This window comes from Stegostoma tigrinum, chromosome 7 (assembly GCF_030684315.1).
Source record: "Stegostoma tigrinum isolate sSteTig4 chromosome 7, sSteTig4.hap1, whole genome shotgun sequence".
Classification (NCBI taxonomy): domain Eukaryota; kingdom Metazoa; phylum Chordata; class Chondrichthyes; order Orectolobiformes; family Stegostomatidae; genus Stegostoma; species Stegostoma tigrinum.
Window position 1 is genome coordinate 12,962,535 of NC_081360.1, and position 124,333 is coordinate 13,086,867.

The window sequence follows — 124,333 nt, forward strand, 5'->3', positions numbered from 1 at the left end:
CCCGGCAAAAGTTGCTATTATCTCCGCTGTCCACTTCCAGGCGGCGGCGTGCGCTGCCGCTGCTAACGCGGGGGTCCGACCTGGGCGACTCCTCCCAGCCCCCCGCGACTTTCGGCGGCGTCAACGACCCATCTTTCCCGCACGTCGCTTCTTTGTTCCCTCCTCTCCCGATCTTCTCACCGCCTTGCAGTGAGTTTGGAGGGGCGAGCGGTCGGGCAGATTTTTAACAAAAAAAACAGAACACGATCGAGACCGAACGTAAAACGAGCCCTCCCGCCCGCACTCTCAGACGACGGCTCGTAGGGGCGGGGAAGAAGGGCGAGGAGACGCGTGCGCAGTGGGAGACAGCTTCCCCTACCGCCGCCACCTCCCCACCCCTCCCCCCCCGCCCTCTGTCCCCGCCGCGCCCCTCCCCCCTTTCCCCCGCCTCTAGCAGCCCGGAGCCAGCCCGGCCAGCACAGCGAGCCAGCCAGCCAACGGTAAACGGCCGCTACAGCGCCTCCACTGCCCGGGCCTCGAACATCCACGGACTCACTTTGCGAGCGGCGCCCGGGACCAGGCGCCCCGAGCCGGGCGGCGGTTTGCAAATTTAGACCGGGGATCCGAGAGGTGGGTTCGGAATTTCAGTCTGTTGTGTTTTTTTTCCTCCCCCTCCAACCACCCCCACCACCTTTCCTTTACCCTCTTCCCCCCCCCCCCCACCCACCACCCCCATCCCCTTCCCCGTTCTGTCGGTCGTTGTTGTAGCTCGGCGTGTTTAATGGGTTCATTTTCCTTTCCTTTCTGCTCCTTCCCGACCAAAAGGGAGGGAGAGGAAAAAAGAATCAGTTGAATTTCTGGGCAGCAAGCAGGCGTTGCGACCGAGTGTAAGGGAGGGGTGGGTGTTCAGGGGGTAATAGGCCCGAGCGGATGGTGTAGGCCTCCGCGGTTCTTCTTGATGTGTGTGTTTTCTTTTTCCTCAAAAAGGCCGGTTGTCATTATTGCACTTAAATATTTTTATATAAAGGTGGGAGCTGTTTGTAGATTCTGGGCCTCGCTTGGCCCTCTATTTTCTTCAAAACCTCCTCCTTTCTCCACCCCCGTCCCCGCTTTGTGTGCCGAGCGGTCACCGACCCCCCGAGAGAGAGGCGGGCCCACGGGCCTGCCCGGCCTAGGCCCCGCGTCATGGGTGGCTTGAGAAGCCCTGAGGCAACTGGGCCTCGGGGCGGGCGGCCCACCCAACCTGGCCCGGGCCCTGGCTTTCTTTGTCTGCAGGCCGCATCGAGGCAGGGCTGCTGGGTTCGTCGGTGCCCGTGGGCAGGCCTACAGAGACGGGCCTGGGCTCTGTACAGAACCTGAGTCGGAGGCACAGATTTCCTCTCCCCTCACCAACCCCACCTCCCCACCTCAGCCCTGTGGAACAGAGGTTAAATTCTTCCTGTTTCTTTCTCGGACTGCAGGCCTTAGTTATATGGAAGAGAGAGAGTGTGATCCCTTCCAGTCACAGATTCAAGATATGGAGACATCTCCGCAAAACTAAGCGTGCACCTTGAGAGATCTCCTCTTATACACACAACACACCTTAGTTGTGCGACTTTCTTTATCCCTTATGCTTGTACACTACCATGTCTTTATTTCACTGATATTTTTCCATATTTATGTATGTGCAGATTTTGACTGTTGCCTCAATGCTTATCCTTTGAATGCCTTCAAGTTCATGATCTTCCTCACACTGTTCATGTGCAAAGATGCTTGCTACAGTTAAATGCACACTGCCTTACAAGCTTTCTCTACCCTTTATTAAGAACACGATTTAACCTGAACATCAAATCCACTGTCTCACCCTGTATATGTCCATAGCCTTCAGGCATGGAGAATTCCAAAACCATAGGCCCCTGTGAAAATATTTCTGTCATCTTGGTCCTTACTGGATGATGCCCTTTTCCTAAAACTCTGATTCCTGACTTGTATGCAATGAGGGAAACATCTTCCTATGTGTTGTGTATGTAGGTATAATATTAATGTCGAAAAAAGGATCCTTGAAGTGGTTCCCTTTATAATTAACTGTTTTGTTGAGGTATTCAGACAGAAATGGATCTTGCAGTTATATCTGTCTGTTGTCGATCTTCTGTTATAGGTGTACAAAAACCTGAGAGCGAATCCTGTCACCACTTTAGTTGTGAGCAGATTTTAGTTACAGTTGGACAAGTACCCTTTACAATTGGCAAGTTTAATCCCATTATTATTGTACAAGGGAGTCTTTCAAAGTTCAGCCACTTTGTACTTCAGTTTCTAATGAATGATGCAGAAGACTTCTTAGTGTGTCAGTTTGTTCTAGACATGTGCATGTGTTGAAATGTGTAAGCTGTTAAATGGCAAAATGAATATTGAGTACTCTATTATGCTGGACCTCTTTATTGGCAAATGAATGTTTCATTCATGCCCTGTGCCCATCTGCTCAATATGTTCTGAATAGTAAAAAAAATTTCTTTCAACATGACTTTATTTAATATGCTCTGGTAAGTCAACAGAAACAATAAATGGGATGGTAGCGTTAAGTGAGCCACTCGGTCCACTTAGTGCGTGGATTATGCATGAGCCTTATTTTAGAGCTTGTGTTGCACGGAAAACTTCAGGCATTGTTGTGAGAATAGTACAAAGTATCAAAAAAAATTGATGTTTGTAACTGAAGTTTGTAGGAGACAAATCTGGCATGTGGCTTGAATGAAAAATGGTGCAGGAGCCAGGTGTGATATTTTTGGAATGATATCTGTTCTAAATGTAGCAACTGCAGTATGACAACATTTAACATAGAAGTTGTCATTGGCAGACTCTGAAGAAAGATCACTTATCAACGATGTCCTTTTCCTAGTTTAATATTGTACATAATTCCAATGAATGCTAAGACTTTATGGTGATGTCTTGCTTGCCAGTGCCCTCTTCATCCATTGCATCTGCACCTTCTGACCAATGTATCTTCCTGATCCATCAATGTTTTGATTTTTAAAATTTTCATCCTTATGGCTTTGCCCTTCTCTATCCCTGTAATCTCCTGCAATCCTGTAAAACTCTGCTTTCCTGCCAGTCTGCCTGCCTGCGTATCACAGCTGTCATCACTCTTAGTGGCACATCTTCTGCTATCTTGCCCATAAATTCTGGAGTTCCCTCCCTAAACTTGTCACTGTCTCTCTTTTTATCCGTCCTTTAAGTAACTCTTCGAAACTGCCACTTTGATTTAACTTGTGATCACCTTTCAAATCTCTGTGTCTCGTTCAGTGTCGAATACTGCATGTTAACTCTCCCAGTTGTTCAACTTGGGAACATTTTATAAAGTTAAATATTTGCATGTTGCCCAAAGTTTATTTCAGAAAAATAATTTCTAAAAATGAGTTTGAAGTGCAACAGCTGAATTAGCAATAATATATTTCCTGACCTGCACCAGCACTGTGGTGATCCGATGTCGGGTCACCCTGTTTGTTTAAATTAGTGATGCCAGCACTTCACCCTTTAGTTCTACATGGCTATTTTTGCTGCAAATCCCGTGCCAAGAGAGGGCATCATGAAACTTCAAAGCAAACTTTAATTGCCATATAGTTTTACATGTCATAGTTATGCACCAATCTCAACAGCATGCTGACTTGATGCTATTCTTTACACAGGTTTGACGTTTAAATAATGCATTGAATGATCGGTTTGCATACAGTGGTTTATCACCACATTGCTGTAAGGAGTGTGGGGTTGGGCACAGAAATACCCTCCAGGATTTCGCAGATCATGAGTTCCTGTTGTCAGCCAGACTCTGGGAGGGAAGCATGGGGGAAGGAGGTCTCTGGTTTTGTGTGAAGTATGTGGAGATGTTCTTGCCAGCTGTGAACAGGGTGGATAGAAAATTGACAAGCAAGTCACCTGTAATCTGTTGCAGTTTAAAAGCGTTGTGCCCAAGCTTGACCGTGTTTGCATTAAAAACTGTGGATGTGATAAACCCATTCCATGAGGTAATTTGACGAGGAAGTTACCCATTTATAATGGGCTTGGAATTTTGTGTTTTTCCCAGTTTAGTGGCTTGCATTGATTGTTCACAGCTATCACACGTCTAATAGGCCATGAGGTTCTTTCTCTGCTGTATGGTCCTGTGTTTGACCAAATGAGTTCCATTGCATCATAAATCAATTTTACAATTTGTCAGTAACATTGCCATACCCATGCTGTAACCTCAACTGATCAAGCTGATCTCTCAAAATGGGATTTGGTCATGGCACCTTGAGGTGCGTACAGTTTGGTTGTGGAGTTACGTCACTCGTGCAACTATTCAAAGGTGTGTTGTATTTCAAATATTTATTCGGATTTTGCTGTTTTGGCATGCAGCAAATGTTCATGATTGGGAACAAGTTGGTACTTCATCAAAACAGCATGTTTACGTGTCAGCATTTGAGTTTAGAAGTGTGTTATTGGGAAGTCCGGCTCGTTGTTGTCTGAGATTATCCCTTGAACCCAGCCTGACAACACAATCTGTGCTTGAGCTGGAGCTATTCTTGGATTGCTGTCTGGCAGTTGCTGATTGGAACATACTATGTGTCTGGATGTTGAGCATGGGCCTGCCGGACCGTCGCCTCACGCTGTGGTCAGAAAAGCATGCAACTTGCTGTGCAAACTGGCACCTGAGGATTAGCAGCTGGGGCCAATTTATGGTCATCTGCTCTTGGCTCTAACTATTCCCGAGCGTCAGCTCAGAGGAACCGGAGTTGACTATTCAGCCCCTTGAGCCGAGCCCACCATTTGATTAGATCATAGGTGACTGTATTTGAACTCTTGTTTACCTGCCTTAGTCCTGTAACTAGTTGCACCCATTCCTAATAATCTTATTACTCTCGGTTTTGCAATTTTCATTCGATCCTTACCATGAAGAGCTTTCAATGAATTGTTCTTGATTTATGCTTCCTTTTTCTGTGAAGAAGTGTGTCCTGATATCACCCCTGAATGGCCCAGTTTTAATTTGAAGATTGCGCTCCTTTATGCGTATACACGTCCCCTGGAAAAAGTCCCTTTCAAGAATAGAAGAGAGTGGCGGGAGAAACCAAGCAAACACACGTCTTTTGTTGACTGTATTCTGTTGTGGGCACACCAGTGTTCTGCCTTGACTTGTGTAATATGGAAAGTGTTTTTTAAAATGTTACTAATATTGGACAGTCAGTTGTACTTGCAGATTTAGATAGAAGTGCCAAGGGTGAGGAAGGTCAGGTGAAAGTTTTGAATCTCTGCCAGTGGTTTCTGACTGTGATTCTAATTTGTGTGAGATGGTATCAATAGTTAGCAAATGATCGCAGAGTTTGCATAAGATAAAAGTATTTCAGTTTTTGTCTTTACGTCTTCCATTTTACCTCTGTACTTAATTCTGCTAATTGTCTCCTCAACAGCTTCTCATCTCCCACTCGATATAAACTTCAGCTCCTCAAAAACTCTCTTCCCCATATTGTAACACTGTACTATTTGCACATCACTTCTGTTTGCTGAACTACATGTGATCACAGTTTACAACATTTCTTATACTTCTTGCTGTCTTCAAAGCCCTCTATGACATTGCTTGTCTGTCCTTATAATATTCATCAACTCTTCCAATTCTGGCTGCCAGCACATCCCTGATTTTCTACTCTTTGGTTGTACCTTAGGCTACCAAAACTCCTTTCTTAAACATCTCATCATCTTCCTCTATAGTGAACAGTAAAATCTACCTCTATGACCAAACTTTGGCCACCTGTGCTGATATGTCCTCCTGTCAGTGACGCCCACGTGAATTGCTTTGTAATGGTTTGTTATGATCAAGACACAAAATAAATGTGAGGTGCAATTGTTGTAACTAATTTTCAGTGACCTTGATTTTCCACTGTCTGAGAATGATATTGTTTTATTGGAAGAAATATTTCCATTGACATGAGTGCATCTCTGAAATTTTCAAACTTAGCATCAAGTGAGTACTACTCTGGCTTGGTTTGTTACAGAGCTACTTATAACGTTGCCTGTTTCTTTCAATTCTTAATAGAACCAATGTCCCATGAGTTAATTTTTAAAAAAGCCACATAAATAGAAGTCTTTCTTTCACAATTTTGGGACGCCCAGAGTAATTTGAAGTTCTCTTCAAAGTGCTACAACTTTGACATTGGAAATGTAAGGGCCAAGTAATGCACTTGCAAGCTCCCACAAATGGCCACGAGAGTGTGATCATGTTAACTATTTAATCATGCTTTTGAAGGATAATTATTGTCCAGGACATGGCGGAGAACTGTCCTACTCTGCAAAGTGGTGACATACAATGTTTTACTTCCACCTGGGGACAGGTGTCACCTTGGTTGAACCTAGTCTCTGAAAGACATCACCTCCACTTCAGGACTCACTCAGCTCAGCACTTAGAGTATTGGCCTTGACTTGAGGGTTTTGTCTCAGTAGTTTCAAGTCTCACTCCAACATTTTGACTTGGGGGTAAGAGTGCTTTTGGCTGAACTATTACTGATGGCTCTGGCTGTAATTAGTGTGTGTCATATTTGTTATCATTCTCGCCCTGGGACTTTTGAATGGTTGTTTGGTCTAAGAATGTTGATAGGGCATGACAGGCTGTTCACCTGTGAGCAGCATCACAGTTAAACCTGATCATGATCACACCTAATGCCTTCAAGTGCACACAGGGGTCATTGTGGTAAGGGAGGAGTGAGGATTCCAAATTAGTTTGTCTCCTTCCACCTCAAATTGAAGACTTTGAGCTGATTGTTTCCCTGCTGCAACTTCATCCGTTTTATTTGTATCCAGAAACAAAAGTAAATTTTGCTGCTTGAACTTGCCAGATTTTTCCCTCGCTGAGTAACTTTTTTGCTTTGTACCTTTACTGTCTTCAGTCTGACTTTGTTTGGGACCCACCTGACATGGTCTATCCCCCCGCTGCACATTGGCACACTGACTTTGGAAGGGTAGGCACAGGAACTCCTTGTTAATATCGGAGTAAGCTGCAGTGTGATTTGTTGTGTTTGAGCCCAAGTATAACAGTAGACTGTAAAAGGAAGTGGAAGGCAGTGTGGCTCTGTATTTTCAGAAGGAGGGTGTTGACTTGTGGGGGCAAGGGAGTGAGGCAAAAAAAAAAGTGGTGAAGGAATAGAGACTGGCTTATAAAGACAAGTATACAGTTGCTTGTTTTCAACCGCAGCTCAGATGTCACACTCTTACACACTTAATGAGAAGGCTTGAGACTCATTCCAGAGATTTGAGCACATTCTAGGATGACATTTCAAATTCTGTTGACGGACAGCTGCACCGTTGGATGTTCTGTCTTTCAGACACCTGGTCGACATCCTGTGGCCAGCTCGAATAAAGAGAGATATCTGGACTTTGTTTTATTGCCTTTATTGGGACCTTGCTGTGTGCAGATTGACTGACTGCCATATTATCTGCAGCATGCCAATGACTACATTGCATTAGCTGTAAAACATTTTGAAATATTTGGGAAGTTGTGAAAGGTGCTATGCAAGTGCAACTGCTGCCTGTTGTTCACAGCTGTAACATGATCAAACCAGTTAAAAGTAGGCATCCTGTTGGCCTCTTGAATGAAATAGGTCATCAGACCTTTAATGTTGATTTACAGGAATTTCAGGAGCAAATTTGAGGGGGGCAAATATTCAATAAATTAGCCTGGTCTATCATCAATAGTGCTGCTTTCATCATGACTCTGACTGGCCCAGCTATTTGAGTGAGTATATGAAAGAAAATTGACTGATCACCAGACAGGTTATTTTGAAGACAAATTTTCCTGGCTGTTGGTTTAGTTACTCCATAAGGAAGTAAAATGAGCAGGGAATTACTATTCAGTGAGATGCATTGTTTACAAATGGTGATCAGATGCATTAACCAAGGATTTTGGTTTCATTCTGGTTTTATAAACTGAGAATTTTGCCTCCTCAAGCAGTGTTTAATCTACACCCAATGCTTTCATTGAGTCAGGTGTCAGCGACTGTCTCTTTACTGGAGCTACAACTTGTCCAGTAAATGTCACAATGTTTCATGCTGGACAGTTTGACCTGAAGCTTGAGGTGCACCTTGGAGGGCGGTTAACTACCTCTTGGGTCCCACTTTGGGATAAAGTATTCTGGAAAACTAGAAATGAATGTCTAATCCAAGATACCCACTGCAGTGTTGCATGGCCTAGAAGGCTCAAAGCATTAATGTGAACTGTGTCACTGTTCGCATACCGCACAGTAGGTCTGGGAGGAACACTCCTCACCTGTGCAGTCCCTGACCACAAATCTGCAGGTGGACCTGCAGTTTCTCAGCTGGTCTAATTCACTGCTTGGATTGTCCTCCTGCAGATTAAGGATTGGAACAGCACAGATGAGTCTCAGCTTTATTAGTTTTCTTGGGAATTGACTTAGGATGATTTGCCTTCTCTTCCATTAAACCCCATTGCATAGTTCATTTTGTGAGGAGATGGCAAGTGTTTCCTTCTCAGGCACCCCCCTGCTCCTGGACTGTTGTTGGTGCTCAGCAGAGGTGGCAATGCGAGTGCTGTTTTAGTGCGCCTGTGCACCTCCTCTGTGAGGAAGAGTTTGGGCTCAGCCCTGATTCTTCCGAAGAGAAGGTACTTCATCTCACCATGTCAACCCACAATTATCGTTTTGGCAGTAATTGGAATGGCTAAAGATGATGGCAGGACAGATTGTTTATCGACTTCAAGAAGGAAGTGCCAAACCAAGTGTTGAGAAGAGGACAGTTTCACATCAAGTAACCTGGCAACACACGATCCAGAGAAATCTCCTTTTTTAAAAAAAATGACTACTTAATGTACGGATTGTGGACCAGAGATAAAATCAGCAATGTTGATGCATCGCTAGAATTTTTGATGGTGATTTCAATATTTGTGATCTTTGTAGATCTTTAAGACAAGCATTATATGCCGTTGTGGAGTCAATGACTCAATGTTTAATTGAGAGATTCCTCTAGTTGTTCATGCATTGTTTTGTCGCAAGGTGTTTCTCAGATGCTCTTTAATCCATGCTAACACGGTCTTTTAGTCTTGGCTGAGCAGCTCATTGAGGTGAGTGACTGGTTATATGTTCTCTCCAGGTATCAGTAACAGGAGAGGAATGTCTGTGTGGCAACCAAGTTAGAGGTGAAGGAGTCAGAGTGATTCTTGGTGCCCTATGAGAACACAAATGAAATTAGCAGTATGTCAGATAGTGAATTGGAAGGGAGTGAAGATAGTTCGTGAGTAAGTAAGAGGTGCTGATGTGGTGAAAAGTGTTATCTGTGCGTTGCTAAATAGTCTACGACCAGCTCAGTGAGCAAACTTACATCCAGAGTCAACTACCATATGACAAGGCTCACACGTGAAGAATTGAAACTTCTCATAAAAATTGTGGACCGATTATTGGTGACTGGGATGAGTTGTATTTCAGCATGCCTACGTTTTACTTACATGAGCCTAGACTGTCGCGGTTCTATGCCGTGTAATACTCCAAAACATCTACATCTTTCTACCTTCCTTCTTTGTTTGAGATATTGCTTGCAGCAGCCTCTGACCTAGCTAGTCCTTAAATCTACTTGTGTGGTTCAGTCTCCAATTCTGTGGTAAAGTTTCTGAGAGATGTCTTGCATGTTTAATCCTTCATGGCTACAACCTCGTGAGATTCCTGCATCATCCAATTCTGGCTACTTGATTTTGTTTCATTGATTTTAATAACTGGGTCATGGTTGCTAGAGGCACAGCCACCCCCTAGGCCCTCAGTTCTAGAATTTCCCCCCCCCCCCCCCGCAAAAGCCCTGGGCAGCTTCTCTATCGCTCTGCTTTAAGACACTCCTTACCTCTTCTGCAATACTTTTGGTTTTTAAATCTTCCTGCCAAGCATTTTGTGCATTTTTATTATGTTGGAGTGCTGCATAAAATTCACTCGTTGAAAAGAGGTACCGTGAAGTTCTTGTATAGGCCATACTTCAACCACATTTTATCAAAATGTGTTTTGTGATATAGATTACATTCTGGTGACTCTAGGGCAAAGATAGTGGTGCACTTCTGAAAAACAGCCACTATTTGATATGCATTTACCGTAGTCAATTCCCATCCATTAGTGCAGTTTTTAACTCCTGTTCCTGAAACTTTTTAAACAGACAGAGAAAGGGGGAGATAGCTCGTCTCTGTTCTCTTCCAGAACTCTTCCGTTTGCAATCTGCATACTAAACTGTAGCCTGTTCAGCTTACTCTGTCTGGCCTACATGTGACTAATTCCAAGCCGGTGTTGTTTGACTCAACAGCTGTGTAAAGTGGCTTAAAAGGCCTCACACAGTGCATTGAAAATAGGGATGGGAAGTATGGTAGTGTTTTTCGTCTCAAAATTTAACACAAGCCTACTTGACAGCAGGTTGGTCGTTGTGGGCCAATTCCCATAGGCTCCTGCTTCACCACAAAGTTTTACCCTCCCTCGTTCAGGGTATCATATTCAACCTAAAGAGCAAAAGCTCGTGATTCTCTTGTTGATCACTACAACATACACGATGTAATTCAAAGTTGACCTATTGCCCTAAAGTGACTACTGAGTGAGAATTATAATGTTAAACACAGATTGCAATTGGAGTCCCGTCATCCAGAATTCTGAACAGTACGATTTAAGTACTGGAAAACTGCACATAAACAGGAAGATGGCTTTATCCATTCCCCAAAGCCTCTGTGATGTGATTCTGGAATTTAATGAATAGGATGGTTCAGATTTACCAGCTGTAATCATAGAATTATGAACTGGAAATGCAAAGGAGCAGAAAATACTCAATGTTACATGGCTGGTTTTGTTCTCTGAATGGCAATTCGTAACTGTGGCATCTGCAAGGTGGTACTGTGACTTAAGGGATTGTCCAGTTTACCAATAGTAAAAGTCAGTGACATTCATATTTTTCAAATGGAACAATTTTCCAAATATCTTTGTTAAAACCATATAGGCGTAGAAGTTAAAAACATACATGAGCTTTAACATCAACAAAAACAGGAATTGCTGGAAAATTTCAGCATGTCTGGCAGTATCTATAGAGAGAAGGCTGAATTAAAGAAGGATCACTGGATCTGAAACCTTAACTCTTGCCAGACCTACTGAGTTTATTCAGCAATTTGATTTTGTTTCTGATGTACAGCATTTTTAAAAAAGGAATTTTAATGTATTTATCCAGAATGTTGGAATCTATCTGCCACATTTTCAATTGAAATAGTCCAACCTTGTTTGGGAATAGGGCTTGTGATCTCATAACCTTAATTGAAAAAAAAAGTGATGTGCTTGCCTGAGAAAAGATGGTGTGGAATCAGCAAATGGGGATCAGCTTCAGTGACAGATGTATGCATCGATACCAGATGAATACCAAATGTTGAAGGTAGTGTCGGTCAAGGTGATTTGATAATGTTTCTTGACTCATAGTCCGGAGGCCAGCTGGATTTTAGTGAATTTAACTCGAATGTAAAGCTAGTATCGTTAACCTTGACTATGATGCCATCGTCAGTTGTTCTAAAAACCCATCTGGCTTGGTATTTTAGTCAAAGAAATCTGACCGACCTTGATCTCCGCGATATGTGATTGTAGACCCAGAGTAATGTGGTTGACTTCTGAATATTTTCAGTGAATCACTCAGTTCAAGAGGGATGGTCACCAAATGCTTGCTTGGACGATGGCATCTTCATGTCACAAATAAAAGTGAAAAACTTACCTTGCAAAACTCCAGGGTGACAGAGCACTGACTTAAGTAAAAGCAGATTTAAAGTAATTTTTTTAAAACAAAAGCCTACATACCACATACCTTCACGACTCCTGGAAGTGCTATGATGGGAATTGAAGATGCAATTAGATACGAGCTGAATGATTGAAAGGACCAGAAAATGAGAAGTATGTCTTTGCATTGCAGAATGAGTTCATTCAGCTCATTAGCTTCCAGCATCTGCAGTCTTTACTGCCTCAATATGAGATAGAGTCAATAAATGTGGAGCTGGAAAAGCATAGCAAGTCACTGTATCCGAGGAGCAGGGAAGTCAACATTTTAGGCCGAAATGTTGACTTCCCTGCTCCTCAGATGCTGTCTGACCTGTGCTTTTCCAGCATCACACCCATTGTTTCATATAGACTAGATAGCTCTTTTATAGCCAACTATCCATCTAAGCTGTTTGCCCATGGCCTCCAAGATTGCAACACAGCAAATAACTTTTCAAAGTCATGAGGACAGTGAGTTCCAGACCCCCAGCTGCCTCTCAGTGAAAGAGTCAAGTTAAGGAGAGATTCTGTTTCTTAGGTATTGACGTTTTGAGTGAAAGTGGGTCTTTCCTATCCAATCTGTCTCAACACTCGGTTAACTGCACCTCACTTATATTTTGTCAGCCTTCTCCATTCAAAAGGAACAAAACCCAGCTGATTCAATCTTTGTTTAAGCTACAATTATTTGGGGGGGCAGGGGTGTGGGAATTCAGTTATTCTGATTTTAGTCCCCCTCTTCCCTCCATTTTTGGTTTTCATTATTGTTACTCGGCTGCTGATCGGCAGCACTTCGTTAATGGTTACTGTTCAGTTTTTTTAAAATTAGTTAATACGGTAAGTTTTTTGAGAGAAAATAATTATCGAGGCCTCAGACATCTTTTTAATCTTTCTGTACTCTTTTCTGGTGTGGCCACATCCAACCTGTGACATGGTGATCAGACTGTAATCCATATTATACCAGTGGTTTAACTAGTATTTTATACATTCCTGGTATAATGTCTGTATTCTAGTGTTCTAAGCTTTGGGCACCAAAGGAAAGTGACTTTAACCACCCTATTTACTTAACCTGCTAACTTCAGACATCTGTAGGTCCCTGTATTCTTCCCGCATTTTTAAAATCTTATTGATTATTGTTTTTCCTTGTCTTGTTTGTCCTTCCCAAATGTATTATTTAACATTGTATAGGTTGAAGTACATTTGCCACTTCTGTGCCCTGTGAACCAGCCCGTTCATATCTTCTTACAGGTCACAACTTCCTTCCTCTGTCATCCGTGCAGTAAATTTTAGTGTCATCTGCCAACTTGATATTCTTGCCCCCTATCTTTAGCTCTAACTCATTTGTATGTACTCAAAATGGAACAGATGTAGCACTGAGCTCTGTGGAACTCCACTGTAAGCAGCCTTCCCCATTCATAAAAACACACCTTTACTTCCTTGCATTGAGCCAAATTAGTTGCAACTTGCCACCCTCTCTTGGATCCATGAGGTTTTCATGTTCAGTTCAGTTTATCATGTGGGACTTTGTCATGAGTCTTCGTAAAATCTATGTAGACAAACTACTTCATATGTGTCTTCCTCATCAACCTTCTTTGTTACATGATTAAAATACAGCCATATTAGTCAGATACAGCATTCACTTAGCTTGGTGTTGTCTGAATAAACTATGAGAGACACCGTTTATTTCTCCCAAAGACCGCATATATTGTCTCTCGGAACTTGTGACAGAAAAATTACCGATTTGCTTCTGTTCTCGTCCTTGAATTTTTCTTCTCTTGTTATTATCCCATCTGTGCTACTGAATCAACATCAGAATTTACTTCTTAATTTGGTTCTTTCTTACGCAGTTTTATCATTTTTTTTCCTCCCTTTAATCTGCTGAGTGAAATATAGGTATGATTGAAAATTTTGTTGAGAGTGACTGTTTATTTCACAGAGCCATTCCCACAGCAGCAGCTTATCCTTATTTAACATGCTGCTTATGATTGGAGAGACTGAGGCACGCACTTCGGGATTTTGAACTAAGTTTGGTGGTCTTTATTATTCTGTCATTGACTAATGCTGTGTGTGCACATAGAAGGCCAGTTTCCCCAGTACATGGTGATTACCTGATCGTAGTCTGTGGTGAGGTTGCTGATCAGATTAGCAGCCTTAACTTGAATGAGCCCGCTACAATGAACCTCACTGTCCCCAGGGAAAATTGGTCAGTATTCACTTTCACCATTGATATCCAATGAACTCATTTGGGAAGTGTGGTGAGGGTGTACCTCCTGAGCTTGGCTCTCCAAATGATTGAAGTCATGGTTAATGCGGTTGACTGGTTTGCGATACGGCGTGTTGCCAACAATTTCCTCACTGGTTCAATTCGATCACTGGTTAATATTACCTTGAAGTACTCTTCACAATCACTTCGCTAGCCTGAAGCCTGGTGATAGAACATAGAACATTACAGCACAGTACAGGCCCGTCGGTCCTCAATGTTGTGCCAACCTGTCATACCGATCTCAAGCCCATCTAACCTACACTATTCCATGTACATCCATACGCTTATCCAATGATGACTTAAATGTACCTAAAGTTGGCGAATCTACTACCGTTGCAGGCAAAGCGTTCCATTCCCTTACTACTCTCTGAGTAAAGAAACTACCTCTGATATCTGTCCTATATCTTTCACCCCTCAATTTAAAGCTATGCCTCCTCATGCTCGCCATCACCATCCTAGGAAAAAGGCTCTCCCTATCCACCCTATCTAACCCTCTGATTATTTTATGCTTCAATTAAGTCACCTCTCAACCTTCTTCTCTCTAATGAAAACAGCCTCAAGTCCCTCAGCCTTTCCTCGTAAGACCTTCCCTCCATACCAGGCAACATCCTGGTAAATCTCCTCTGCACCCTTTCCAAAGCTTCCACATCCTTCTTATAATGCAGTGACCAGAACTGTACACAATACTCCAAGTGCGGCCGCACCAGAGTTTTGTACATCTTCACCATAACCTCTTGGTTCTGGAACTCGATCCCTCTATTAATAAAAGCTAAAACACTGTATGCCTTCTTAATAGCCCTGTCAACCTGGGTGGCAACTTTCAAGGATTTGTGTACATGGACACCAAGATCTCTCTGCTCATCTACACTACTAAGAATCTTACCATTAGCCCTGTACTTTGCCTTCTGGTTACTCCTACCAAAGTGCATCACCTCACACATCTGCATTAAACTCCATTTGCCACCTCTCAGCCCAGCTGTGCAGCTTATCTATGTCTCTCTGCAACCTGCAGCATCCTTTGTCACTATCTACAACTCCAACGACCTTAGTGTCGTCTGCAAATTTACTAACCCATCCTCTACGCCCTCATCCAGGTCATTTATAAAAATGACAAACAGCAGTGGACCCAAGACCGACCCTTGCGGTGCACCACTAGTAACTGGTCTCCAGGATGAACATTTCCCATCAACTACCACCCTCTGTCTTCTTTCATCAAGCCAATTTCCGATCCAAACTGCTATATCTCCCACAATTCCATTCCTCCGCATTTTGTACAATAGCCTATTGTGGGGAACCTTATCGAATGCCTTGCTGAAATCCATATACACCACATCAACCGGTTTACTCTCATCTACCTGTTTGGTCACCTTCTCCAAGAACTCTATAAGGTTTGTGAGGCACGACCTTCCCTTCACAAAACCGTGCTGACTATCCCTAATCAATTTATTCCTTTCTAGATGATTATAAATCCTATCCCTTATAACCTTTTCCAACACTTTACCAACAACTGAGGTAAGGCTCACTGGTCTATAATTACCAGGGTTGTCTCTACTCCCCTTCTTGAACATGGGAACCACATTTGCTATCCTCCAGTCTTCTGGCACTATTTCTGTAGACAATGACGAGTTAAAGATCAACGCCAAAGGCTCGGCAGTCTCCTCCCTGGCTTCCCAGAGGATCCAAGGATAAATCCCATCCAGCCCAGGGGACTTATCTATCTTCACCCTCTGAAGGATTTCTAATACCTCTTCCTCGTGAACCTCAATCCCACCTAGTCTATTAGCCTGTATCTCAGTATTCTCCTTGACAACATTGTCGTTTTCTAGAGTGAATACTGTTGAAAAATATTCATTTAGCGCATCCCCTATCTCATCTGACTCCACACGCAACTTCCCACTACTATCCTTGATTGCGCCTAATCTTACTTTCGTCATTCTTTTATTCCTTAAATACCTATAGAAAGAAAGCCTGAGGGTTTACCCTGATCCTATCCGCCAACACCTTCTTATGTCTCCTCCTGGCTCTTCTGTGCTCTCTCTTTAGGTCTTTCCTGGCTACCTCGTAGCCCTCAAGTGCCCAAACTGAGCCTTCACATCTCATCCTAACATAAGCCGCCTTCTTCCTCTTGACCATAGATTCCACCTCCTTCGTAAACCACGGCTCCCACACTCTACAGCTTCCTCCCTGCCTGACAGGTACATACTTATCTAGGACACACAGGAGCTTTTCCTTGAATAAGCTCCACATTTCTAATGTGCCCATCCCCTGCAGTTTCCTTCCCCATCCTATGCTCCCTAAATCTTGCCTAATCTCATCGTAATTGCCTTTCCCCCAGCTATAACTCTTGCCCAGTGGTATACACCTATCCCTTTCCATCACTAAAGTAAACATAACAGAATTGTGATCGCTATCACCAAAGTGTTCACCTATTTCCAAATCTAACACCTGGCCAGGCTTATTACCCAGTACCAAATCTAATGTGGCTTCGCCCCTTGTTGGCCTATCTACATACTGTGTCAGGAAGCCCTCCTGCACACACTGGACAAAAACTGACCCGTCTATAGTACTCGAACTATAGTGTTCCCAGTCAATATTTGGAAAGTTGAAGTCCCCCATGACAACTACCCTGTCTCTCTCGCTCCTATTCAGAATCATCTTTGCTATCCTTTCCTCTACATCTCTGGAACTATTCAGAGGCCGATAGAAAACTCCCAACAGAGTGACCTCTCCTTTCCTGTTTCTAACCTCGGCCCATGCTACCTCAGTTGACGAGTCCCCAAATATCCTTTCTGCAACTGTAATACTGTCTTTGACCAACAATGCCACACCTCCACCCCTTTTGCCATCTTCTCTGTTCTTACTGAAACATCTAAATCCCGGAACCTGCAACACCCATCCCTGCCCCTGCTGTATCCATGTCTCCGAAATGGCCACAATATCGAAGCCCCAGGTACAACCCATGCTGCAAGTTCACCCACCTTTATTCCGGACGCTCCTGGCATTGAAGTAGACACACTTCAAACCAACTTCTTGCTTGCTGGTGCCATCTTGCTTCCCTGAAACTTTATTTCGGACCACCCTACTCTCAACCTTTTCTATAGTCGAACTACGATTTTGGTGCCCACCCCCCTGCTGAATTAGTTTAAACCCTCCCGAATAGCCTTAGCAAATTTCTCCCCCAGGATATTGGTACCCCTCTGGTTCAGGTGAAGACCATCCTGCTTGTAGAGGCCCCACCTACCCCAGAAAGAACCCCAATTATCCAAGAATCCAAAACCCTCCCTCGTGCACCATCCCTGTAGCCACGTGTTCAATTCCTCACTCTCCCCCTATTCCTCACCTCACTAGCACGTGGCACGGGCAACAAACCAGAGACAACAACTCTGATTGTCCTATCTCTCAGCTTCCATCCTAGCTCCCTGAATTTCTGCCATAAAACCCCATCTCTCCTCTTAACTATGTCGTTGGTGCCAATGTGGACCACGACTTGGGACTGCTCCCCCTCCTCCTTAAGGATCCCAAAAACATGATCAGAGACATCACGCACCCTGGCACCTGGGAGGCAACACACCAACCGTGAGTCTGTCTCATCCCCGCAGAACCTCCTATCTGTCCCCCTAACTATGGAGTCCCCAATGACTAATACTTTGCTCCTCTTCCCCCTTCCCTTTTGAGCAGCCGGGACAGACTCTGTGCCAGAGACCTGTGCCCCACTGCTTCCCCTGGTAAGTCGACCCCCCAACAGTATCCAAAACAGTATACTTATTGTTGACGGGAAGGGCCACAGGGAATCCCAGCACTGCCTGCCGGTTCCCTTTCCGTCCCCTGTTCGTAACCCATCTGCCTTTTTCCTGTACTTGAGGAGTGACTACCTCCCTGTAACTCCTCTCAATAACCCCCTCTTCCTCCCGAATGATCCGAAATTCATCCAGCTCCAGCTCCAGTTCCCTCACGCAGTTTCCAAGGAGCTGGAGTTGGGTGCACTTTCCGCAGATGTAGTCAGCAGGGACACTAGTGGTGACCCTTACCTCCCACATTCTACAGGAGGAACATTCAACTGCCCTGACCTCTGTTCCCATTATTCTAAATTCCCAAGACTTAAAAAATAAAGAATAAAAAATAAACTTGTTACCTTACCAATCAGGCACACAGAACCTTTTTTCTTGGTTAGAGGAGGAGGATGGGTGGGAGACACGACCCGGGTAGTGTTTCGGGTAAAGCAACCACACAAATATATTACCTCGCTCACTCACCAGTTCCGTGTCGGCTCCTGCTCAGCGTACCTCCGCCTATTCACAAGGCAAGCCTGTTAAAGATTCAAAAACAGTGACTCACCGGCTTCCCGACAGGCTCCTGCTGCTGCAACCAGAAATTCTCAGGTTAAACTACCACCAGTCATCTCTTGAGTGAACAGAGTTCTTCTAGGACAGTGGTGACTTTATCTTTACCTTTTGAGGTCATGGCTTGCAAGTTGTTAAAGAAGACATGGCTTGTCAGGAGTTTTCATTATTTCAACTGAAACACACTTTTTGGAAGCTGTGTTGTGGGTAAAATAATGCAGGTTGCATGGGTCTATGCTGTTAATGCCAACTTATTAGCAACTGTCTCCTGCACTGAGATCCTCAGAATTGTTTTGAGGTCTGCTCTGTCTCTAAGCTGCTTCATTTTTTAACCTGTCCTGTTAGTATCATTTTACCTTGAGTGCACCAAATTGGAAATTTAATGTCAACAGCACATCTTCAAAGCACCTGTTAACAAATTATGAACCTGTGCAGTTAATGTATTTTGTAAAACTGTGGTCAAGATCTTGTACAGTTTTACAAATGTTTTCTTTTATAGGCCCTGAGCACATGCTATCATTATTGTTCATCACAAGTTTTGCTGAGAGAGGTTGAGACATTTAATGGTGAGAGGGTAGTTCAGAGTTAGTCACGTCAACATAGAGCTGGCGATATACAGAGGCCCAACAGGTTAAGGATGTCACGACAAGTCTCTTTCAGTAAACAGTTACTTATGTGCTGCCACAGTCCCAACAGTTGTGTTGTCATGTTTCTTGAGATCATCATTTTATTTTCAGATGTTTTGAGCCAAATTACAACACTTAAACCACTGAAGTAGAAATTAACCTGAAGTTTTTTTGGATTATCAGTCCCATAGTAAGACTGAGTCTGCCAGTGTTGGTCATTTCACTTCACTTTACTGCTGATGGTGTTCCTGTCAGCAACACTTAACCCTTCTGAATACATTTTTATGTTTATTAAATTCCAGGGATTTCCTGGGGGATTATCAAAACTTACGGTTCACGCAGAAGCCGCCGATCCTTCTCATAACCTAAAAAACAACCAGTCTTTCTCATTGTTCTCTTTGATTTCCAGGGATTTTTAGAACATGTGGTGGGAAAACTGGAGCTCATGTTTAACTCTGCTGGTACTGATTGTATAACATCAGTCATAGTTTGGTGAGTGAAGTATTTCCTCCAGAAGTTTGGGGCTCGAGTCTCACTCAAAACGTTGAGCACAAAATCTCGACAGATGCTCCAGTGCAGTCTTGAGGGAGTGAAGTGTTGTTGGATTTGAGTGATGTTCAACCAAGACCCTGTCTGCCCCCTTGGATTGAAGAAAATATTTCACTGTGACTTTAGAAAAACAGTAAAGGAGTCTTCCCTGGCTAAAATTTATCCTGTTACCAACATGACTAAAACAGATCAACTGGCCATTATTACATGGTTGTTTATAGGGCCTTGCCATGTACAACCTGGCTGCTGCCCTTCCAAGATAAAAACACTCCCCACGCTTCAAAGGTACTTTGTTGTCTGTAAGTAAGTCTGGATCATAGAGATTGTGCCAAAACCACAGAATTAGCAAATCTTCCTTGGCACGGACCAGAATTTTATTTTTTATAAGGCTGCTGGGTGAGGCAAGAGTGAAGAATGTTTGATCTGGCTTTTCCAAGTTTGCTTCATTTCTTCAGTTTTTATATCCTTCTAGGTCACAGGCAGCTCTCTCTTCCAGCTGTCATGCTTAATAATGTGTGAGCAGAACAGGCAGTTAGAATAGAATTTGAGTGCTTCATGTGTTTTGGTTTAATGGTGAACGGTTGTGTTGTCCTCTCAGGAACCATTGCCATTCTTTAATCCATGCTATTCAGGTAACAATCTTTTTGTTTTCCTTCCAGCAGTAGTTGAGGCTGACTGTATGTTATCCCACTACATTGTATTTCTGCTTCCACCTGATGCATCATTTGGATGCAGTGCTGTGGTGGATCTTCATTCAACAAAAAGAAATTGTTTATACTGCAACATTAACTTGGTAAAACATGCCAACTAACTCTGTAGGGGTGTTATCAGACTAACTTGATAGCAGAAAAACAAAAGCTTGATCAGCTAGGAACTCCTGAGTCACTCAGCTGTTTCTCACATTCTGTAATTGCCTCTTCCACATTTCACTGGCTCTGATGAAGAGTCATCTAGACTCAAAACAGTAGCTAGCTGTGTCTCCATGATGTTGCTTGATCTGCAGTAATTTCCACATTTTTCGTTTTTGGTAACTTTGGAGGAATGTCGGGAGGCAGGAAGAGATACATCCATTGAGTGAATTTTAGAGCTCTAGTTTTGATTTTTTTTTCCCCCATTTGCCGGTAAGGAAGTTGGATTGCCACTATCTCAAAAGGAACTGGTGGTTTTGTCACAATTACTGGGACCATGCGCTGCTTGCTGCACTAATACTTTTGTCCTGTGTGGTTTTGTATAACCTTTGCTAGTGTTACCTGTCATTTTCAACAAAGCCCAAGGACTTCATGCAGTCAAGATTTGTTTCATTAAAATTTCAGCAAAATGCAGTGGTCAGACATACAACTAAACGATTAATTCAAAACCGCACTCAGATTCCAGCAAACCACTTGATTAAGGGCATTTGAGAGGCAATAAATGCTAACCTTGCCATTGGCACTCAGTGACATCTCCTGAATGGTAACAAGCTGAGGTTTTGTACTAAAATTACTGAAATTAGAACTCACTGCCACTTGATTCAGAAGTGAGGATGCTACCACTGAACCATGGCTGACACACAGTTTGCAGCAGAATGATTTAGTGCTGTCATCAGGGACATTCTTCTTAGTACTGTTAAAAGTTTATCTGCATCAATGTCAAAAGTTTATCAATCTGATTTTGTTCTTGAATAAACAGCAGTGACAATACTAAGGGACTACCTTGTTGAAGCTGCCAAGTTCAGTATGGTGGGGGCCACTTGAATTGAGGTCAGACAGGAAGTTGGGCACTGCAGCAATCCTAGTAGCTCATTTGTGTCCCCTCTCCCCCCTCCCTCTCTGGTCACACTGCACTTTGTAGCAGACATAAGTCAATTTGATTAATATTTATGCCCTAAGGCATATTTTTAACTGTTTGTACTTCTTCTGGCAGTTAAGCTAAAACAATCAACCACAAGCATCTGTACTTTTAATTGTTGCTAAATAGTGACTTACTTTTGAAATAAAAGCCTGTGGATTCATAGAGGAGAAACATTTCATTTATTTTTGGAAAGGCTACCTCAATCACAAATGAATTAGACAAGTTCCTTCCTTAAAGATGCAGTGCACAAGTTTTTAAAAAAATTAAAGGAAGGCTGGGGAGAGATTGTAGAGTACATAGGAGCTGACAACAATAGAGATGGCATAACTTGTCTAAAGTGTGAGGGTGTATGATTCAGGAGTAATGAGTGAGCAGGACAGCATACCACAAACGGAGTTTGGAGTGAACTCAAGTTTACACATGCAGGCTGAGAGACCAGCTAGGAGGATTGGAGATGCCACTGTTGTGAAATGATATTGTGAGCATCAGCTGGTCTCAGTAGATTTTATGGAAGTGGAAGTTGGCAATTGATGTGCTGCGTGGAGTTAAATGAGGGCAATTGACTATAAAGCTAAGGCATTGGAGGGGGATGATGTGATCCATCCTGTCAGAGGCTTCAGAGAGTCACTGTCTGGGTTGCCGAGAATATAATTTACAAGTTTGATGGAGGCCACTTTATTACTGAGTAGGGTAGGACACTTTATTACATCGTGGAATGTCGACTTCCTTGGCAAGGTCAACATTTATTGCCCTTCCCGAAGTGTCCTTGCAAAGAGGACAGAGCCTCTTGAGCTGTATATTTGGGAATTCATAAACTAGTCACACCTGTCCTGGATAATAAAATGTGAGGCTGGATGAACACAGCAGGCCCAGCAGCATCTCAGGAGCACAAAAGCTGACGTTTCAGGCCTAGACCCTTCATCAGAGAGGGGGATGGGGTGAAGGTTCTGGAATAAATACGGAGAGAGGGGGAGGCGGACCGAAGATGGAGAGAAAAGAAGATAGGTGGAGAGGAGAGTACAGGTGGGGAGGTAGGGAGGGGATAGTTCAGTCCAGGGAAGACGGACAGGTCAAGGAGGTGGGATGAGGTTAGTAGGTAGGAGATGGAGGTGCGGCTTGGGGTGGGAGGAAGGGATGGGTGAGAGGAAGAACAGGTTAGAGAGGCAGAGACAGGTTGGACTGGTTTTGGGATGCAGTGGGTGGAGGGGAAGAGCTGGGCTGGTTGTGTGATGCAGTGGGGGGAGGGGACGAACTGGGCTGGTTTTGGGATGCGGTGGGGGAAGGGGAGATTTTGAAGCTGGTGAAGTCCACATTGATACCATTGGGCTGCAGTGAAATGTGTTGTAACATAATTAAAAATAATTGTGACTGCGTAGAGTCCAACTTCATTTGTTAGTTGAGCAGATGTTTGTTTGTAACTTGTAACTAAACAAATTGTTATAAATGTGTGTAAACATTGGCTTCAGTTATATCTTTCACTTCCTCACCTTGTGGGATAAAACAGACAATATTTCATTTAAATAGGCAGGTAAATTGCGTGATTGACTGTTTGTTTATATTGGTACATATCTTCTATGGGCTCCCATTATTAACTGATTCTCGAGACCAAGATCAAGGTTTCTGCTCCTGGTCGCTATTTGTTGATCCTTGCTGGAAAGTTTGTGTGTGGCAAGTACAAGATTGGGTTGGCATCTAGTAATGGAAGTTACAAAAAAGAAATAGAAAACAGGAAGGGGATCTTTTCTGAGTCATATACAACACAAAAAAATGGGAATTTCCTCCACCCCAATAGATGCTTGTTGTCATAAGCTAGTTCATCTGTTTTATCAAAATGTTTTCCCTTTTGATTTCCAGTTTTTGCTAAGTAGGTGCTGCAGTCAGTAGTGCTGCCTTTCAGATGAAAAGGCAAACTGAGGCTTTGTCTGACTCTTCAGGTGTAGATAAAAGATCACATGGCACTTTATACTTCATGGAGTACGGTACCTAACCTTCTCTGTTATAGCTAATAGTATTTTCAGCCAGTGTCACTAAAGTATGTGATCTGGTCTTTATATTTCTCTTTGTAGGAGCTTGCACTGTGTTACCTGTAAATAGGCTGCTGTATTGTCTTCTCTGCAACAAGGATGACACTTAAGGTGCTTCCATTGCCTGAAAAGTACTGAGAGATGGACTGAGGTTGAGAGCTGATATGTAAATGTCAGCTTTTTCATTCTTGTCCTGTGACTGTCATTGTTTTGCTTTGGATCACCACAGGATAAGGAAGCTAGTGGTATTGCACTTTTATTGGGCAAATTCACAGAATTCCGATATCTTGTGTGTTAAATTATTGAATACCGAGCCCAGAGTGGCTTCTGAAGAAGATTGGTCGTGGATTGCAGCATTCACTGTTTTTCTCTCCACAGATGCTGCCAAATCTGTTGTGTTCTTCCAGCATTTTGTTTGCTTGAGATTTCCAACATCTGCAGTACTTTGCTTTTACCAGAGTGTACAACCACTGCAACTTGACCTCAAATGATACCACATCTTTGAATAGATTTCTCCATCTGAGATTAAATCAGCATCTTGTCACCATGAAGTACTATTAAGTGGCAGTTTGTAAAACAAATCTTAGATTAAGTTTTGGTATCTTATTTGATTATGTATTGAACTTTCTCCTGCAACTGTTAAATGTGTGTACAAATTGAATGGCTGTTTTTATGGAGTGACTCCAGTATAATGGCTGTTATATTCCTTGCAATAGCAAAATTATCATCTTTGAGGCTCCTAAGTGGAATTATTAAGCTTTTGAGCAAAATTACCATAAGGAACTGGTATCATGTTCCCAAAGCAACCTTTTTAAAGTTCAAATCTTTCTCTGGAGCGGCTTAACTAGTGTCCTGGGAACAGAGGAACTACAGTTTGTGGAATGGTACTACTGAGAGTTTTTGGTCCCCTCATGCACCAGGTGACTTAGCTGTCCATAAGGATTTCAGTAAGGTCCAGTGCACACTTGAACACCTTGTGCTACGTTGGCTTGAACTTGGAAAAATGGCTTGCAAAACTTCAGTGCAAGAGTCAAGTCTTGACAGTTAAGGAATTCACTGATGGCCGTTAATGTGCAAACAGCTGTAATGATGTCCTAAGAGGATAACACGCAGTTTTTGGACAGAATGGAAGTATTTGGAAAGAATAACGAGTATTTATGCAGCCCATAACACAATTTCAGGACATCTCCAAAGCTTAATAGTCAATGAACAACTTTCGGAATGCTATCGCTGTTGTAACTCAGCATCCAATTTGCACGTAGCAAGCTCCCACAAATCGAAATGATGACAAAGGTAATCTTTTATTGATACTGACTTAAGGATAAGTATTGACTAGAAGTCAGTCAGAAGAGGCTTCTTGCTTCTGGTTTTGCCATCGGACCTTTCACATTAAAAATTGTCATTTATACATTCACCATTGTCTCTTGTTGCAGTGACATTGCCTGTAATTTAACAGAGGACTGATCAGGCAGGAGGTAAACATGCAAAACCAGGGAGAGTGCTCACTGCCCAGTAACATTGCAGAGACCGATGTCAAAGGCATAATAGATGTGAAAAAAATAGTGACTCCAGAGACTCAATCACCAAATGGCTGCTTTGTGTTGTGTTTCCAGTGATCACTAAATTACACACATGTTACATGTGTATGTTCATTTGCCCAGAATCTGCAGGCTTCTTTGCACAAGTACATGATGTATAAATTATATATTTTTAAGAAGGTGTGATGGGTGTATTTGTTTGCAATGGAATTTAATAAACCTACTTTGTGAATAGCATTTGTTATGAGTGGTACACTAAATGTGGAATTTTGTATCCCATTATGGCGAATATGTATTTTGCCAGGGATTGTGACACAGTTTGAGCAGTATAAGAATTTGAGCCCTTCTAGCCTTGGACACATTGTCAGTAGACCTATCAAAGAGGTTTCAATTCAGAAGTTAACTTATCATGTTTTCAAGTTACAGAACAGAAATGTAGGAAGGAGACATTTCCCTCTTTTGCCAACATCCTGACTGGATAGTGCATTTGGGATTTGTAGTTGGAGGGGACAAAAGGGATGGTAGAGGGAGTACCTTTTCAAAGGGACTTTAAAGATAGTTGAACTCTGGCACATTCCAGAGATGATGCTTCCAATCTAAAACTAAATTAAGTATGCTATTATCTAGTCAAAGGTGTTTTCTAAAATTAGCACATGTCCTAAAGTAACCTTGGTGACAATTTATTTGTGTGTTGGGTGGCACTGTTTGTAGTTCACAAACAAACAACACGTTGAAGGTGATAACTTTGTCAGAACTATTCATATTGGAAAGTTGAAATGCTGTATCACTATAATTTATGTATTCCACTATCCTCTTGTGCTCAAATAAAATGTCCATTTATATTGCGCCTTACTCACCAAAATATCTCCAAATGCTGACTGCAGTGAACTGCTTTTTGAAACATGACCGTATATAAAGATTGACTGATATGAATGAAGAAAGACAGTGCTAGAGGTGCTTAACTGAGTCATGTTGATGAAAATAGCTGAGGTAGGCAACTTCAAATGTGTACACAAGCTGAGTGCAGCATGCTTTTGAAAGGTTGGGACTGATGTCCGTTTCACTTCAGTAAAGTCAAACACAGGCTTTTAAACTATATCAAACTGTTAAACGTGACCTGGGATTAAGGTAAGATGTCAAATGTATAGTGCTTCAGAACTGTTGAGACATCCTAAAACTGCAAACATTAAAATAAGGATTTATTTTAATTCTCAGTCCTACCTTCCCTATTCAATACGTTGATCAACCTTTTTTTTTAATATGTTGGATTCTTGAACATAGAGTTTCACAGTGAAACTAATGTTGACCCTGCATTGAACTGAGAACACCTGACCAATCGTGTGGATAACTGTTTCTCCCCACGTTAGTCAGAATATTCTGACCTCTAATCTCAGCCAGGATAGCTGGCGAGAGTCCAGACTGACTCTACTTTTAGCTTGTTAAGAAGGAGGGTGCTTAATGTTCTCAAACCTTTGGTATCACCATGACAGCACAAAGCACTTTACAGCCAATGAAGTATTTTTGAAGTGTAGTTTGTAATGTAAGGAACATGTTTTGTGTGCGGCCAAGTCCCACAAGTGATAAATGACCAAATGATTGTAATAGTTGGGAGACAAGTATAGGCTGAAATCGTGCCATGATATGATTTTGATCTATTTCAGAGGGCAAGTGGGACCTTGGTGTAATAGCTGAAATAACATGTTACCTCTGGCAATGTGGCATTCACGTGTTAATGAAACTGCCTGGATTTTGTGCTCGAGTCCCAAACATGCTTACTCAGATGACCGTGTTACAAGCTGAGGATGGCTGTAGTTGGGTAATAGAGGGAATTGGAATGCCTGGGGTTTCCTGCTTTTGGTCACTGTCCTGTGAGATGTACTCATAGCTGCACCTGTTCAGATGTCAGGTGAGGACAGGGTGAAGCATACTGTAGTTCCTGTGTTAGTGGATGAGCCTATAAAAAGTTAGTCTTCCGAGTATATCAAAGGTGAGCAACTTGGATCGGCTGATAAAGGGCTGTAGATGTCCGTGGATACGCTTCTTAGGGCGAACACATTGGGTGTGCATCATTTTCCCCCTCTGATTGATGCAGTGTTATTGCCCCAACTGCACTTCTCTTAATCGCAGCATGCATCTGACACTCTGCCCTTTTGTCTATAGCTGATGTTCACAAGGAGAAGAATCACGTGATGTATGAAGGCAAACACATACACTTCTCAGAGGTCGATAACAAGCCATTGTGCTCCTACAGCCCCAAGCTCTGCAAACAGCGCCGACTCAACGGCTACGCATTCTGCATTCGCCACGTTCTGGAGGACAAAACTGCCCCTTTCAAGCAATGTGAATTTGTAGCCAAGTACAACAGCCAGCGGTGCACGAATCCTATCCCAAAATCTGAAGACCGAAGGCAAGTCAACCTTTTGAATTGGGTAAACAGTGGGAGGCCATAATTTTAAACATATCGGTTGTCTGGAAACTGATGAGATTAAGTATAACATTGCTTTCAGACAGGACTGTAACCATTTAAGGTGATGATTTACCACCAGCATCACGTACATGGCAGTTGCGTTTAGGCAATAAATGCTGGATCTCTCTGGTGAAGCCCATGTACTGTGAGCAAATAAAACAAAATCACCCACACAGTTTTACACCTTGTTCGTGCCGGTAGAAGGTAACATTGGACAAGGTGTAAAGATGATGTTCATCATCTTAATGTGGGATCCCCATCTGGTGAGTTGAGTTAAAATTAGTGTCTTCAGTTTCTCAGACTACGTAGCATCAATGCCATTTTTAAAAAAAAAAGTTCGTGAAGTGGATAGAATCTGACTTTACCTGCCAATGTTTGTAATCATTTCATTGGTAGTGAGGTTCTGCGGCTATGCGATCTGTTTGTAATCAAATTAGCACACGTCCCTTTTTACTTCTGTCACTTTTTATATGGAACTGTGCCTAACCACAAAGCAGTGGCATCATTGGTACAGTGTTTCACTTCTGAGTTGTGGGTGATGAGTTGAGAAGAGATGGAAATGTTTTTATTTTCCTCTTGAGCAAGGCAAGAAGATATGCTGTTGAAGCTTTTCGTCTTGCATCCAAAAGGGCAGAATTGCAAGATTACAAAGCACCAAGGAGATAGCAGTTTGTACTGTCGAACAAATGGAAGTGTCAAGGCATTACCTTGGAGAACGTAACAGGAAGTTACTGCCCTCTGAGCCTTTTTTCAAAGTTGAAAAAGGCACAGTGCTGTGCTGTGTGAGAGAACTCACGTTCACATGCACGATCTTGTGTTTTAACCACCAGAAAGGACATGTCCATGCATTGAACCTTTTAAAAGAGAGAATGGTGACAACCATTTGGTGAGCATTCCCCCAACATTGCCTTCACTAACTAGAGTCCATTTGCCAACAATCAGCGTCGCCTTATGCTGTACAAGCTGTTTAAAACAGAAACACACGGAAACACAACAGGTCTAAGGAGAGTTACTGTTTCAAGTCTGAAATGATTCGTCTTCGGGGCTACAGATTTCCAACATCCTCAGTATATTGCTGCTTTTTGAGTATAAGTTTTCGTCCTGTTTTTGGAGCTTGATATTCTTGTGATTGTGTCCTGATAATTGCAAGACATAAAACTTCAACGTAGCGATTTATTTTTTTCACAATTTGAGTATTCCTGAACTACGAGGTGGCCATATTTTCCCCCTCTTCTCAAGATCACTGTTAGTGCTGAGATAGTGTTCCACAAATATTTTGGGACGTCGCGAACTGAACTTTAGGAGATGCTATAGTGTGCTTCCCGTGTGCCTCCTGGCACAGTTGGTAAACCAGCAAATGGTCCATGGTGATCTATGTGTCTGTAGCCACCTCCGTCTAACATCATAAACTCTGACCATGAAACTGATCTTGGTTAACAGTAAGGGATGGCTCACTTGAGAAATGAGGCAAACGTTTATCATTGATGGTTGAGAGTCTTTGGTATTCCTTGCCTCAAAAAGCAGTGGATGCACAATCTTGCAGACTAAGATCAGAGGGCATAATCTCAGAAGAAAGGGCCTCACACTTCAGATATAGGTGAGGGAAATTCTTCTCTTAGGAGTTCAGAATCTCTGGAATAGTTTACCACAGAGAGCAGTTGAAGCTGGGTCATTTAAGTATATTCAAGGCTGAGAGAGATTTTTAATCTCTCAGGGAACCAAGGTTATGGGGAAAAGGCAGGAAGTACTAGTGATGACTGTCACAATCAGCTATGATTTTATTGTTTTGTTCAAAGGGCTCAGGAACCTACCGTTTGTATGTTTTGTAGGAAGATATGTGGGCGGAAACTTATAAAGTTAAGCCAATGACTGGTGCTGTCAGTATGGGCGGTTCTTGCTGTTTATGGGAATTGGGTGGCAATTACTTCTCCAGTGCTTCCTTGGAAGGCTGCAAGGAAGTAGTTTCCCCCAGGTATTTTGCAGTAAAGATTTGATCCAGTCAAATCTCTCAGCACAGAGCCAGTTTGTCCCTATGGGGCTCCTTGACACAACTCAGCAAGTTGAACATTGATACTGATCCAGGGATCCCTGTGGCAAATTTAATCATTCTTCATATAAATAATAAGTTGAACGCATTGGGTCTCTGCTCATTGAAATTCAGAAAAGTTGGGGCTGATCTAATGGAAGAGTATCATGTTCTGAGGTGGGGGTGCTTGGCATGATAGTTGCTGACGGTACATTCGTGGGGGAGTCTGGAACTGGGGGCACAGTTTCAAAATAGGCAGTCTCCTATTTAATACAGACGGTGCTTAACCTTAGAATTTCCCTTTCCTGAAATGGCAGAGTTTGAATTATTAAATATACCCATGGTTCGAATTAAACACATCCTGGCTCTAAAAGAGAGCCAAGGGTTATGGGGAGCCAACAAGACACAGGGAATATCCATGATTGATTTGACTGCTTGAGAGGCAATTCAAGTAAATGTGTTCTTGCATTTAAACAAAAGCACCATGGCCAAATCTTGTTTCCTATAGGTGGAGACATATTCTGTGTTGATGTGTCAGTTCATTCTTTCACTGGTCAAATGAGACAGGCTGACAGTCTACACAGTGGCTGGTGGATTGGTCCAGTCTATTGTTGATAAATTTATTCTCACCGCCTATTTGAACTCCACCTTGGACTGTACTTCAGCCTGCAGAATGAGAACTGAAAACTTGGAGTGGCAGCAATGATGGGGAATTGTCTATTAGGGAAAGAAGAGATGGCAAGGGGAATTCATAAATAGTTATTGAGGAAACCGTACGCGCACCCCCTCCCCCCAAAAAAAACATTGGTTTTATAACAGATGCAAACAATGTTGCCCTCTGTGTTTGGAACTCCATTTCAAGTTATGAGATAATGGCCTCCTGCAAGGCTAAAGTGAATTTAAATCGTAGAAGCATTCCTGTAATTATTTTTTTATTGGTTTGATAACATGTAAGCTATAGCTAGTAGCAGCAGTAAAAGTTGAAAGTGAAATCCTAATATTACTGAGAAATTAAAAAAACAGTTTCTGAGGAAAATAACTGTTTGCCTGGAGTAACAGTGAAGTTGACAATTGGCTATTCTGAAGGGGAGATCATGCACTGATCTCCTATTGAGCAGCATGTCCATGCTTTGTGATTAACTTACTCCTGAGAGATCGCAAAACTTGGAGCAATTTATTAATCACTATCTGTCATTTCAGTCCTCAGCAATTGGAGGAGCTGAGAGTTTTGATTGGACCACCACATGTTTAATCTGTATCTGTTCTTCAGCACCTCTAGTCCACAGATAGCTAATAGGACTGGCTCTCTGCCTCTTGTTTTATCAACACAGGAACACCATTTTAAAATTGTCAGCTTGTGACACAATTCTGCCCATTTTATTTTGTTCCTTTCACCTATCCTGTTCACGCAAATCAAGTGGATACCCCAATAGTGCTTTGTTGAAAATGTTTCTTGCATTGATATCCACACCTACACTGTACCACTCTGTCGTGCAGATCGAGTGTCAGTGCTATTTGCATATTCATCCACCAGTATGCAATTGCACCTTTCTCCCTTCTTAACTCCTCTCAAAGTTGCAAAGCATATGGAGAAGTCTTTCTTTCCCTCCTGTTCTGGAGTATTCATTGTCCATGTTACTTCTATATTACATAACGCATTTTAAAAGGATTAATTTTTTTACACCAGCTTTTCTGCCACCCAGGCTTGCCCCGTATTCAGCAATGCCTCACCTTCATGCAGGATTTTGCAGATCTTTCTGAATGGGGGCCTTCTACAAAAACTAGCGTATTTCAACATTACCCCCATTTTAGCTCTAAGTAGACACTTGAAAATTATATTGTAGAATTGTTTTTCAGTTCTTTGTTTGCGGCAACAAAAATAACATGTTAACAAGGTAATGTTATGCTAAAATAATACAAAACTTCTGCAAACACAGTGATGTCCAGGCAAGATCCAGAAAAGAAGAAGCTGAGTTGTAACATGACACGAGTTCAAGATTATTAAGACTCAGAAAATTTTTTCCATTTGTGGGCAAATCCACATGTGGGGCCATAAATCTAAGACAGCTATTCACCAGTCGAGCAGTGAGTTTAGTGATATCTTTACATAGGGAGCGTTGAGACTGTAGGACCCACATATATGGAGTAATTGAGGTGAACGGCGCAGATAGACTGAACGGGAAGCTGGAAGCACATGAGTAGGAAAGGCATAGAAGACTACATTGATGGAGTTAGATGAAACAAGATAGGTAGAAGTTAAATGAACCATAATTCCTTGTACAGACCCTCATGGCTAATTTCTGTATCACTTCTATTATCAAGTTTGGAACCTTATCCAATTCATAAAACTCTAGCCATGACTGAAGGTAGGAGGAGAGAATTGTCATGGTATTCCTTAACGTTTTCCATAGTTCAAGTGGATACAACAGGAAACTTTCTCTCTCCTACTGCTGCTGAAATCTCAAATGAGAACTAAGCGCTGTTGGAATATTTATATTCATTAATAACATGGTTCTGGCCCCAGTTGTTGGAGGATATGGGAGTTGACCAGAAGAAGTGTTGTCCTTGTTGTTTTATTGGTAATTACCTTGTGCTGATTGTTTGATCCTTCTCTAACAGATACTGCAACAGCCACCTGCAAGTCCTTGGTTTGGTGCCCAAAAAGGAGAGGAAGAAAAAGAATGAGCAGCTAGAGGAGGTGCGTCCCAGACTGCACCCTGATGCTACCATGGCAGTGAGCCTGGCAGTGCCCTCACTGGCCTTGAAGGCAGCAAATGGTTTGGATGGGCCCACACGATCCCCGCAGCGACCCCGACTGACGCTCCAGTACCTGGGGCATGAGCTCGACGATCCATTCGCTTTCCCTGATGATGATGATTACATGCTGCGGAAAGGGACTGTCAAACGGAAGCTTCAGACCAAACTGGCTCAGAATCGGCAGCAACAACGACTGCTGCGAGAGCCTGAGACATTCAGACTGCAATCAGAGCACTTTATCCCACATACTGCACCATCACGGCTGCTGTACCCTGGCACTCCCGCTCTCTCGAGTCCCCCCCGACCCGCTGGACTTTCGCAGGGCCTGCTATGCAAACCCCCTCCGCCTCCGCCCCCAACTCCCAGCTTGCCGCAAGCAGCATCCCATGGCATCGTTACGACAACGCCAGCCTCGCACTCGCCAAATGGAAAGGCCCACCGGTCTGCCTCACCACAGCAGACGCCATCCCCAGCACAGCCAGCTGTGACCCTACCCCCACCTATCACCGTGGCAACAGACTCTCCCCGTCCTGATGTCATTGTCCTCAAGGCATCAAGATCCACGCCAGTCTGCAGACAGCGGTCAGCCTGTAGGAACAGGTTACAGAGACTAGCAAAGCTCTGTGCTGAAAAACAGCTGTTGCACCGGGATCTCTTCCCACATCTAGGTAGGAGCGTGTGAGGTTTCTAATCTGCTTGTGCTAAAATTGCAACCCTTTGTCATGTCGGTCAGGTAACTGCTTAGGTAACCAAGCTGAATCTGTGAAAATGAGTGAAAATTAATAAGTTTAAGCCAAGTTCTTGGGTGCCTATGACAAAAACGGTATGGGGTACTAGCTGGCCTGCAAGCGTCATCTCAGAACTGAGGTTATAACTACCAGGAAAGATTAAACAAACTGAGGCTCTTTTCTCCGCTCAGGATAAGGTTGAAGTGTGATCTTGTAAAACCTTTCTGATTTTAAAAGGATTTAATGGGTATGTGTACAGAAAAGATTCCCACTGATTTATGATTTTTTTTGGAGGGTTGGTTGGTTGGTCTGGTATAAGTACCATTTTTAAAAAATTTACTTGGGGTGGCATGGTGGCTCACTGGTCAGTGCTGCTGCCTCACAGTGCAAGGGATGCATGCCCTCTTCCACCATCGGGCAACTGTCAATATGGAGTTGGCATATTCTCCCTGTGTCTGTGCTCCAGTTTCTCCCCACAGTCCAAAGATGTGCAACTTAGGTGGATTGACCACAGGAAATGCGGGGTTACAGGGATGCGGTAGGGGTTTGGGACTGGTTGAGATGATGTTTGAGGTCGGTCTGGACCCAATGGGTCAGATGACCTGCTTCCACATGATAGGAACTCTATGATAAATCCAATAAGGAATTCAAGAGAAATGTCTTCAGTCACAGTGGTTTAAATGTGTGACTTGCTATATTATGCAATGGTTTAGGTGAACTGACTGGATATGTTTAAGAGGAAGTTGGCCTTGTACCTGAGAACGAAAGAAACACAATGTTGCTGAAAAAGGAGTTGCATTGCCAAACCTTGAAAGGCTTTGGCTGCATGCCTCTTGATCAACAAGTTTCAAATTCTGCCACCGTATGACTGAAAGGAAGAGAAGGGTTATGTAAATAGATGAGCTGAAGAAGGATACAAGACGGGCATAGAGCATAAACACTGGCAGAAAACTGTCAGGCTGATTTTGTGCCGTATATTCTATGTAAATTCAAATGTTTCCTTTTGAATTGATTTGCTTCACCAGATGTGCTCTCCTCTGTTTCTCATCTTCTGCACTCCACTGAAGATGTCAACTTCTGAATATAATCTGGTCCCTAAAGAGCAATCTTTTTGCAAATGGCAACCATTCATGTATTAAGATGACAAATGATGTGGTGGTTGAGATTTTGGGGGTGGGTGATGTGGTGCATCTCGAATGCTTAATTTTGTCCGCATGCAACACCGACCCCAGTGTATGGCTGGGAGTTGGAAACCTGGTTCATTTTACCATTCACAAATACCAAATTAAGAGAAAAATAGAGAGATGGAACAAATTCTGAATGTGAAGGCCAGAGTAGGGGTACTGATGATGGAGCAGTGACAGTTGGAGATGTGCAGGAAACTAGAATTAGATGAGCACTGGTATCTTAAAAAAGGTCACATGGTGCGATCACAGAGATGGAAGGCATGAAGTCATGGAGGGAATTTTGAACCAGGATATGCCTTTGAAAATTGAGGTGTTATCGGCCCAAGAACCATTGGAGATCTGCAAGCACAGATGCTAGGTGAACAGGGCTTAGTGGCTGTTAGGATAGATAAAGAAGAGTTTTGAGCCAGCTTACATTTATGGAGGGGGTTAGTTGTATGACTGGCAATGAGAGCATTGGAAAGGCCAAGTCATGAGTGACAAGTCAAAGTAATTTATTCAGTGTTTTTTCATTAATTTTTATTTTCTTCATTTTTTTTTTTCCTCCTCACCCATTTTGTCCTGTGCTGTAATTTCTTTTCTGATAAACAGGCAGACATTGCCACCACAACCCACTTTGTTTTTCCTCAGTTTATGTTGAATTGATTCAATGTCGTTTGTACGAATTGCAAATAGTGTTTCCTTGTTCATTGTTAATGGCCAGAGCAAGTCAATGTGGCCAGTTTGCCACGGAGTGACACCTCATGTCTAATAGTGATTCCACCATGTGATTTGTTCTGACAGTGTACTGGCATTTGTTTCAGGAAGCAGTGTTCAAGTGAAATCTTGTTTTTACATAGCTGTTGGATTGAACTGTATGCTTTTTCACAGGCTATGGTTGAAACAGAAACCATTGCATAGTTTGAGGGAACACTTTATATAAATATTCAATGCAGAAGGTTGTCCAGGATTCTTGTGTTAGAGTAGGCACAGGCACAAAAGGGTTTCTTCTGTGCTGTAAGTGCTTGTACTCGGACAGACATCATGTGATGGGTAGACCGTGTTTGAGAAGCTTGTATGTAAAATATAATCGGGTTTCTTCTGACAAAAACACTTCTCATTAGCCTGTTGTTGCCCATGAGACATGATAGTGTGCAAAGTGGTCATCACATCTTCTATGTTGCAAAAAAGAAAACGCCTTCATTAGCTGTGAAATGATTTGGGACTTCCTGAAGTGTGTTGTGTTATAGAACCTTTTCATCCTGATGCTATTTGAGAAAGTGTTGAAAGAGCTGACACTGTTGTCAGAAGTAATAAGTGGCAGACATTTTGAGAATATTGCATTCCACACTTAGGCACTTGTGATGAGAATGGCAATAATCAGTGCTGCTGCAATTTTGGTTTGGAAAAGTTAAAAGCACGTTAAATATGATCTTCATAGGGAAGCTTTTCCGTGAATGACCATGGGCAGCGCAGTCCATGTTGAGAGGGGGAAAGAAACTCATCTTTTGGTGTTTGCTGTGCCTTCCACCCATTTTGTGGTAGTGGAGCCAATTTTGTGAGAAGTCACTTCATGGTGGACAGTCAGAAGCTAAACGCAGAGCTGTTTGGGGTAGTGGTGTACATTTTTTTTTTCAGATTTCCTACCTAGAATAATAGATGAAGTATTCGTGCCTTGAAAGATAGTGAGAGGAAGTAGATCCAATAGCAACTTCCAAAAGGAAATGGAATGTACAATAAAAAATAAAAAGAATTACGAAGGCTTAGGGGAAAACCATAATGGAATTTTAGGACTCTGTGGATAATGCTTTAAAACAGATGGCATAGACATGGGCCAAATGGTTCTGGCTGTGTGCCATTGCGATACTGCTGAATGTAATTAATAATAAAAATAGAAGCTTCTTAGAGTTGAAAGAAGGAAAAATAGTATCTCCAAAGGTAGGAAGTAGTAAAATCTTCATGTTAGGATGACTGTTCATGAACCAATGGGTTGTAAAACACTTAGTGATCAGCCGCCGACTTGAGCAAGAAATCCTTTACCGTACTAACCTTGTAGATGTGATGTTTAAATCATGATGTTAAATTGAGATCGCGTGGTTGAAAGCAAAGTGTCCCAAGGCGATAGTTGAAGCAAAATAATGGACATTTGCCTGATGCCCTGGCTGATAATTATCCCCAAATCAAGATGGCTTCCAAAAAAACTAGTTCTTCCACTGTTTTTAGGATCTTGCTGTGCGCAAATTAGCTACTATGTTTCTGACACTGCAACAGTGATGACATTTCAAAACTATTTCGTTGACTCTAAAGAGCTTAGGGCATCGTGAGATCATGAAAGGTGCCATTATTAATGTGTTTATTTTTGTGACTGGCTACATTTACTGCCAAACTGATGTTAATGTATGTTTGAAGCATGAAAGCACCATTGACTTCATGCTATGGTTTTGTAGCACATTTTCTGTACATTTAGGTAAACAATGCAGAAACTTTGTGAAGATCGAAGCCACACGAGATGGCAACTGCAATTCTTAAGTATCAGTAATTCTGGGATGCACTAATCTCCCCACTATAAGGCAGGTGCCAATATCAAGAATAAGCCACACTCTATTCCAGTAAGTTACAATTTCCAACACGTTAAACATGCTGAGGTCTCTAAGTCAGATAGGTATTCCTAGGTTTCAGTGTAATAAAGGAAGATCTTTTAGAATGGGGATAAGAAGAAACTTCTTCAGCCAGACAGTGGTGAATCTATGGAATTCACTGCCACAGAAGGTGATGAAGGCCAGGTCATTGAGTACATTTAAGACTGAGATAGATAGGGTCTTGATTATCAAGGGGATCAAGGGTTACAAGGAGAATGGGGTTGAGGAACTTAGCAGCCATGATTGAGTGGCAGAGCAGACTCGATGGACCGAATGGCCTAATTTCTGCTCCTATGATCTTATGATCAACTCCTTTAACACAGCAACACTGTGTTCAGGCGGACAGTAACTCCAGGGGTTAGCGTGTTATTAAGAAAATAGATCCAAGTCTGGTCTTTGCTGAAGGAGGGAATAATTTTGTGTCCCCCATGTAGATTCAAACCAGACAAGATGACATTGTGCTATTAAAAGAAATTATCACTTGTGTCATCATAACAACTGAAATGTTAATTTGCGGGATCAGTGTGTGAGCCGTTAAAGGAGGCAGTACCTCATGGACAACGTGTTATGCGTGACAGTAACCAGCAGGGCAGTGTGTATTTCAGGAGATGGTAATAGAAGGGGCCAGTGCCAATGAGATAGGAATAATTCAGTTGACATGGTAAGGAAGTTTGGGCTAGATCCAGCGGTAGAGGAGAAGGACGGTTGCATCAGTAACCAATGTTGGGGGTATGGGTAGGAAAGTTGTGTGTGTAAAAGGCTTGGGGAAGGTGCAGTTCCAGATGCGAGGGGTAAGTGTGGGGTCTGTTGAACATTTACATTGGTGTTAGACTATGTATTTAATAGTATAATGTCTGAGTAGCTATTTTACTTAATTCTATAGGGACCAGATGAACTTTCTGAATTAAATAGTGACTTTTGGAAGGGTCCTGGCGTAAAGGAATTAATGTGTGTAACATAAAAAAATCCATACAGTTCCTTTGGAGAATGCTAACATGGGTGCTTCTCAGGGTCCCCATATGAAACATTTATCTGTATGATCAATGCATGTGTGGGCAGTAGAAAGACTACTCCAATTGACTCTTTGCAAGTTTTCAAGGCAACTGGCTCCACTAATACATGGACGTCATCAGCCTGTGTGTTAGGGGAAGGCTGGTGTCTAGGATCTGTCTGTTTGAATGATAGATAGGGAGATTCTGTTGCTATGTGCATGAAAGGAGAGACATGGGGGTTATTGCAGTAAAAAGGTTACACTCTCCGTTAAAAAGAGACAGAAACTCTCAGCATTGGTCCATTAGAGGAGACAGTGACAAATGAGCAGGCCCGGTCAGCACCCCATGTGATATGCAGTCAGAGACCAAGTGAGATTCACTGGAGCTGAGTGAAATTAGTTTTTGCAGTGTTACCAAGAGAGGAACAAGCTGTTAGGTGAGTCTCTGCTGAGTGTTTAAAATCTTTTTTGTTCTTAAATATTAATGTTGTATACAAATTGGTAAATTTAATAAAAGATGCAAAGGCAACAGAAGTAAATGGAACAATATCACTACACAAATCAAACCGACTAAAGATGACAGTTCAGGTGATGTCAAGGCAGCAGCAAATGGGAGCTCATGGATACCTTTTTGATACCCGAGTGAGACTTTGAAGTTCTAACAGCTTCAGCTTAGTGTTTGAGCTGGGACAGAAGAGCAGGCAGAAACATCCATCAGGGAGGGGTCTGTATCTGGATACCTTATACCAGCAGACAGTCATACCACTTATGACACGGTCTGCCACGATGGTACAGGAAGCCGCTTGAGTGGAGGGCAACTAGGAGAATAGTAATTGTTATTATAATGAGGGAGTTGACACTGGTCTCTGTAGCAGACAGAGAGAGTTTTGACAGCTGTGTAATCTGCCCAGTACCAGTCATTTACTCAGTGCTGGAAAGGAACTTACAGTGAAAGGGGTAGGATCCAATGGCCATGATCCATGTCAGCACTGACAGCACAGGGAGAACATGGAGGTCAATGAGTTAAAGGAGACAGTGATGAATGAACAGTCCTGGGTAAGGACCCCATGGTGCCACACGGTTAACAAGCTAGGAAACGTCCTCTGAACTTCCTCCAACGCATTTATATTTCTCCTTTGATGGGGAGCTCAAAACACACAGTCTTCAACAACTGGTCGCACCAATGCTGTATATAACAGGAAACGTAACATCTTCGTTTTAAATTTGATTCTTTCATTAAAGATAGCATCTCAAATCACTGCCTTGAATATATGCTGTACCTGCTTGCTAACATGCTGTTAGCCCACAATTCCCTCAATTTGCTTAGTACCTTCCCTCATGGTTATAATTTTGTCCCAGCTTTTCTCTCTCCTCCCAGGATTTATAGCTGTCACTGGAATATTAGTTGTATCCTCTATAAAGTGAAGACAAGCAAAATATTTGTTCATTTTAGAGCATAATCTGCTATTAATTTCGCATTCTCACCCTCTAAAAAGATCAAGCTTACTTTACTTATTCTATTCCTTTTTAAAAATATCTGTTGAAACTCTTGCTATGCATTTTTACGTTCCCAGCTGGCTGCTTCCACTCATACTCAAATATCTTCCTTCTGAATAAGCTTTCACTTGCTGTTGTTTACATTCTGACCAATCATCTGACGAACTGGGCTCTTTTACGGTGGTGTTTAAAAGAGTGGGTCGACTTGATTGAAGTGCAGAAGATCTTGATTGGTCTTAAGTTGGATGTTGAAAGGATGGTTCCTCTTGTGGGGCAACCTAGAACTAGAGGGCACAGTTTAAAAATTAGGAGTTATTGTTTCAAGACGTTGGGGAATCATCTTTTCGTTGAGTTTTGTGTGGTTGTTGAAGCAGTCTACCTCAAGGTGGTGGAGATAGGGTCATTAAATACTTGTAAGACAGAACTAGATGGATTCTTGTTAGGTTGGGGAATTGAGGATTATTGGAATAGATCTTGAATAGTGGGGCAGACTTGAGGGGCAAAAGGATCTACTCCTATTCCATGTTTGTATGTACTAACTCTTGGGACTGTTAAAGGACACAGTAATGTGAGGCCAGCGTGTTAAAGAAGATGGGGACTCTTCAAAGTACACAAGGCTACTTAATATGGTAAGAGCCCATGGTGGTGGAGTAGTGCTTTGGCATGGATAAGCTGTCATTTAACTATTGTAAACCAAGTTGGGTAAAAGGGAGCATTTTCAGTATGACAGCATGTAATTAGTGGAGTGCCACAGGCATCAATCCCCAGACCACGACTATTCACAGTATATATTAAAATGTTGGATGATTGTTTTCCAGCATATAGGTGGGAGGGCAAGTAGCTAAGGTGGCACGGTCTGCATTAGGATATAGACAGGTTGTGTGGACAGAAACTTGACCATTGGCATATTATCTGGGACAGGGAAGTTGCCTGCTTCGGCAGTAAGAGTAGAAGAGCGGAGTATAATTTAACTGGGGGAAAGCTGCAGCACTGAGATTTGGAGGTGACACAGCATGAGCCACACAAAACTGGTATATATGTTCAGTGGATGCGGGGAAAGGCAAGTGAAAAGATGGCCTTTATTTTAGAGGAAATGGAGTATAGAAGTAGGGAGGTTTTGCTAAAAGTACCTAAGGCACCAGTCAGACCATGGTGACTTGGGTCTGCAAATGCGTTGAAGGGTTAGAAAATCTGAGGATCAGTGATGATCTCTCAGATCTATTAACATATTGGATAACTTCAGGAATCCATGTGAATGAAGACACAAATGCACAGGGTCAGTAGCACTTCAGTCAGTGTGTTAATGAGGACAGTCATACTCCAGGTCAGGGCTGTAAAACTGACTGTCTAGGGCTCAGTATGTGCATTGAAGTTGGTGTAATTCTAGGGCTCTATGTGTTGAAGGAGTCGGCGTCCTGACAGTGCAGTGTGTGTCACGGAAAGCACTTGTTTGTTGGTGTGAATAGTATTTCTTGAGATGAATGTTTGGTGTTTGATCAGATTATTAGACTTAATCATAAAAGGAGGACAGTTGCTATTGGGGTAGGTTTGTGCTGTTAAAGGAGCCTGAGGCTCTAGTTTTATGTGGATAAGGAAGATTTTTGTTCTGTGGGTTGTGTGTCTAGAAACTCTTTAGGCGTCACACTTGGTTTTCTGTTTGTGTATTAAATGATTTAGGGTTTTCCCTGCACTACACCGGGTGTTTATCCCACATTTCCCCTTCAACATCACTTGGAAAACCTTTCCCTGGAACTCCAGTATAATGCTTTGCGTCCTACCTTGGGTTCAATGAGATGACATTCTTCTTGTCTACAGGGCTAGACTGGTCTGAGGACAGCGAGGAGGAGGAAGAGGAAGATGAACGGGTGCCTCCTTGCCAGTATGCGTGGACGTTGCGGGACAAGTGGTCAGCTATTCGTCCCGAGTGAGTACCATCTGGGTAATCATTCAGCAACTTGAGAGACTCCTGGTCTGGGAATTGATAACTTGACATTTTAGGCCTATTTAAAATTTTTCAACTGAACTAAACTGTGTCAACTTGTCAGTGACATTGATTAGCTGCGCGCACATTTTGAATAAGGAATAAACTTTAGATCTCCTTGAGGAGCCTTCATAAGCAGAAATCTGGTCTCCATAGGACTAGAAGGACCAAACTACTGAAAAAATGAGCAGTGTTCCTTGTAATTCTACAAGACAGAACGTGTGGAGTTGATCAGCAAAGTTTAGTGTAAGGGGGGGCTTTATTGTTGAGGACGTAGAAGTCTGTGAACTGACCTCATTGACATTTGGTGGGGAGTTTTCTGACAACTGTAATATGGGACAAAATACATGGCTACTTGGAGGGTAATTGAGGAAACCCAATGTGGTTTATTAAAGGAAAATATTGATTATTTACTTCGCTTGTAACTTCCATGAGGTGACAGAGAAGGTTGATAAGGATAATGCTGTTGATTGCTGTGCATGGATTTCCAAAAGGCATTTGATCAAGTACCACGCGACAGACCTCTGAGCAAAGTTGAAATCGTGGAATTAAGGAGACAGTCGTAACGTGGATATAGTTCTGGCTGAGCTAGAAAGTTGCTTGCTGAATGGATGTTTCTGGATTATAGAAACGTTTATTATGAACCTCACCAGAGGTTCGTGTTAGGATCCCAGCTCTTTCTGATGTGTTGCTATTTGTATATGGTCTCATCCTTGGCAAGATTTCAAAATTTACAGATGATCCGAAAACCCCTGTGTGGTGAATTGTCTGAGGAGGATGATGTTGAACTTCAAAAGAATGTGGGTAGATTGGTAGAATACTCAGACAAATAGAATATGAAATTTAATGCAAAGAGCATTAAATGATTTTTTTGGTGGAAAAATACAAGACAAAGGGTACAGTTCTAAAGGGGGGGGGGGGGGTTTCAGAAGTAGAGAAAGGCCTGCATGTCTATATACTTAAGTTATTTAGGGTGGTAGCTCATTTTGAGAGTGTGTAGTATTTCTGTTTTTTTATTTTGCAAGTCACTCCAGCTAGGAATGAACAGCACGACAAATATTTCTTAGCGTTTGAAATTTTACCTTTGTATTTTTACCTGGTGCGATATATACCAAGAAACTTAATTCTGGGATTACCATTGATTCCAGTGGGAATCCCAGATTCACTTAGTTTCTTCACTTAGATTTGGAACTGCCATTCATGTGCAAGGTGGCATGGTGGCTCAGTGGTTAGCACTGCTGCCTCAGAGCGCTGGGGACCCAGGTTCACTTCCACCCAAGGGTGACTGTACAAACTACACACAGACATTCTCCCCATGTCTGTGGTTTTCCTCCCAGGTGCTGCGGTTTCCTCCCACAGTCCAAAGACATGTGGGTTAGGTAGATTGGCCATTGATAAATTGTGCTCTGACTACAGATGTGCAGACTAAATGGATTAGCCATGGGAAATACAATGTTATGGGGATAGGTTGGGGGAGGGTGGATCTGGGCGGGATGCTCTTTGGAACATCAGTGTGGACTCAATGGGGAAAATGCTAGGGATTCTACCTAAATTGTGGTTCTTGACTTCGAGTGTTTGAAGCACTTCCTGATTCAGGTTTCCAGCATCTGTAGTGTATCACTCTTTGAGTATAGTGAGATGACTGCTTATTTTCAAAGTCATGCCATACTCTCCACTTTATAATGGAGAATCCATAACTTGGGCAGAAGCTGCGACTGTACATAAACATTGTCAGCAAAATCTAAAGGAGCAACAAAGTACTTGACAATAAAGCGTATTTTAAAGAATGGCAACAGTTGAACTTTCCTCTTAAGAATCCCAAACCCTGTGCATGAAGGCAAAACCTAGTGTCTCAGCTGAATATATAACAAAACAAAGGTACCTGACATTGTGCAGAGCATCTAGGGTCAATTTATTCGATGAATATGAAAGATCACAGTTTATTATCTAAGCCTTGTTTAAATTTTGGTCCACTAAACTAAGTCCTTGGACACATGTAGTGCTCTTAAGGACAAAACACTTCTGAAATGTAGACATTGTATTCTGTACATTACAGTCAGTTGGTGCACAGTGTTGGTCTTTCCAAAAAGCTGTAAGACCTTGTCTGTATGACAATTCAACTGGTCATCAATTCAAGGCTAATGTCTGGCCTAGACACCAACCAGGAAACCTGCTATCAGACTGAGTTTTAAAAGTACCAGCTGGCTCACAGGTACTATGGGATCCTTTCTGACCAGCTGAGTGGGCTGAAGGGCTCTGGGTTGAACAAAACTGAAAGACAGCACTTCACTTGGGATTCCCCAGAGGGGCAGACGAAACTGTGCTGATGTCTGGAGTTGAGCCGCCAGCAATTTCTGACCTCGGTGAGACCTGTGACAGTGCATTACAATAAGCTCTCGTCAGTTTTGTGCAGAATGAGGCTTGTAAACGGAGGACAAATGTCATTGTAATAGGAGGTGCTACATTGTTTCTACACGATATGTGTGCTTGTAAATACCAAATGAGCAGTCAGCACGGCGGGACGGGTAAGCTGCCCCAAAGGCGATCCAGATGTAGAGGAAGAAAGCAATGTTGAGGTGCTACATAAGCACTGTAGCTGTAGCATGAATTCACATGTACAGACATACTGAAAGAGGAGGTAATTAACATGCTGGAATGGCTAAAAATTGCTAAAGAGGAAGTTTCTTGAACGTTTCTAGTTGTCTTGTTCCTACATCAGTAACCATGCTTTCAGTTTGTTGACCACAGACTCAAGAATTTTCTATCTACACCTCTCTACTTTTCTTCTCCAGTTAAGATTCTCCTCAAACCCATGTCTTTGACAAAGCCTTTGGCCATTTGATCTCATTGCCTTTGTGGCTCTGAGGAGTACTGTATTTTAGTGCTGCAGTGGCATTCAAGGTGCTGTACAAAAAAAGGCTGTTGTGTGAGAAATGCTGGCTGTACTTAGTTATCAGTCACCAGGACCAAACAGGATGATTCTGAGGATGCTGAGGAAGTAAGGGTGAAAATTAAGGTGGTCCTGGCCCTAATTTTCCTGTTAGTGCCAAGGTCTGGAGAATGGCAAATACTAGTTTGGAAAAATTTGAAACCACCAACTACAAGCCAGTTAATGTCACCTCTATGGAGGCATTTTCAAGGGGCAAAGTTAACAGGACAAGTGTGGATAAATTTTAAAAAGTGAACACGTGAAAGGCAGATCCTGTTTAACTATATGGATTGGTTTTTTGAAAAAGTAGCAGAAGGTTGGTATGCATAAAACATCAAAAAAAAAGTTGAAGTGCTACATAATGCAAAGTTGAACTTCATGGAATAAAGGGGACATGAAGTTAGCTCAGTGACAGAAAATAGATTGAGAAAAGTGCCCGTGTTAATGACATGGTTTTCATTGTGCAGGGTGCAGTCACAACATTTACAGATGACATGATACTTTAGTATCATGTACTGTTTGAGGAAGATGGTGGTAGACTTCAAAAACATGTTGACTGGTGAAATCAAGCGTGTAGGGTTTAATGCAGAGAAGTGACAAGATTTTGATGATAGAAATGAAAGGAAGTGCAAAGTGTAGTGTCCAAATGCAAAAGAGGTGCTAAAACAGTGAACCCTGGAAATATATGTGCACTGATTGTTGCAATACAACAGGGAAGGTTGAGAAAGCAGTTTAAAAGGCAAATGGGACCTGGGCTCGATAAATAGAAGTATAACACAAAAGCAAGGAAATCATTGGAAACCTTTAGAAACCACTGATTTGGCCTCGATTTCTTTGTTTTATTCAATCGTGGGATGTGGGCATTAATTGCATATCCCTTGTTGCCCTTGAGAAATCTGTGGTGAACTGTAAACTGCCTTCGAAAACTGTTGCAGTCCATGCACTGGAGGTAAGCTGTCAACGTTGAGAGGGAGAGAGTATCAGGATTTTGACCTATCTGCACTGACTTGCAAATATCTTGCTGTTTCTTCTTAGCGGCTTGGAGGGGAGTTTGCAGGTGGTGATGCTCCCATATATCAGCTGCCCTTGATCTCTTACGGATGAAAATGTTTGAGGGTTGTTGGAGGCTGCCATCGAAGAAGCTTGGGTGAACTTCTATGTTGTACATGTTGTATATGGTTTATACTACTGCTACTGAGCATCAGTGCTAGGTGCACTGGATGTTTGTCAATGTGGTGCCAATCAAGCTACTTTTACTTGGAGGGTGTCAAGCTTCTTCAACGTTGTTGGAGCTGCGCTCATGCAGACACACTGACTTGTGCCTTTTAGACGGTGGACAGGCTTTGGGTAGCCACGTCAGTCTCTTAGGAAACGTTCTGTGATGTTTGTAGCCAATGTCTTTATATGGTAACCTCGAGGATGTTGATAACAGGAGATGCAGTGATGTTAGTATCCAGGGATAATGATTCTGTTGTGTCCAATTCTGAATGCTGACCATGAGGAATGATGTGAAGCCTTCGGAGCGAGTCTGGAAATGATTTATAGGCATTGGTCTGAAGAAGCTACAGGGATAGATTGGAGAAGGTTGGATTTGCTTCCTTGCAAAATTCAGTTAATTGGCAAGAGCAGCTTTTTGTTGAGCAGCAAGTAGCGGAGACAAATTCCAAAGAAGCTTTAAGTATGAGATTTGGAAAAGCATCCACAGAAGAACTCTACACTGATACGAAGAAAATGTGGCAATGGCTGAGTTATTTGGTAGAGATTTTGTATGGACTTGCTCCTGGATGATTCAGCATGAGTGTAGCAGATCAAATTTTATCTTCCTCTACTCATCCATTCTATGGGTCGAGAAGTATAGTGGAACTGATTGCCAGGAATCTGCGGAAGGCTTTTCCTGACCAACCTGCAGTAATCATGTAGCAGTTTCAGCACTTCCTAGAACTAAGATTGTGGGGTGTATATATTGTGTATTAGCTATTTGGGTACCAGGGATTGATTTGTGTATCTGCAATCAAACCTTAAGTTCATAGTGAAGCCAGTCGAATTTCAGTTATTGATTTCTATTCTTAATTTACTGCATCATTGCTGCAAGTCGCATCTTGTCATTGACTCCCACTTCAACTCCAAAACTCAAGCTTCTCACCCCTAGAAAATAGTATATTTCACAGCTTATTCGTCAGTTTGTGAAATCATTGACTGTCTGTTTCATTCAGTCAGGATATGAATAATCTGACCATGAGGCTGTTGGATAGCCATGAAAAGCCAGTGTTTTGTATTTATCATATGCTTTTCATAACCTTAGGACATTACAAAACAGTTCATATTCAGAAGGGTCCCAGTGAAATCATGTCTCTGTTTGAGTGTAGGAAACTTGACAACCAATAAGCAAACAGTGAGCTCCTGCAAAGAAAAGATTGAATAATGCCCAGATAATCTGTTTACTGTTATTAGTGGAAGCATATCTACTGGCCAGGCTACCAAGAGGACTCCCTGGTGTTATAGGATCTCTATCTACCTGAGAGGAGCCTTGGTTTAATGTTTTCAGATGATAGGTGTTACTCTAAAGAGTCCAGCGCTCACCTTCAACTTCTGTGCGGTATTACGTGAAGCAGGGGTGACCAAGCTAAAATTTGGATTATGTTCGAGCATCTCTTGGATGGAGTTTGATCCCACAATCTTCATGGGATTGTTGAAACCTGCAACAGTTACTGACAAATGGAATTTTCATCCTTTTGTGTCATGAACACAATTTTTGTCATTGTGCACCATGGATATGTATATCACAGCCTCACAGGCCGCAGGCCTTTTAGTAAAGTGTTCCCACATGTCTCCATTCATGGACAGTGGCAACTTTCGTATTCAGAATTTGAAGTTAGTCACTATAGCAGTGGGATCAGGAAGTTAATTCCAACAGGAAAAAATCAACAACTCAGAATTATATCTCTAATCTGGGTTCAGGCACTCAACTTGTGGACCTGCCACTGTTTCATACAACTTTCTAGATATACGCCAGAATTTTGGAAACTTGCTAGCTGAATTTTGGAGGAGGCATGCTGTGTTGCGCAAGGCTTGGTAAATGCTTTGCTCATACTAGCATTATAGGCTGCCTTATATTTATATAAAAGTCTTTTTGTTGGATTAGACCATCCGAACCCTGTCAAAAGGCGATGGTGCATGTGTTTTTGTGATTTCTTTTTATTCTTAACTGCTATGTAGGCCCCCCCTTTAAAATTCTTTCCTTTCTCAGCTAATCTTAACTAGACAGTCAATACTTTTCTGAGGGAGTTGCCTGCTGTGCAAGATTTGGAGAGAAGTGGCATAGTGCCAGGAATAGACTTCACCTTCAAAGACAGCCTGAGTGATGGCTGTTCCTGTCAGGCGTCATCCGCCTGATAGAACATGGTGTGAAGCTGGATGAACACAGCAGGCCAGGTAGCATCAGAGGAGCAGGAAAGTTTGACAGTTCGGGTCGAGACCCTCCTTCAGAAAAGGGGGAGGGGAACGGGATTCTGAAATAAACCGGGAGAGAGGGGGAGGTGGATAGAAGATGAATAAAGGAGAAGATAGGGTAAGAGGAGAGAGACAGGTCAAAGAGGCGGGATTAGAGCCATTGAAACTGGCAAACTGTCACAACAAACAACTATACCTCCCCAGTGGCGAACCATTTCAACTCCTCTGTGTGTCCCCCTTCTCCTCCCCAACCCCCCCACCCCACGCCAGATGACATGTCCATCCTGGGCCTCCTGCATTGCCACAATAATGCCACTCAGAAGATGCAGGAACAGCATCTGATATTCTGCTTGGGAATCCTGCAGCCCTAGGGAATCAGCTTGGATTTCACAAGCTTCAAAATCTCCCCTCCCCTGACCACGTCCCAAAACCAACCCAACTAGTCCTGCCTCCCTAACCATTCCTCCCACCTCAAGCCGCCTCCTTGACCCGTTTGTCCGACCTCCCTCCTCTGACCTATCCCCTCCCTAGCTCCCCACCTACATTCACTTTCACTGGCTCTAACCCTGCCCCTTTGACCTGTCTGTCTCCTCTCACCCTATCTTCGCCTTTATCCATCTTCTATCCACCTCCCCCTCAGTCCCTATTTATTTCAGAACCCGCTTCCCCTCCCATTTCTGAAGAAGGGTCTTGACCCGAAACGTCAAACTTTGCTGCTCCTCTGATGTTGCTTGGCCTGCTGTGCTCATCCAGCTTCACACTGCGTTATCTCAGATTCTCCAGCATCGGCAGTTCATCGAACATAGAAAAGTACAGTACAGGCTCTTCGGCCCATGATGTTGTGCCGTGGAATAATCCTAATCCAAACATAAAATAACCTAAACTACATTCCCCTCAATTCACTGCTGCCCATGTGCATGTCCTGCAGTCGCTTAAATGTCACTAATGACTCCGCTTCCACGACTACCACTGGCAAACTATTCCATGCGCGCTGAACTCTCTGGGTGAAGAACCTCCCTCTGATGTCTCCTCTATACATTCCTCCTAACACTTTAAAATTATGACCCCTCATGGCAGTCAACACTGCCCTGGGGAAAAGTCTCTGGCTATCAACTCTATCAATGCCTCTCATTACCATGTACACCATTACCTTGTTCCTACTATCCGTTATCTGCCTGGTGATGTTTTATGTACTTCAGTCAGGTGATGGGACTTCCTTAGTGGTTCCAGATGAATTCCTGTGACAGTCTGACCAATTAGCTTCAGTTGTGTATTTTAGATGTACTCTTGTAAATGTCAAGACGCAAACTCCTATGGGTCAGGTGCTGGAAAATTAGATTTGAATAGTTGTGTGTTTTTATTTTTTGGGACTGGCGCACGTGGGCCGATGGTCTTTTTTCTGTTTTGTAGATGTTTTAAGACATGAGGGAAACAGCGTGACAAAGCCAGCAATAGTGCCCTGAAATGGCACACCTCAGTGAAGCTGCAACTGAGCTATGGTTTATGAGGGTTAATCTGTCCTGGGTGTTTTGTGAGAGCAAGATAGCAAGGACATTGTCAGAAAATGCTTCTCTCGGATATGAAAGTGAACTGGTCAAACTTTACAAATAAAAACTTAGCTGAGTTAATTCTCAACACGTAATTTTCGGGTAGGTATAAACGTGGGCTGTTATTGATTGCAGATTGATTTTGGGCATTTTGTTTAAATTAGCTTATTGTGAAGTTTTACAATTCCAACTCACTTCTAGGATATTTCTGATCAGTTTGTTGACTGGTCAATCATCTATAATATAAACAAAGATTTGAGGGAAGGACTGTTCATATACCAACTTGATCCTGTTGATGAACTGTGTTGGAGGTTGAAATTTGCAGTGTTGAGTTTAAGTTCCAAGGCTTGAGCTCATAACCTGTGTTGATGCTGCAGTATTATACTCAGCAAGTACTGACTTTGGGTGCCACAACACTGTTGAATTCCTCCTTTACGTCTTGGAACTAAGCAAGAAAACCAGGACGTTTACCTCCTGTTTTGGCCATCATGTTTCACAATCAAAAGTGCAGATAACTGATGAAAAATTTCCTTCCCTGTTCTTTGGGCTTTGATGCAAAATGGCTGCTGTTTTTCCATGTTTGTCACTTAATTTTTAAAGCTTCATTTTTGAAAGCCCTTTGAGAGGTTTCAATTACCTTTCTGCATGTCTCTCTCTCTCTCTCTCTCTCTCTCTCTCTCTCTCTCTCTCTGTCATGTTTTTGCCACGCCCCCACCCCACCCCACGAAACTGCTGTGCAAAACTCACCTTGATCCGAAATACTGGTTACCATTGTCGTGATGTCAGTAGTTATCTGATTGCTGTTCTGTGAAATGGCTTGGGATGTTTTACTGCATTGGAGCTACTATATAGGTGTATATTTTTGTTCTTGGTGCATACTCAGCAGTAGAAACAAAAGCTTGTTTATTAAACAAAAAAAGTCAAGAAGCTTGTCCAGACTGAGAGAAATTAGTTTGATTTCAACACTCTGGAACCTCTTTCCAAGTTCCCAGGGCTCCCAGGTCCTCATGCTGTGTAAAGGAGTGTTTGTAAAATAAATGTGCAATAAACATGATTGCAGTCGAATGTAGAAGGATTACAAGGTGATCTGATTCAGGTATTTCGTGTGACCAAAACAGTTAATGAGCCGGATCAAACTTATTTTCTCTGGGGAAGTCCGACACAAACGGCATAACTTGAAAATTAAACAAAGCCATTCAGGGACTGCATCAGGAAGCACTTCGCACATATATCAGTGAAAATGTGGAACTTCCGAGAAAAGCTTTGAAAATTTTGAAACTGAGATGCCTCCATTTCAGCAAGGTAAGTGTGACTGGGGTTAAGGAGGTTAAATACAAATCAGTCATTATACAATTGAAGGGAAGAATGGGCTTGAAGGGCCAAATGGCTTATTGATAGGAAAGCTGTTCTCTAAATGACTTGCTCCTGGAGTTTTCTTCTCCCATCAGTGCCTTTTCGCATTTTTACTGCATGGTTTCGTTACCTGTCACTGTGTTCGTTTGGTGATTGGTAATGGAAATGTATTCCTGCAATTTTGTGGCATTAATTGCTGTTACATTGGAGCATCTTGTAAAACAGTTGAGGTTTTTCTTTGTCTGAATGATTCAGGAAGAGTATAGAGCTGTTTACGCTGGCTCCTGTCAGCTCCATCTTCTCGGGTGATTTCTTCTCCTCCTCCTTCTTCTCCTCCTTCTTCTCCTCCTTCTTCTCCTCCTTCTTCTCCTCCTTCTTCTCCTCCTTCTCCTTCTCCTTCTCCTTCTCCTCCTTCTCCTCCTTCTCCTCCTCCTCCTCCTCCTCCTCCTCCTCCTCCTCCTCCTCCTTCTCCTTCTCCTCCTCCTCCTCCTCCCCCCCCCCCCCCCCCCCAACGCCCCACCCCACAGCATCTTGTTTCCTGCTGACATTATTTTTGAACTGTTTGCCTGTCTCTTATGTTCTGAGCAAGGCTTATAAGATGTCGAAGGGGAAAGCCATGTTCTTTTTGACATTTTGTTTCAGAAGAGTGGATTAGGGCAGATGGGTCGCTACTTTGAATTGGGCAGCTGGACCTAGATTAGATGCTGGAATGTGGTCTTTTCCCAGAAACAAGCATGGCTGTGGAACAAGGTGCAAGCTTGTAGATGTCAACTTGATGGCGATCACTGCTTCCAGAAGGTAGTAACTACAGGAAGCAGTTGGATCCAGTGTGATCTCCTGCAGCCAAGTTTTGATTGCTGTGGGGAGCTGGAGAGGAATTCCCAAAATTGCTTCCCCCACTTTAGCCTAATGAAATCTGGATTTTTATTCTGTGTGGTAGTGGAATCAAATGGTTTTTGGGCAGCATGTGGAACAGGTTCATCTGAATGCACATGTGAATGTGAGTGACTGCCTGCAGGGCCTTTGCTTCTCTGCTGTTACTCATGTCCCAATTCTTGCAAGTTGTCAGAAGTATTTGCATTTTATCTTCTTTTTAATCATTTCATTGGGTGACATAGTTTTCTATATTTTACTAAGCTGGGAATCATTTTTTAAATTGTATTCTTTGTTGCTTTTGTAACTCTGGTTGCACTTCTAATACTGAAACTGTGATTAGAATACTGTGAGGAATGTGCGGCAAACTCGACCACAATTGAGCTAGAATCAGTAGTGCATGCATCGCGCACCAAAGGATTGTGCTTTGAAAATATACATGGACTCACAGCAGGCCCTCAGCAAAAAACAACTCCATCCTTGCTCCAAGATTAGTGGCTGTGTTTATGAAGCTCCTGTGACAGGAGATGCCAAAGAACTTGATAAAACCCATACCAGAAGATAAACTTTGAGAGTCCACTCTGGACCCACCAAAAGACAAATTGGATAAGTTAGGAATCGCAGAGGACCGAAGAGGTTTAGAATTCCCAATGCGCAACTTATCAAATCTGGTAGAATGTTCTAACATATCAGAAAGTAATTGATGTAATGGTTGACCATTGCCTGAAGGTGAATTGTGAAGGAGAGGAAGTGGAGTTAGTTGTACAGAGCTTTTGCTCCCATTCGGAGTGCTACATTCAACTTAGGCCTGATATCTCCATAAGATCATAAGATATGTTCAGGAGCAGAATTAGGTCATTTGGCTCATTGCTGCTCTGTCAATCACCATGGCTAATGCATTTCTCAGCCCATCCTCCTACATTGTCTCCATAACCTTTGATCTCTTTGCTAATCGAGAACATGTCAATCTCCCTTAAATACACTGTGGCACTGCCTTCTGTGGCAATCAATTCCACAGATTCACCACTTATGAAGAAATTCTTCCTCCTCTCAGTTCTAAGGGGTCATTGTTTCATTCGGATATTGTGTCTTTGGGTCCTAGTCTGTCGGGTTTAATGAGATCTCTGCAGTACTCCTTGTAACTGCCACCCTCAAAAAGGACCCTTTTTCACTACTGTCCCTGTCCTTGCCAGTATCTTGCCCCAAACAGCATGGGTTCTTGGCTCATTTAGCAGCCTCCTGTGCAGCACCTTGTCAAAGCCTCTGGAAATCCAAATAGATCGCATCTACTGGCTTTCCTTTGTTTTACTTACTTGTTACCTCCTAAAAGCATTCTCTTGCATTGATTAGTCCCGGCCTCCTGTTGATGTAGTGAGGATCGATTGGTGTTAAATTCACCTGAATGTGATTCATGCTTGAAGGTTACACTGAGGAATGATTGCACAAACTTGGTTTATATTAGATATAGGAAGTTTGGTAGGGGGTGCAGTGGGTGGTACTGAATTTGAAGTGTTGTCAAATATTGAAATGACTAAGTGGAATAAGTAGAAACTGTTTCCTCTCATGGAGTTAGAATGGGGGAGTTTAATCTTCTGCATCATCTGGTTCTAATGATAAAACACATATGAAGCATGTTTTTGCACCGAGGGTAGTTAAAATCAGGCATTCTCTTAATGAAAAGTCTGTGGATGCTTGGGCCAGTTAGCTTTCAAGACTTAAAATGATAGATTTTTGTCAGCAGAGAGACTTGAGGGATAAGCAATGAAACTGTGCAATGTGGAATTGAATTGCAGGTAAGCTATGATCTACTTGAACAGATAAGGCACCAAGGGTTGAATGGCCTACCCCCATTCCAATTTTCTTATGAACAAACTGAGAAAGCACAGCTGCAGGAGATACTTGTACAAATTTTCCAATTAAAGAAGAGAATGCGAGGTGATGTTATTAGCTACTGGTAACAGATCCAGAGTATGTTCTGCATCATTACCTCTTTACATGCAGACACTTGGAAACCTGAAGCAGGAGAATATAGAAAAAGTTGACTAAAAGCAAAATAATGTGGATGTTGGGCATTTGAAAACGAAATGAATTGCTGGACAATGGGTTTGGTCTGGTAGTATCAGTGGAGGGAAGAACAGAAATGGCGTTTCATATCCACTGACTCTCCATTGGAACTCTGAACGTTCTCCAGCACTTTGTTTCTATTTAAGAGCAAAGTAGCTTCCTGTTGATACTATTACCATGGTTGTATGCAGTGACATTACGCATCCCTACCAGAATGAAGCTGATTTGTTAACTCCCCGGTCAATACTCTGAGTACACATCACTTGAGAATTGAAGTTGTGTAACAGGCTATCACTCGCATTTTGCTGGAGAAAGAATCCTCAATTTCGGAAGACTTTGTAGGTTTGGAAAGGAATTCTATTCATTACATTTTGTACAGCCAACTTAATAGCTGTTGTTTGTTGGGTAAATAGACTCCATTTCCTATGAGTCTTACTCAACCACCAATTCATTGGTACAGTTGTGTCAATACTTGCTCCATATACCAGTTATGGGTTTAGAGAATTGGAGACAAATGGCAACATTTTTTTTTTGTGTGGCTTCACTGGATTCCACCCTATTGGCAGCACCTTACCACTGGTATGGCAGGTCGTACAGCTTGATCGACAGTGACAGCTTTGCGCGCCTGCAGTTAGCTGCTGTTCCATGGACTGTCTTGGGAGAGGTTGAGTAATTTGGGCCTGTACCCACTTGAAAGTAGGGGAATGAAACACAACCTTATTGAAATGTGCTAAATTGTTCAAGGATTTGACAGGATAGATGCAGACAGGTTGTTTACCCTTGTGGGTACACCTAGAACCAGAGGGCATAATCTCAGAATGAAGCGTGACATATTTAAAACACCCATGAGGAATTTCTTTTGGGCATAGTGAATCTGTGGAGTTCCTTAACACAGGCCTTTTGAGGTTTGGCTATTAAGTATATTTAAGGCTGTGATAGATCTTTAAAAAGTAAGGGAATCGAGGTTGATAGGGGAAAGGCTGCCACGATCTCAGTGAACGGTGGCACAGCCTTGACTGGCTGGTTATCTGTTTCTACACCTTGGGCTTTTATGTCCTGCAGTCTACTTGCAAAAGAATAAGGAACTTGGCCCAAAAAAGTGGACAATTGGAAAGGCAGGTTTCAAAAGTTCAGAAAATATCGTAAGCCTGCAAAGATAAAGGAGCCATGTCAGATATGTGCACACAAGAGCTTAGAAGAAAAGTCCTATCGGAATCTAAATGCTAGCTGTTTCTCTCTCCATAGAAGCTGCCAGACCTGCTGAATTTCTCCAGCTGCGTATTATTTCAGATGTGCACTCCCAGCCGTCATTTTCATAAATATTAGCTGCCCACTTCCAAGTATGCATCAAGACCCACTCTTCACTGACTGGCTCCCAATTTGAGAACAGCTTGATTTTTAAGCTCTCTTGCTAATTTCAAGTTCTTCTGACCTTGCCTCTCCTGACATCTGAATTAGGTGTCAGCTGTAGCACAGATGAAGCTCTCTAGCCCCTTCAGCCAGCAAGTTTTGGAATCTGGTCCCATTTCACGACATAAACACAGAATTAAGGCAGGCATTGCAATGTCCTCCTGAAGGAGTGTCGTAGTTGGTGATGTTTTGAGTTACATTAAATGGTGACGAGATTCTCTTTTCCTTATTAGTTGGGTATACAAAATCTGGCATTAATTCACAGATGCCTGGCATATATTTATATCTGATCAGCCTCTCAGAAACAGATTATTTGGTGATTAATACCTTATAGTTTGTGGAAGCTTGCTGCATGCAAATTTGCTGCCACAGTTTCTGCATTAAAATGTTGACTTCCTTTAGCACTTACTTGGCTGGGAAGGAGTTTGGAGACATCTGGTGGTCCTGAAAAGCCCTGTTATCAATCTGTTCTTTTTTAGATTGTCTGAAAGATCTACATTCCTCCAGTTTGGGCCTGTGAACACCCCCAGTTTCGTTCATTCCACTTAAGACAGTCATGCCTTCTGCCTCATCAGTTCTCATCTCTGGAATTCCCTTCTTCAAATATCTTTGCATTTGTTATTTTTCCTTGTAGAACTTTTCCACGCCTTCTACTTGGCCCAAACATTTCATCGTACAAACTCAGTGCCTGTGTCTCATTTCTTTTCAAAAGCTTCTTGATGTCTTGTGACATTTGACTAGATGAAAGGTGTTATGAATGTATGGGTTATTCTCTTTTTGAATAATTTTCTTTTTGATCAGTGAAGCCAAGAGCAGATGTCTGATGTTCTCTCTTTAGGTGCTCTTCAGGATGTTGACTCTGGCTCATGAGTCATACTGTTGCCTCTTTCATGGAAGGTTGCAGGCTCAAGTCCTCCCTGAGAGGCCTAAGCGCACAATCTTGTGCTGTGGGGGTGATGTGTTGCCAGTATTGTTTTTTGATAAAACTTGAATTCCAGACCCATCTGCTCTCTAAGAGAAATATAAAAGACTCCATGCTGAGATTGAAAGAGGAACAAGGAAGTTCCCTCTGATGTCCTGACCAATGTTTACCCCTCAAACAACACCTCTACAAATATCTGGTCATTAGCTTTATCCTTCTATGGGAGCTTGCTGTGTTACAACAGTGGCAGTAGTTCAAAAACTACCGAATCGACTGCCTGGAAACAGACCGTCATCTTAATGTTGTCAAAGGCAGTATAGAACTGACTGCATTTTTCTCATATTTGAACTTGAATGTGTGCTGGTGTTAGTGATCCAATGCAGTCTGACTGCATGTTCACCTCTGTTTTTTCTTTGAAATGTTCATATGCATGTGCTGTATAAAGCCAATTGTAGAAATATTTTTAAAAATCTTGGGTTTTTCTCTTTACCTATATACTTTTGTTTTCATTTTTAAGTGTTGGTTTTTAACCATTCTTCAAGTAATTTTAGAAGTTTATCAGCAAACAAAACCTGCTTGAGTAATTGAACGAAGGCCATTTTGTGAAATGAAATCCAAACCAGCCCAAATCGCAAACCTAAAAGCGTACGCTCTCCCTCTACCCATCAAAATACCTTGGGGCCCATTCTTGCCCTTTTTAGTTCTCTTAACATTTCTTCCTGTTTTATTTTCTCTGCTTCCCATTTCTCTCTTTTTATAGTTCATTCAGTACTACCCACTCCATCCTTTTCCTCTGTCCCTCCCATTCCCGTCCTGTTTGATGTCTTACCCCATTCCTCCTCTTTATTTGCATCCCTCACATACTTGAGGAATTTGAAGATGCAAAGCATTTGTGGCTAATGCGCTCCCTTATATATGAGCATTTCCTTTAGATTACTGATTTCCCCATCATCATACACCTGTGCGCTCTGCTATGTCCTTGGCTGTCAAATTGCTGGTCATGAAATTGCTGTTCAAATGGCATATAAAACTGGATGTTTCTCCTTAGACTTTTCTCTCCCATAGCCACATTCAGGGCTCTCAATGCTGTAGAATAAATGTTGATCTGCCTCCTTGATTGCAATGTGAGACCTGAACAGCGTAGTAAGTGCTGTGGATTTAAATTCAACAGGACAGACTGACTGCTTCCCAGAGATTTTAAAAAGCCATGTTTCTGCCCAGGCTTTGGTAAAGTAATGTTGTGTTCCTCTAATCTCCTCCCTCTCAATTTCTTTGCTACCTATCCTCTCCTCAAGAAGTGGTTGCAAAATAAATTAGCCAGTGATCACCAGAAAGCATGCAGTGACTGCATAGTGCACACTCCTGTTACCTCTTCCATTAAAATAGATTGTCGATCTGTAGGAGGGATTCCAACTCTGGGACTCTTATTACAGTTGATTGTGCAAGGTGTGTGTGATCCAACTTTGGGACTTTTCCATTGCAAGTCTGAGATTCAGTATAAATGTAAACGTTCTGATGCCTTCAGGAGAGAAAGGTGGTGGGGGAAGAGAGTGTGGTGAAGTGGTGGACGCAAGTACAATTACACTGTTTAAAAGACATTAGGATAGATAAATGAAAACAGATGTTTTTGGAGGGATATGTGCCAGGCGCAGGCAGGTGGGACAAGTTTAGTTTTGGATTATGTATAGCTTGGACTGGTCCGTGCTATATGACTCTAACCTCGAGAGGGCAAGTGTGAAAAGAACATCATGTTGACAGAGCAAGAATAAACTGAAGGCTGCACCTAATTTTTGCTGCTGGTACAAATTGCCACATTTGCAGTCACCATATGGGGCCAATTGTGTGACGGCATTGAAGTTCCTTACATTATTGATTACATTAACTCAATAGTATACAGTACATGCATGTTGTTGACGCATCAGTATTTGTATTGAATATGCGCACACAAACACTAATTTCTCTGACAGCAGGTGTATTAAACTTTGTTTCCATTGTTTTCTGCAGCCCGGAAGATGAGGTGCCGAGCTCAAGGAGTTTGAGAATGACGCGGCTGTGCACCTATCTGCAGCACAGATATGTGCAACTCTGTCGAGTGGAGCGAGCAGCGGCCCGCCAGCAGCGGTGTCGGCATGCCTTCCGGAGAGCGCTACTGCAAGCGGCCAGCAAGGAACCAGACTCAGCTGGGCAGCTGCTTTGGGAACTCCGAGCAGCAACCCCCACGCAGACCAGGTCAGCTGTTGAGCACTGGCACTGCCAGACACCACTTATTTGAAGGATTGATCAAGGGAAACAAATCTCTTGGATAAACACAACTCTTAGTGGGTGGAGGGGTTTGTTAGTTTTGGACATTTTGTTCAATACAAATTATGTAATTATTGTTAGTCTTGAACTACAGTCATTCATCATGATAACTCATGAGGGCACTAAAAATATAATAGTTTAATACCTTCCTCCTTTCTTTGAAATGACATAGTGTTTTGCCGAGGACCCTTGGTGAGACGGATTTTAAGCTTCCACCACACGCCTTGGTATATCAATCTAGAAGTTACATTTTTGTTAGAAAGGAGACATTAGTTCTAACGTGGTAATATGGTCTTGTCCCTGCCATCTTTTATCATCCTTATTGGACCCCTCCTTTCTTTTCAAAAAAAGGTCTAATTTCTTTCTTTCTTGGAAGATGAGTATTTCTTCACCTCTGCTCTGCTCTGCTCCCAAAGCTAAGGACATTGTTCTGTAAATTCCAAATTTAACTTTATTGCCCTGGCTGATGTTTCTCCCTTGAACAAATTTGCCAGAAGATGATCACCACCTTGTTATTTATTTGTTTATTTACTTTAAGTCTATTTTCTAATCAGCCTGTTCTAAGAAGACTTGAACCCACACACCTCAGCCCAGGGGTTGGGACATTACCACCGTGCCACAAGAGGACTAAAATTTGAATTCAGGAGCTCCTGTTTATCAAACAGGTGCTTAAATCCACTCTGTGTGGAATGTGTGGAACAGCTACTACACTGCTGCTTTAATACTTATGCACTGATCAAACACTCGTCTTTTTCTCCTGTACTGATTTGTCTGATTGGACCCAGGATGTTCCAGACAAGAGATGGGAGGGGTATATCAGCCAGCTTTTCAGATTTTTATCTGTTTGCATTCATTCCCATGATGTAGGCACTGCTGACTTGATGTTTCTCTACCCACCTTTAGCTGTTATGGGAAAGTGGGTAAAGGACTAGTGTAATTGATGCCACTTTAGAGGTCATTGAGTTAATTTGGAGTCATACTTAGGCCATTCTAGGCCAAGGAATATTAATGAAATCATTGGGTTTTTAAAGCAACTTGTCTCATACCAACGTTGATAGCATTTGTTTCAGTACCTAGGTATTCTGGTGGTCCAGATTCGAATCCTCCAATTTATCATGCTAGAATATGAACAGACACACACTTCACTTATGGCCAACATTGAGTTACTAATCCAAGCAACAATTACCCTGTCATGCGTATTCAAATGGCTGGTTACTGCCTTGTGGCTCCTGTGAGCAATTAAATGAGCATTGACTTGGGGAAATAGCAGTTTTATAGTAAAGTGTGACACTGTTTGTGGTTAGCTGGTTTACAGGCAGTTAATTGTCTGATCTTGTGAAGAGTTGCCACTTGCCAATTGAATGATGTCAACATGTGGCTTGATGCTGTAATGCTTTCAGTTAATAATGGGGTGAGGGATGCGAAATGGTGAAAATGAGATTGGGATGAGTTCTGGGGTGTGAGAGAGGAGATTGAGCTCTGTTAAGACTGGCTTTTTTAAATAAACTATTAGCTTAATTTTTTTGGACTTCTTTTTTACTGGAGTATTTATCTTTTAAACAATAATTGCTGAACAACTCCTGAAGAGACTAAATCATTCTCAAGAGACTATTAAGCTTGAAAGCACAGGAAGGTGGATTAACTCTCATTCTATGTTTAAAGCATTCCTGTGTAATGATGATTAAAGTTAAGCTCCCTCTCTGTTCAATAGAGCAAGTAATTTGTGATGCTTCTGACAAAATGTTTGCAGCATTCTGCGTTCAACCAAGTTAATATTTTTCTTCTCTGTTTTCCCAATGGTGATTTTATTTTTTTTAAAAATTTCAGACATTGCAAGCTGCTTAGAATTTGCCTGTTCTCTGGCAGTCAGGTGCTGAGAACATGGAACAGGCTTCTGAAGACGATGCCTACACACTTTCTTTTTGGGCCAATTGATCTTTGAAGTGGAGAACTACTGTGGTATTCAGGTCAATTGAGTTAAAGAGCAGGGATATTTGGATCAAGGCAAAAGCAAAATGGTCACCATGGAGCAAGAGGACCAGAGAAGTAGAATAGGAGGAATAGATAAACATGCTGAGCAGAATTTGTGGGGAAACTGAGTCATTGCACATGCAGAGGGTTGCTTGCATGCAGATAACACTGTTAAATTTACTGTAACAATACTGTTTCTCGCTCAAACATTGTTCAGTCCTCAGTGTATTCAGCCCTTCTGCTTGGAGGTTGCACACGTAGTAGGGTGTGGAGTTGTTCGGGTTCACAACCTGTCAAGAGTGGTGCTTAGACATGAAAGCGTCTCGTTGTGTTACTTAAAGCAGAAATAAACATCATTGGGTCACCTCAAGGCACTGCAGAAGTTTTACAGAATTTGTTGACCCACCCAAATTATTTTTATAGCTAATAAGATTGGGAGGAGTTTAATGCTTAAATCTTCTGAGCAACCACTTGCCCTAAGTACTAGGGCTCACCAGACTTCCATTTAATTGTTTTTATTTCAGTCTCTATTTTTACTTTAGCCTTAACAATCCAAGGAGGGGAGTCTGAAGATAAGATTGTTGGCACACTAATGCTGAGAGTTTTTCTCGGGCTTCAGAGTTAAACCGCTTGAAAGTGCATCGGCTTAATATTATCTCAGGAATGTATGTGAGTAATGCAGCATTGTTGTTAAGTAGTTGTTCAATGAGTCCTAAGGGAGCAGTCCCTGAGGTTCAAAATTAATTCAACTTAACAGCAAGTGTCTGGTTCAAGATTATATTTCAACCAGGAGCTTGACAAACTAGGAAAAATGCAAATATTTGTATCTCTACCATTTAATCCAACCTGATTAATTCAATCCCAACATGAGGATCTGACATGGAAGTGGTTCAGCTTGTGCTATTTTCTCCTTACCAGGTACCAATGCATTCGTTGAAATAGGTGCCTTGTGTGATGTGGCATTCACAGGGAGAAATTCTAGGTCCAAATAGGAACACGAGTACAACAGCAAGGGAGTGATGCATTCATGCAGGATATTAGGCCTCTGTCTGAGTATTAAATGAATCTACGAACACCCCACCATCACAAGGGTGTCAGAATCATGCAAAGGATATGGTTTTTAAATAAAGCTCTAAAGCAATTTCGATTGTTAAGACAACTTGGGAAAAAGTTAGTTTATCTTTGAAAGAGAAGATTCAAGGAGAATCTATTATAATAAAGATTTGGAAAATTTTGACAAGCCTTGAAAAGGTAAAGAGTAAAATTTGATAGCTCCATAACTCTTGTTTGGACATGAAGAATGAAAGGGGGAATTATTAGATCATATGCTTTCTCAAAAGTGGCTGTTGCATAAACAGATCAAATATTGGTAAGGGAAGTGTATAAAATGCTGCAAAGTTTGGACACAGAAATAATTGGAGTAGACAACTCTGAGGAGCAAATTGAAACCAGTAAAGCTGGACGTGCATGTTGTAATTTCTGACTGAAAAATGCTTTGTTTCACAGGAACTTCCTTTTCTGTCTAGGCAGTGAAAAGTATGCGAACTGGTCTCATTTGGATTTGCCTCTTGAAAATTTGCAGGGTGTCTTCACGCATTAGGGTTTTAGCATTTTAATAATGCCAGGTGTTATCCACGAGTGTTGAAGATCTGCAATGTGCTTATCAACATCCACAGTGTTTAGATTCAGTTTGCAAAGGGATGCGATGCGATACACATTAAAATCGGGTGTGAGGCAATCATCAAACCGTGTTGTCAAGGGGAGCTGGAATGAAAACCATGTTTTTCCATCGTGTGAGAAGAGGCAAAGCCAGCTAGAGGTTGCAGCTCAATGAAATTGGAACTAGCAAGACAAATTTCAGCCAGTGAGGAAGGGTTGTATTGGTGGAGAGTTACTGCTGGGGAAGTTGAGAGAAAGCACTCGAGTGGACAGTTGGAAGAAGGAGAAGGAAGGGCAAAGGGATGGGGTTGGAAAAGTGGAGAGGGAGGAAGGGGGGTAAGGAGGAGGAGGAAGGGAGGAAGGAGTAGCGTGTATAATATTGAACAGCTACAATATTGTGTACTTTACACCACACTTTGGGAAATATGTCAAGGTCTTTTGGAGAATGTGGAAAAACCTTGATATCAGGAATGGGAGTGATGAGACTTGCTTTCAAGCAGAGAATATCTGAGGTGTTCAAAATCATTGAGTTTTCATTATAGTGAATGAAGGGAATCTCCAGTGACAGAAGGTAGATGACCAGGTGGCAGATTAACAAAATAATCAAAGGCAAGGATCAGTTGATCATCTTTTATAAAACAGAGTTGTGATCTGAAATACAATTGCTGAAGGCATAGTAGATACAGATTCGGTAGTAACTAAGGAAAGGAAACTAGGTGGATACTTGAAGGGGAATATTGAACACGGGAATTCAAGGGAAAGTGGTATTAAATTAGATAATGCCGAATGTTAAACATAAGCACACAGTACTGGATGATTCTAGAATAGAATTGCCATGGGGTGCAGAGATTAATACGATCATAGAAGCAAGAGTGTAAATGTAGAGTGCATTGAAAGAGATGGATTCGCATTGGAACAGGGGATCTCATGCTTGCTCAGATGTTTGTTGAAGATCTGGTAGCGTGTTTTGAGGAAGAGCTGGGGCCTCCTTGTATCCTGACTAATTCATCATCAAAATCATTGCTCATGTTTGTTCCTGCTTTTAGGACCTTGAGAACTGGCTGCATTGTTTACCTGCTGCAACCGTCACTGCAGTACAAAATAATTCATTGAATGTACATGTGCTGTTGAGACTTCAGAAATATAGTGTGTAGGTTTCCCTGATCTTAGCTAAGGGATGGAATTGGGAGGGAAATTCTTTGTTGTACCTTGTGCCCTTTGAATTTAAACAACTCTTACTGCTTAATAGCTATAAATTATTGCTTGCATCAGAGGGATTTAAAGATGTTCATAGATACAAGGGGAAGATTTTTTTCCTTAAGCAATCCCTATTCCCATGTTTATGTTTATCGCTACCATCCATGAAGCAACAGAGAGACATGTAACTACTGCTGTGTAACTGACTACCTGTGGAGTTGCAAAGGACTCCAGTAGTAATTGCCACTTGCTGTTGGCAGTAGCCTAAAATGCCCAGCCCCTCACCCCAACCCAGGTGATTCGGATCTCGCATCCTGCAGTAGCAAAGATCTGTAATGCTAAAGTGCATGGAAAACTTTGTGATCTGATCTCGGGGCTAGTTAAATATTGGTACTGTAAGAGTTGACTCATCTCTTGTTTTTTTTTCAGCACGAAGCAGCCGGATCACAGAATAGTGGAACCAGCACTGTGTACAGGAACCATCAAGGGCCAACATTGCCCTAACATGTCTCTTCCATACACCAGGCACTGTTTCCAGCGTATCCTTTAGTACTGACCCTTTCCAAAGGCTAAGCACAAAGTTTGCTGTATAAATCCGCATCAACATTAGGTCTTGACAGAAATACTTCTAAGGATTACTGCGTGATTGATTTCCAACACCTATTTTGTCTTTGGGTTGAGCATATAATGTTATTGAGAATTGGTGAAGAACTCTGATAAAATGAAGTTTCTGCAAAGAAAGATTACAAACGAGGTAGTCGCAGAATATGTACAGAATCGGGCAAAGTCAGCATGGTTTTGTGAAAGGTTTCTTGTATTTGGCAGATATATTTGAGTTCTTTGAGAATGTGACAGTCAGACTGGATAAAGCAGAACTTGTAGATATAGTGCATTTGGATTTCCAAAAGACAATTGGACAAGGTGCCAGATAAAAGACTTAATACACAAGGCAAGATTTCCTGCTGCTGGGTGTGATATAGTTATATGAACAGAGGATTGGGTAACTAACAGAAAACAGAGTTAGCATATATGGGTAATTTAAAACTTGCCAATGTAACCAGTAGATTGCCACAGAGTTTGGCGCTGGAGCTTCAGCTATTTGCATGATATATTGAGGTCTTGGAGGAAGGGTCCAAATGTATTCTTGCCAAATTTGCTAATAACACACAAAATAGGGAGAGAAGCGAGTCACAAGGTAGACAGAGATTGTGAAGGGATGTAGATTGGCTTAGAAAATGGACCAAGATTTGCCCAGTGTTGGGGGAAAACGTAAAGTTGTACATTTTTGAGCAGTAAGAATATAAAAGCAAAATGTTATTTAAACGGAGGAAGAATGTCACATTACAAAGTGATCAGAGTACCTTTGTACATGAATCACAAAAAGTTAGTATGAGTACAGCAAGTAATTAACAACGTGAATGGAGAGTAGCCCTTGTTGCAAGGGAATGAAGTATGAATGTAGAGAAGTCTTATTATAATAATGCAGGCACTGCTGAGACTGCTTTTGGAGTATTGCATGCCATTTTGGACTGCTTGCTTAAGGGGATGTGCAAGTCGTCTTCATTTTACATTGGTCCACTTAATGTTATTTTGTTTTAATATCTTTAATCTCCTGGGGCCTTTTTTTGGTTTGCATTACCATTTAATTTTGGCGTCATTTGTGTGCTTTTTGCACTTGTTGAATTCCGAAATCAGTGCCCAATATTACACTGCCTGCACCCCAAATGTGCACCCTTTTGTTTTAGCCGTAGTATGCAAAGTGTCTTGCCTCTCACTTGGCCAAGCTTCTTGGCCTCTCATTTTGCTAAATTTCCAGGGAATGTAAGACTTGTTTAGTCAGTGTCTTCTGGTAGAATGATGCTGTCATTCCAAAATCGGTTCCTTTTTCACAGCAGCTATTTCCTTTCTTTGGTAAAGAGATGACACTCAGCTGGTTATTAGAGTTCATAGAATCACAAGACTTGATCACTCATACTCTGATCTCTCATATCTTATAGTTTTCAGGGTTAATGTAGTTGAAATTAGACTGACTGATTAATTCTTAAACTTGAATCCCTTTGTCACAAAGTTGTTTTTGTCTTCCTAAATGTTTATTATACCTGTAAGTGAACTTTGTGATTGGAGAGCAAAGATGCCCAGTTTACTTCCTCCTTGTCCTTTCCTATTTAAGAAAATATTCTGTTTATTTTTCGGACTAATGTAGATATCTTTGCATCTTGTCTCATAGTATTTCATTTGTCTTATTATTTCACATTGGTTTGACTTTACTGAGGCTTTGATTGGAAGCAGGGGAGTCAAGAGAGTTGGACTTTGTTTCATTGTACATGAGGACAAATGGACAAACCTTGGAGACACTATTCAGGACTGGATTTGGGGTGCACTTCTTCAACACAGGAACTGTTAAAATGTCTAATTTTTCCAAAATAAACACTAAATTAATCACTTTAAATGACATTAATGGTCTTTTTGTCAAGCAAAAATCTAAAGTTCACGTTTGGAGTTACTATTCAGATCTGTTATGTTGTAAATAAGTGATATAGCCAGTGCTGTGCACCTTGTGTTGCAGCAGAATATGGCCACAATAGACTTTTTGGATCATCTTCTCTACTCTTTACTCTTTACTTCAGGTGATGCTTTCCTGACTGGAGAACACCTTGATCCTGCATGGCCTCTTCAGCAATGTATTTTGGAGTCACCAAATAGAAAATAGAGAGGGCAGTTGGTAATTGCCCAAAAGCTATCAATCCTAGGGTGGTCATTTAATTAAATAACACCATTTATGACTCATTTCTCTTGTAGATGACCATTATAAAAGCTTATTTATCCTGGCGATCTGATATTAAGCAGTCAGTGAATGAAAAGAGTTGTTGCGCTGTATTTAAGCAAAGCTCACTATATTTCAGTTTGAGGCTTACTGTTTCCTTGACCTTGAGTGATTCAGATATCCTGTTGAGTCGCTCCCAGCAGCTGTTCTCAAGCTGCACAGCCAAGTTTGCAGATGGGCAACAGTGCTCGGTACCAGTGTTTGACATCACGCACCAGACGCCACTTTGTGAAGAACATGCAAAGAAAATGGTAAATAATGAGAAAACAGCATGGTGTGTGTATGACTGTGTGTGACTGTGGTTTTAAAAAAGAAAAATGGTTAACTTCTGGTTATTAGTATGGTGCAGAACAGCTAGAAACCTCTAGTAGTCGCACCTATTGTCAATAATTTTTGCTTTTTTATTCAGTCATGGACACTGCTTTCACTGTAATTTATTGCCCATTCCTAGTTATCCTTGTCAAAGTGGTAGTGAACTGTGTTCCTTGAGCTGCTGCAGTCCACTTGGCGCATATACACCCACAGTGCCTTTGGGTGGGAATGCCAGGATTTTGTTCCCATGACATTGAAGGAATGGTGTTACATTTCCGAGTTAGGGTGTGGAGTGCCTTAGAGAGGGTCCACACGTAGGCTTGTGCTAGAAGCTGAGGGGCGGCCTTAAATAAGTTTATAAAATCAGAAGGGGCATAGATACGGTGAAAACCAAGGCCTTGCTCCCAGATTAGGGGAATCCAGAACTAGAGGATGTAAGTTTAAGGTGAGAGGGGAAAGATTTAAAGGGGACCCAAAGGCAACCTTGTCACGCAGAGGGTGGTGCAAGTATGGAATGAGCTGCCAGAGGAAGTGGTGGAGGCACGAAAAAATTAGAATATTTGAAAGGTATCTGAATGTGTATATGAATAGCAAGAGTTTACAAGGATAAGGGCTAAATGCTGGCAAATGGGACCAGATTAATTTAGGATATCTGGTTGGTATGGAAGAGTTGGACCATAGGATCTGTTTCTGTGTTGTACATCTCTAACTGTATACCTCTAAATTAAAAAAAATTAGCTGCTTGCTTGACTGTGCTGCAATGGCATGTACTCCTTAGTGGCTTGCTGTTCAGTCTTTATTGTGGGCAGCATGACCCTTAATCCTACCAGACCCAATCTGGTTGGAACAAGTCGCACCAAAAACTTGCAAGGACTCCATTCCAAAGTTAGCAGTATTTAATTTGCTCTGAAACACTTGTGGTCATTCTGAGGTCTTGAAGAATGCTGCAAAGAGAAGATTCCTTTTAAAGACGCTGGCCGGCTTTGCAGAAACCCTGAGAAATGCGATTGGAGAAATGTATTGACATTTGAGATTTTTGTGGCTTGAACTGTTTTGTCACAGGAAGTCGGAAGCAAAACTCCTTGAATATTTTAAGGAAAGAGCAGGAAGAAGCAATGAGGCAGGAGCTATGAGCAAAGAGCAGGGCGTTGGGAATAGTCTTGAATTTGTTCTAAAAACAAAATAACACAGACGCTTCATCCTGGAAACATCCAAAGATGATCAGATGTAATGTCAAGTGCAGAAAGTTGTCAATGTTGTGCTGTAATGAATCGTCACAGACTGGGTCTAGGATCAAGTAGCAGAGCTCTTTATTGCATCACTATGCCATGAAACCTAATGTTTTATTTTAAGGATGTGACATTAGACAGCACAAACATATTTTGTCAAGTGCTATTAAAGATGTTAGCAAAGCTGGTCTTCTCATCAGTCTAGTCTAGATTCAAGTCTTAGTCATATCAGCGTATTAAAAGTTTTATTTCACTATCATGTGGTTTGCATGCTATGGATTTGGAAATTGGTGAATAGTTTGTGCTTATAGTGCAGTGTGTTACCAGTTGTTGGCACCATTGATCCCATAGAAGTCACTGTTTTCATTGTACGTATGATTCTATTTTCTTTTAAGAGAGATCGTTCAAAGTGAGCACTATGATCCCCCTTAGTATCAAAATGACTGTTTTACGATTTGTTTTGGCTTGACACAGGCATGCTTAATAAGGGCTTACATGAGGAACAATTTATAAAGGAACTATCTTGCTGTAAAGTGCCAGTTTTGATCAATATAAAACCAAGCTCCTGTTAAGATAATTGGAGATCCACTTTCTGTATTTGAAGAGTAGTGAGTTCTGTTGCTGAAGGTTCTTTGTAAATTTTATACCTCCACAGCCCCCATTCCAAAAAACCCGTCCGGACCGTAAACTTTGATTAGGCAGATGCATACTTTGTGTACAATGCATTTTTTTTCCATTGGAATACAACTGGGCAGTACTAAATCATTTTCACCACAAACACTCGAGTAATGAGCAGAGACATTTGCCATGATACCCCCCCATTCCGTGAGCATTGCTCACTATAGCCCAGTGATTGCGGACCACAGCGTCTTCAAAGTACCCCGGGCAATTCCCCATCATTGTCATCATCTCTGTATGGAAGCATGTGCTGTGTCAGAATTTGTTGTTCTGACTGCTACCTTGTCATGACCTCCTGGTTCTTCCCCTAGCCCCTTAGTCCTCTGACCACCCACCCCTCCACGCCCTTTCAGGGATTACTTGTGCATGTGGGTCATGACCGTTTCTGTGTTTTGCCTGTGCTTTTTGCACCATTCTTGTGTCCACGCTTGCTTCACAGCTTTGTTTTGTCTCAGGATAATTTCTTGCGAGGGGATAACAATCGGAAAGTCCAGCAACAGCGGAAACCCAGGAAGAAAACCAAGCCTCCAGCACTTACCAAAAAACACAAGAAGAAGAGACGGAGAGGCCCACGGCGGCCTCAGAAACCCATTCCTCCGGCAGTGCCCCAGGGCAACCTTTCAATGCCTGCCAGTCTGGGAGTGTCAGTCTCAGCATCCCATGTACGGTAAGTACAAATATTAAAGTAGGCTGCCTTGCCACAGTATTTGTAGGAGACAGAGATGGTGGTTTGTAGCTTTATCTCTCATTCCTTTTGAGAGCAATAACATGAAAGGACAAACCAAGAGGGCACTCAGTACACACAAGTGCCAAGTTGTTAACTCAATGTTATTGAGGTTTGTTTACACTCTAATTGATGGTCTGTAGCTACAGAGCTGGAAAACAAAATCGTACGACCTAGCATCTTCAATTTTGGGAGCTACCAGCCACCTAAAATCCCAACGATGTGCGCTGAAAACTCTGCTCACGTTTTGACAGCTGTGACTGATTGCATCACCAGAGCTGAGGCATATCATTTTCTAAAAATTCTAATCCAAACAGCGAATATGCTTAACAAAATATCAATTTACCCCATCTCAATGTTTGTGATTTCTTTTTTTTAAAAGAAATCCAAGATCTCAGTTCAAATCTTCACTAAAGAACTCATCAGTACTTAGTTTAGTATACCCTATCCAGTTGCCAAATATCATTGGAATCTGGCCCTTGGGTTTTGAGGTATATTGTTTATGAATAAAGAGATTTGCAAGTAGGGTTGGAGAGATGACCTCAGTGCATAGTCAATTTTGAAGGTGAAAGAAAGAAACTTACCAGGGATTGAGACCTGGTTCATAAACAAAGTTGCTGGAAAAGCTCAGCAGATCTGTTAGCAACTGTGAAGGAGACAACAGAGTTAATGTTTCGGGTCCGGTGACCATTCCTCCAGGAAGGGTTTCCGGACCTGAAACATTAACTGTTTTCTCCTTCGCAGTTGCTACCAGACCTGCTGAGCTTTTCCAGCAACTTTGCTTTTGTTCCTGATTTACAGCATCCACAGTTCTTTTGGTTTTTATTGAGACCTGGTTGTTAACCTGGACAACAGTAGCCCTAGTTTGACTTACAGGAGGTATTCCATTGCATCTCAACACCTGTGGTTTGCTCAGAAAGCTGATGTGAAATTCTTTCTCTGTCATGCTGTATATTTTCACCCTATTCTGACTGAAGATGCAAGGACTTGGTGAGATGATTTAATAGGTGTTCATTAACGTTCTCTTACCTTAACTATGCGACCACATTTAGCAAGCTCATTGGTTGTGAAGAGACCACTTGTAAGCAGTCAGATTCCTTAATAGGACTGAAACTCAAAGCTACTTGAGCTGCCCAGCGTGTTAGTTAGCTCAGAAGTTTAACCTGAGCCTTCCTTGAATTTCTGTTCTGCTACATCTTCAGAATGGCTGTCCTCCTGGAGCATCAGGGATGCTAAATATTTTTGGCTAGTAATGATGATTGGGTGGGTACCAATCACCTTTTGAATCAGAGGGTTGTGGGTATATGCCCCATGCCAGAGACAAACACATAATCCAGTAAGATATTAGGGGAGTGTAGCACTGTCAGATGCTATCTGTCTCCTCAGATCCCACAGCTCTGTTTTGGAGAAGATAAGAAGAGTTCTTACTGGTGTGTCCTAGCCAATATTTATCCATCAACCAACAGCAATGCCATTACCCATCTGGTTATTACCACATTGCCATTTGTGAGAGTTCGCTTTGAGCACATTGGCTGCTGTATTTCCTGCACTTGAACAGTAACTACAAAAACTGTTCCATTAATTGTACTGCTCCTAAAGTTGTGAATGGTGCAGCTTAAAAACGCGTGCCTTTCTTTCAATTGATCAGATGCTCTATGGTCGAAGGTCTTTTTGCACATGGGCCATTAGAACATAGAACATAGAAAAGTACAGCACAGTACAGGCCCTTCGGCCCACGATGTTGTGCCATGGAATAATCCTAATCCAAACATAAAATAACCTACGTTCCCCTCAATTTACTGCTGTCCATGTGCACGTCCAGCAGTCGCTTAAATGTCACTAATGACTCTGCTTCTACGACTACCGCTGGCAAACTATTCCATGCGCTCACAATTCTCTGGGTGAACAACCTCCCTCTGAGGTCTCCTCTATACCTTCCTCCTAACACCTTAAAACTATGACCCCTCATGGCAGTCAATCCTGCCCTGGGGAAAAGTCTCTGGCTATCGACTCTATCCATGCCTCTCATTACCTTGTACACCTCGATCAGGTCACCTCCCTTCTCTCCAGAGAGAAAAGTTCAAGCTCAGTCAACCTCTCCTCGTAAGACAAGCCCTCCAGTCCAGGCAGCATCCTGGTAAACCTCCTTTGCATTCTCTCCAAAGCCTCCACATCTTTCCTACAATAGGGCGACCAGAACTGGACACAATATTCCAAGTGTGGTCTCACCAGGGTTTTGTAGAGCTGCAGCATAACCTCGCGGCTCCTGAACTCGATCCCCGTGTTAATGAAAGCCAAAACAGCCTTTCTTAACAACCTTATCCACCTGGGTGGCAACTTTGAGGGAGCTATGCACTTGAACGCCAAGATCCCGCTGTTCCTCCACACTGTCGAGAAGCCTGCCTTTAATCCTATATTCAGCATTTAAGTTTGACCTTCCAAAATGCATCATTTCGCATTTATCCAGGTTGAACTCCATCTGCCATTTCTCAGCCCAGCTCTGCATTCCGTCAATGTCTCGCTGAAGCCTGCAACAGCCCTCGATACTATCAACGGCACCTCCAATCTTTGTGTCATCAGCAAACATACTAACCCACCTCTCAACCTCCTCATCCAAGTCGTCTATAAAAACTACAAAGAGCAGAGGCCCAAGAACAGAGCCCTGTGGGACAACACTCAACACTGACCTCCAGGCAGAATATTTACCATCTACAACCACTATCTGCTTCCTGTCAGCCAACCAATTCTGAATCCAGACAGCCAAATCACCCTGTATCCCATACCTCCTGACTTTATGAATGAGCCTGCCATGGGGAACCTTATCAATTGCCTTGCTGAAGTCCATGTACACGACATCCACTGCTCGACCCTCATCAACCTATCTCGTGACTTCCTCAAAGAACTCAATAAGATTTGTGAGGCATGACCTGCCCCCCCCAAAGCCATACTGACTCCCTTTAATCACGCTATGCTTTTCCAAATAGTCATAAATCCTATCCCTCAGAATTCTTTCGAAAACCTTGCTGACCACAGACATAAGACTGACCGGTCTGTAATTTCCAGGGATTTCTCTATTCCCTTTCTTGAAAAGAGGAACAACATTTCCCTCCCTCCAGTTTTCCAGTATGACTCCCATGGAGAGTTAGGAAGCAAAGATCTTCGCCAGCGGCTTAGCAACCTCCTTTCTCACTTCCCGGAACAACTTAGGATAAATCTTGTCTGGCCTGGGGACTTAACAATCTTAATGTTTGCCAAAATTTCCAGCACATCAACTTCCTTATCTTGATCTGTTCAAGCCTGTTTTCCTGCTCCTCAAAGTTCTCATTCACAACAAGGTCCCTTTCCTTAGTGAAAACCGAAGCAAAAACCTCATTTAGGGCTTCTCCTATCTGCTCAGACTCCACGCACAAGTTCCCTGTGCTATCCCTGATCGGCCCTACCTTCTCCCTGATCATTCTCTTATTCCTCACGTATGAGTAAAATGCCTTTTGGGTTCTCCCTAATCCTTCCTGCCAAGCCATTTTCGTGCCTCCTCAGTCCCCTTTTGAGCTCCTTCTGAGCAAGCCTGTAATCCTCTAAAGCTGTGCTAGACCCTTGCTTCCTCCAGCTTACGTGCGCTGCCTTTTTCTTTTTGACAAGAAGCACCTCTGTACCCGTCATCCAAGGCTCCTTAATCTTACCCCTTCTTACCTGTCTCAGAGGAACAAATTTATACATCACTCGCAACAACTGCTCCTTAAACAGCCTCCACATGTCTGCTGTGCCCTTTCTATGGAACAATTGCTCCCAATCTGTACTTCCCAACTCCTGTCTGATAGCGTCATAGTTTCCTATACCCCAGTTAAATATCTTCCCCTGGTAACTGCTCCTTTCCCTTTCCATGGCTATGGTAAATGTGAGGCTGTTGTGGTCACTGTCACCAAAGTGTTCTCCCACCACGAGATCTGACACCTGTCCTGGCTCATTGCCAAGCACCAAGTCCAAAATGGCCTCCCCTCGTTGGCCTGTCCACTCAGTAAGGAAACCCTCCTGACCACACCTGACAAAAACGGCTCCATCCAAACCATCTGCAGTAAGGAGGTTCCAATCTATATTGGTCAAGTTGAAGTCACCCATAACAACCCTGCTACGTTTGCACTTTTCAACAATCTGCCAGCCAATGAGTTCTTCGATTTCCCTACTGCTATTTGGGGGTCTGTAGAAAACCCCCAGTGAGGTGACTGCTTCCTTGCTGTTCCTAACTTACACCCATGCTGACTCAGTCGACAAACCTTCCTCGGCAACCTCAGCCCATACCACCTCAGTAGACGAGTCCTCATCAAAGGTTCTTTCAGCCACCGTTATACTGTCCTTGACCAACAAAGCCACACCTCCCCCTCTTTTACCACCTTCCCTGACCTTAATGAAAGATCTAAACCCTGGAACCTGCAGCATCCATTCCTGACCCTGCTGTATTCATGTCTCCGAAATGGCCACAACATCGAAGCCCGAGGTACCTGTCCAAGCTGCAAGCTCACATACGTTATTCCGGATACTCCTGGCATTAAAGTAAACACACTTCAATCCAGCTTGCTGTCTGCCAGCACACTGCTGTGACAGTGAGGTCCTGACCATGTCCTCCTTACCCTCATCCTCCTGTGTACTAGGACTACACCTCAGTTTCCCTTCCTCTCTCCTCCCCCCCCCCCCCCCCCCCCCCCGAGCTAGTTTAAATCCACCCGAATAGTACTAGCAAATTTCCCACCCAGGATATTAGTGCCCTTCTGGTTCAAGTGGAGACCGTCCCGTTTGCAGAGGTCCCACCTTCCCCAGAATGAGCCCCAGTTGTCCATGTACCTGAAGCCCTCCCTCCTGCAGCCACGTGTTCAGCTGAAATCTCTCCCCGTTCTTTGCCTCGCTATCATGTGGCACGGTTAACAAACCAGAGATAACCACTCTGTTTGTTCTAGCTCTCAACTTCCACCCTAGCTCCCTGAAATCCTGCCTGACATCCCTATCCCTCTTTCTGCCTATGTCATTGGTGCCTGTGTGGACCACGACTTGGGGCCGGTCACCCTCTCCCTTCAGGACCCCAAAGACATGATCCGAGACATCATGGACCCTGGCACCTGGGAGGCAACACACCAATCGTGAGCCTCTTTCATTCCCGGCAAACCTTCTATCAGTCCCTCTAACTATTGAATCCCCAATGACTATCACTCTCTTCCTATCCCCACTTCCCTTCTGTGCAAGAGGGACAGACTCTGTGCCAGAGACCTGCACCCTACTGCACGCTCCTGGTAGGAAGAATAATAATTTAGAATTACCCTCTAGTTGCAATGAGTTCTTTGAGAAGATCACAACTCTTGCTTTCAATGGCTTGGTGAAAGGCAGAATATTCATTTATATGTGGAAGTTGATGATGTTTCTGATGCAGTGCTTTTAAAGTAACTCTGTCCTGACATTCTTTAGCGGAGTATATTCAGATTCATTTGACACTGAGCCATTTGGTAAAGGCTAAAGAGCTAAGTGTCATGGAGCATCTTAAAGTAGGAGCAACAGGCAGAAAGATAAAAGGAGAATTCCAGAGCTTTGGCCTTCGCTGACTGAAAGCATAGCTGCTGATGGTGGGTTGAAATGGTTGACTGAGGCAGTCATGCCACTTTCCCTCCCTATCCTTACCAACCAGTCATCCTCCTCCAGTGCCTCTCCACTGTCATCCCCAGCTAGATCGGACTGCTCTAGTCTCATGCTTTTGTTATTATCAGAGCTACAGAATCACTAGCAGTGAAGACTTCATTTACTGGAGTATAGGAGGTTTATAAAATCATGAGCCGCATAGAAAAGGTGAATAGCAATGACCTTTTCCCTAAGGTGGGGGAATTCAAAACTAAGGAGCACATTTTTAAGGTGAGTGGAAAGATTTAAAAGGGACCTGAAGGGACACTTTTTCACACAGAGGGTGGTTCACATATGGAATGACCTGTCACAGGAAATGGATGCAGGTACAGTTACAACATTTAAAAGACATATGGACAGTTACATTAATAGGAAAGATTTAAAACGATATGAGCCAAGTGCAGGGAAGTGGGACTAATTCAGATTGTGAAACTGTCAGCATGGATGAGTTGGACTGAAGAGTGTATTTCCACGCTGCATGACTCTGACTTAATTTTCCACATATGCACTCTGCTACCTCTCAAGCATGTATCCTCATTCCACTCCTGTATATATATTTCTGTGTGTGTATTTTTAGTAGATGGTTGCTGGAACACTTACCTACGTCTGTTACCTCTCAATATACCTGTTCTATGGCAATCCTGGCTGGTCTTCCATTTGGTGCCCTTCACAAACTTGAGGCCATCCAAAGCTCTGCACCGTTTGTTTTAATTGGCAGTAGACAAGCACCATTCACTGTCAAACCTGTGCTTGCTGGCCTACGTTTGGTGCCTACAATTCTCCTGAATAATTTCAAATTCTTCCATGATCAGAGCCCCCCTTATCACTAAGCTTTTCCAGCCCTGCAACTCTCGTAGATATCTGGACTTAGCAAATTCTTCATCCCCCCCATTTTAATTGTTCCAACATTGGTGGCTGTGCCTTCAGCTTTCTATCCACACTCTAGAACTATACTTTCTCTACCTTGCTTTCCTTGATCCCTACGTCTGACCAAACATCTGACCTAATGCCTCATTGATTTGGTGGCTGTCTTTTTGGATATTTTGTTGCTTTAAAGGGGCAATATAAATATAGGTTGTTGTATTTTTCTCGATTCACTGAAGCTTGCAGCATGACTTCATAGACACTCAAGCAGTTACATTTACAATGAGATTTTCAAATCTGATTTCTCCTCTAAATCATTGAGTTTGAGCATCTGTCCCATGAAGTTTGGTTCATAGCTGCAGAAGACACCACATATTGAAGTTGACCGCTGACCCCTTCCCTTTCCAAATGCAGGAACTCCTCAACTCCGGAACTCAGTGCTGACGAAATTCCTGACGACATCACCAATGAAATCACCGACATGCCAAATGACCTGGAACTGAATCAGGAAGAGTTGGCGGAGGTTCTTCAACGATTACCTGATGACCTGCAGGACTTTGACCTCTTCGAAGGTGATCTTCTAACCAGCATGTTCTCTTTCTAAACTGCTGCTTTCTGGGCTAATTCTTTTCTAAGGCAACCATTTTGTGACCACTCTGTGGACCTCACTTTCCAAGTTTGGACCCTCCAGCATGTTCCAAGTTTTATTGATTAGTTTTGCTTATTACGCCTGATTGCTTCTGAACTATGAAGTTCTCTGAATGAGAATTATGACACATAGTTTAAAGTGACCATTTACAGAACATAAACAAGCCCTAAATGTAGGCCTGGACCTCATCTCTGCGCTAAATAGACTTGTAGTGGTTAAGTGCTTTCATAATTAGTGTTTTACTGTGGTAAGATATAGGGACTAAGAGCCAGGGGAGTGAAACTAAATGTGTGAGTCTTTGTAATAGGCTGAACAGTCTTGCCCTGTGCTATACAGTTTTTTAAAAGTTCTCATGTTGGTCACAGTGTTCCGTTTCAGTCAGACTTTGGATCTTGAGTGTTTGCGGATGAGGTGGTTCCATGTTTAACGTCAGTGTAGAAGGGAGGTCTCTTTAATGCTTACAAAAATAGGTGATTGTAAACCCATTCCTTGGCTAGCAGTGACAGTATTAATGCGTAGGTATAGATATGGCTTTGGAGTGAGCTCCACAGCCTAAGCCATTGGAGCAGGAAGTTGACCATCAAGTCTGCTCTGCCTTTTTTGAGATCATGGCTGATCTCAACAGATGCAGCGGAGGTGGAGGAATTGGGAATAAGGGATGGAATTTTTGCAGGAGGGTGGGTGGGAGGAGGTGTATTCCAGGTAGCTGTGGGAGTCGGTTGAAATGGACATCAGTTTCTAGCTGGTGACCTGAGATGGAGACTGAGAGGTCCAGGAAGGTGAGGGATGTCTGCCGCATCTGCTCCCAGGATGAGGCATTCCACTCCCGCACATCCCAGATGTCCAAGTTCTTCAAGGACCGCAACTTTCCCCCCGCAGTGGTCGAGAACGCCCTTGACCGCGTTTCCCGCAACACATCTCGCCCCCGCCACAACTGCCCCAAGAGGATCCCCCTTGTTCTCACACACCACCCCACCAACCTCCGGATACAACGCATCATCCTCCGACACTTCCGCCATCTACAATCCGACCCCACCACCCAAGACATTTTTCCATCCCCACCCTTCTCTGCCTTCCGGAGAGACCACTCTCCCCGTGACTCCCTCGTTTGCTCCACACTCCCCTCCAACCCCACCACACCCGGCACGTTCCCCTGCAACCGCAGGAAGTGCTACACTTGCCCCCACACCACCTCCCTCACCCCCATCCCAGGCCCCAAGATGACTTTCCATATTAAGCAGAGGTTCACCTGCACATCTGCCAATGTGGTCTACTGTATCCATTGTACCTGGTGTGGCATCCTCTACATTGGGGAAACCAAGCGGAGGCTTGGGGACCGCTTTGCAAAGCACCTTCGTTCGGTTCGCAATAAACAACTGCACCTCCCAGTCGCGAACCATTTTAACTCCCCCTCCCATTCTTTTGATGACATGTCCATCATGAGCCTCCTGCAGTGCCACAGTGATGCCAGCTGAAGGTTGCAGGAACAGCAACTTATTATTCCGCTTGGGAACCCTGCAGCCCAATGGTATCAATGTGGACTTCACCAGCTTCAAAATCTCCCCCTCCCCCCACTGCATCCCAAAACCAGCCCAGCCTGTCTCTGCCTCCCTAACCTGTTCTTCCCGTCACCCATCCCTTCCTCCCACCTCAAGCCGCACCTCCATTTCCTACCTACTAACCTCATCCCGCCTCCTTGATCTGTCTGTCTTCCCTGGACTGACCTATCCCCTCCCTACCTCCCCACCTATACTCTCCTCTCCACCTATCTTCTTTTCTCTCCGTCTTCGGTCTGCCTCCCCCTCTCCCTGTTGATTCCAGAACCCTCTCCCCATCCAGCTCTCTGACGAAGGGTCTAGGCCTGCAACATCAGCTTTTGTGCCCCTGTGATGCTGCTTGGCCTGCTGTGTTCATCCAGCTTCACACTTTGTTTTCTTGGATTCTCCAGCATCTACAGTTCCCATTATCTCTAACATTCTCTTGGACTGCTTTCAATGTCAGAATTCTTTCCTTCGCTCGGGAGAACAAAGCTGCTGACAGTTTCTTGGGTGTGGTCTGATTAGTCTCTTGCTTGATTTCAGCAAGATATCCTTATTTTCATATTGCGTTAGCTTTGAAATACCTGTGTGCTACCTGTATGCAATGGCATTATTCCTCTTACTCTGGGTTGAAGAAAAGAAGCATAAACAGCAAATTTGCCAGCCTATTCGTACACAGCAAGATCCCTCAAACTTCATGAGTCTAAGAAAGGCAGGCTTGAGTTTAAGTATCACCTTTCTTGATCTCTGGGTGCCCTGAACTATTCTCAGTTGCTGACACACTCACCTTTTTAAGTTGGAATATTCCAACTTCAGAGCCGAGTCATGGAATTGAGTTAAAATATGTCAGGTCTCCTCTTCCAGGCAGTTGCCAAATCAAATAACAGGTATTAGGGAGTGACCACAAATTCTTCATGTAGGCTGGATTTCAGGAGATTCTTCAACACACAAGGTTGGAGGTTGCAGGAAGTTCCAGAGGGCTGAGGGGGCATGCAGAAGTAGGCCTTTGAGAAAGGGCAGGCAAAGCAATGAAAGGATTTGTACAAATAGAATTCTATGTTCTAGTCGGAACACTTGTGTACATCAGTGACCGTGGATAAGCGAGCAGAAGAACAGCAGTTTGAATGTCTCAAGTTTACGTGTTACAGCAGCCAGTCTGTCACTGTGTAACAGTGGGTAGAGCAATTGTTGCTCATCTATTACTAATTAGTATTGGGGATATGGTGATTGTACATTAGATTAGATTCCCTACAGTGTGGAAACAGGCCCCTACAGTGTGGAAACAGGTCCCTTCGGCCCAACGAGTCCACACCGCCCCTTGGAGCACCCCACCCAGACCCATTCCCCTATAACCCACACACCCCTGAACACTACAGGCAATTTAGCATGGCCAATCCACCGAGCCCGCACATCTTTGGACTGTGGGAGGAAACCCGGAGGAAACCCATGCAGACACAAGGGAGAATGTGCAAACTCCGCACAGATAGTTGCCCAAGGCTGGAATTGAACCCGAGTCCCTGGTGCTATGAGGCCACAGTGCTAACCACTGAGCCACTATGCCGCCCAAAAGGTCTATCACTAACACTGGGGTAGAGTGATGAATACACACTGTCTAATGCTGAGGTATTATGAAGTAAAGGCCTGTCACTATAATACTGGACTCCTGTAACAGGTTACAGGTCTGTCACTGTGTAGCATTAAGTGGTATGTGTAAGGTATGCAGGGCTGCATGGTTAATTTAGGAAAGGGAGCAGGGAATCATCAGTTCAGTGAACTGCAAGAGAGAATATATTATCCAGCAATCCCAGACAGCGTGTCAGATTTGCCAAGGAAGTCTCTTCCCAGTGTTCTGTGCCACTTGTGCAGCGAAGTGATGCCCTTTTTTGCTTTTGCCTCCACCCTCTAGGTAAGAATGGTGAACTCCTGCCAACTACAGAGGAAGCGGAGGAGCTGGAGCGTGCGCTGGAGGCGGTGACCTCGTACGCTGCCTCGTTGGAATGCCTGAGCTCCATTGGTGAGCTGGCACACACAGACGGAGACGGTGACCAGGAGCTTACAGGCAGAGGAATGGGGGTGTTTGCTGCTGCTGCCGCTGCAGCTGGGATGCCGGCCCTCAGCAGAGCAGTCAACAACGAACTGGGAGACCTCCTGAATGGCCGCATCTCCACCGAGAATTTCTCCAGCCTGGAGCTGGACGAGAACCTCCTCCATCACCCATCTGCACTGTCCAGCCCGGCCGGCTCCCTGGGGAGTCAGGCCCAGGGCACCTACCCTTCCCCTTCGGATGTGGGCCTTTCCTCTGCCACCTTGGTCAACCAGAGTGGTGGGCTGGCTGAGCGAGGCCACCAGTCACACTTTCCGAGCCTGCGGGGTGATGCTGGCCATAGCTCGCCCAGGGGTCACCTGCTGGGCAAAGCCGACGAACTGATCTCCCCCCGGCCGCACTACGGCAGTGAGCACTCGCGCTCGTCTCCGTACAGCAGCGAACACGTGCCGTCGCCCTACAGCGACAGCGCCACCCCTCCACCCCGGCCCCTGCCCTACCCCGGGGATAGCCTCACCACCCCCACACCCCCCCCCTCCTCCTCCTCCACCACCACCCCCTCCATCACAACCACCACCACCCCCTCCATCACAACCACCACCAGCAATAGCAGCACCACACCCACCCCCACCCCTTACCCCCCCGACGTGACGCTGCTTCCTGCCCACATCCTGCCAGCCCAGCTGGTCAGCCCCCGGCCCCAGTGGGGCACCATCAGCCTGAGTGACCCTGCCACCTTCAGCGGCCTGATATCTTCCGGGCCTGAGGGCCTCTTGCTCTCCACCTCCCTCTCCACCCCCCTGTCCACACCTCACTCGCCCTCCACACGCACAGCCTTCTCCAGTGCCACGCCAGGTGGCGGCGCTGTCCTCCTGCCAGGTCTGACGCAGGCTGGCTTTGGCGACGGCGTCATCACCACCGTGGGACCCTCTTCGCCCCCTGACTTGCCGGCCTCCAGCCCCGTCAAGCAGCAGCTCCCACAGTTCAGCGCCGCCTTCGGCCCACAGCTCACCTCCCACAGCGGCATCCCCAAGGACGTTCAGCCGACCCACAGCTCGATAGCGCCCCCGACGGGTTTCTCGGTAACTGCAGCCGCTGCCGCTGCGATCACGAACAATGTCACGGTTCCATTTAGCGCTCCGCAGTGAGTTCTCCTCGGGATTGCTCGACGAGGCACCTGTTCTTTGGCTTGTGAGCAACGGCCGCACTGTTCCCCTGGTTTTTCTACAGTGTCTTGAGAATTTTGGGGGTTTATGTCCAGCTTCTTTCCTTTTCTCTCTCTACCTGCCTAATGGGTGAAATCCGTTCAGGAAGCTGATGATGAAATGAAAGTTGACACGTGACTGGGCAGAGATGTCAGCATTTCCTCGCCCATGTAATTTTTGCTCCTTGCCACTATTGAGCCTGCTCGTTCACCCCCTGCCTTCAGATGTTAGAGCTGTGATCGGTCTTTTAAAACAGTCATCATGAAATTTCTTTCAACCGACCAGATCCAAGTTAGTCAGCACACCCAACAGCTTGGGTTTAGCAGCCTTTCTCCAGTCACAAGTCCTCACTCCTTGCTTTCCCCCCGGCCCACGTACGTACGCCTGCTTTGCCCCTTCTAATGTTTGCAGATACCTCTCCATCGCTGGCATCTCTGTCGCAGTCAACTTTTCCAACTGAATTGAAGGCAAAACCATGGTGGGTGGGGGGGTTTGAAGTATTGCGAGTGGACTCTGCCAACCTTTTACAGACACTGTCGTGGCTCATCCAGGTACTTTGCCAAGCCGCCGAGAGGAGTTCAGGTGACTTCCTTTCCATAATGCCAGGGCCTTGTGTGCTTTTTTTGAAAAGGGGAATTGGTGACACTCTTCCCCCTTCCTTTTCAGGGCTAAAAGAGTGTAATACATTCAGTTTGAGTATATTTTTTATGTAAATACATTAGTACATTTTATGACAACATTACTTATCTATAAAACCATTAATGGCGCACTGTTAAATATCAGACTCAAAGGTAGATGTTTGGCTCGTTGAGGCTTTTCATATTAAAAGATCACATAAATACACACACACGTGCGCACACAAGCAAATAGATTTTGGATTAGATCCCATGATCTCTGCACGTACATCCCCCAAAGTTGCTGTGAGATTCTTGAGCGAGGTGGCAGAACTAATGATGAAATTTGCTCAAATACAATCCTGAAATTTTGTCTAAAGCCTTCTTTGTGTGAACTACAAACATCGAAATCACTTCAGCCTGAGAGGCCACTTCAGGGCACTTTTTGAAAATGTAACAATTACACAGGCTTCTAGGTTCAGAGCGATACTTGGGTGTTATCCTCTCCTCAATCCAGGCATCACAACTTTATTTTTCTTACCCTTTCTCTGCCTTCTTTTCCCAGAATCGTCCTCCTTCAATCCTGGGCTGCTATTCTAGCCCACAGCACCAGCAGAGTTGCACAGGATGTGTTTATTGAGTGAGCAGCACCTGATTACTGACACCATCAAATTCAGTATTCTTCAAGTTTGAACCTGTTTCCATGAGAGACACTACCAAGTTTGGCAAAATCACAAGCTTTGGCACCTGTCTTAAATGTAAACACTCACTTGGTTTACAAGTTGATTGCCTAAATCTCAAGTTTCATTTTCATTAGTTGGGCCTGGAGGGAAAAGGAGAGCCTCCCCTTATTTCGCTTGTTGGTGTTGAGAGATGCTCTGACCATTTCTAGGGCTGGTAGGAAAGGGAGGCCTGATTTTTCTTCTGACTCTGTGGCAGCTACACGTGGAACCTTTTGATGCAGGAATCTTGTGATCCTAATCTGCATCAAACCGCCTTAAGCATGCGGGATCCCAATTTTCAACACCACCACCACCACCACCCCTGCCCAAAAAAAAATTGGTCTGGCACTTTTGACAGCTGACACTTTGGTGGTTAGATCATAGCCTGGGATGTTCATCCCTGGCTCCCAGAGTTTAACTGTTTATTTGTTGTATTACCGCAAGACCTGCAACACCAACTGGCACATTGCCTTTATATTGCACCACAGTGGTGTTTACTGCAATGCACCCTGTCTCTTAACATGCCAAATATGTTCAATTTTTAGAGAGTAAACTTTATTTATGACAGAAGTGATCTGAGTGTGTATAAAATGTATTCTACAGGCTGTGCTTTTTTGCCTCCTGTACAGTTTTTAGATGATATGCTTCAATGCAGTTGCCCCAATTTTAACATTGTAAACTAATTTCATATCCTGCCTCAAACACACATGCGCACACATAATGTATATAATGCACAAAATTTATCTATTTACACCTGAGAATCTCTGCAAACTGCATTCCCATCATTTGTGGTGACAGTACTGCTGAGAATTTGAGGTCCCATAAATAGATGCTTGGCCCAATTGCAAAGCACCTACATCCTTGGAACTTTCCTGCTCTCCTGTGCTTTCTCTCAATAGCGCAAGACAAAAATTGTCAGATGGGACAGAAGTTTCTATGAAACTTTGTGGATTCCTTGGGATTGCAGTGTGCGATGAGGAACAGCCACAGTCCCTCATGGAGAACCACCCTCCCATGTATCTCAAAAAAAAATTGCGTAGGACTCCCAAGTGAGCTTGCTTCGTCACAAGTTTGGGTACAGATTCCTGTTTTGTAGACATGTCTTGTGGAAGGCCTATTGCAGTGTCTTGTACATACAGCATCCTTTTTAAAAAAAAACAACACATCATGCATTTGCGTCCTTCCATTTTTATTTGAACACCCAAAACTTGGTAAACCTAATGTTCCCTCATCATGAAATATACAATCTACCTATTATATTGATAGTTTGTATAATTGATCACCCTAATGAAGTGCTTCAATATTGTGTGTTGGTTTAAATAGTGATATCTATTTGAATAATGCACTATATTAGATTTTGCATCAAAGTGAGGAGAGAAGTAGATTTCTAGCATTTGGCGTATGGGTAAGCAGCTCTGACCGGGTAGCTCAATCGCTCTATATAACTTTCTGCTGGCTGTGTAGGGCTGAGGTCTCTTTGACTTTTACGGGAAAAGAGGTGTGAAGGAGGATCACGTTTTAAATATAGGAGGGACGTTGCTGCATTTCACTTCTTACTGTTCTGGTTGATGGGGTTGAAGGTGTGTTCACTTTGTTCAATACTGGATCCCCTACCTGATGTCAGACTGTGCTGTGTTAGTTTCTGTGCATTTGTTGACAAGAAGCTACCTTTTGTGTAATATTCAACAAAAACTTGGTAGATTTTACAAGAATTCTTCTCAGTTACACCGATTTGAAAAATAAAACTTGAGCTTCCATTCACCAACCCCTGGAAATTAATATTCCTCTCTCCGTACCATCTTTGAGCGCATGTATTGTTCTACCTAAACCTGTGACATGCATATGTTTTCGTCCCTGAATACTTGGCCGGATTCCTTTCATCTGAGCTTTGGTTTCTTGATCTCTGACTAAGTCATGTGTAACATCTTCCATTCTGGACACTTTTGGCTGTACGTCCTGAACCAGTCATCTCTGCGTTAATTTGCTGTAGCCCACTGACCTCACTGCTCTTGCTTCACCAAAAGATGCATCATAATTTTGTTTTCGATGCTTCCTTTTTGAAATTTGACTCTGTTCGAAGAAGTTTCCTGCTTTTTAAATGTCCTGGCATGTTAGTATCGGTAATTCCAGTGCTGGTTGTATTTGAAAATGTTGAAATACATTTAATTGTGTTGACTTTGCTTTAGTAGCTAGCATGTATGGAGAAGTGTGTTTGAATGGAGAAGTATTGGTTTGAATGGATTGTCTCGGGGCAATGGTAAAAAAGAACAGTTCTTTTGAGAAATGTCAGTTCAGCACCTTAAGTTAGGACTACCCTTCTACATTAGCAGTTGTGGATGAACTACTGTGGGGCTACAGAATTAGTGTGGTCTTAAATTCTGGTTTTAAATGACCCTCCTTGATGACCTGTGGTGCAGAGGGAAGTGATGCTGGCGCTGTGTGTATTTTCAGTTTTCTGTGGAAGTTCTTTGATCTGAGACCTCTGCGGAGCCCTTGGGAAGTGAACGTCGCGGGTCCAGCTTTGTCTCAGAATTGCCACTTCAAGTCACTTGGTCAAATGCACAACTTGTCTTGTTCCAGTTCTCCCTGATCCGTAAGTTGCACTTGAGTTAACTTCATGCTGATTTTTGGAAGTATTCAGACTGTATTTTGGATGCTGCTCATTCAGTAGATCGATAGCAGGTAGGTACTTAAGCACCTCTTTCTTCGGGGAAAATCGTCATATCATTGATTTGTTGTTTCATTTGATTGGAGTTTCATGTCTCTTGGACAGAGGTAAAGAATGTTTAAAGCCATTTCTTACTGCAGCGAGGCTTTGTTTTTTTTTCAGCATGCAATATTTTCAGATTTAAAAATACTAATGAAATGGAACACTTGCAGTGAAAGGGAATCCCAATTAGCTGCTTTTACATAAGATAACATGAGCCTGTCAGCTATTGTATCTAGCAGGGATTGATGTGGATAGTTTCTGGAAATGTCCTAATCTATAAACTAAAAATCCTCTGGCTCCTTCGTTCCAATAAATCAACTAGATTCAAAGTCTGGAAATGAAATACAGTGGCTCATCAGTAAACGGGGCATTAGAAACTATTCTTGCTTCTGGCTCGTTAAGGTTTTGGTGTAATAATTGCATGCAGTTCCTGTGTTATGTGGTTCTCTTTATTACTTTTATTTAGCTAGTTTGCTGGCCAGGAAGGAACCAGTTACTGGTGTTGTCTGGCTTAACTGGAATGCATACCAGGATACTGAAGGTGATGAACTGTTCAGCAACCATTAGTATCAATGAGCTGGTGCCAGTATTTACACTTAGGATGTATTTTACTCGTGTGTATCTTCACACACTTAGGCAGCACAAGTAGTTGTTCAGTACTGACCAATGTAGTCCTGGTCACCATGAAAAATAAGGGGATAGCCTTGAGCTACTCTGTTGTTGAGATCTTTGAATGGAGCTGCAGCTGTCTTGGGGTGAATTCGGACTATATGAGCAAGAAGTTTACTTGCACCGTGCAATACATCCAGGCTGGTGTGGCAGTCACTGTTCTCAATATGAGGTAGTTGTGATCTTCAGAAGTGTGGCTGAGAGAAGCCCACAAGTCTCCATACGTTATCTTCTATCAACAGGAGTACAATGGCAATGCACCACTTTGCTTGCAACCATGATCTGACTACCGTCAGATTTTATACCAAAGTAGTGGAATGGACAGTGTCTCGTCCTCATTTTTAAAAAGAAATATGATTATATTGAGATGTATTTAATAATGAAATTATTCTAATTTTAAAACCTTTGTCACCAGCTTTTAGCACCGCTAGAGTATCCCAAACATTGTCCATTCTTGTTGTCTGTATATTTTTGGTATATTCTTTTGGACTTTCCTCAATAGATTAGGATTTTTTTTGGTTTCCCCTCTCACCTCCCTGAGTCAGGTATACAACCAATAGAAGTTTGATAGACCCGGTGTGTCCATGGCTGAGTTTGGTCGCGAAATGTATCCAAACTCACGAAACTCTTCACACAGTATCATATCGACATATGTCTACTCATGTTTCATGAGACACTATCTCTGTATATTAATTGAATTGGCACATAGCATTTGCAAGGAATTAAGTAGAATAAGCTGTTAGTAATACAAGATTGTAAAGGTAAGTATGGATAAGTCTACCTCCGTTAAAAGCCCACAGCACCTTAATTCCATATCTGACACCACAGACTTTGCCTACACCCCCTGACTGCAGGGATTGCTCTTTGGGTGAGCAAAAATGATATTGAATTTGCCCCTCACCAATCCGTGCCCTTGACCTGGAGATTGTGGCTTAGCTTAAAGCCATGCTTTGCATTTACCTTCTGCTATTTCACTTGGTTGCAGCTTTGAGTGTTTTGATATTTTACAGTGTTGATCATCATTATTTAAATTGCTCCTTGGCTATTGTTCTAAGCTTTTGAGTGCTACCCAAAAATCAGGAGTGACTTAATACTCCCAAATACTTTGCATTATAGTCAACGTATTGAATTATCTAGGGGGAGTAGCCCCCACCAGGGAAGTTTGTGTACAGCTTGAATGATTGAAGTTGAGAGAGGATTATTGTGACTTATGTGCTGATGGCATAAACTGCAATATCCCCTCCATTGTTTTGATTGTTCTGTTGAGATTCCAGGTGAACCTACAATTGTCTGCAACTTAGGACGTTGAGCCTCTCTTTATAGTGATGAAACTTAACAATCTAAGGGATAACATTCAACTAATGCAAAACATTAGACAGTTTACAATGGACAGTCTTGTGCAAGACCACGTAAGGTGGGACATATAATACTGTAAACTTCCATTTGCCTGTAAAACATGCCTATTCTTGTCTGTGCAGAGCCACACACTAACTCTGCATTGAAATGTCAGATAAGGTTGAGGAAAGATTTGAGGTTTTATGCAGCAGGTAATCTTTTCATCATGAGTACAAGACCTAGAATAAAGGAAGTCATTTGTTGTTGAAAGTTTAGCAACGATCATACAATTTGATTGTATTAGAGATTGATCTGGATTGTTTAAAAGCCATGTCAAGGTGTTGGGTTGGATCGGATTGGATTTACCCACTTCATTTCAAAGCAAAGTGGTGGAGCTGCATTCCTTGGCACATGATCACTCCAGGGCATGTCAGAGAACTGAAGAGAAAAACAGACCAAACTCAAACCAAGTGGTCGTTCAACCAAAAAAATAGAAGCTTTTGTCACCCATCTTTAGTAAGAAACTGCACTTGGTACTGCTAGACTCAACTGTGGAGTGATTTCCTCTTGTAACTGTATTGGTCTTTTGGTCATGTATTGAATCGGTATGCAGGATGCATCTCATCAGAAAACTTGGTCAACTCATTTTAAACAATGTGCAACGCATTCTGTGAACGAGTGACATGAGACCCTGCACTCGATAAAAGGGGTCAGAACGTTAAGCAGTCACCAATTGCCTTCAAAATCTGGCAGTTTAATGCTGTTATGAGCTTCTACACTTAACTTCCCTTTTAAGACGGAGTTCATGTTGATGGGCAACTTTCAGACATTTAACTGAAATAACAGTGCAATGAAGAGAGTCCACACCGAAGGCTGGTTTAGAAAATGAGCATGTTGGACTCCTGTAGTTTACTGTGCTGTACAAGGACTCTCAAAGCCACTATTGCCACACCAGTTGTGGTTGTTATTACTTGGACAGTATTCTAACCATGCTGTAATTGAACTCCATGTGCTTGCTAGATCAGGGTGACAATAAGCCTTTCCCAACAAATAAACCTGACTTGGAGTCTTTCTGAGAGGGCAGAATAAAAGGCAGCTTTGCTCTGGGCAGTAGAAGGAAAGAAATGCATGTATAGTTGTATCAGAGGTATAGTAGTAATCATTTGATGGATTGTGCTGCCATAGATGAGTGTAAATTGGTAGCTGTCTTTTAACACACCTCTAGTATGCGGCTTATGATGGAAGGGGATGTAATAAACTGATGTTCCCTGCTCAACGATGTGATTCATTTCCAGTTGCCCACATCTTTTTATATCGTCTTTAGTTCTTGCAAATAGCAGTTTGTTTGTGATGGCTGCAATTAGTATTTTATCCAAAACAAATCGCATCCTTTCTTTCCATGGACATCACAGTGAGAGTCAAAGCCAGTCAGTTGGAGATGAGATGGCACTTGCAGCAAACAGCTTATTTAAACAATCTGTACCAACTTTAGGAAGAAAACCCATTGCCGAAAGTCTAGCAAAGTCTGCTGATAATAGGATTATTTCTTCAAAATGCAGTGAGTGAAGGATTGCTGTATTTTGCTCTTGCACACAGTATCAATTCTAATCAGTTAAAGCAATGATGTCTCCAGATATGATGGCTGAGGAAGTTAGCCCAATCACCTCCATTTTGGTTGGCATGATAGCTCAGTACTCACATTCTCCTCTGTGCCTGCGTGGGTTTCCTCTCTCAGTCCAAGGATGTACAGGCTGGGTGGATTAGCCATGGGAGGTTACAGGGATAGGGTGGAGGGTGGGTTGCTGTTTGGAAGGTTGGTGTGGACTCAGTGGGCCAAATGGCCCACTTCCACTCTGCAGGGCTTCTATGACTGTGTATTTTTGTCTTATACATTTGAAGTTGTTCTATGTGATAGGTAAGGCAACTGGCATCAGTCAATCTTGCTGCACATAGACTACTGGTTCACCCTCTGTTATTGGAAATACCTTTTTAATTGAAGGAAGCAGTTTGTTTTTCTAATTACATATTTATTGCTTTCAGCTGAAATTCTGTATAAATTTTTACAAAGATTGAGACAGGATGGCAATTTCACAATTTTAATTGTCATTTATATAAAACAATTGTTAAATCTTTATTTTTAAAAGAGGTGTGCATTGAATAAAAGGCAGCAGTCTGAAGGACATGCTTTCTTGTGCTTCAGCAGAAGTATATCATCCCCCAGATGTCCTCTTTACCCATCTAATTCCCAGGTTCAGACTCCTCCTAATTGGGGAAGAGGGCAGATTAGTCATGTGAAATATTTTTGATGCCATCTTCATGTAGCTCTTTGGAGCTACCAAGCATTCAAAGATAATAAGAGGAGAAAGCAGAAACAGTATGAGAAAACAGTCACCTTTCAAACAACAGGATATATGGAGGACTTTGACTTTTTCTGCCATTTAATAAATTATTGGCACATAAGATGCCAGCTTTTATTCATTTGTTTCAAAATCCTAATCCAAAATGTGAAAATTACAGATAAGGTAGAGGTACTTCATGTGGAAGAACAGAGAAGTCTTGTATGCCTCTTTCCCTACCGTATGCTTACATGTTATCTGTGCATTTGTGTTATTGTTCTGGTTGATTGCTTAGTCAGAGATCTGGACATGTTGGAGGTATACAACTCACTAACACTTTCTTAACAGTGCTCTTATGATTTTGAACTTGGTGACAAAAGCACAAGTTTTCTTTATAAAACCTGTTCAGTTTTGTTTATATATACAAGACTTGACGAGAAGCCAACTTGAGGGAAAAGGCGGTGTGCACATATGAGCTTCATTGTGGGAGGTAAGGCTTGGATTTTATGGCCTTCGGCTGTCACCTCCATTAACTCCAACGTCTGGTAGAATTAGAGCCAATTAAAGTATTCCCTTCACCTGAGGTCTTGTTCAGAGTTGAGACTTTCTCTGTCCAGAGGAATTTTGACAAGTAGGGTGTGCTTGCCAGTCTTGGTAGCATGTCTTGGCATTACAGTGTGATGTGTATGTGTATAAAAGATTCTCTTCAGTTTGTAAGAAGTGAGCCCTGCCCTCAAACGAATTGCTCACTTGGGCCCTGTCATGAACTAAAGGAATGTCACTTGACCCCCTGATTTGGCGGTCCTGCTTTAGTATGTAAAGCAATACACAAGGGGAGGACTGAAGACACAGCTTGTGAAATGAAGTTTAATATGACTCATGCTGGTCATGTGGTTTTTAAGATAAGCCAGACAGGCGACAAAGGCATCAGTAAGGCCTTTATTACATTATTTAAGACACCAGCTAAAATGCTTCCAATTTTTAATGCAACTTGACAGTGAGGCCCCTGCCTACCCCCAAATAAGAGTGCATTGTTTTTAAGAAAGTGTATCGAGGCAGGCTGCATGATCCTCTTGGTGCCTTGACAAGAGCTGTCTCTTATCCATAGCCCATACCCTTTCTAACATGAATCTCCACAAAAAAAAATCAACTTTCCTTACAAAGAAATCAATTTTCTAGTGAAAGAAAATGTACAAAATTGTCATTTGAAGCTATCCTTGTCCGTTTTGAAAATTCACAGCAGCTCTTTCATTCCAAAATGCCTCGGAGTTCTCCAGTATCGGAAACCTATTGGTGAAGCCACAATGTATAACTCACTGAGCCACATGCACACACCCTAAGCTTGCTGTCGCCACATCTTGGCACCTTTTTTTCAGGCCCTCTTCTGTCATAGATCCAGAAAGCACCAATATGATTCAATTCTCTTCGGATATAGAGGTTGAAGCACGTGAAGTTTATTTTATGTTTAAGAAAATTCCTAGTAGGGTTGGTTGGGGAGAGGAAGGTAGGGAGTTGTAATAAAAGTGCTGCTGGGCTGTGTCTCTTATCACAATCTGTCTCTCTCACTTGTTTTTCTGGAGGAGCTATTTTGTAAATGACTTTTGATAACAGGGATCAGTGGTTTCGGGTTACATTTCATGCGTGATGTTCCTTTTATGCATATTGTAGAACTATGAGCTTTCAAAGCACTCATGAAGCCCCTAGGCACAGTTTTGGGTGGGGACATCTTAAACAATTGCTAAAATTTCACAAAGTCAGTCATTAAATGCAATCAAAAATAAAAATGCCTGAAGTCCAGGAGATGTTTATCTGGGCAATTCCTACAGGGCTGACCCCCACTCTCCTCTCCAGTCCAAGCCCCCTCTTCAATGCTTACCCACATCCTGACTCTAACTGGCTTTTGTCTGGAATCGCCCAGATTTAAATTTCTCCTCTTTCACCACCATCCAACACAACATTATCATTTTCAACCCAGCCGTGCAGTTGGTTTGTGAGTATCAGGGACTTTATGGCAAAAAAAAGTGAAAGGAGCCCATGGAACAACACAATAGTCCTATAAACTGCTTCAACATTGAGAAACAGGAAAGGTGGCTCAAATTTCTTATATTCAATGAATGTACTGTATTTCTGTTTTTTAAAATAAGGCGAGCTAATAATTAAATTAGTCACCTTTTGTTATTGTCCTTGTTTAATTTGTTTAAGGTATTTTTTGTATACAAAAGTTTACATTTTTATGTATATTTTTCTGTGTACAGACTATGTAATATGTGTATAAACACTGTATGTAATATCTGTATATAGTGTGATAAATGATCTTTGTTTGGATGTACAAATAAAAACTTGCTGTGAAGAAAAGGAATTCAGCCCACGTGTTGGTATGTTCATTTGCAGCTTTTCATTCACAACTTTCCTTGAAATCATGTAGCAAGACCTTCCAAGGTGCTTCAAAAGGAACTTTGAGACTAGTATTTAAGTGAGACACAAAAATGCCACAGCTCATAGAAGTGTGTCATGAGCAGCATCTCAATGTAGAAGGATACTAATTTTTCCCCAGCTAAACCCAGCAGACCACAGTAAAACTGGTTGAAGCAGATGACACATCCACACATGACAGTGGCTGCTGTTTGCTAATAACTGTTTAAAGGTCCAGTCTTTCTAATGAACGAGTGGGTAAAGAGGGTACTTGGATCAATTCAGTGGGATGGTCAGGGGTGTAGCCAGATGAATGGGTGTGTTATGGACCAAACTAAACTCCCTCAAAAAAATACTAGGAGGTAGCCTTATTTTAGAGGCAAGTGCCAAGCATTGCATTCTGCACACAATTCGATTGGTCAAACGACTCATTTATACATTTCTTATAGACTACAGTTAAAATACAATAAAGAAGAAATTGAAATAACTTTGTTTAAAAAAAGCTTAACAGAATAATAGATTATTTAATGACTAAATAGCAACTTCCAATATAGTAACATCCCATAAACACACCCTTGGTAAAGGCAAATTGAGAAAACAGAATAGCAGAGAGAGATGTACTGCCACCTCCACAGCCAGCCTCAAGACCCCAGCAATGGCTACTGAGAAACTAAAACGGAAAGTCCTAGTTTTGTGGGAGCTTGACCCCACCCATTCAACTGGTTTGATCATTCCAACTTTTTTTTTAAACAGACCAAAGCACCCCAAGCTGTTTACTTTATCATTCGAGTAGACCATTCAGATCCTCTGTCTTAAAACCTGTCTTCAAAAAGTAAAGGACAAAGTACATTTATTAGAGCCATACTGTTGTCACAGATGGGGCGGCATAACGGTTGTATAATCACCCAACCTTACAACCGGTTTCTAAACTTGCTTAAAAGTGCCTGGGTAACTCAGTAATTTGAGCATATCTTTGTCAAGCTGCCACCTTTGTCTTGGTTCAGAAATCACATGACACCAGGCTACAGTCCAGGCTACAGGTTTATTTGAAAACACAAGCTTTCGGAGTCTCGTTCCATGTGTTCAAATAAACCTGTCGGATACTAACCCACTGCTGTGTGATTTCTGACCTTGCCCGGTCCAACGCTGGCGCCTTCACACCTTTTGCCTTAGGCTGGAGATGTATGCAGAGGCAAAGTCCTGCTGCCCAGTTCCCCATCAGAAATTTAAATTTCCTGGGCAGTTCCCATGCACGTCTGTGCATTATTTCTTCAATCTGAAGATTTGGGCCAAGTTGTTGTAGCAAGAGAATCACCACCAAGTGGCGCTGCCTCCCCATGTGACTGGTATAGCGCTGGTTGGGGCAGAAACAAGTCACCAGACACAACTTCCTAATCAAATGTCATTAACGTAAACTCCTTAACACACTCTGGTGTAGCATGTCGATTGGAATAAAGGAAATGTGTAATTAAAATGCAATTAACCTGATCCTGGCATAGTTAAGATGCTGTTCTGTCTGTGTTTTTCTAAGGTTTCCTCTTGTGCCTGTTTTAATTAAACATTGCAGAGTAACTGCTGAACTATTTCAGTATTTTTCAGATACCAATGATTCATTCTCTTGTTGTTTGTAACTAGTGACAAAGGTCTCTTGGCTTGTTTATCCAAAATACCAACCCACTGTACTTTCCCTCTCTCTTACAAAAATGAAACTTAAACATATGGGCCTCTGAAGAACACACCAGGCCAAGCAGCATCAGAGGAGCAGGAAGGCTGACGTTTCAGGCCTGACCCTTCTTCAGAAATGGGGGAGGGCAAGGGGGAGTCACGGAGGTTCTGGATCCAATACATCATTCTCCGACACCTCTGTCATCTGCAATCCAACCCCACCACTGAAGATATTTTTCCCTCCCCACCCTTGTCTGCTTTCCAGAGGGACCACTCTCTCCGAGACTCCCTTGTCCACTCCACGCTCCCCTCTAGCCCCACCACACTTGGCTCTTTTTCCTGCAATCACAGGAAGTGCTACACATCACCTCACCCCCATCCCAGGCCCTAAGACGACATTCCACATCAAAACAGATGCTCACCTGCACGTCTGCTAATATAGTATACTGCATCTGCTGTACCTGTTGTGGCTGCCTCCACATTGGGGAAACCAAATGGATGCTTGGGGGCCGCTTTGCAGAACACCTATGCTCAGTTTGCACTAAACAACTACACCTCCCAGTAACGAGCCATTTCAATTCCCCCTCCCTTTTCTCAGATGACATGTCCATCCTGGGTCTCCTACAGTGTCACAACGATGCTACCCAAAGGTTGCAGGAACAGCAACTCATCTTCCGCTTGGGAACCCTGCAGCCCAATGGTATCAATGTGGATTTCACGAGCTTCAAAGTCTCCCCTCCCCCTACCACATTCCCAAAACCAGCCCAGCTCATCCCTGCCTCCCCAACCTGACCTTCCTCTCACCTATCCCTCCTCCCACTTCAAGCCGCACCCCCATTTCCTACCTACTAACCTCATCCCACCCCCTTGACCTGTCCCTCCTCCCTACCTCCCCAACTACAATCACCTTTATTGGTTCCATCCCTGCCTCTTTGTCCTGTCTGTCTCCTCTCCACCTACCTTCTCGCTTATCCATTGTCTATCCACCTCCCCCTTTCTCCCTATTTATTTCAGAACCCCCTACCCTTCCCCCATTTCTCAAGAAGGGTCTAGGCCTGAAACGTCAGCCTTCCTGCTCCTTTGATGCAGCTTGGCCTGCTGTGTTCATCCCGCTCTACACCTTGTTATCTCAGATTCTCCAGCATTTGCAGTTCCTGCTATCGTTGGGACTCTGTTTGGTTTGATTTGATTTGATTTATTATTGTCACACGTACCTAGGTAAAATGAAAAGTTTTATTTTGTGTTCAGTGCAGGCAGATTGAGGAGTACAAGGTCATGATGGCAGAGGTGTACAGAGAACAAGATCAACATTATAAATTTAAAATTTGGGGGAGCCTCTTGTCATTGTAGTCATACCTGATACATAAGAAGATGGTCATGGTTGGAGGTCAATCATCTCAGCTGTAGGACATCTCTGCAGGAGTTCCTCAGGGTCGTGTCCTCAGCCCAACTGTCTTCAGTTGCTTCATCAATGACCTTCCCTCCATCACAAGGTCAGAAGTGGGACTATTGCCAATGATGGTCTAATGTTCAGCACCATTCATGACTCCTCAGATGCTGAAGCAGTCTGTGTTCAAATGCAGCAAGATCTGGACAGCATCCAGGCTTGGGCTGTCAAGTGGCAAGCGACATTTGCTCCACACAAATGCCAGCCTATGACCATCACCAATAAGGGATGATCTAATTACCACCCTTTGACGTTCAATGGTGTTACCATCACTGAACCTCCACTGTCAACATCCTGGGGGTTACCATTGACCAGAAACTCAACTGGACTCACCATATAACCCAGTGGCCACATGAGCAGATTAAAAGCTCGGAATACTGCAGGGAGTAACTCACTTCCTGACTCCCCAAAGCCTCCCCACCATCCACAGGGCATAAGTAAGGCCAATAATGGAATACTCCCCACTTGCCTGGATGAGTGTAGCCTCAATGACACTCATGAAGCTTGACACCGTCTAGGACAAAGCAGCCACTTGATTGGCGCCCCATCCACAAACATGTACTCCCTCCCCCACTGACACTCAGTAATAGCAGTGTGTAATATCTACAAGATGCACTACAGAAAATCACCAAAGATCCTCAGACAGCAGCTTCCAAACCCATGACCGCTCCTATCTAGAAGGACAATGGTAACAGACATATGGCAACAACGCCACTTTAAGTTCTCCTCCAAGCCACTCACCAGTCTGCCTTGGAAATGTAACGCTATTCCTTCACTGTCGCTGGGTCAGAATCCTGGAATTCCCTCCCAAATGGTATTGTGCGTCAACCTACAGCACGTGGACAGTCGCGGTTCAAGAAGGCAGCTCACCACCACCTTCTCAAGGGCAACTAGGGACAGGCATAAATGCTGGCCAGCCAGTGATGCCCACATTCCACAAATGAATAGAGAGAAAATAATCAGACATTTATTAACAGCACGGAAGAAGGTGTTCTTGAATCTATTTGTATGTGAGTGCAACATTTTAGCAGCTCATGTTAAACTTGTGCTGCAGTTTGAAAAACACCCTCGTTATTTTTGGTGGATTTCTCTACATGCTGCAATGAACTCCTGACCAGTTTGATGACAATTATGTGGCAGCAAAGAGGTTTATTCAGCCCCATCGTAATCAATCATGTTCTTCATTGAGCCATCCCGTTAGGTCCACTCCATCGGCCCCGTTCCCCTGGTTCTGCAATTTTGTTTTTCAAGGTTATATATTAATCCCTTAAAGCTTTAGTGGAAGAAGTTTATAACAGTTACTTTCCAAAATGAATTGGATACATAGCCAGAAATTATGAATAACTGGGATCTGGGTGTTGGGAGAAACTTGAACTAATTTGAGATAACAAGGTGCAGAGCTGGATGAACACAGCAGGCGAAGCAGCATCAGAGGAGAAGGAAAGCTGACGTTTCGGGCCTCGACCCTTCTTCAGAAACCTAATTTGGATAGGTTTCCCAAAAGGCCAGCTCAGTTCTAGTGGGCTGAGTGGCCTCCTAACCCAATATTCTATGAAAGTAGACCTTGGAAGTGTACAGATCTTTGGTTAGGCCACTGCTGGGGTATTGTGTGCAGCTTTGAACACCACAGTACAATCTTCAAAGAATCTTATGTTTCACTCAGTTCTTTTGTCATTCATGTAAACTCCATGAGCATAAACACTCCTTGTAAGAAAATCCCTCCTCACCTACAATTGATCTTATGAACCATCTCTGGATTGTCACCAATGTCAGCATATCTTAAATATACCTTCTGAACTTGGATGCTAGTTTTTTATGGTTTGTGCACAAGGACACTCAAATTCCTCTCCTGCAGCTTTCTGTAGTCTTTCTCCATTTAAATAATATTCAGTTCTTCTATTCTTCTCATAAGTGCAAAACCTCGATCCAAAATATGTAACATATAATTATGTTAATTTCCATCTGCCAAACTTTGCCCACTAACTTACCTGATTGTGATCCTCTGTAGACTCTTTGTGTTGTTCTCATTACTTTCTTTCCCATGAGAAAAGTTCATTTCCCCCCATGTGACAAAAATAGACTCAAACATCTTCAGTTAGTGCAAGTAGGTTTTGTCCCGTATTACAAGAACCCTAAGAGAGATATGATTCTCAAAGTGGTTGCAATGTAGAAAGGCTTAGTCATGTGTCTTTTGCCAGGTGACAAATCTATTACCTTTGTTTCGAAAACTCTGTGCAAGCCAACTGTTCCAAAATAGAGAATGAAATGTTGGCTGTGGTGTTTGGCCTCACGCATTTTCACATGCACTTGTTTGTTAAGGAATTCAACATTGAAACAGATTATAAATCAGTAGAAACTGATCAGCATAATCTGATAATGACCGCACTGCCACCTTTGCAGTTTCTATTTGTTAAAGTGAGAAATAAGGCTAGTACGAGGGTGATTATGTCTGACACAGTGAACAGATTAGCAGAGACGCAAGTATCCTTCTTGGTGCACTAGAGGGTGACCTGTTACACTTTGGCTGGAGTCAGTGCGAACAAATGCAATCACTGAAGATAAGCAACTACAGAAGTTACAAAACACTGTTATTCAGGGATGGCCTGACTGTGTTAAAGTGGTGTCACAGAATCCCAACAGTGTGGATGCAGGCCATTCAGCCCATCGAGTCTATGCTGACGCTCTGAAGAGCATCCAACCCAGACCCAGCCCCCTATCCCATTTCCCACAGCCAATAAACCTAGCCTGCACATGTTTGGGCTGTGAGGACAACGTGCAAACTCCACACAGACAGTCACTTGACGGTGGAATTGAACCCCGGTCCCTGGAGCTGTGGGGCAGCAACACTAGCCACTGTGCGACTCCGAAAAAAACTAACCTGTTCAAAGGCTGCTCTGGAGCAGGCAGGACTTGAACCCAGCTCTCCTGGCTCAGAGGTAGTGACACCACTACTACACCACAATACCACATTGCGCATGTCCGAGTTTCTTATGTTATGAGGGATGGACTAAGCACTGCCACATCGGATAAAGATACCCGTCTGAAATCAAGACACATCTCTGGTGAGAATGATCCCAAGGCAGTGCTTTGGAAAACGGCAAGGGAGTTTCCCTCAATGTTGTCATAGAATCATACAGCACGGAAACAGACCCTTCGGTCCAACCTGTCCATGCTGAACATAATCCCAAACTAAACTAGTCCCACCTGCCTGCGCTTGGCCAATATCCCTCCAAACTTGCATCCACTACTTCCTCTGCCAGTTCATTCCACGCACGAACCACTCTCTGTGCAAAAAGACTTGTCCGTCTTGTAAATCTTTCTTTTCTCACCTTCAAAATATGCCGTCTAGTTTTGAACTCCACCCACCCTAGGGAAAACAAATTTGCTGTTCACTTTATCTATGGCTGTCATGGCTTTAAAAACCTCAGTAAGATCACCCCTCAACCTTCTACGGTCCAGTGAGAAACACCCCCAGAGTGGCCGGTGAGAGAGATAATGGGAACTGCAGATGCTGGAGAATCCGAGATAACAAAGTGTGCACCTGGATGAACACAGCAGGCCAAGCAGCATCTCAGGAGCACAAAAGCTGACGTTTCGGGCCTAGACCCTTCATCAGGAAAAGCTTCTGATGAAGGGTCTGGGCCCGAAACGTCAGCTTTTGTGGTCCCAAGATGCTGCTTGGTCTGCTGTGTTCATCCAGCTCAACACTTTGTTATCCCAGAGTGGCAGGTAGCATCTTTGGAGAAAGAAACGGTGAAAGTTGGTGGAAAAGTCCTGGTGGAATATCGCAGCCCAATGCTGTTCACTCTGTCCCTCTCTCCACCAATGCAGCCTGAGCAGGGGAGTATTTTGAGCATGTTCTCTGCATTTGTTTCAAACCTCGGGGTTCACAGCTCCTCCGGCACTTGGCTCTTGCCCTGCAGAAACCTTCCTATTTGCTTTGCTGAAAAATGCCCTGGCAATGCAAATGACTTGCCACCAAGTGGCGCTGCCTCCCCATGTGACTGGTGTAGCGCTGGTTGGAGCAGAAACAAGTCACCAGGCACAACTTCCTAATCAAATATCATTAACGTAAACTCCTTAACACGCTCTGGAGTAGCATGTCGATTGGAATAAAGGAAGTGTGCAATTAAAACTCTCAATTAAACTGATCCTGGCATAGTTAGGATGCTCTTCTTCTCTGTGTTTTTCCATCATTTGCCTCTTGTGCGCTGCTTTAATTACATATTGTGGAGTAAATGCAGGACCATTTCAGTATTTTTTCGAAACCCCAAAGGCTCATCGTCCGTAGTTTGTCGTTAGTTAGGCAGTCTCTTTCTTCCAAGCTTCACTGAACCAAGCATGCTAAAGAATCATAGAATCCCTATAGTGCTGAAAGAGGCCAGTCAGCCCATCAGGTCCATGCCACCCCTCCAAAAAACTTCATTGACACACCTCTGCCCTATCCCTGTAATCCCCACGGCTAACCTACCCAGCCTGCACATCCCTGAACGCTGTGGGCAATTTAGCATGACCAACCCACCCAACTTTGGACTTGTGGGAGGAAACCAGAGCACCCAGAGAAAACCCACACAGACACAGGGATAATGTGCAAACTCCACACAGGCACTTGCCTGAAGGTGGAATCGAACCTGGGTCCCTGGCGCTGCAGGGCAGCAGCGCTACCCACTGAGCCACAGTGACACCCTAGACTGTGTAGTACAAAGAGGGGAGATGTATTCCATTCATTTGATCAGAGCTGAAAATCCGCAGAGATCACCTGGAGAGGGTAAAGCGCATGGCAGCAGGAAGAGGGATCGACTCAGGTATAGTTGGGTGACGGGACAGAGGGATCACAGGCAGGATGCAGTGGGATGTGTGAGGATGGTATATGGCAAGCAGACGCGGCACCCTGATCCCCTGGAAGGAGTACTGACAGTGTTGTGAAAGGCCAAGACAATGGGAGGCCAGAGCATCGTCAGAGGAGCACTATTAACCAGAGCGGGAGATCTTAGCTTAAGAGGGGGAGCAAAGTCTTTCTTCGGGCTGTGGCCCCTCAGCAGATAAAAGCAAAATGCTGCAGGCGCTGACACTGAAGTAGGAATAGGAGATGCCAGTAATGCACAGCAGGTCAGGCAGTGAGGAAAACTAAGTGAACATTACTTGTCAATGACCATGCCCAGAAGAAGTTGTCGGAAGGTTTTAAGCAGGGAGAGGGAGGGGAGGGGGGAAAAGGGGAAGTCTGTGATCGAGTGAGAAGCAGGGGAGATTAAATATTAAAAAGAGACGATGGCGCAAGGTGGGAAAGAGACGGTAATCGGACAGTAAAGAATTAAAAGATGGGTCTGGTAGGGGATGTAAATGCCAGCAGGAGAATTACATCAAAATGCTTTGCTTCTGAAGTTGTGACTATGATTAGAAATTGTCAAGCTCGATATTGAGTTGGAAAACAGGGTTAATGGGTGGGGTTGTTGGTCCTTGATCTTCCTCCAAACCTCACTGGATCCGTAAAATCGAGAGAAGGTTGGGACTTAAAATGACGGGAAGCTCAGGATCCTGTTTGCGAGTGAAATACTTGTTGGATTCCACCCAACAAGAAAAACAGAAGTTGGAATAACCTAAGTGCTGAAGAAGGGTCACTGGACCTGAAACTTTAACTCTCCTTTCTCTCCACGGATGCTCCTGAGTTTTCTTTCTCCCCAGCTGGTTTCTGTTGTCCTTTCTGATTTCCAACATCCACACTTACAGAGTTATTGAGTCGTACAGCATGGAAACAGACCCTTCAGTCTAATCAGGCCGTGCCAAACTGAAATAGCCCCACCGGCCTGCTCCTGGGTCAAATCCCTCCAAACCTTTCCTATTTGTGTACTTATCTAAGTGTCTTTTAAATGTAGCTGTACCTGTGTCCACAACTTCCTAAGGAAGTTCATTCCACACATACCGACTATCCTCAATGTAAAAAAAAATGTCCGTCATGTCTGTTTTTTAAATTTCTCTCCTCTCACCTTAAAAATATGATCCCCTGGTCTTGAAATCCCCCAACCTACCATTAACCCGATCTATACTCGTCATGATTTCATAAGACTCTGTAAGGTCACCTCTCAACTTCCAGTGCTCCAATGATAAAAGTCCCAGCCTACAGAGAGATAACTGGAACTGCAGACGCTGGAGAATCCGAGATAACAAAGTGTGGAGCTGGATGGATACAGCAGGCCGAGCAGCATCTCAGGAGCACAAAAGCCGACATTTCGGGCCTAGCCCCTTCATCAGGAAAAGCTTTTTCTGATGAAGGGTCTGGGCCCGAGACATCAGCTTTTGTGCTCCTAAGATGCTGCTCGGCCTGCTGTGTCCATCCAGCTCCACACTTTGTTATCCCAGCCTATACGGCCTCTTTGTATAACTCAAAGCCTGTATTCCTGGCAACATTCTGCTAAGTCTTTTCCGAACCTTCTCCAGCTTAACAATATCCTCACTATAACGGGGGACCAGAACTGCACACATTAGTCCAGGAGACGCCTCTCCAATGTCCCATGCAAAGTCAATTTGACTTCCCAACTCCTCCACTCAAAGGTTTGAGCAATGAACGCAAGTGTGCTAAATACCTTTTTAACAACCCTGTCTATATGTGATGCAAACTGTAAAGACCTGTACCTGTATACCCGAGCCCGTAGGTCCTTCTGTTCTACAGCACTGCCCATTTCTTTGGGGTTTTTATTAAAGAGTATTCCAAGTTGCCGATCTATGTCTGGCCACTGCTTAGTGTACAGGGCACACATCAGCAATGAACTCAGTTCCCCAGACTGAAAGAAGTGCAAGTAAATTGCCAGGAAAAACAATGGAAGTGAGACAGCCTGCGACTCTAATCTCCTGCACTGGCAGGGGAAAGGGAAGAGGATGTTGGTTGGGGATGAGTGAAGGGTGGACCAGGAGCTGGAAAACAAAATATTCCCTGGGAAACACTGAGAGGGGAATGGGAGGTTATGGCACCCCGCTTGAGGTAAAAGAAATCACGGAGGATGATTCACTGAATACAGAAGCTGGTGAAGTGCAAGATCAGGGCAAAGGGGTTGATTGGAGTCTGTACAAAGACCCAATACTGGCACTGGGAGGCAGGGGAAGGGGTGAGAGCTGATCAGTCGAATTAGAAATAGAATTAGGTTTAATTGTCAAGTACAGAGATACAGGAGTACAGTGAAACACCTACAACATTGCCATTCCCAGCGGCATTTCAGGTACAGAGGTACCCAAGGTACAGAATCTGAGCTACAAAGTTCCAAAAAAGAAATAAAGTCAGAAGTTCAACATATTGATCCTTATAAGATAGAAAAGTAAAGAAATAAAGTGGCAAGTTCAGCATTACAGTACTTCTTAAGCGCTTAGCCATGCACAAGAGCTTGATCTCCTCCATCCCTGTGGCTCTGGTTCAGTCTCCTCCACAAATCCGCTCCCAGTAGAAGGTTAAGTAGATTAACGCAGGAGAAAAACGGCAGTGAAGGAGGGGGAAAAAAAATAAAGTCCAAGCAGACGGAGAGGGGATAAGCACTGGGCCAGAACTCAGGGGCAGATGCTGGCCTAGTGGTATTATCGCAGGACCATAGAAACAGATAATATTCTGGAGAACTGGGTTCGAATCCCACCACGGCAGATGGTGGGGAAATTTGAATTCTATAAATATCTGGAATTAAGAATCTAATGATGGCAGTGAATCCATTGTCGATTGTTAGGGGAAAGCCCCATCCGGTTCACTAATGCCCTTTAGGGAAGGAAACTGTCATCCTCACCTGGGTCTGGCCTACATGTGACTCCAGACCCAGAGCAAGGTGGTTGACTCTTAACTGCCCCTCTGGGCAATTAGGGATGGGCAATAAATGCTGCCCTAGCTGGCGACGCCCTTGTCCTGTGAATGAATAAAGAGAAAAGGGGCCTGCTTGCTGCCGGTCTGCCGACATCTTAGATTAAGAAAACCAAAATGTAGTGGATGCTCTTGAGGCCTCTGCCAACTCTCGGGAGTGGACAACAGAGAGAACACAGGGGGAGGGTTGAGTCAGAGATGGAGAAAGTGGGAGAATGGGTGTCAGGTGCTTAATGGGTGCAGCCCAAGGCAGCTGGAAGAGTTGATGAGTCACGGTTAAATATTGGTTGGTAGCCGGATGACCAGTAATGGAGGAAGGAATGTGTGAAGGAGAGACCTGAAGTGGGAAAGATGTTCAGGAAAGGAACTTTGGAACCGCTAGCGCAGAGAAAGCCTTCACCCCACCATTCCGAGTCTTCAGCCGCCAGAGATCCTGATGAGAACTCACAGGTCTCAAGCCTTAACTCGGTTTCTCTCTGCCTGGCCCGCGGCACGTTTAAATTGCTGTTGAATTTCTCGTCACCCACCCGCCAGGCATCCCAAAGCGGTTTGCGGACAAATGCGGGACGCTTTTCAAAGTGTAGCGATGGAGGAAAGGCGGTGATCAATTCATCCACAGCAAGCTCCTGCCAACAGCAGTGACCCGGGGTAACCAGGTTTTTATTTGGACGCTGGTTGAGGAAATGGCCAGGGCACAGTGGAGAACTCCCCCACCCGGGATAGTGGATCTTTCCCACTACCTGGGAGAGCACTCAAAGCCTTCATTTAGTGTGTCAGGAGCCGTGCCTTTCCTGACGTCACTGCGGCACTCTCACAGCATTGCATTGGGTCTCAAACAAGTTCCTCAACAAACGATGAGATTTAACTTTTGTGAAAGGAATGTAGTTGATCAAAGTACGTTGAAGATATATAGGGAGTCTCAGTAATGGTGATGGTGGAATTACTGCAAAAACCCAGCTAATGTCCTCAGGGAAGCAAATCTGCCATCTTTCACCTGGTCTGGCCTACAAGTGACTCCGAACCCACAGCAATGTGCCCTCAGGGGCAAGTAGGGCTGGGAAACAAATGGGGCTGGCCTTTTCAGTGAAGTCCACACGCTGTGAATGTTAAAAGAAAGTCCCGGAGTGGGATTTGAACCTTAAAAAAGGAGGGTTAAGCTTAAGTTACACAGAGCAGATCTGGAGTAGCATGTACAGTATTGGTCTCCTTATTTACGGAAGACTGTAACAGCGTTAGAAACAGTTGGGGAAGGTTTACTAGGCTAATACCCAACAGCGTGTCCTTTGAGGACAGGTTGGGCAGGCTCAACTTGTATCCACTGGAGTTTAGAAGGATAATAGGGCGGCTTGTTTGAAACTTATAAGATCACGAGAGAGAGTGTTTCCTAACATGGGAGAATATGAATTTGAATTGGTTTTAGTGTCACATGTGCTCAAATGAATATACTTCATAAGTCGCCACTCACGACATCACCTTAGGTACACAGGTGCCTAGGTACAGATTCTCGAGTACAAGTTCATTGGGAAAAGAAATTGGAACCATAAAGAAATAGCAAGCCCAGCACTACAGACCTTCAAAAGTACAAAATCAGTGTAATGAATTAGGTAAGTGAAGAAATAAAAGCTCTGGCCAGCAGTCTGTTCCATGTAACAGAGAAGAAGAAAAAAAGAAATTACAAAAAAAAAGAGAGAATTTAAGACAAAGTGCACTTAGACCCGACCCATGATTCCGAAGAAAATGCCAAATGGAGTCACAGACTGACTGAAGCCACCAGAAGGAGGACCCAGGCCGACACTGATGGAAACAGCCACCGAAGCTGCCGAAAGGATTCCTAGTACTCCGCGTCATTTATTCTTGGGGTTTAAAAATCAGGGGTTTTCCATTTAAAACAGAGATCGGGAAAAGGGCCCTCCCTGACGGAGATGGGGCTCTCTTCTGGAAATAAGTGGTGGTGGGAACAAAGCCTTTGGAAGCTTTTTTTAAGGCAGAAGCGGTTAGAGTCTCGATTAAAAAAGAAGAAGAGGCAGATGGTGGAGAAGGGTTACCGGGGATCAGCAGGATTGAGGATTTGAGGACGCAAACAGAGCAGCAATGATCCTCTTGAATTTTTTAAAAATTATTCATTCACGGGATGAGGGTGTCGCTGGCTGGGGCAACATTTATTGCCCATCCCTAAATGCCCGGAGGGCAGTTAAGAGTCATCCACATTGCTGTGGGTCTGGAGTCACATGTAGGCCAGACCAGGTAAGGATGGTAGTTTCCTTCCCAAAAGGGCATTAATGAACGAGGTGGGTTTTCCCTGACAATCGACAATGGATTCTTCATTCCAGGTGTCTATTGGATTCAAATTTCACCATCTGCCGTGGCAGGATTCAAACCCAGGCCCCAGTTTGTTGTCTGGGCACCTGGATTAACAGTGCAGCAGTAATACCACTAGGCCATCACCTCCTCTTCTTGAATAGGAGGAGCAGGCCCAAGGGGCCGAATGGCCTGATCCTCTGCAAACATTTCGACTCGTGAGTGAGAGACACCTTGTACGTGTCTCGCTGTTGAATCTCTTGAGTCGCAGCCCTGCAAAGCACTCTCCGGCGTTTTCACTGAATGATGGGGGTACTGCAGCAATGTTGTGTGAATTAAGGCTTGGCCCTCGGTTTCTCGATGAGCCCACCAGGTGGCGCCCCTTACCAAGGGTAGTCTCAGGACTAGGACTTGGGCCTGTTTCATTTCGGCCAATGACTGACACCAGCGTCTGTCACAGTATGCCAAAAGAAGACATGTTTACACCCGTTTGCTTCCCCACCCAGGCAAACTGCTAATTAAACTCAGTTTAAAGGGTCCTAAAAAGTTGGCTCCATATGTACCCTGCCTGTGTAACACAGAGGGGTGATGTGGTGCAGGCCGTGTAAGAACTGACCCACACTGAGGCTCACGCTGATGTAGTAAAGGAGAAGGCAAAACCTCTCACTCTCTGTCCTGGGACATAAGCATCGCTGGCCAGGCCACCATATATTGCCCTTGAGAAATGGGTGGTGAGCTGCCTTCTTGAACTGCCATGTGTTGTAGGTAGGCCCACAACAGGGAGGGAATTCCAGGATTCTGACCCAGCGACAGTGAACGACGATATATTTCCAAATCAGGATGGTGAGTGTCTTGATGGTGAACTTGGAGGTGGTGGTGTTCCCACATAGATGTTGCCCTGATCCTTCTAGACGGAAGTGGTCATGGGTTTGGAAGGCGCTGTCTGAGGATCTTTGGTGAATTTCTGCAGTGCATCTTGTAGATGGTACACACTGCTGCTACTGAGTGTCGGTGGTGGAAGGGGGTGGATGCTTGTGGATGTAACGCCAATCAAGCAGGCTGCTTTGTCCTGGATGGTGTCAAGCTTCTTGAGTGTTGTTGGGGCTGCAGTCATCCAAGCAAGTGGGGTGTGTTCCATCGTACTCCTGACTTGTGCCTTGTAGATGGTGAGGAGGCTTTGAGGAGTCAGGAGGTGAGTTGCAGGTGCAGCAGGTGATTAAAAAGGCAAATTGACTTTTGTCTGTCATTGCTAGAGGGATGGAGTTTAAAAGCAGGGAGGCTATGCTGCAATTGTATAGGGTCCTGGTGAGGCCACACCTGGAATACTGTGTGCAGTTTTGGTCTCCTTACTTGAGAAGAGATATACTAGCCCTGGAGGTGGTACAGAGGAGATTCACTTGGTTGATTCCGGAGTTGAGAGGGTTGGATTATGAGGAGAGACTGAGTAGGCTGGGATTATGCTCAGTTGAATTCAGAAGAATGAGGGGAAATCTTACAGAAACATGTAAGATTATGAAGGGAATAGACAATGTGGAGGCAGGGAGGTTGTTTCCACTAGCAGGTGAAACTAGGGCTAAAGGGCATCATCTCAAAATAAAGGGAAGCAGATGTAGCACTGAGATCAGGAGGAACTTCTTCACCCAAAGGGTTGTAAATCTGTGGAATTCCATGCCCAGTGAAGCGATTGAAGTTATCTCACTGAATGTTTTTAAGGCAAGGCCAGATAAATTTTTGAACAGTAGAGGAATTTAGGGTTATGGTGAGTGGGCGCGTGAGTGGAGCTGAGTCTCAAAAATATTAGCCATGATCTTATTAAATGGCGGGGCAGGCTCGAAAGGCCGGATGGCCTACTCCTGCTCCTAGTTCTTATGTTCTTACTCACTGCACTATTTCTAGCTTCTGACCTGCTCTTTTTTGCCTTTATTCATTTGCGGGATGAGGATGTCACTGGCTAGGCCAGCATTTATTGCCCATCCCTAATTGCCCAGAGCGGGGTAAAGAGTCAACCACATTGCTGTGGGTCTGGACTCATATGTAGGCCAGACCAGGTAAGAATGGCAGTTTCCTTCCCTAAAGGACATGAGTGAATCAGAGGGGTTTTTCCTGACAACTGCCAATGGATTCACGGTCATCATTTGATTCTTAATTCCAGATATTTTTTATTGAATTCAAACTCCACCAACTGCCATGGCAGGATTAGAACCCAGGTCCCCAGAACATTTCCTAGGTCTCTGGATTAACAATCCAGTGGTAATACCTCATAGCCAATGCATTTATATGGCCTCAAGGCTGTTGATAGGTTAACTGATTCCTCTCAACAACAACATGCATTCCTCTCAACTATGTATCCTCTTTAACGTAGCAAAGCTTCCCCAAGGTGTTTCATGGATTATGTAACACTTACCAATTCTCTGTGCCCCTATCAGACAGAAGACATGAAGGATAAAGTCCCCTGCCACAGATGTGAATGCAAAACCCAGTGTAACAGCCAGGGAGTGCCACACTGTCAGAGGGACCATCTTTTTGTGAAGATATGAAACCCACGTCTCCATCTGCCCTCTTCAGACAAAGGTCAAAAATGTCCCATTGCACCAGTTTGATAAAGTGACCCGACAGTATCCCTCAGACAACAGGATTGAAGCAGGTTGTCTGGCCACCATCATATCACTGTTTGGGGCATCTCTCTGGGTCACATTTCCCACATTAGAGCAGTGAGGAAGTCTCAGACATTGGCTGCGATGTGATTTGGGACCGGCCTGAGACCACAGATCTCAATGCAATGTGTTACTTCGACATTCATTGCTGGATGGTATATTGATTAATGTCTCAGTTTACAATGAGTGAGTATTGATGTACATAATGAAGGATTTACAGGCCGTGAAACACAGGCTTCGATTTCCTCACCCTTGTCGTGCAGGAAATGCTGTGGCCAAGTTGTGCACAGCACGCTCCCACATCAGGTTCAGGTGACCGGACGCTGAGGGGTCCAGGGCATTGGGGAGAAACCCTGCCCCCGGTGAGATTCGCGGCTGATAGAGCCACGGTTTGACATAGCATGCAAAAGATCAACGGTGCAGCACTGCCTCAGTACCTCACTGGAGTGTCCATCCATCTGAATTGTGTGCAGGATCCTTGTCCAAAGTCCTGACCCCAAAAGTGACAGTGCTAGCGCTGAGTTTCAGTGGACTTTGAAGCAGGAGTATACATGAGGCTCATCATGGGTTATGAGGCATCTTCGTCACACATTGTCGGCCCCCAGCATCTGCCTTTTACTCTCACACGCTTGAACCTGCTGAATCCAGGGCCAGTTTGTATCTTTGATAACAAAGTGTGAAGCTGGATGAACACAGCAGGCCAAGCAGCATCTTAGGAGCACAAAAGTTGACATTTTGGGCCTAGACCCTTTATCAGAGGGGCAGCTTTTGTGCTCCTAAGATGCTGCTTGGCCTGCTGTGTCCATCCAGCTTCACAATTTGTTATCTCGGATTCTCCAGCATCTGCAGTTCCCATTATCTCAGTTTGTATCTTTATTGTGTGTTTGTCTGGCCGGAGCCCTCTGGGGCCAGAATCACAGTGGGGTGGAGGGGGATAATCCGAGCAATGTCTCCGTCTCTCCTGGGAACACTGCTCGCTTTCTAACTCTCTGTGCTGCCATGTTTCAGGGGTGGGGGGGCGGGGAGATGATCTCAATCAACTCCGCCTGAGTTTGACAAGGAAGAAAACTGTAGCTCAGTGACACTAGGACTCAAAGGAATGGCGATCGTTTCGAGTTGTTTACATTTGTGCTTCAGTTGGATGCAAGAGCATAATTTCCACAGCGACAAATGAGATCACATTCTGTTGTTAAGCATTTCTTTCTAAAAAAAAAGTTGCTTTGTTTCTCCAGTCCAGTAAAAATATTTAATCTGTGGTGTCTCTCTGCATTTGTTTCGGTCCTCTTTCTATTTTTGGTTATCAGAACTCTCACTTGTGTAATTCAACATACATTGTGCTGTTGTCTTCATTCCTGTGGCTCTCCAGCAGAGTTTCGTAATCTCAAGACTCTGGACTGCTTGATGTGGTGTATCTGGTCTGTTCCTCATCAGCACTTCTCATCCAGCTCTGTGAGAAATTGTTTTGGCAGAGTTTGTCTTTCAGTTTGGAGAATGGGGATTGGAAGTTGTGTGCCGTCACTTCACAGATCACATCCCTTTGAAGTGTTCTGTGAATGTTCCCGAGCATTCACCACAATCCGAAACATAAACAGAAAAAGCACTGCAGCCACCCATGAGCGCCACAATCTCATGGGGTTCCGCTGACTTTCTCTGATGAGATGTTACCACTGCCTTGTGTCAAAGATTGCATTGGGACCTTTCTGGCTCCCACTGGAGGCCAGGCCTATATTTATCCCTCCATCAACATCACTTTGAAATCAGGAACAAAAGCAAAGTTGCTGGAAAAGCTCAGCAGGTCTGGCGGCATCTGTGAAGGAGATAACGTTTCAGATCCGGTGACCCTTTCTCAGGACTCAGATGCTCTGATTCACAGCATCCACAGTTCTTTCGGCTTTTACTTCGAAATTCGGCCCACATTGCCGTTCGCTCTGTTTCTCCTGTCCTGTACATTCCTCGTAGATCCTCTGGGATACGAGGGCAAGGTGATGGGCTTTTACGCGTCTTTCCAGCGCATGTTGTGGGATCTTCTTGTGCGCAAATTTGCGCTTCCTACATGACAGCACTTACTCTTTCGGCTGTAAAGCGCTTTGTGATGGGGTGGCATGCAGAAAAGGTGCCATATCAGGTGCGAGTTTCTTCCTCCCCCCATTTACTTTCTTATTCTGCCTTTAAACAGCATCATCTTCGCAGCTGTTGCGTGTCTTGAAATTATGGAACCACTGGTAGATTTCATGTGGTTTTAAAACCAAGGTAACTGCAAAGAAGCAAGCACCATCTTTGGTAGTGTTGGAGCATAACAACTGTGTGAAATGACTATTTTTGTTAACAACGTGACGTAATATTGTTTGGAAAACTATCGACATTTTTTTCCCCCTTGGACAGCCAGGATGGTGGGAGTATTTGAAGAACCATGTAACACTTAACAATTGCTTCTCATCAGAGGCGAGACCTCTCTCCAGCTTGAAGCACAAAGGAATGAAAGCAGTTATTTGACAGTATGTGTAGTTAGCTGTAGATATAAATATATTTATAGATATATTTAGGTATATACACAATTAAATCCAGCCATCAACTGAAAGATGTTACACTGTGAACGCTGGGATTTGAAAGAGATGAGGGACCTATTGACGTTTGTTGTACAATGTTGCGTAAAAAACTGTTTCCTTCAACTAGTGGTATTATCGCTGGATTGTTATTCCAGAGACCCAGATAATGTGCTGGGGACCTGGGCTCGAATCCCGTCCATGGGAGATGGTGGAATTTGAATTCAATAAAATATTTGGAATGAAGGATCTAATGGTGACTGTGAATCCATTAAGTTGTCGGCAAAAAATCCATCTAGTCCACTAACGTCCTTTAGGGAAGGAAACTTCCATCCTTACCTGGGTCTGGCCTACATGTGATTCCAAACCCACAGCAATGTGGTTGACTCTTAACCCCTCTCTGGGCAATTAGAAATGGGCATCAAAATGCTGTCTGGTCAGTGACACTCTCATCCTGTGAATGAATAAAGGAAAAAAAAACCCATTTGAGAAGTCGCGACCGGGGAAGGCCGCTGGCTCAAAATCCTGGAATTCCCTCTCCGAGGGCTTTGTGAGTCAACCCATCGCAAGTGGCCTGGAGCAGTTCAAGAAGGCAGCTCGCCAACACCTTCTGAAGGGCAACTAGGGACGGGCAAGAAACGCTGACCCAGCCGGCGACCCCCGCGTCCGCACAAAATGAATGGAAACAGAAAGGTCTCAAGGTATGACGTGGGTGTTTTTCTGAAAGATATAACACTGTCATTCGGGCTCGAGCAGATGCCGATGCCTTCCAAAGGCAACAAACAGGATGGCAAAGGAGATTTGCGCATACAGCTGCAACGTTAGTCATGTTAACTCCATCACTGGATCCAGATACACCCTACAGTGCCGCAAAACGCAGCAGCAAAGGATCGGTAGAATTCAGATTTCCAGGGTCCGGGGCATGTTCCAAAGATGATCACTCTCCTCACTCCCCTCGAAACATCACCGTTTGTTAGTTCTTGCTCTTTGCTTTTTGGCAGAATATGGACTTTACACGCAGCTTATGTTGCGTGCTTTTTACGTCTCACTGCGTTCTCACCGTAACTAAGCTTCATCCAGTGAGGCACCTTAATCTGGAAAAATTGTGGCTCTAAGAGCTGCTCCTTTTTTGAGGCATTTTCAGTGTTAGGGATGATTTCCCTGAAATCTAGGAGCACTAATTGTTGTTTTATAAGATGTTGCATTGTTTTGGGACTTCGGAAAAAATAAAGATCAAAACAACGACACTTTAAAAAAATGAGAAGGTCAGACAAAGGCAGTCACTACAGTGGAAGTGATTCAAATGGAGAAAGAAACTTTCACTGCTGTCTGACCCAACTGCCTCTGCTGTTTGATTTCAAGTATCTCTAGACATTGGAGTTTGCCTAAGAAAAAGCATTAAGAAACAGCCAAATTCACAGCTGACCTTGGAGAAACCTATGTGGGAGAGCTCACAGCAGTCGAGCTGCTAAGTGGCTTTTCTTTAAATTATAACCTTACAGGTTATTTTGTAAAGCTACAGTTGTGAGTGGAGTGGGTTCATTTTTGATTGTACACTTTATTGAGATCTATCTCTCGATTAAACTTTAAAAATATAAAGCAAGTAAGTTAGCCCGGAGCAGTGTTTTTATCTAAAGCAGTAAGACTGTGCCATTTTCTGGGTCTGTAAATATTTAAAGTGCAAATTTGGCCTTTAGTAGAGTGATGTGCTCTTCCTGCTGGATATGGAAGATTAGGGAGAGTTCCCATGTTCCTGACAATTACGTTTGCAGGAGGTATGTTTGGTTGCAAATCTTATCGGATCAGTTGGAGCAACAGCTAGAGGCCATGAGGAATTTATAGGAGCTAGGTGGTGTGATGGATGGCATTTGCTGGAGGGGAGAAAAACTGCAGATACTGTCAGGCAGATGGGCTACCTCCAGGAAAGGTAGGCGAGGGAAGCAGGTCGTGCAGGAATCTCCTATGGCTATCCCCAACTCAGACAAGTGTGCGGCTTGTGGGAGGATGGACACTCAGGGGAATTTAGCATGGAAAGCAGGTTTCTGTTACCTACACTGGCTCTATCACAATGAGGAGTATGTTAGGTTCCAAGCAAGCGATTGTGATAGAGGGCTGTCTAGTCAGGGGCACAGAAAGACATTTCTGCTGCTGATGCCGAGAAATCAGAGCGGTGGGTTGCCCCCCCTGGTGCCCTCACAAGGATACCATGGAGAGGGTGCAGAATATACTCAAAGGGGACAGGAACCAGCAGGAGGTTATTGTACACCTTGGAGCCGATGATATGGGATGAGAAAAAGATGAGATTCTGAGGAGAGAATATAGGAAGTTAGGCAGTAATTTAAAAAGTAGGTCATTGAGTGTAGTAATAGTATAAGAAGGACAGATTGCACCCGAATTGGAAGGGGACTAATATACTGGTGGGGAGATCACTAGAGCTGCTTGGGAGGATTTAAACTAGTAAGGGGGAGTGTTGGTGGTGGGACTCAGGGACATAGTGAGGAAAGAGATCAGTCTGAGACTGATACAGTTGGGAAAAGGAGCAAATCCAACTGTCAGGGCATGCAGGAGCAAAGCAGAGAAAGAGGTAGGACAGATAAATTAAACAGCATTTGTTTCAATGCAAGAGGCCTAACAGGTAAGGCAGATGGACTTGGGGCATGTTTGGGTACTCGGGACTGGGATATCATAGCGATCACATAGACATACCTCAGGGATGACGGGACTGGCAGCTTAATGTTGCAGGGTATAGATGCTATGAGAAGAATAGAAATGGGAGGAAGAGAGAAAGTGGAGTGGTGTTTTGATTAGGGATAACACAATGGCTGTACTTAGAGGGATATTCCTGGGAATATGTCCAGGGAAATAGGTATTTGGGTGGGGCTGAGAAATAAGAAAGGGATGATCACTTTATTGGATCAATAGTTAGCAGGAGATTGAGAAACAAATTTGTAAGGAGATCTCACTTATCTGGTAGGGGGATTTTAATTTTCCAAACAAAGACTGGGACTGCCAAAGTGTTAAAGGCTGGGATGGAGAGGAATTTGTTGAGTGTGTACGAGAAAATTTTCTGATTCACTATGCGGATGTGCCTACTAGAGAAGGTGCAAAACTTAACCTACTCTTGGGAAATAAGGCAGGGCAGGTGACCGAGGTGTCCGTGGGGGAGCACTTTGGGACCAGCGATCATAATTCTATGAGTTTTAACATAGTGATGGCAAAGAATAGACCGTGTTTAAAAGTTACAGTTCTAAATTGGAGGAAGGCCAATTTTGACTGTGTTAGGCAAGAGCTTTCAAAAGTTAATTGTAAGGCGGGATGCTTTTGCAGACAAAGGGACGGATGGAAAAATGAGGTAAAGCCTTCAAAAATGAGATAACGACATTCCAGAGACAGTATGTTCCTGTTAGGGTGAAGGGTAGGTGTAGGGAATGCTGGATGACTAAAGAAATTGAGGTAAAAACAAAAAGAACTGTGGATGCTGTAAATCAGGAACAAAACCAGAAGTTGCTGGAAAACCTCAGCAGGTCTGACAGCATCTGTGAAGGAAAAAATAATCAGAGTTAACATTTTGTGTCCGGTGTCCCTTCCTCAGAACTTGAGAAATTTGGTCAAGAAAAAGCAGGAAGCATACTTCAGGTCCAGACAGCAGGGATCGAGTGAATCCTTGGAAAGTATAAAGGTGGTAGGAGTATACTTAAGAGGGAAATCAGGAGGACAAAAAGGGAAATAGGGTTAAGGAGAATCCAAACGGATTTTATAAATACATTAAGCACAAAAGGGAAACTAGGGAGAAAATAGGACCCCCTGAAGATCAGCACGGGGATGATGAGTGACCCAGGTTTGATTCCAGCCTCGGGTGACTGTCTGTGCGGAGTTTGCACATTCTCCCCTGTGTCTGCGTGGGTTTCCTCTGGGTGCTCCGGTTTCCTCCCACAGTCCAAAAGATGTGCAGGCTAGGTGGATTGGCCGTGCTAAATTGCCTGTAGTGTTCAGGGGTCTGTGGGTTATAGGGGGATGGGTATGGGTGGGATGCTTCAAAGGGCGGTGTGGATTTGTTGGGCCGAAGGGCCTGCTTCCACACTGTAGGGAATCAAATCGAATCTAATCTAATCTAAACGGGTATTTTGCATCAGTGTTTACTGTGGAGAGGAATATGGAAAATAGAGAACGTATGGAAATAATTAACGACATCTTCAAAAATGCCCATATTACAGAGGAGGGGGTGCTGGATGTCTTTAAACACTGAAAGGTGGGTAAATGCCTGGGACCTGATCAGGTGTACCCTAGAATTTAGTGGGAAGCTAGGGAAGAGATTGCAGGGCCCCTTGTTGAGGTATTTGTATCATCGATAGCTATGGCGAGGTTCCGGAAGACCGGAGGGTGGCTAATGTGGTGCCACTATTTAAGAAACGAGGAAGGGAAAAGCCAGGGAACTACAGACCTGGGGAGGCTGACATCAGTGGTGGGAATGTTGTTGGAGGGAATCCTGAGGGACAGGATTTACATGTATTTGGAAAGGAAAGGACTGACTAGGGATAGTCGGCATGACTTTGTGCATGGGAAATTGCGTTCTATAAGCTTGATTGAGTTTTTTGAAGAAATAGTGAAGAGGATTGACGAGGGCAGAGCAGTGGGCATGATCTGTATGGACTTCAGTAAGGCTTTCGATGAGTTCCTCGTGGTAGGCTGGTTAGCAAGGTTCGATCACATGGAACACAGGGAGAGCTTACCATGTGGATATAGAACTGGCTCGGAGGTAGATGACAGAGGGTGGTGGTGGAGTGTGCTTTTCTAACTGGAGGCCTGTGACCAGCAGTGGGCCACAAGGATTGGTGCTGGGTCCACTGGTTTTTAGTCATTTATGTTAATGATTTAAATGTGAACATAGGTGGTATGGTCAGTAAATTTGTAGGTGACACCTGAATTGGCAGTGTAATGGACAGTGAAGAAGATTACCTCAGAGTACATGGGACCTTGATCAGACGGGCTAATGGGCCAAGGAGAGGAGATGGAGTTTAATTTAGATAAATGTGAGGTGTTGCATTTTGGAAAGGCAAATCAGGGCAGGACTTATGCACTTAATGGGAAGCCGTGGAGAGTGTTGCTGAATAAAGAGACTTGGAGTGCAGGTTCATAGTTCCTTGAAAGTGGAGTCACAGATAGATGGGAAGGTGAAGAAGGCATATAGCACACTTGCCTTAATTGGTCCGTGCATTGAGTTTAGGAGTTGACAAGTCATGTTGCAACTGTACAGGACATTGGTTAGGCCACTATTGGAATACTGTGTGCAGTTCTGGTCTCTTTGCTACAGGAAGGATGTTGTGAAACTTGAAAGGACTCAAAAAAGATTTACTAGGGTGTTATGTTTCCACGGTTGGAGGGTTTGAGCTATAGGGAAGAGGCTGAATAGGCTGGGGCTATTTTCTCTGGAGGGTCTGAGGCTGAGGGGTGACCTTATAGAGGTTTATAAAATCATGAGGGGCATGGATTGGGTAAATAGACACGGTCTTTTCCCTGCGATGGTGGAATCCAAAACTAGAGGACATAGGTTTAAGGTGAGAGGGGAAAGATTTAAAAAGGACCTGAGAGCAGCTTATTCACACAGAGGGTGGTGAGTGTAGGGAACGAGCTGCCAGAGGAAGTGCTGGAGGCTGGTACAATTACAACATTTAAAAGATATCTGGGCAAGTACATGGATAGGAATGGGTTTAAAAGGATATGGGCTAAACACAGGCATATGGGACTAGTTCAGTTTAGGAGACATGGTTAGCATGGACAAATTGGGCAGAGAGGCCTGTTTCCATGCTGTATGACTCTAAGCAGGTTGTACATTAACCTGCAAATGCTTCCAATGCATTGCAGTGGCAGACAGTAAGAGTGAGAGACATTCCTGCTCTGCCACGCGATGGACAGAAAATTGAAGCCTCCACCATCACTACCTGCGGCTCTGGGAGACAAACTGACCAAGTGGGTTTGGGACCTGCATTCTTACCCTGTCGCTGGTGGAGTGTGTGGGGCTGTGAGTTGGATAATCTCTCAGGAATGGAGCTCAAGGAGAAGAGCACAGCTGACACTGGGGAGTGGTGCAGGTGGGGGCGGGGGGATGCTGGAGTGCTCCTTGTTCAATGTCCATTTACTGTCCGTCAGATCTCATTAATTCTGGTACCGATTGTATTCAAACCCTGCTTTCCCATGAAAACCATTGATTTTCCTTGTGACGTGTTGAGCGGATGACCCACTAAAAGGCTGGTGCAGACTTAAAATGAATGGTCAACGTTGAATCAGGCAAAAAATTGGATGTGGCCATTCATCCCACTGTACCTAGTCTGGCTCTTGTAAAGAGCTGTCCCACTTGTCCCCCTCAGATTCTCCCTTTTCAATACTTATCCGATTCCTTGAGGAAGTTACAGTGGAATCCGCTGCCACCAAACTTTTGGGCGTTGGTCATAAAAGCAAGTGGAGCCCCCCCTCAGGAGAGCGAAGAAACACGAGCGCTTTTCATGTCTCTGAAATAACTCCACAAGAGGCCATCACTCTTTATTTACTCATGGAGAGTCTTTGACACAAATCCAGCTCCCTGAGATCCAACTCACAGAGGGAACAGAATCTCTGACACTCCTGTTTATATCTATCAGCCAGGGCTCCCTGATTGGACCAGCCCCAATCAGGGAACTCATATTCTATGAGGTGCAACTGGCTGAACTCATTACAATCACTGCACTCTCCAAGCTGCTCTCAGTAGGTTTTCATGCGAGCGAGTGAGCCATTAATTGATGTGGAGACAGGTCTCTTTCCCAAATAAAACTAGAGGCCTTCCAGAATCGGAGGTACACCAGGCCCAGGCACCACTCATCCACCTTTTAGACCGTACAACATGGGGACAGAGACAGGCCATTCAGCCCATCAGGTGTGCATCACCATTCAATGAGATCTTGGCTGATCTAATCCTCCTCAGTCTGCTTGAGGGCAGCACGGTGACTCAGTGGTTAGCATTGCTGCCTCACAGTATTGGGGACCGGGGTTCGATTCCACCCTCGGGCGACTGTCTGTGTGGTTTGCACATTCTCCTGTTGTGTGCAGGTGTTTCCTCCAGGTGCTCCGGTTCCCTCCCACGGTCCCAAAGATGTGCAGGTTAGGTGGAATGACCATGGGGAATTGCCCCATTGTGTCCAGGGAGGTGCCGGCTAATTGGATTATTCGTGATAAATAGGGGGATGGGGTCTCTTCAGAGACTTGATGCAGACTCAATAGCCTGAGTAGTGTCTTCCCGCACTGCAGGAATCCTATGATTTGCATGAATCATAAACCTACGAGGTTGTAGAAACAATGATGGAGTCTTACAGTACAGGAAGAGGTCATTCAGTCTGTCATGTCCATACTAGCTCTTCGAAGGTGCTGTTCAATTAATCTCAGCCCTTGCTCCTTCCTCCCAGCTCATTACTTGTACCCCCGCACCCTACACCCATAACATTAACTTCCCTGAAGTTGAGAAGAAAAGGGAGAAAATACAGGAGCGTGCTGATGGAGACTGATGGCAGTAATTGGATGGACAACAGAGTGGGAGAGGCACAAAATTACGGGTTGGGTGTCCTCAGACCCATGCAGCAAGGACTGGGATACGGTGGTATGCCTCAGTTCCTGTGAGGGCAGTGGGAAACCATCCCTCTTCCTCCTGTGATAATGGGAACTGCAGATGCTGGAGAATCCAAGACAATAAAATGTGAGGCTGGATGAACACAGCAGGCCAAGCAGCATCTCAGGAGCACAAAAGCTGACGTTTCGGGCCTAGACCCTTCATCAGAGAGGGGGATGGGGAGAGGGAACTGGAAAAAATAGGGAGAGAGGGGGAGGCGGACCGAAGATGGAGAGTGAAGATGATAGGTGGAGAGAGTATAGGTGGGGAGGTAGGGAGGGGATAGGTCAGTCCAGGGAAGACGGACAGGTCAAGGAGGTGGGATGATGTTAGTAGGTAGGAGATGGAGGTGCGGCTTGGGGTGGGAGGAAGGGATGGGTGAGAGGAAGTACAGGTTAGGGAAGCAGAGACAGGTTGGACTGGTTTTGGGATGCAGTGGGTGGCGGGGAAGAGCTGGGCTGGTTGTGTGGTGCGATGGGGGGAGGGGACGAACTGGGCTGGTTTTGGGATGCGGTGGGGGAAGGGGAGATTTTGAAGCTGGTGAAGTCCACATTCACCAGCTTCAAAATCTCCCCTTCCCCCACCGCATCCCAAAACCAGCCCAGTTCGTCCCCTCCCCCCATCGCACCACACAACCAGCCCAGCTCTTCCCCGCCACCCACTGCATCCCAAAACCAGTCCAACCTGTCTCTGCTTCCCTAACCTGTACTTCCTCTCACCCATCCCTTCCTCCCACCCCAAGCCGCACCTCCATCTCCTATCTACTAACCTCATCCCACCTCCTTGACCTGTCCGTCTTCCCTGGACTGACCTATCCCCTCCCTACCTCCCCACCTATACTCTCCTCTCCACCTATCTTCTTTTCTCTCCATCTTCGGTCCGCCTCCCCCTCTCTCCCTATTTATTCCAGAACCCTCACCCCATCCCCCTCTCTGATGAAGGGTCTAGGCCCGAAACGTCAGCTTTTGTGCTCCTGAGATGCTGCTGGGCCTGCTGTGTTCATCCAGCCTCACATTTTATCCTCTTCCTCCTGTCACAGGAGTGTAAAAGTTAAACGCAGCTTAACAGTGGTTCAGCTCGCACTGTAAAAAATGTCTCAGACAAAAGCCTAGTTACACTGCCTGCCGTTTCCATGGCAGCCCTTTTTCAGGGGATCTGTGCGCTAATTCTCAAAGGTGCTGAATCATTGCAGTTCAGTTGGAATCGCACTTATTATCTCTGAGTCAGAGATTAATCTTACACCCCCCAGGGACCGATCCATGCAGCCTGGCCCTCCTCTCTCTGGTGGCGCTGCCATTTGATCGTGCCATTAAGTCTGCCCCCTCGGCTGAAATGTAACAGACTCCACAGAAACGTCCAAGATAGGAGGAGGCCATTCAGCCCCTTGAGCCTGCTCTGCCATTCTTCACTATCACGGCTGATTTTCCAACACCGTAACCTGAGATAACAAAGTGTGGGGCTGGATGAACACAGCAGGCCAAGCAGCATCATAGGAGCACAAAAAGCTGATGTTTCGGGCCCAGGCCCTTCATCTGCGGTTCCCATTATCTCCATAACCTGATCTGCTTTCTCCCAGCAACCTTTGATCCCATTCGCCTCCCCAAGTGCTATGTCTAGTTGCCTCTTGGATACATTCAATGTTTCTGCATTAGCTACTTCCTGTAGTAATGAATTCCACAGGCTCACCACTCCTTGGGTGAAGAAATGTCTCCTCATCTCCGTCCCATCATTTTGAGGAAGAGCTGGGGGTTCCGGGGCTGGGCGGGCAGGGTAACCTCTCCCCAGTGTCCGGGGGGGCAACATTTAGCCTTGGAACAATGCCATTCAGAACTGCTGTTATGCTGTTTGGTGGGATCTTGCTGTGTGAAAGTTAGCTGCATGTTGCCATGGCGGCTTGCACTTCGAAGAAAATGATTTGCTGGCTGTCCAAGTCTCTCACGTGTGCTGAGCTTTCCAGGGCCCTCAACAAGGGAGTCTGGGGCAGCCCTGTCCTAGATTGGTACTTTTTCCATTACCCCACCCCAACCGCCCAAAGGTCTTTGATAGACTTGGGTTATTTTGGGGCACTGGAGAAGGGTGAGGTTCTCCTGAGGTTAGAGTAGTTGGGAGTTCTGCTCTGATCTTTTTGGGAATTAAAATGAAGGAATGTCTCAGAGTATAAGAGACGATGAGGGCTGTATCAGAAGGACTTGGGGTATTTGGGTGGCACGGTTAGCACTGCAGCCTCACAGCACCAGGGGACCCGGGTTCGATTCCACCCTTGGGCGACTGTCTGTGTGGAGTCTGCACATTCTCCCCGTGCCTGCGGGGGTTTCCTCCCACAGTCACAAAGATGCACAGGTTAGGTGGATTGGCCGCGCTAAATTGCCCGTAGCGTCCAGGGTGGCAAATGCAGGGATGGGGTGGGGTGCCCTTCAAAAGGTCAGTGAGGACTTGATGGGCCGAATGGCCTGCTCCCACACCATAGGGACTCTGTGAGGGATGGCTTTAGTAGCGGGCAGGCAACAGCCTAGCGATGTTGTCGCTGGGGAAAGTTAATCCAGGCCCGGTGACCTGGGTTCGAACACCACCATGGCAGATGGTGGAATTTGCATTCAATTAAAAAATCTGGGATTAAGATTCTGATGATGAATACTGGCAGAAGAACCCATCTGGTTCACAAATGCAAAGGAGACTCCATCCTTAACCACTTGTGACCCCAGGCCTACAGCAATGTGATTGACTCTTAACTGCCCTCTGGGACAGATGGAAAAATGCTGGCCCTGCCCTGATCCTGTGAATGAATTAAAACACTAATAAAGGCCAGCACAAGATTGTGCTGTAACGTGCTCACTAAAGCAGGTAGCAGACGCACTCATGAGGGGAATACTAACCACAATCTCAGGGCCTGCTCAGCATGCTAAGTGTGATACTTGCACAGTACTGCTGCAATCGATTCGCAATGTTTGATTAATTCACAGCATTAAGGCAACTCTCACCTCCACCTCTGTCCCGTGACCCAGCTCAGCTCATCTGCTGCTGAGGCCCTCGCCGAGCTACTGGTCAGTGGCCTAGCAATGACTTGATGATAGAATTTCCACTCAAGTCCCTGCCAATCTCTGCAATTCCCTCCAAGTCCCACTATCCGAGATAGCTCCACATTCCTAATCCTGACCACTTGAGCATCCTATGGTGGCTCAGTGGTTAGCACTGCTGCCTCACAGCGCCACAGACCTGGGTTTGATTCCTACCTGGGGCAGCTGTCTGTCTGGAGTTTGCCTGTTCTCCCTACGCCTGTGTGGGTTTCCTCCCACAATCCAAGAATGTACAGGTAAGAGGGATTGGCTGTGTTAAATTGCCCCATTGTGTTCAGGGATGTGTAGCCTAGGTGGGTTAGCCATGGGTAATGGGGGGGGGTGGTTGGGTTGGTGTGGGCTGAATGGCCTCCTCCCATACCATAGGGGTTCTGTGATTTTTAAGTCACTCCATCTCCTGGTACCCATCGCATCATTGGCCTGTAAGCCTGGAAAATTCCCTCCCCACAACCCCAACACTCTCTGCCTCTCTACCTCATCTTCCTCCCTAAATATAATCCTTAAGGCCTGCTGCCTTGACCAAGCTATTGGTGGAGTGACATGGTAACTCCTCATGTAGCTGGTGTCCCGTTTTGTTTGTCTGTTCCAGCGCCTGAGGAGGTTTTGATTATGTTAAAGGCACTACATAAATATACAATGCTGTTGCTGCTGATGCCTCTAAAAAAGCCCGTCTTCCCTTCTGGCCAATATTTCCGAGCGGCCTTATATTTGCGGCAAGGAGAAGTGTTGGGACATGACTTTCACACGAGGCAACCCCGAACTCAGCAGGGCATTTAAACTCAGTGCGAAGTTCAAACAAACTTTGTTTTGTCTGCAGGAGAGTCATCTCCATATGGGTCACGAAGAGTCAAAAGACACAGGAGTGCTTGCGAATCGTGGATAAGATCTGTTGAACTTAAAGCTGTCTAGCTATTGCTGACCCTTTAAATATCCAGCAGTAAACACTGCTTGGCGATGTAAGTCCTTTCCACTAGTTTTAATAGCAGTTTGTTGACAATGTCTCGCAAATGTTTTCCTGTATTTCGAGGCATAAAAATTGTCAGGGACCCTCAGAGAGAGCAGGCAGGAATGGAAGTGTGAGTGCAGAGATCTGTAAGGGAGATGTGAGGAGCATAGCTGTTAAACTCAAGTAAGAATTTCTCAGCTGCTGTTGTTGGGTCAGAGCTGTCAAATTTCAATTTGCAAGCCCACTTAGGGTCACAGATTTTTCTCGTTATTTCAACATATACTTTATTCGCAAAAAAAGGTCCCTTATTGTACATTGTTACGGTTCCGTCCAGTAGCACATCAAGGAACACGGAAGCATAGGAGCTTGACTCTATCCAACAGAACAAACCCAAGGCATTCCTTTGAGCTACCTTTATTATCACATGCACTCGAATGAGTGTCGTGGAAAGTTTGTAATGTTGCCACTTGGGTACCACAGTGTACCTAAGTACAGATACTTTAAGTGTTGTCACAGAATGGAAATTTTAAAAAAAAGACTAGCATGGGAATCCAGAGTTTAAAAGTGAGAATAAAAAGTGTCTTTAAAGTGCTCAGAGTTATGGCCCTTTTCCCCTGGGTCTATGCCGGCTGGATTCGGAACACAAGGCCTCGCTGTCTCTACACGCTGGCTTCCGTCCAGGACTTGTCTCCAGGGCTCGTTACCCCAGCTCGGCCCTCATTCGCTCTGCTCCCCTTCCAGGCTCCGACCGCGACTCGGCTCCCTTCGTCTCGCCTCCATTCTCCAGGTAGGGTAGTTCAGAAGTTAAAAGTTGGAGGAGGGGAATGAAAAGCTGCTGCAAAGAAGGAAAAAGAGGAAAGAAAAAGGAAAAGGAACTGGCGAGCAGAGGAGCTCCTGCTGAAGCATCTTACTCTGCCGCCGCCTTGCTTGCTTGTGTAGGATTATGTTTACAAATGTTTGAGGTACCCGGAGGATCTGATAACCGAGCAAACCTCCATTCACCTCCAGCAGGAAGCCCTCACTCAGTGGTCTTTCCCCATTGCACGTTGCCAGCAGCTGCCCCCAAACTTTAGTCTGCCCTTCAGCACATCGTCCTGGGCCTTGGAATGTGCCAGTCTGCAACCCTCGGTCAGGGTCAACACCTTGTTCTGGAAGACCAACACGTTTTGGGCAGACCAAAGAGCATCTTGTATGACTTGATGGTCCTCCAGGCGCAGTCGAACTTTGTCTCAGTGTGTGTCCTGGGGAGCAGACTATAGAGCACAGAGAGCTGCGTCACGGATGAACCTCAACAAAACCTACAGCAACTTTCCTACTTTCCAAAGGCATATTCCAGAAGGAGATGTGTAACAGGCTCAACACCACCCGTCCCCCTTCCCCCGCAGCCACTTCGAGGGCAGCGTGCAGCGGTGCAGAGAGACTGGGCGTACATGAAGGATGTCAAAGGGCCTTCTCACCACCAGCTAAGCTATGTCTTGGCACTTGTTGGAAACTTCTGGTGATGAGGCATTCTGCCAAGTGACTTTGACAGTGGGGTCACAGCTTACTTTATGAGGAAGCTCTGCTCTAAATGTTATCATTGTAACGTTATTAATGCTCCACTGCTTTCTACAGCCTACTATTATCGTAGTGGTTGGTGCATTTCAGCAGTTTATTAAGAGCTCAAAGCGATCATTAATGGATTAGCTGCCTTTGGTATGGGATTATGAATACAATCACTTGGGTTTTCCTTTATTTGCTCATGTGAATTGGCATCTCTGGCTAGGCCAGCATTTAATTGCCCATCCGTAAATGTCAATCGTGACCCTATGGGTCTGGAGTCACATGTAGGCCAGACCAGGTGAGGATGGCAGATTTCTTTCCCTAAAGCTTATTAATTGCGCCGGATGGGTTTTTCCAACAATCGGCAGTAGTTACATGGTTGCCATTAGACCAACCTTTATTCCCAGATTTTTTTAATAGAATTCAAATTTCACAATCTGTCATGGTGGAATTAGAACACATTACCACAACATTAGCTTGGAGCTTTGGATTATTGCTGTGGTGACTTGACCACTATACATAATGGGTTAAGTTAACTAAATTAAATTAATAGGCTTTATTAATGAGCATGTGACATTTTGAAGCCAGTAACAGATAGTTTGAATTTTACTATATTCCATCTCCTTGATCATGGCTCCTAGATCTGCCTGTGGTGGGTATTGGATGAGTTGGCATCAAGTTGGTGTAAGGGCAAAGGTGGTGGCTGAGGGGAATCCTAAGTTGGTATGAGTTGCCATTAGGTGGCACAGGCATTATAGAAACAAAAACTGTGCCAGGTGGGTGGGGATTCTTGAGTTGGCACTGAATTGGCAGGAGTTGGCATGTTCGGGGATGAGGAGCGGGCAAGGAGTGAGGGGTTGCGAGGGTGAGATCTAAAGAATGTTATGCGTTGCAAAGCAGCTGGGACAAAAATCCAGGGAACATTAGCAGGTGGTTTAACCAGCTCACTTTGGCACTCAGGAACCCCCCCCCCCCCGCCCCCTCACGCTTGCATCTGTTCGGCAAAATGGGTCAGTGGGCCCAACTTTATTTCACACTGTCCTCCATCCCCCCAGCCCACAGGGTGGAGATCCTACCATTTCAGGCCTTTATCCTGAAGTGGGAGCAGCAAGCTTCTTTGCTCTCCATACCAACACTGAAAACAAGCGCCCAGGCCCTTTGGTCCAGCAACAGCAAAGGAATAACATGTAGCTTGGACTTGTGCTTGGAGATAATGGTGTTCCCATATGTACGTTGCCATCACCTCTCTAGGTGACAGATGTCACCGTGCTTTAGCAAGTGTATCTGTCATAGACAGTGCCCGCCCATGGGTGCTGTGAACACACAGTGGAGGGAGGGAATGGTTACGGC

General features: G+C 43.9%; 1 protein-coding gene across 1 annotated transcript; it reads left to right on the forward strand.

Annotated features, from left to right (window-relative positions):
* Window positions 1-472: 472 nt before the first annotated feature.
* ino80db (INO80 complex subunit Db) lies at window positions 473-91,265 on the forward strand. The gene is made up of 11 exons (XM_048534677.2): window positions 473-609; window positions 27,060-27,306; window positions 32,012-32,817; window positions 40,986-41,094; window positions 57,704-57,928; window positions 63,257-63,366; window positions 65,769-65,902; window positions 68,326-68,537; window positions 75,531-75,688; window positions 79,210-79,863; window positions 79,975-91,265. The coding sequence occupies exons 2-11, from the start codon at window positions 27,089-27,091 to the stop codon at window positions 80,493-80,495; spliced, it is 3,147 nt and encodes a 1,048-aa protein (XP_048390634.2). The 5' UTR covers window positions 473-609; window positions 27,060-27,088; the 3' UTR covers window positions 80,496-91,265.
* Window positions 91,266-124,333: the final 33,068 nt, after the last annotated feature.

What these genes read in the sequence shown, in the direction of transcription:
- ino80db (XM_048534677.2), top strand. Translation starts at nt 27,089, where the DNA reads ATGTATGAAGGCAAACACATACACTTCTCAGAGGTCGATAACAAGCCA. An exon ending in CCAAAATCTGAAGACCGAAG is followed by an intron (nt 27,307 to 32,011) that starts GCAAGTCAACCT and finishes CTTCTCTAACAG; the next exon opens with ATACTGCAACAGCCACCTGC. An exon ending in TGGTCAGCTATTCGTCCCGA is followed by an intron (nt 41,095 to 57,703) that starts GTGAGTACCATC and finishes TGTTTTCTGCAG; the next exon opens with CCCGGAAGATGAGGTGCCGA.